The following is a 144,179-nucleotide window of genomic DNA, read 5'->3' on the forward strand; positions in this document are numbered from 1 at the left end:
GAGGGGTGGTGTCCATGGTGACGGCAGGGGGAGGGGGAGGTGGCGTTGATTTTTTGTGGGAAGTGGCGGGAGCAGAGTCGGTAAGGACGCGCTTTTGGGGTTTTTTGGAGACTGGAGGCTGGGAGGAGGGGAGAGGGACGGGGAGGAGAGGGAGGTGGCGGGTGGCAGATCCCTGTGGCGTAGTGGAGGCACTGGGAGAAGCAGCTGGTTCAGTGGTGGCGATGGTGGCTCGGCGCAACGTGATGCGTGCGGGAGATGCAGAAGACGACGCGACGGGGTCGGTGAGAGAGGGGAAGCCAACCACCTGAGGGGCGGCAGCAGAGGCGGCAACAGAGGCGTACGTGAGGGCGGGGGTAGTAGTGGGAGCTGTTGAGGGTGTGGAGGCTGGAGGAAGGGTGTAGAGGTGTGGGTATACAGCAGGGGAGGAGATAGGGGGGTGGGTAAGTGGAGGAAGGGAAGGGGAGGTGGAAGGAGGGAGGCCAGAGGCGGCACTCCAGGAAGTGACTGTGGGAGAGGGGGAGGGGGAGGTGTAGATGACGGTGGAGGTGGGAGTACTCATTGCAGACGAACGGCGACGGACAGACGGACGTGCAGCAGGCGGCGTCGGCGTCGGCGATGGGCAGCGGCGAACAGCAGGCGGCGTCGGCTGCGTCGGCGGCGGCGAACAGACGGACGAACAGCAGGCGGCGGCGGCGGCGGCGGCAGCGGTTGCGACGACGGCGATTGACAGCCAGCAGGCGGACGGACGGACGAACGAAATAAAACGAACAGCGACAGCAGCGGGCAGACAGACAGACAGACAGACAGACACACACAATCTTCAAAGACGGAGATTCCACCCTGAGAGTAGCCCAGGCTTTGCAATCTGACGCTTTCGAAGGAGGGGATCCAACACTCTAGATCAGTATGGAGGTTCAGAATACACAACCTAAATATCGTCGGCCAGGCCATCGTAGAGGAAGGGCAGGTAGACAGCCACCGCGCTTTCGCAGCAAGTATTATGATGAAAACAGAAATGTAAATAATGTGCCATTGAGACGAGACGGAGAGCAGAATACCATCCGATCTGGTTCTGAATCGAATGAACACAACATGCCGTGCTGGGAAACAAAGCCCCGTCTATGAGGAAACTGGCGCTCACCAGGGGGAAGCAGTAAAACAGCCAGTAACAACAACACCGATCATAGTCAATCAGCACACGCAAACCGATGACAGACCTGATGAAATGGTAACAAACATTACCAGTGATGTGCTAAACCACTCGCATTATGTAGTTGACAGTATTTTGGACACACAAGAAAAATGGATCAAAAAGGAAAAGGAAAATGCTACAGATAATAGGGAGGAACAAATTAATAGGTTTGAATCAGACAAGGACGAAAATGAAGTAAAGACTTACATCTTCGACAATAATGGCAATATGAAGGCTGACGTTTTGGTAAAGGGGGCAGAGTCAGTTTTGCAAGGTTTTGAAGAGATCGTAGCAATAATAATGAGGTCAAGAAACCTTTTAGCTGTATTGACTTGCTACAAACTGTAAAAGCCGACGACAGTGCTATAGTTAGCAATGTTGCGCGAGAACGCAATTGCTCGGAGAGAGAGAGAGAGAGAGAGTAGCTTAACTGATGTGCAGCAAACGAAAATAGAGGAAGTCGTCAAGTGCTTTGATTTAAAAGTGGTAGACAGGTTGGAAAAGGCAGCTGAAAATGTAGAGAGTGATGAACCCGTGAAGCAGAGTGTAAATGTACTTTCAACTAAACAAAATTACTTTAGCTGGAAACAGATTGAAAAGATTTACTAGAAGACTTTTATGAGGAACCTGTTCAAACTATAATAACTCACCCTATTATAAAAACTAACATCTCAGGAGTTATAGTGCTTTTCTTCCTGATAACGACAATGGCAAGTGCTTTGCCCCAAGCATTTTTTAATTCTGTTCCTAATAAGAGTGAATGAACTATCATGGAAGTAATTGGTTTAAGAATAATAGGTGTTACTGGGAAATTTTCCAGACCAGTACAGTACGAAGGTTTAATACCAAATGGTATAGGTGACGTAAAAATAGATCATCCCTGTTTGATGCTATTCAGTTTGAGTGCGGAGATGTTAATTGGCACAGATATCTTAACGAAATACCAAGGAAAGATTGATTCTGACCAGAACGACTTAGTATTATCCTCATCTGTTTCTCGGGTAATTACAGAACCTTTCATAGGAAATTATATAGGCAGTAATATTGAAGCATGAGAACTGCCTATTAGAGTAATAGGAAATAACGGATACTTGCAGGACGATACTGAATTCGGTAAAACCGTGCAAAATGCTAACGCGGAAAATAATATGATCCTGGAAGAGACAAAGGCAAAGGCACAGTTAACAAATCAAATTTCTGATAGACAGAGACGAGATTTAAGGGAAGTATTAACCGCTTATCACAATGTATTCTCGAATGCGCCTGGTGAAGTTAAAGAGCATGAGTGCCATCTGAATGTATAGCCTCGGCAGGTATTTTCCAAGAAACCTTATCAGATACGTGTTTTGAGAAAACAAGTGGTTTAGAAAGAAATTCAACGTATGTTGGCATAGGGTGTCATTGAGTAAGCAATTAGTGAATATAACAATCCTCTCGTTGTTATAACTAAGCGTGATGGAAGCATCAGATTAGTATCGGACGCATGTTGGCTAATTGCAAATGTAATAAGAGAGAGTGACCATCCCCAAAATGTGGACCGACTGACACAAAAGTTTCGAGGGGTTATGTGTCTTACATCCATGGACATAACTTGTGGATACTGGAATGTGCCCCTGGAGATATAATCGCAATTATACAGCCTTTTTGTGTGAAGGAATGTGCTGCCAATATAAAGTAGGCACATTTGGATGAAATATTTCGGTGTGTGCCTTGTGAGAGTACTGGCTCATGTATTGGGGCAAAAATTATTAAATTACGTAACTATTCATGTAGATGATATACTGTTGGAATCTCCCACATGGCCAAGTGTGCGACCTTGAGATTAAACACACGTAAGAGAAGAACAACCTTGTAGCAGATGGGCTATCAAGAAGTGCCGAGTTTTGCAGGGAATAAAAAATGCCGTTAGCAGATAGGAATGAAGTGAGCATGTAGGCCACACTTGAACTCAAGGAGGAAAGTGCACTGAAGAAAGTATGTAAAAACTTAAGAAGGGAGCAAAATGATGACGATCAGTTGAGGTTAGTCAGAAGCCATGTAAGGGTCCCTAACTATCCAATAGTAGCGCAGTACGGTTGGTTTCACAGAAGAATTTTATTCCGAAGAAAGAAATTGGATTCAGAAGAATGGAAAACATGTTTTCCATCGCAACATGTGGATCTGCAGAAAGATTACGTGCATCTACAATATGACCATTAGGGGGTCATGAAATGCATTGCTAAATTAAGTGATAAACATTTTCGACAACATGCATCATAGAGTAGCAAGAAGGCTGTTAGTCAGAAGATACGTGCAGGAAATAGTATAGTGCAGGGAGATATGCACAATGTAGAACCAAGTGAACCCCTGGAATTATGTGCAGCCGGTATTTTTTGAACCCCTCCCGACATCTAAAGAAGGATGTACCTATGTTTTTGTGGTGACTGACAGTTTTTGCAAGTATATCAAATTATATCCAATAAAGAGAGCTAGTGTCAAAACGCCGGTAGACAAGCTACAAAGGACTATTTAGTGAAGATTGGAAAGCCTAAGAGTCTCTTATCGGATAATGGTCCGCAGTTTTTATCTGGAAAATTTAAAGCATGTCTAGAAAAGGCCCGAATTCGCCATATAAAGATTTCGACGTATTCTCCACAGGAAAATATAAGAGAGAGGGCTATACGTGAGCTAAACAGCCTGTGTAGGACATACTTTGCCAGGAAGTATTCGCTTATTCGATCATATCAAAAACATTGAAGAAATCATCAACAATCTTAAACATGATGCAACAGGCCTTGCTCCTTGTGAACTTATGTTTGATCAGTAGCCACGTAAGATACTTTCAAACATGGTTGATTTTCCAGTCCTGTCTCAGAACTCTGTAGAGGAAAAGAAGACACAGGCTAAGGGAAACATACGGAAGAGGGTCTTGGACAGAAAAAGGAGGCATGACGCAAAAGCTTCCCCCACTAGTTTTAACATTGGTGAGCTAGTGTTAGTCAAAACTAAAGAGAACTCTAAGAAAATTTCAGCGGAAACAAAGAAGTTTATGCGTGTTTATCAAGGACCATTCAGGATAATAAGTAAGCCGCATGCAAAAGCATATCGTTTGGAATACCCGAAAAGTTAAGAAAGAGCCAGATCTACAAAACATTGTAGACCTGAAGACTTTCAAAGTTAACAGTAATTAAGTTCTGTAGGGAGTCTGCCACCCTTTGGCTGATGGACAGTTTGGCGTACTGTGTGGTCTTCTTCTGTTCTGTCTATAGTAAGTAAGACAGGTATGTCTTCATGTTGTACATATTTATTAGTTTGTAATGTCTTCCTAGTAAATAAAAATTACAATACCTGAGTGATAACTTACAAGAGAAAATGAGAGGCAGTCTGCATTAGTAAATTCTAAATGTTAAACTAACAGTGGGTTACTGTGAGCACCAATGATAGAAAAATAATGGCTAAAGTAAATGAATAATAAATGATATCCACAAAAAGGTTTAGTAACAGTAAAATACATATACTTTGCGGTAAGAGAAGTAATTGAAGCTGAGAATTTCTAAAATCCGAAACAATAAACTCTGCATAAATTAATAATTTTCAGTTGGAAGTAAGATTGTCTGTAGGTAAGAGAGAGTAATAAAATGGAGCTACTGGAGGCAAGCCAAAGCTTTTCGATATTAATTAAAGGAGATATGTGGAAGTGGTGTGAGGATCTCACCAAAAATGTATGTAAAAGATGACTCAGCAGGCTGACGAAGATAAAAGGGAGAAAGAACCGACGAAATATACGGATAAATGAAAATAGAAAGAAACAGTAGAAATGAAGTCAGTAGGCTGACATATATCGTAAAAAGTTGCAAAATTGGTGAGTAATTCCCTCACGTCTCGTAGTGGAAAACTGGTCTCGTAGTTGAAAACTGGTGAGCAATTCCCTCATGTCTTGTAAAAAGGCGGATGATCAAATAACAGATAAATATTGACACACACAGACAACAATACAGGTAAACGAATGTGTTAATAAATGCAGATGCAGAGTATTGGTATGTTACAATAAAAAACTTTTTGATTATGTATGTGAAAAGGAAAGTAACTGTCGTATACTAATCTATCTGATAGCTGAGCCATATGCAGAGAGAACTTACAAAGGTTGCTCGATTTTCTAAGTAAACCAGCAGCCAAAGCAATGAAATAAATTTCAAACTAGCCCAAACTGCGAATGTTTAAAAACTATGTTGACTTTAAAAGCATATGACCTATCGTTAAAAAATTGCAGAGACTGTGATTGAAGCCTAATAATGAAGTAAACTGTCACGTTTTTGTGAAGTAACATAAGGCCAATAATCATTTTGAAAAAATAATAAAATGAAAAAAGATTATTTTTGATGTCTTCTCAATGATTTAGTTAAACTACAGAAGTAAAATAGATTATAGAATGTATTTTGTTCACTATTAGATGTAAGATGAGAACAGAAGCTTAGGCTATGTTATCTGTTTCTCAGGTACATCGAAGCTTCATGAAAGGCCGTCTAGAAGCTGTATTGATAAAGGAAGGGAGAAGGACACGTACTACAGTGACTCCTCCCCTTTCCCTTTTGTAACAGAATATAGGAAAGAAAGCCATAGACAGTGACTTCCCATCGTCTACCTGAAATGCTTTAGCGAAAGTGATGTGTACATCGCTCACATTGGTGCCTACGATTGTAATTAAACGATTGAATACCAAAAAATTAAATGTTTCAGTGTGTTTCTCTTTCAGGTAAAGAATGAAAATTCTAAATCACAAAATTAACTTTGTAATAATTTTATTTCATGTTTCTGTGTCATTTTATGTACATGATTTGTAAAAATCCATTATGCCATGTTTATATACAGGGTGTCCCATTTATCTTGACCACCCTAAATAACTGTTTGTCCAGATGCGGATTACAAAATTTTTCAAGCAAATGTTCTTTAGCCGTCAGGTGGACATCAATCAGCATGATTGCCTTCGTTGTAGTTTTGTTTTTTTTACAAAGATATTAACAGTGGTGTGACTTTTTTAAATGGTATCCCGTATTTTTATTCGGTAATTCATTTCCTCTCCTAAAAACCTATTCAAAAATGTATCACAGTGTACTATTCACTGATCCACAACGTTATTAATTACATAACACAACATTGACTTTGAGCCCGGAATCACAAACTCGTCCACTTGCTGGAGTTGTCAGATAAAAATGAAAGCCGAGTAAAAACATAACACAAAATTGACTTTGACTCTCCTGTACCACTGCCCAGGAGCAGAACATTCAAAGGTGCTCTAAGTGGTGACCCTGGACACCGATACACTGGTGCACTCGTTCAATGAAAGAATTATTTACTGCTTCCAATGTTGCCTGCTGAAGAGAATTACAAGCAAGCTCGATACGTTCCTGCATGTTCTCTGGAGTTGTTGGAATATCGCGATAGACAACGTCTTTAATGCATCCCCAAAGAAAAAAGTCCAGAGGATTTAAATCAGGAGACCTAACAGGCCAAGAAACTGTTCCTCCTCGACCAATCCATCTGGCAGGAAACCTTCGGTTCAGAACACGACGTGCACGCAAGGCATTGTGTGCTGGACATCCATCGCGTTGATACCACATAAGCATTTTGGCTCTTAGCGGCGCTTCATCCAGAAGAAGACAAAGAATTCGTCTGAGGAAGTTGGCGTACACTGTGCCGTTTAGACTACCATTGATGAAATAAGGGCCAATAATTGTAGTACCAAGCATCCAACACCAGACGTTAACTCTCCATTGACGCTGATGTTCCACCTGTCTAAGCCATCGTGGGTTGTCGCTGGACTAATAATGCATGTTCATTGTATTTACCTGTCCTTTGTTTGAGAAGGAAAATTCATGGGTAAATAGAACACTGAAGAAGAAGTTTGGGTTGGCGAGAATTTGCAGCTGTGCCCACTGACAGAGCTGCACACGATTCTGGAAATCATTCTCATACAATTCTTGATGGAGGTGTACGTGGTAAGCATGGAACCGCTGACGTGTAAGAATACGATGTACACTGGTTTTAGGAATGCCAATCTCGTGTTCAAGCTGTCGTGTGCTCAAATGTGGATTCATAGCAACGGAAGCGAGAACAGTAACTTAGGCAGCTTCGTCTGTGCGAGTGCTACGACGATTGCGTTGTCGTGGGTTGAAACGTTCCGTACCTGAAGCGTCACAACAATACGAGAAAACATCCGTCTGGAATATGGGTTCTTGTCAGGATGTCACTCTCTGTACAGTTCCGCTGCATGCGTAGTATTTCGCCTACCTTCAACAACAACAACAAGAACAACAACAATAAAAGAAACGTCATCCCGATTCAGTTTGTGGGAAGGACAGCCTTTACTGTACGCCTACTCTACACAACAGTATTGAAAAGGACTAAACTGCTGTACTAAATGTTCCCGTACTTACGGTATTACAATTACTCTTCTGATAACTTACATTCCTCATACATGAGTAGCATTTCTATCTTCTCTTCGTTGGTGTACATTCTACTCACATAACTCTTCAACTGACGGTGATTGACGGAACGACGTCTGCATTCTACTTATGTTTACATTTGCCCTCTGTCAACGTCAGCACGTGAATGTGTTCCATTACCCCGAGTACCTGCACTAAACGCTGGGAGCGTCAACGTCAATGTTGTGTTATGTCATCAATAGCGTTGTGTTTCAGTGAATGGTACACTGTGATACATTTTTGCATAGGTCTGTAGGAGAGGAAATGAATTACCGAATAAAAAATACAGGGTGCCATTTAAAAAAGTCATACCGCTGATCATATCTTTGTAAAAAACAAAGCTACAACGAAGACAGTCATGCTGATTGATGTCCCCCTGACGACTAAAGAACATTTGCTTGAAACATTTTGTGATTTGCATCTGAACAAACAGTTATTTAGGGTAGTCAAGATAAATGGGACACCCTGTAAATAATAAGGAAAATTTTTCAAAAATCAATTTCATTTAAAAGGGGTAGCTGTAGTAACACACTTGTTTCCAATACTTAATTTTGTTCATCACAGGGGGTGATGTGGCGAAACAAGTCTGTATCATTGTGAGAGATACAGGGGCGAGCGAGAGTGCCGGGACTTGCTCCAGTTCACTACGCTAGCGCCACGTCATCATAACGCGCCTTTGTGTAACGCACTAAGTATTGCGCCATAATCTAAGAGTGAAATTAAAAACTTAAACAGCTTTTCCAAACTTTGTCAGTGTGTGCTTCAGTATATTACTGCTAAACTCCTTAAATCTCAGAATGAACAGATGAATAAGTTTTGCTAAACATATTACTTTAAGAAGAAAACAAGTGGCGCTAAATAGTAAAGCTAGAAAGCCAAAAACTTTTTAGAATGTGCAATTCATGTCAATATCGAAAGTTACAAGTTTCAATTTGATCGCTGCAATATTCTATTCAAAACTGGAGTTCTTACGAAAAATTGAAGGCGCTAAATATTTGACTGAGAAAGATGAAAATTCGTATGTAACCTTAGATTGATAAAAAAAAAGCTTTGAGTATGTGACACTATTAAGTTACCTTAAAAGTTTTCAATTAATTTACTAAAAACTAAAATCGATTAAATATCATTTGTAATGTTGTTGTTATAGGAAATTCTAATTACGACACTTGATTACATACATTAAATAATGCAGCTGTACCAAGTTTCAAGAATTTAGTATAAGTAATGATCAACACAAGGGCTCTTTAAAGAGGTAGTTCAGTGGTCATGTTCTACTGTCAGTTCCGTTCTAAAACTTCTAGCCGGCAAAGTCTAAATGCAGTGGAGCAAACTTAACTTTTATTACGTAAAATTATGAATATTGTAAATTGTTACACAACAGAGTTATTAAATAATACGCGTCCGAGAAAGTGGCCATTTAGATGCTGCTACCTCTGCCTACAGCGGTTCATAGCAGTTGTTCCGTTTGGCTGTCAGCTGCGCCCGTACATACACACTGCCAGGGAGAAACAGGGGGAGAGAGAGAGATAGAGAGAGAGAGAGAGAGAGAGAGACTTCACATCAAGATATCAATCTGTCCACGTCAGTCGACGCCGGCATACGCTCTGCCTCCGATGACGGTAGAGCTAGGCACGTGCCAAACGCGTTTTCGGTAATAGTAGGCGGTGAACTCGCGAGGACTGTACACCGTCCCGGATCGGAAGTAACTGCTTGTGTGGCGCCTATAATGTTGACAAAACCGTGTGGCATGTGGTGAGCTTGTTTTCCACTTTAGTGACGATTGATAATTAGAAGTCAGGGCGATAGATCATTTTACTTTTAGAGGTAGCCTCTTATTATGATCAGGAATATTATTATGTTTAAGCGTGTGAACTGTTACTGAATATATTAACTCAAAACATTTAATTACATTAATAGTTTCTGATTCCGCTGCGTAAATAGCATGTAGGAACATTTTATTTCAGTGAGCACAAGAATAATGTGGACTTGCAGACTGAAAATTATGGTCAGTATGTTCTCCATCGCTTTCTGGCAGGCCACAAAAATAATTTTCTGGCTGTTGTAAGGCAGCGAAGCTTTATACACTTAATTAACCCGCCATCCCACAACATCTATACAGAACATATAGTTAAAACAGTTTTACATCTTTCATAGCCCATCAAGTAAAATGAAGGTCGCAAAACAAAGGCGTTATGCTTAGTAATTGACAGTATGTAATCAGCATTTGTCTTATATCATAACAGAGATCATCATAGGTACGTTATTCTCACATACCACCAGGTAAAAATGTACCTGTGGTGAATACTGATTAAATTGTGCCAGTTACTAAGCATAACGCGTTTGTTTCATGACCTTCGTTCTACTTGATTGGCTATGAACGATATAAAGCTATTTTACCTTTACTTGGATATTGTCATTGCTAAAAACGATTTTATGATGCGTTGAGCCTTTATAGCAGTTACACAAAGGAAGATTTTTTTACGATCCGAAGTGACTCTTGTTGAGCTGAACTAGCAATAAAAATAAAAATTTATTTGCAAACTTGAGTACTAGAGTTTCCGGTCCTTAATATAAAAAATGATATTTCTGTTTGTTGCAAGCGGCCATTTGTCTCTATATAACTTAAGAAGACAAAAAGAAAAATTACGTTGTATGTGGAGACTCATTATAGGATGTTGTTGTCCAGAACAATACCCAGATAAATTTTTGCTAATGAGTCGATATTATCTCAATAAAATAGTTCAGAATACCCACAGACTCATTTCTTATTCTCCTTTGATTGATTCCGCGTTTAAGAGTTTGGGGTGTTGTACCCATTATTGTTCCAAATAAACTGCCACAAATCTGGACCGCATTTTTTTCAGGATCTAATTCTCGGTCGCTATGTCGCGACCCACCCACATGGCGCAGTCTCAGCGGTGCTACGTGTGTCACAGAGTACCGTTTGAAGGCTTTGGCGGCAATTAGAAGAAGCAATAAGAGTTCGCTGTAGGCTTGTACTAGGTCAACCGACAGTAAACATTCCACATCGCAACAATTCATCAGTTGCTGTTGGTAGCTAGTGTCTGGAGCGAAGTCAACGTTCTAACTCATAACAAAGGCGCTCCATCATCAGGTCGGGACTGTGGGCAGGCTAGTCAACTTCAGCTACATTACTGTCAAAAAGTCACTGCTTGTGAGAGGCTGCTTTATGTCACACTACACTGACTTGCTGATACAGTCATTATCTTCGAACTGTTCCGCTACTGTACGCAGTACACAATGGTGCAAAACATGTTCAGGTCCTTCTGCATTTAGCGATTTCTTAAGCGCAATAAGGGGACCACACCCTAATCACAAAAAATACCTCCTCTGTACTTCACTTGTGGTACTACAGATAATGGCAGGTAACGTTGTGAAGAATTCGCCAAAAGCAAACGCTTCCGTCATTACGGCGTGTTTCACCTCTCCAAATCACTCGTTCCCAGTCATCCACTGTCCAGTGGTGTGACTCTATACATCACCTCAACCGTCGCTTTACATCTACATCTACATCTACATCCATACTCCGCAAGCCACCCGACGGTGAGTGGCGGAGGGTACCTTGAGTACCTCTATCGGTTCTCCCTTCTATTCCAGTCTCTTATTGTTCGTGGAAAGAAGGATTGTCGGTATGTCTCTGTGTGGGCTCTAATCTCTCTGATTTTATTCTCATGGTCTCTTCGCGAGATATACGTAGGAGGGAGCAATATATCGCTTGACTCCTCGGTGAATGTATGTTCTCGAAACCTCAACAAAAGCCCGTACCGAGCTACTGAGCGTCTCGCCTGCAGAGTCTTCCACTGGAGTCTATCTATCATCTCAGTAACGCTTTCGGGATTACTAAATGATCCTGTAATGAAGCGCGCTGCTCTTCGTTGGATATTCTCTATCTCTTCTATCAACCCTATCTGGTACGGATCCCACACTGCCGAGCAGTATTCAAGCAGTGGGCGAACAAGCGTACTGTAACCTACTTCCTTTGTTTTCGGATTGCATTTCCTTAGGATTCTTCCAATGAATCTCAGTCTGGCATCTGCTTTACCGACGATCAACTTTATATGATTATTCCATTTTAAATCACTCCTAATGCGTACTCTCAGATAATTTATGGAATTAACTGCTTCCAGTTGCTGACCTGATATATTGTAGCTAAATGATAAGGGATCTTTCTTTCTATGTATTCGCAGCACATTACACTTGTCTACATTGAGATACAATTGCCATTCCCTGCACCATGCGTCAATTCGCTGCAGATCCTCCTGCATTTCAGTACAATTTTCCATTGCTACAACCTCTCGATATACCACAGCATCATCCGCAAAAAGCCTCAGTGAACTTCCGATGTTATCCAGAAGGTCATTTATGTATATTGTGAATAGTAACGGTTCCTACGACACGCCCCTGCGGTACACCTGAAATTGTAAGTAGGCTGTTTATGTTTTCTCTATGTAAGTAGGCTGTGTTTTCTAAGTAGGCTGTTTATGTTTTCTCTATGTAAGTAGGCTGTTTATGTTTTCTTATTGGCAACGTTACGTAGCGCTCAATATGAAAATCACTGGCTGTGCTGTGTGCAGTCTGTGGCTAGTTTGCATTGTTGTCTGCCATTGTAGTGTTGGGCAGCGGCAGCTGGATGTGAACAGCGCGTAGCGTTGCGCAGTTGGAGGTGGGCCGCCAGCAGTGGTGGATGTGGGGGAGAGAGGTGGCGGAGTTTTGTAATTTGTCATGAACTGCTATATTTATATATGATGATATCAAGGTAAATACATTGTTCGTTCTCTATTAATATCTTTCATTTGCTAACTATCCCTATCAGTAGTTAGTGCCTTCCGTAGTTTGAATCTTTTATTTAGCTGGCAGTGGCACTCGCTGTATTGCAGTAGCTTGAGCAGCGAAGATTTTTGTGAGGTAAGTGATTTGTGAAAGGTATAGTTTAATGTTAGTCAGGGCCATTCTTTTGTAGGGAATTTTGAAAGTCAGATTGCGTTGCGCTAAAAATATTGTGTGTCAGGTTAAGCACAGTCATGTATAATTGTTCAAAGGGGACGTTACATATGTCGACCCTTAGCCGAGGATACCTCACTGGAATCTTCTGATCTTTTGTTGTAGTTTGTGTAATTAGTGTAGATTTTGTTTGTTGCTAGCGCGTAATTGTAGAGAAAATCTCCTTTGTAGTTGCAGTCTTTCACTGTTGTACAGTAAAACAGTTGTGGCATGCATGTAGATTTGCACCAAGTATTTCGCAGCTGCAATTAACTAGATATTATTTTCAGTGTTATGTTAATGTGTTCTCTTATTTTTGCTCTTCAAATTGTGCTTTTCTGTGTTGTCGTGTGAAATATTGTGACAATAATGGCGTGTGAAAAACGTAATACTAGGCTCTAAAGTAAACTGAGAAATGACAGTGAAAATGAAAGCAGTGTGTTAGCGCCACCGAGTAATGAATTAACTGATGTTCAAAGTAGTAATTTGGTAATTGTGCGTAGGGAAATGGAGCGGGCTGCAAACAATGGTGTAGACAGTGAAACAGGTAGTGAACAGGGAAGCATTATCGATCAATCGGTCGGCAATAGCTCGCCTCAGGAATCCGAAATGACAGGACACAATTTCGCAAATACAGTAGATTCAGGTTTTGGGTTATCACCGTTTTCTCAAATAAGTCAAGGCGCATTTTCTGCTTGTCAAAATGTGAATGTTGCCGGTGCAAATGCACTGCCGAAAAGCGTAGAGAAACAGATTCCAGACACTAATACATTATTATTGCAATTAATGCAACAAATGGAACAAAATCAGAGACAAATGGGACAAAATCTTAAAAAGTTAGACACAGTGGAACAAAATCTCAAAAAGTTAGACACAGTGGAACAAAATCTCAAAAAGTTAGACACAATGGAACAAAATCTTCAAAAGTTAGACACTACACTTGAACAAACACGTGAAGATTTAACCACTGAGTTACATAACATCGAATCGAAATGTCAAAAGGTCTGTAATGACGTAAAAACACAAATTTGTGAGCATTTCCAACCTATTTTTTCGCGTCATGAAAATGTATTACAGAATCACGAAGCAGCCATAAAAGAACTGCAAACTATTGTTCATGAAAATCATGAGACCTTGCAAGCTAAAATTGACTCAGTTGCATCTACCGATTCGGTTACGCAACTTGCAGGAACTCAGGAAAACTTAAGGGACACAGTAGATACTCTGAAACTTGGTTCAGAAAAACATACAGAGGAAATAATTTCACTATCGGATAAAGTAACTGAACTTTCAGATCAGTTCACTAACTTATCTACAAAGGTAGATGATGATCTGAATGACACAAGACCCGTAGCCTTCACTGACACAGAAGAGTATGAACAAATAAGAAAATTCAAACAAATTCAAAATCAAATCAATACACAGTACAAAAGAGAAATCCGGGAAGTACAAGATCAGTTGACACAGGTAATACAAGAACTACGTATTTCAGAGGACACTCGCGCTCCAATACGGGAAGAGGGACATAGAAATACGGAACAACCACAAAATAATAACACAGGATACTTCAGAAATTATGAAAGAAATTGGCAAGGCGCATTGGATTTTGAGATGGAACCGCCGAAACGAAGTAACAATGACCGACATGCGACTCGCCGACATGACGACTTTGACTATAAGCTGTTCATTACTACACGTAAATTCAAAACATTTAAGAATTCTGGCAACGATATTCATCCACAAGCATGGCTCCATCAATTCTCTCATTGTTTTCCTCCCAACTGGTCGTTAGAACACAGATTAGAATTTATGTGTGGCTATTTAGAGAATGAACCAGCTGTAAGAATGCGATCGGTCATTCACGATTGCCACAGTGAAGGAGAGTTTTACCATGCCTTCCTCTCAGCATATTGGTCTCAAGCCACACAAGACCGAGTAAAACATGGCATCATAATGATGAAACATTTCGAACAATCTGAATTTTCCAGTCTTGTGAAATATTTTGAAGACATGTTGCATAAGAATCAGTATCTTTCAAACCCATACAGCCCCTCAGAACTCATCCGCATTTGCTTACTCAAATTGCCTGAACATTTACGACATATTATTTTAGCAGGACGTTGTAAAGAAGACATTGAGGCTTTTCAGGGTCTGTTACAAGAATTGGAAATTGACACTGACAATCGGGGAACGCGGAAACAGGAGCACAACAATTACAGGTCACATCTGTCACAATTCCACGATGAAAGAAATAATAACTGGACACGAAAAGGCTATTCTTACAACGCAAATCGTGACCAAAACAAACACCACCCATATGACAACCGCTGGCAGAGTAATAATAGTTACAGAGAAAGATCGCATTTCCGTAGTAATGACTATCACAGAGACAATCAGAGAAACAGACAATATGGGAACCAAAACAATTATTATCAAGGGAGGCAGAATAACTTCAGACGCAACAGTTCGGCGCACAGTTACGATTCAGGGAGAAACTCTCCACCACGTGACGGACAAGGAAGAAACAACGGAATCTACCGACATGACGACAGACGATATATTCGTAACGACAGACCTGAATTGCATCAGAACTGGCGGGATTCAAACAGAGCAGGGCCCTCTCGAGGAGGTGAATTTGTAGAAGTTAGGTCTCCTAATCCCAATAACAACGCGCGCCAACAAAGAGACAGACAATGACTCGCGCCGCAGGCACCCACGTGCGCCGGCTGGCTCAGAGAAAAATAACATAAACGCTAACCTTGAGAAAAATTCCAGTATTCTTTACCGACGTATACCGCATGACAATTGCATTCAAGTTCAAACTCTGAGTACTATGAAGAGTAAAGGTTTACACCAGATTTCACATGTAAAACCGTTTATTGAAAGCTAATCTGCTTTTTAACTTTGTCTTTGCCATATAACTTTTCACTTCACATTTCTAGTATGCTTTGTCAGACTTAAGAAACTGTTAATATGCAACAATGTTTGAAGTTAAATATCCAGTCTAGAACCTAGGGAACATTTTTAAACAGAAATTACGATTGCATTGTTATAGTGAACAGACGACACAGTGTTGTATTTGTACATTCCTGCTTGTTAGTTGCACGATTACGTAATGACTATAAGGCTCACATACTTAGAACATATACTGGCACTGCTAATGAGATTTTCATGCAACATTTTGGTTTACTTGAAAATATACTCTGGATTTAAAGTACTTTCAGTGAGATACCAGATGACATAGTGGTTAGTTTATGTTTCTACACGATTTTATCACGACGCTACTAATGAGTGACAATTTACATTGTTGCTTTTGCGGTGTATCTGCTTTATATCTGCACAGTTTTTCTGAATTCTTCTGGAAAGCAAAACATGTTTTATTAGTAACTTTTGTGGTATAGCTACAATGAGACTGCCTTTTCCATAGCACAACAATACGTTACAGCACAGTACTTTCCTCATCACGGCAATAAGCGTAATAACTAAGAAATTTATACGCAAAGCATTTCACTTTTGTGTATTATGAGGTAAGTACATTGACTTCTGCAGAACTTAGCTTTCGGAGGACGATAACTACGACACTTCCACAGAATTATCTTACAGCAAGACGCACATTTAGCGCTACAGGACACGCATTTGAGTGATTAATTTTGTACTTAAAACATTTATTTTTAAAGATATTTGAAGTACAATGATACGAAGTTTTTCCATGATACATTTCATTCCATTGCTGTAATCTGTAACACCTGAGGGTATAATTACATTAATCCTCAGGGGGGTACACGCTTACTTTGTGTACCATGTGTGTGGCAACCACAAGGAACCCTAGCTAATATGGTATTTGCTTATACAACTTTACAGATCAGTACCATATTTCTCTAACACACAAATTACACAGCTATCTGATCATTTAACTGAGAGATAAACATTTTTTTACTACATCAGTGACACATGTTTACGCAATCCACAGTTGGGTAACTTCACACTTATGAAACTGTATTTTGTCTGTACTTTGTAAACTGTTCATATTTTTTCGAAATCATTGTGATACTATGAGAGCTTTGAATGATGTATTTGGTAAGGGAGCATGATTTTAAAGTACGTTTGAGGTAGATGACACTATTGAAATGAGCAGAGAATTTTTTTTAGGTTTTGAAATTATTGGAGGAAGCTACGACGATTTTGAGAGTTGACTAAGATGTTATGATATTATTACGACGACGATGTGTATTATACTGTTGAGGTATGTTTGTGATTAATAAGATGATGATACCGTATATGAGGAGTTTGATTATGCTACGTATTTCTTATGATGAAATGCTGAAGAAGTGTCGACGAATAAGGTAAGGAATAATGAGTAGTGATTAGGGACTCTGATTTGTGAAAAAGGTTGTTGGAAACCAAGAATCGTACTTTAAGAGTTATGAAATGTGTGTATATGAGTGAATGTATCACAATGCTGGCGAAAATTTTTTGGACACTGTTATATTTATAGGGTTTTGTTTCTACAGATTTGCAACGCTAATTCTTGACCTGTGAAATATTTTTATGTGAGACTGTCACTGTAGCGGAAACTGCTGTCGTAAATATTTCCGTAAGAAAGTTAAGTGACCACCTGCACGTAATGCGTCGCGGGCACCCACCTGGGCGACAGCCGCCCGAAAAAAAGCCATTAGCCTTTCAGCAGCACAGGTAGAAAAAAAAAGGGGGGGCCATTATAATGACAAGTGTCTTTCTACGAGAGTTGAGAGCTACTAATTTATGAAATGTCACATGACTATTGAATGATATTTTTATGCTTTGCTTTTCGTAGTTGCTTATTTCACTTGATATCTGGTTTTCAGCTGTGTTGCAGCATTGCTTTTATAAAATAAAATGCATTTGCTAATGTGAACACTTTCTGTCAACAGATCTATTAAATAATAATTTTGTAATCCACATTCTTTAAAAAAGGAGCACTTGGAAAGGAAAGAACAATAAGAAGGGACTAGTAACAGTAACTGGACACATAATTTTCTTTTCAAGTATATGGTAATATTTTTTTTACAATAAGTTGTTGTGGTGCACCACTTTAATTACATAGACATTAAGATGTGAATATACATTTCCCTTGTCTGCATTGTTGTTTTTACTGTAATATTTTTTATGCTTGAGCTTTGTCATGCTTAGGTATACGTCATAGCATTTACTGCTGTTGTTTGCCAGGCATAGTGTTACTGAATTTGACTTTGTATTACTCTGTTAAGCTTTTCTTGTTGCTGCACAGTGACTTATATTAGTTGTAATTTATGCTGCTTGCTTTGCCTTTTGGATTTTTTTATCATTGCTGTTTGTGTTAATTGTTTTGTGCTGCTGCATTGCCTCGTTCCTTAGTTTAGTATCTGAGCTCAGTAGATTTAAGTTAGCTTAAGAGGGGGTAGCCTATAAGAGAATGAGTTGCGATGAATTTGAAGAAATGCACTGAGAGGCTATACGAGAAAAGTACAGAAAGCAGGTATAGATAGGACTTTTGGAAATAATGAAGAACGAAGGGAGATCTCCGAGAAGTAAAGAAAGTTTTGTTTGCAAAATACTGCAGTAAAACAAAACCTGTCCTTTCCTTGTATTATTCCGCTATATGTTTGTGTACCCTTGGGTATTTATGTTTTTCCTGTATTTATATGTTTATCTGATAAGACTTATATTGTAGAATTTTTCTAATACTAAGCTACATTCACTATGATGAGGAATACTGTTATCCTCGAATATAATTGGCATTAATAATATGTTATTTACTTTGTAAAGATGTTAGACATTATTTATTCTGTTTTGTGTTAATGCTCATGTGTGAAGTTGATGTTTCAAAAGTTATTCTGATCTTTTATGTATTTACTTATGTCATAATTCCTGTAATACTGATGTATATGTTAGTTCGATTCTTTTGTAAAGCCTGTACTACAAATGTTATCTGTATTGTTATGTTTTTAATGATGTATTTTGTACCTTTGTTATTGTATTCTTATGTTATAAAATTGTAATTGACACCAGTTCATCAAATTAAGTAACTTGTAAGTTACATTTCACTGCAAACGTTTCTGTGGTCATAGTAATGCACAATATGTGAGAAGTTGGGACTGTTAGCGTTTACGCGTGTGTAAATAATTCAGCAAGGGACTGGATAACAGCATTGTTGGTTCTAAGGACAGTTCCTAAAACTTTGTGAGTGCACAAGTGGTGGTTTATGGACTTGCTATATTAACTGCAAGACTCTTCACTGGTGATTGTGCACCTGCACAATCACAACAGATGGCTGCTGATCGTCTCTACCAGGACTACAGTGGGCCTGTCCACACTTTCTACAAGGACTGCAGTTGGTCTGCACCTCTGGTGGCCCACCAATACCGTAATCTCTACCAGGACTACAGTGGGTCTGCTCTGTGATGACCTACCTACCAATACTCTTCAAAACTTCGAATGACTCTGCTGTGGGTTTGCTCCATTGTGGCCCATTACCTGTCAGCATGTCAAGAGTCAGCACTGTCTTTCCGTTGGAAGGACAACACTACTTCTTCAAGACTGCATGGAAATCCACTACTTCTGTGTACAATTTCTTTTACTAATGAGACTTTGTGAAAAAAAACCTGTAATTACTATTATGATGAATGATCAGGACTATCTTTATGGACTGTGAGAAAATTTTAGCTTTTGACCAACATTGTATCAATAAGTGTGTGCATTTGATTTCTTTGTTATTGTAATTATGAAAAATTTTATCAAATCATTATTGGCCACTGCCCAAAAAAAATTTGTAAAATTTTTTGTGGGGAGCATGGGGGCTATGTAAGTAGGCTGTTTATGTTTTCTCTATGTAAGTAGGCTGTTTATGTTTTCTAAGTAGGCTGTTTATGTTTTCTCTATGTAAGTAGGCTGTTTATGTTTTCTTATTGGCAACGTTACGTAGCGCTCAATATGAAAATCACTGGCTGTGCTGTGTGCAGTCTGTGGCTAGTTTGCATTGTTGTCTGCCATTGTAGTGTTGGGCAGCGGCAGCTGGATGTGAACAGCGCGTAGTGTTGCGCAGTTGGAGGTGAGCCGCCAGCAGTGGTGGATGTGGGGGGAGAGATGGCGGAGTTTTGTAATTTGTCATGAACTGCTATATTTATATATGATGATATCAAGGTAAATACATTGTTCGTTCTCTATTAATATCTTTCATTTGCTAACTATCCCTATCAGTAGTTAGTGCCTTCAGTAGTTTGAATCTTGTATTTAGCTGGCAGTAGTGGCACTCGCTGTATTGCAGTAGCTTGAGCAGCGAAGATTTTTGTGAGGTAAGTGATTTGTGAAAGGTATAGTTTAATGTTAGTCAGGACCATTCTTTTCTAGGGAATTTTGAAAGTCAGATTGCGTTGCGCTAAAAATATTGTGTGTCAGGTTAAGCACAGTCATGTATAATTTTTCAAAGGGGACGTTACAAAATCACTGACTACAGAAATGTGTGGTGTATGAGGAGCTGCTCGACCATTATAACTCATTCTTTTCAACTCCCTATGCACACTCATTGCGCTCTGCTGGTTGCACTAGTGAAGTCGCGAATCATTCTTTGCGCTGATTTCATACGATTTTTCACAAACAGCCTCCGCAATGCTCGAGATTCCCGTGCCCGTCAATACATGAGATCTTTCTGGTCTTGATTTAGCTATGGTTATTTCTTCACAGTGATATCACCAACAGTCGATTTGGGTAACTTCAGAATGGTTGAAATATTCTTGATGGATTTGTTACTCAGGGGACATCCAGTGACTAGTCCATGTTTGAAGCCACTATGCTCTCCTGCCCTATTTATTCTCCTGTAACTGCTTGTCTACTGACAACCCAGTACTCCTCTCCTCCTCTTATACTGCCTGATCAACCTCGTGACATCTAGTGAGCAATTTCGCATTACATGAGGCTGCCGGATACTTTTAATTTGGGAGTGTATGTGAAACTGGAGAAATGCCACTGCACTTTTGGAAAAATATCATCTGCACAATCCCGAATGCAGCAGTGGCAGAGAAAAGAGATAATTATGCATCTAAGTTTTGTCCAGAATAATACACATAAGAAAAGAAAAGTCATCTATTAGAGGATGATCAATTTGGGTTTAGTAAACGTAGAATCACTAGGGAAGAACTTTTTACGTTGTGTTTGATAATGGAAGTAAGAATTAAGAAAAACCAAGACATCTTCATAGGATTTAAGACCTAGAAAAAGCGTACTACAAAGTGAAGTAGTGAAAAATCATTGTAATCTTAAGAAAAATAAGTTTAGCCTGCAGGGAAAGAAGAAAAACACAACATATACAAGTATGAAGAAGAAGCAATAAGTGCTCGGATTAACAAGGGGATAAGGCGAAATTACCGTCTTCCTCCTTTACGTTTAACATACACAACAAAAAAGCAATGAAAGAAATAGTAATTAGCCAAATAGAACCTTTTAATGTAGCAAGTTTTTAAAAGGTCTACAAGTATAAAATAATATTTCCTAACCCCATACAGAATCCTGACCCCAAAAACATAGTCCTGAAAATATGTGCTTGTGAATTTTTAGTAGCTATGACAGTACTGGCAAAATTTATAGCTAGAAAACGTGTGGTACATGCAGTAGGTAGCTTGTGCAATAGTAGTTCAGCTAACTCACTTTCAATTTTATCGCACATCAAATGATATGAATTGTTGTCTGAATTTTCTCAACGACCACTACTCTCTAAACTCCTAACCACGGGGTATTGCATGCGATCTACGTTTTTCGTTTTAAATTTTACTAGTATTGTGATTGCTACTAAAAATTTACAAGCACAAGTTCTCAGACTATATGTGTGGGGTTAAGATTTGTATGAGGCTAGGAGAAACTATTTCGTACTGTTTATTCCGTTTCAAAAACGCGTTACATTAAAAAACAATTTGAATAATAATTTTTGAGTTTAAAACTCGTGTGTGTGAAATTTTGCATTCCATTTCAAACAATTTCATGAGAGGTGTGGTAAATTTCAAGTTTATTTCAGTTTCTCTTCATCTGAGTCAACCAATATATTACTTCCTTCTTCGTATATCTTGCAAAGAAACCATGACGGTAAAAATGAGAGCGATTCGTACTCACGCGGAGGCTTCCCAGCAATCGCTCTTCCCGCGAAACTTTCGCGCCCGGAACAGGCAAAGATGGAAATAACAGTGTTACACGAAGTACCCTGACCCGCACAGCAGACACGGAAGCGAGTTAAGCTTGCATTGTTATTCACTTATAAGCTATGTAGAAAGTTAAATAGTCTGTAGCTCATAGGGACGTTAGTTTTAAATCAATTGCAAAATTTGTAACGAACAAAGAAACAGGCAAGAAAACGACCTAGTAAAAACGTGACAAACAAAGTACCCTCCGCCACACCCCAGTCACGAAAGCTAATTAATATTCCGTTGTCATCCATTTCTGACGTACGGTATAAGGAAACTTTCAAGCCTCTAGCTCATCGGGAAGTTTTTTTAAAAATGATTGCAAACTTTATACCAATTATACAATCGGATAAGAAAGCGACCTAATAAAAACGTCTTAACGTATCTACGATAAGATTTTCTTAATGACAGTGCTATCCTCTCTCAAAGTTAGGAAGAATTTCGAGAAACTACTGAATAGATCGGACAGTCTACTGAGCACAGATAATGTATTTGTAATCAACCAAAGCAACACAAAGATACTGAGGTGCAGCAGAAATGAGATTAAGTTAAACATCACAGTTGAAGTCTACGTGGTAGACTAGGTGAAAGTATTCTGCACCCTCGCAAGTAATGTAAAACATGACGACAAAGCATGAAAAACTAAATATCACTGACAAAGAAAGCATTCCTTGCCAAAATAGCTTTACTATTACCAAACATAGATCTTAACTCGAGAAAGAAATTTCTGAGAATTTATGTCTCACGCACAGCATTGGAAGCGATTCATAGGATGTGAGAAAACTGGAAAAAGATGGCAAGTGAAGCGTTTGAAATGTAGTGTTACACCTGGATGCTGTAAATTAAGCGGACTGATAAAATTAGAAACACGGGGATTGGCGAAGAAAGGAAAATATGGAATCTAAGACAAAAAAAGAAAAGGAAAAGAAACACCATGAAGTAATTATCTGAATGGAAATGAAGTCGGAAGGTATGACGTATATGTATGGACAAACAAAATGATTACAGTTTCAGAAAACAACGTGATGATTTCTTCGAGGGAAAAAGCTTCATAAACTGATCAAGTCAATAACACTTTGGTCCATCTCAGGCCCTTACGCAAGCAGTTACTCAGCTTGGCGTTGACGGATAGAGTTATGGGATGTCCTCCTGAGGTATACCGTGCCAAATTCTGATCAATTGGCGCATTGAATCATCAAAATTTCGAGCTGATTGGAGGGCCCTGCCTATAATGCTCCAAAAGTTCTCAGTTGGGGAGAGATCCGGCGAGCTTGCTGGCCAAAGTAGGGTTTGGCAAACACGAAGGCAGGTGGTAGAAACTCTCGCCGTGTGCGCCCGGGATTTATGTCGCAGAAATGAAAGCCCAGGATGGTTTGCCACGAATGGCAACAAAACGGAACGTAAAATATCGTCGACGTACCACTGTGCTGTAACGGTGCCGCGGATGACAACCAAAGGGGTCCTGCAGACCATCACACCTAGTTGTAAGGCCATATGGCGGGCCATAGTCCGGTTGGTATCACACCGGTGTCCGGTGTTTTTCCAGACAAGTCTTCACCGGTCATCGGGGCTCAGTTCGAAGCGTGACTCATCACTGACGACAAGTATACAGCCGGCCGAAGTGGCCGTGCGGGTAAAGGCGCTGCAGTCTGGAACCGCAAGCCCACTACGGTCGCAGGTTCGAATCCTACCTCGGGCATGGATGTTTGTGATGTCCTTAGGTTAGTTAGGTTTAACTAGTTCTAAGTTCTAGGGGACTAATGACCTCAGCAGTTGAGTCCCATAGTGCTCAGAGCCATTTGAACCATTTGAACAAGTATACACCAATCAATGCCATTCCAGGCCAGAAGACACGTCTGGAGACGGCCGGACAGCGATGGGATACCACCCTGACTGTTGCCCGCCATATGGCCCGATAACCAGGAGCGATGGTTTGGAGTCCGATTTATTTTCATAGCAGGACCACTTTGGCTGTCATCCGCAACATCCTCACGGTACGGCGGTACGCCGACCATATTCGGCGTCCCGTTTTGTTACTCTTCATGTCATGTCATCCTGGGCTTACATTTCGGCAAGATAGTGTCCGGCGGCACACGGCGAAACTTTTCTCTGTGCTTACCAAATTCTTCCTTGGCCAGTAAGGTTGCCGGATCTCTCCCCAGTTGAGAATGTTTGGAGCGTTAGGGACATGATGCTCCAGCCATCTTGGAACTTTGGCGATCCAACCCAACGATTGGATAGAATTTGGACTGTATCTTTCAGGAGGACATCCGACAACTCTCTCAAGCAATGCCGTACCGGGTAAGTGCCTCCATAAGAGCCAGAGGTTGACTAACTTGTTATTGACTTGCTCAATTTGTGAAGCTCTTTCTCGTGAATAAATAATCCAGTTTTTCTGAAATTGTAATCATTTTGTTCATCTTTATATGTAAGTCACATCTATAGATTTCCGTCGCATTCGGATAGTTCCTTCGTTGTGCGTCATTCTTTTTTCTTTTGTTTTAGGCTACATGTAGAAGAAGGGATAGAAGGATGGGACATATGATAGGACACCAGGGACAATTTCTACGATACTAGCGTGACCAGCAGAGTGAAAAATTTGTAAGTGAATGCAGAACTTAGACTATATCAAACAAATAAACCCGACCATAGGGTACGAGTACTACTCTGGCATAAAGAGACCGATGAAAAAAACTGCAAGATCTAAAGATATGACATTTGTAACAAAATTGTCTACATAGCTTCCGGCTAACTCTAAAATTGCAGATTTTCCGTACTATTAATATGGGATAATCAGTTATGTTGATCTGTATGCCACACATCTGTGTGCATTTCGTCCGCTCCCAATGAAGAACCGTACCCGTTTATCGTGCAGTCAGTAGCATAGATATTGGAATTTAAATGAATGGAGTATTGAGATTTCCGCAAGTGGGAATTGTTGTTGTAGAATAAAAGTTGTTTGTTGGTAGTAGTGGACGGCTGGTGTGGAGAACCATTGTATTGGATGAACATCACCACTTGTTGACGGTGGTCAGGTCATTGTTGTTAATCTCCTGAGGTACAAAGGAGAGATCAGTCACATGTTGGACTTTTCAAAAGGAGAGTAAGCTGGACTTTAATGACTTTTAACATCGAAATCATAACAAACCAAACATTAGCGCGATTTTAATGAGGAAGGGAAGAAAAATGACTTTATTTAAGGATCCACCCCAACAGTCACCCAAAATGATTCAACTAAAATATACACTACTGGCCATTAAAATTGCTACACCAAGAAGAAATGCAGATGATAAACGGGTATTCATTGGACAAATATATTATACAAGAACTGACATGTGATTACATTTTCACGCAATTTGGGTGCATAGATCCTGAGAAATCAGTACCCAGAACAACCACCTCTGGCCATAATAACGGCCTTGATACGCCTGGGCATTGGGTAGAATAGAGCTTGGATGGCGTGTACAGGTACAGCTGCATATGCAGTTTCAACACGATACCACAGTTCATCACGAGTAGTGACTGGCGTGTTGTGACGAGCAACTTGCTCGGCCACCATTGACCAGACGTCTTCAGTTGGTGAGAGATCTGGAGAATGTGCTGGCCAGGGCAGCAGTTGAACATTTTCTGTATCCAGAAAGGCCCGTACAGTACCTGCAACATGCGGTCGTGCATTATCCTGCTGAAATGTAGGGTTTGGTTGGTTGGTTGGTTGGTTTGGGGAAGGAGACCAGACAGCGTGGTCATGAGTCTCATCGGATTAGGGAAGGATGGGGAAGGAAGTCGGCCGTGCCCTTTCAGAGGAACCATCCTGGCATTTGCCTGGAGTGATTTAGGGAAATCACAATGTAGGGTTTTGCAGGGATCGAATGAAGGGTAGAGTCACAGGTCGTAACACATCTGAAATGTAACGTCCACTGTTCAAAGTACCGTCAATGCGAACAAGAGATGACCGAGACGTGTAACCAATCGCACCCCATACCATCACGCCCGGTGATACGCCAGTATGGCGACGACGAATACACGCTTCCAATGTGCGTTCACCGCGATGACGCCAAACACGGATGCGACCATCATGATGCTGTAAACAGCCCCTGGTTCAAATGGTTCAAATGGCTCTGAGCACTATGCGACTTAACTTCTGAGGTCAGCAGTCGCCTAGAACTTAGAACTAATTAAACCTAACTAACCTAAGGACATCACACACATCCATGCCCGAAGCAGGACTCCACCTGCGACCGTAGCGGTCGCTCGGTTCCAGACTGTAGCGCCTAGAACCGCACGGCCACTCCGGCCGGCAACAGAACCTGGATTCACCCGAAAAAATGACGTTTTGCCATTCGTGCACCCAGGTTCGTCGTTGAATACACCATCGCAGGCGCTCCTGTCTGAGATGCAGCGTCAAGGGTAACCGCAGCCATGGTCTACGAGCTGATAGTCCATGCTGCTGCAAACGTCGTCGAGCTGTTCGTGCAGTCTGTTGGGTCAGGGATCGAGACGTGGCTCCACGATCCGTTACAGCCATGCGGATAAGATGCCTGTCATCTCGACTGCTAGTGACACGAGGCCTTTGGGATCCAGCATGGCGTTCCGTATTATCCTCCTGAACCCACTGATTCCATATTCTGCTAACAGTCATTGGATCTCGACCAACGCGAGCATCAATGTCGCGATACGATAAACCGTAATCGCGATAGGCTACAATCCGACCTTTATCAAAGTGGAAACGTGATGGAACGCATTTCTCCTCCTTACACGAGGCATCACAACAACGTTTTATCAGGCAACGCCGGTCAACTGCTGCTTGTGTATGAGAAATCGGTTGGAAACTTTCCTCGTGTCAGCACATTGTAGGTGTCGCCACCGGCGCCACCCTTGTGTGAATTCTCTGAAAAGCTAATCATTTGCATATCACAGCATCTTCTTCCTGTCGGTTAAATTTCGCGTCTGTAGCACGTCATCTTCTTGGTGTAGCAATTTTAATGGCCAGTAGTGTAGAAACTTTAAATACGGACGACTGAATGTCTTGTTAAACTGCATTCCGTCCGAATTTAAGTGCGGTGTCTTAGCTCTGAGACACATTTCTCGATGCGTCTTTCCAGATTTTCTCGAGAGATACGATAATGTTCATTCTCAACAAACTATTCTGATGGACATTTTTCTTACAGGCAAGATAACCACCGCACGGCCGGGTGGACGTAATGCAGCCCACCAGCTGCCATCAAGTTTTTCCGTATGTCTCAGGAATAGGGTCGGCGCTCATTCTTCTCGTAGAAAGCATGTAACACCGTTGGCAAGCACGTCTGGCAACAAAGAGCAAACGATGTCATATTAACTGTTTCGTTGCTGCGAAAACTGTTCCAGTTTTGTTGCTTTTTTGGTTTGCATCGTATGTCTTTGATTTCAGAATTTTGTTGAATTCTTGTTTTCGGCGCCGTTGTACACCAAATGTCTTGTGATTAAGCTTTGTCTAGTTCTGTAGTCCTTTTGATACTTGATATTCCGTTATTATGCATAACTTTAGTATATTAACGTAAACGCAGAGGACAATAGTGACATTATAAAAAATACGACGGAAAAGCTCTCAGCACGATTACTTTGCTCAAGGAAAACTGAACTTAATCTGAGAAAATATTATGTGTATTCCATTCCATGGTTATGACTCAAAGTGCAGAATGTTCGAAGGTAAATAATCGATCATAACATTCTTTAGAGACGTGGAAATGAAGGAGATTGTTCTTGAATAAACTTGCGAATAAGTGACAAGACTCTACGGTCGCAGTTTAGAATCCTGCCTCGGGCATGGATGTGTGTGATGTCCTTAGGTTAGTTAGGTTTAAGTAATTCTAAGTTATAGGGCACTGATGATCTCAGAAGTTAAGTCCCATAGTGCTCAGAGCCATTTGAAGCATTTTTGAAGTGACGAGAACTAGTTCAAACAATAAATAACGGACTAAGCACCACCTACTAATATGTAGACAGCCGTACTGAATTCCAATTTCTTGAAATTCGAAATGCCAAATATCGTGTAGAAACGTAGATACCCTCGCTGTGGAAGACGTGGAATCCGGGGCAAAAGAGCATAACGCGTTTTGTGACTTTTGACCCCGGGCGAAATTATTAAGTTGGTGACGAATATTTGCACACCTCGAGTCTGCAGCACCAAAATGGATTCCTACCACAGCCACATTTGTAATGAACAAGAGTCCTATCACTATAGAATTTTGAAACATGTAGAAGAGTGGTAAATTCTGTGTGAAAGAATAAGGAAAAACCTTGTACTAACAAGGGAAACTCCCCATCGCACCCCCGTCAGATTTAGTGATACGAGGGCCCAGTGGGCAGCCTGTCAAAAACTGAACAAAGATCAAGCATGAGAACAGGAAGAAGCTGTACTGGACTTTGAAAAAAAAAAGAAAAAAGCAGGGTAGAAACAGTGAACAGTCGAAGAACAAGATGTGCTATGAAGAGCAGAAATGGCGTTGTAGTTATGTGGTTACGGCGTTGGACAGCCAAGCTGCGAGCCCTGTTCAAACTTCCCTCAGGCAAACTGTTAGCTTGATTCAAATTTGTGTCTGTGTCGTGGTGTAACGTCCATTTGCAAGAGCTATAATGACAGTTGATTCTGCATAACTACTCTATTAGCAACCGGAAGGAAGTGGCTTTCAAATGGGAACCGCAAATGTTTCATGACAAGGCGATAAGTCAAATGAATCCTCCACCGGAAAACACGCCTGGTATGTCATACACGGCATTAATGACAGTACCTGTGTCATGTGACAAGAATCTGTTATCGACGAACCTAAGTTTTACGACTGGTAAGTGGGTGAGATAAGCCTCCTTGCCCGACATAGGTGTTCGTAAGAATATGAATGTGATCACTCCCAACGAAACGATGTAAACGTAATAGTTTGTCACATACGTCGCAAAAAATGAACGCAGTAGTTGCACAATCACTCTGTTTCTCTGTGCGCTGTCAAAACATATGTTTTTAACGTTTCTGAAGTTGCATTCCGTTTGGAAGTCTTGACTCTTGAATTCCTTAGTCGTAACAAAGCTCTTACCCATTTACTTGTTGTTTTAATTTCTGTGAGCCGTCTATATGGTATCTCATCTTCCCTCAGTATTTGTTACATTTACTTGCAACCGTACGTATTCTTACCACATGATTCATATTCCATAACCAATGAATAGTATTACAACTGCCAAGACTACAGAAAGAGAACAAACATTTCAATGACCGGATAGCTGCACAATCACTCTGTTTCTCTGTGCGCTGTCAAAACATATGTTTTTAACGTTTCTGAAGTTGCATTCCGTTTGGAAGTCTTGACTCTTGAATTCCTTAGTCGTAACAAAGCTCTCACCCATTTACTTGTTGTTTTAATTTCTGTGAGCCGTCTATATGGTATCTCATCTTCTCTCAGTATTTGTTACATTTACTTGCAACCGTACGTATTCTTACCACATGATTCATATTCCATAACCAATGAATAGTATTACAACTGCCAAGACTACAGAAAGAGAACAAACATTTCAATGACCGGAAAGACAGTTCATAATGTTGTGAAAAAATATAAAAATAAAAATTGCACGAGAGTGGTTTGAACACGGCTCGCCCACAGGGCAGCCCAACACCATGACTGCTTTTGAAATGAATTATACTCTTAATGTCAGGAACGAAATAATGGTTACTGTTCCAATCTTACCTATAGATCTCAAACTTGAGCTTTCACCATAAAGCGACCGACACGTCCACAGTGGTTTGAACACTGGTCGCCCACAGGGCAGCCCAACACCATAACTGCTTACCCACGATGCCGCTGCTGTTGCAGCTTGCTCTTTATTGCACTTCTTGGACCGTTCGCTGTTTCTATGTTGCTTTTTTTTTCACTGTTCAGAACACCTTCTTCCTGTTTTCATGCTTGATCTGTGTTCAGTTTTTAACAGACCACCCACTGGGACATCTTACCACTAAACCTGAGGGGTTTGCGATGGGGAGTTTCCCGTGTAATTAAGTTGGCTCCACACCTCCAGTTAAAATATTCAGTATGTGATCCACTGCCCATAGACAACTCGTTGTGTCTGCAGGAAGAACATGATGAACGAACGTGAGTTCTCTCAGTGTATGTTTGGTTTTATAGTTTTCATCCTATCACGTTACACAGGTTTCAGATAACGCTATTAATATCTTCGCCTTTATCTTTATTGTACTCCTTACGTTGTAAACGTTACACTGCCTCTGTGGTGTGAAATTTTAGCTGCCATACGACAGGCAGGTGTAGCTAGCTGATACGACACTGGCATAGTGTTCGAAAAGTCAGCAACGCTAATTTAGAAGAATTGTAAACACTTGAAATTTAGAAAGCATTTATACTCTTAATGTCAGGAAAGAAATAACGGTTACTGTTCCAATCTTAAAACCGTTACTTATAGAGATTAAGCTTGGGCTTTCACCAAAAAGCGACCGACACGTCCACAGTACGTCGGGAAAGAATATAGAGGAGCACTCAATCACTCGCAGTGCGTGCACAGGAAGCCCTCAAGGTAATCATCCTTGCAGGAACTGACATGCCACGTGTCACTAGGAAAAGGATTGCTAGTATTTCCGCAGAATCATTCTCTTCTGTAAAATCAGTTACTAGTTGTTCAATAAACTAGATAGCGAACAACAGTAGAACATCTGTTTCACTACGGTCATCTGCGAATGGTAAGAAATCTCGAACTGAATACTACGCGCTTGTATCGGATTTGCAACAAATCTGGCACTATAGGTAAGAATCTTCGCTTCGCTTCCGAAACCTGTGATGTGCCTAATATCACTTTCTATGATGAACGGAGACGTAGGCACTACTGATCGTAAGTATATGATATAAACATGCTCCTTCATTTCGCAGTACACATTCAAGAAATTTATTGTGTTTGCTTCAGTCATGACGAGAAGATGAATAACACAATAGTGGTTCTATGATTGCAGAGAAAACAATAATTGTCCATAATGTTGACTTTGCATGACGTGGAAGACTATTTTGTTTACACATTTTTTTTAGTTTAGTTGTGTTTGCTTCAGTCATGGCAAGAAGATGAATAACACAATAGTGGTTATATGATTGCAGAGAAAACAATAATTGTCCATAATGCTGACTTTGCATGACGTGGAAGACTATTTTGTTTACACATTTTTTTAGTTTAGTTGTATACAAATACCGGTTAAGTTGTTTTTTAATTATTAAGTTGCTGATCAGTCTCCATGATGTGCGGGCAGTATATGTGACTCTTGCATGGAGAACTATGAATTCGATCCCCAATTTTGTTAGCAATTTCTCTTTTTTTGGGGAACTAGCACGAAATCTGTTCAACTTCGGAAACACAACTAAAAGCGCAGTTTCCTAGTTTTAACAGATGTAAGGGGAGCGATGTGCTGACCACACTCCACTTAAACACTTCAGTCCAATGACGCTCTAGACAGAGAAATAGACGGCAGTCTTTCAGATGACTATTCTACTGTGAACGACGATGTCTGAGGATTTATATTTTTTACAGATGTTAATGAGCAGCTGAATTAGACACAGTGCGTTTCGCCCAAATTATGGCAGTGACGTGTCCTGGGATGGAATCTATAGGTCATGGAAAGCACTGAAAATCTATCCCTATCCAAACCGCTCCAGAGGCGTGCACAACTCACGGAGATCGGTCGAAGCTGAATTCACGGTGCCCGCATCTCTCACGATGGCTACCTACATGTGCTCAATACGATTGAAGTCGGATATCTTGGAGGGCCACTAAATCACACGCATAGTGTCCGAGGACTGTTTATCAAACCATTAAATAGATTTCAAGTGCGAGATCTCGCTGAACTTGCTGAAGGTATTTGTTGCCGGTGGTGCGTTGTTGGTGAACAAGTGGAAGCACAAATTTGACAGCACGCCCTTGTATAATTCAGTGTCCGCATGCTTAGCAGAGTGATAACGTGTTTGCTTACCATGCAGTGGGCCCGGTTTCGATTCTCGCCCGGTATAGAGGTTTTCTCCGGTCGTGGGCTGGATGTTGTGTTGTTCTTATCATCATCGACAAGCAAGTCGCCCAATGTGGTGTCACCTGAAATAAGACTTGCAAGCGACGGCCGATCTTACCTGGATGGGGCCTTCAGGCCATCAATGCCACCTGATCATTTCATATCATTTTTTGTATTATTCAGTGGTGGAAGATGATATCAGGATGCCCTGTTGATTCCATCTAAACATACACCGTGCAGGAATACTTGTAGCCCTGTGTACGAAGCTGTTTCTTGCAGGTCACTGCTTCCTGTGTTCATAATTTTGAGTGTATAGTGCGAGAGGACGCGCTGTCGTCTTATTTTCACTCAAATGGTAAAATAGAACACAAGTTCTTTGGCATATAAATCACCATCGCTCTACCAAATTGCAAGATTCACACTGGATGATGCACTTCCCTTACTGTGGTGATTGCCTGGCTGAGACAAATGTCCGCTCCCCGCAGTGTCTTGGAACCGCCTGCTCCTCCAGAGCGAAAGAACTAGATGCTCCACGTAGGCACACATAAATGTGATACGAAGTTCTGACAGGGGGTGGGCTACACTTGGCAGACTAACCTCTCCAGTTGCAAAGACTACGCTAGATGCCTATTCAAGTGGAAAAAGTGGGAGAGACAGCTCAACACCCTGCCTGAACTGAGTATTTCATGCAAGTTGGGTTCATTACCTAACGTAGTTTTCAATATAACTGTACCCTGTCAGCGGAGCAAAACAGTTTCCACCGGGATTCGGCAGTCCAGGCGGTAGTGTTCGACATATTATGAGACCGATCTATTTGAAGTCTCAGTTCGATAAAACAGAGTGGCTTTATTTTAGTTGAAATTGTTAGTATAGATCAATACATTGGACAGGCTAGTTATTATACTGCGTTTCCAGACGCATGGGAGTCCGATATGTGGCTGTCATTCGAATATAATTTCTCACCTGCGACGACCCCGACATACAATATTATGGTCTCGCAGCGGCATCCAGCGTTTGCAATCCATCCCGTCTCAACTTTCCTTCAACAACAGAGAAGCTATCATCTTTTTTCCACAGAGGAGAGCCTGAGAGGACCCACAAGACCTTTGTACTGCTGGCGCCAATGGCAACTCTCTCTCTAAATCACTGATGATTAAAGCATTATGACGGTCTGCTTAATAACGTGCAAGCCTTCCTTTTGAACGCAACACAGCAACGATTCTGCGTGATAAAGATTCTAGAAACCTTGGAAGCATGCAGTATCAGCTATATAAGAAGAGATCATGTAATTCTTGGAAATTATAGGACGCTGGTTCGTGGGCTCGGAGCTGGCATCCGATAATGTCCCAGATATGTTCCATTGGGTTCAGATCAGGCGAATCTGGTGGCCAAGATATCAATGTGAGTTCACTATCACGCTTCTCACAACACTGTAGTACGATTGTGGCCTCACAGTTCTGGAAGATGCCATCGACGTCTGGGAAGACAACAAGCAAGAAGGGCTGCAGGTGGCCGGTAGCAATGTTCACGAAGTCCACAACTGTCACGGCGTCTTCGATTACCACTACTCTGCACTAGCAGCGCACTCTGTCGTCACATCGGCCACAGGTCGCCGCATATCCTCCTTTGCAGAGTGGGCCAGCCTCTAACGTCCACATTCTGTGATGTGTGGACGTCCTACTCGCGGCATCACCTCCCTTCATTCCGTAGGTATTCACCACAGCAGCTCGCGAACAGCCGACCTATTTCACCGTTCCCGCGATTTCTTCTGCCAGGTGCCGAGCAATAACAATTTGCCATTTGTCATAGTTGTTTATGTCAGTGAGTTTCCCCTTTTGCTGCCTGTACCGTGGAGAACGATTCCCCATTCGCCTCTGCACCGCTCGTGTATTTACATAATGTTTTCCTTACCGTGTCAGGTGCCCGTAGCGCCACCAGGTGGTACTCAGTGATGTGATGGATAGTGCTCACTTTGTTTCGGCACATCAGTGTATGTACTCTCAACATAACGCTCCTCACATTGTAATCAATGGAACCTTGAACTTCTTTCTTAACTCTGTAAAGGATTCCTGAAAAAAGTGAACACCAAATTTCAAAACAATTTATTTCGGTTATGAATTTCGGTTTGCCTAGTCCTGAGTTAGTTACGAGCGTTGGCTGATAAGTGGTGGTGGTGGTGGTTAGTGTTTAACGTCCCGTCGACAACGAGGTCATTAGAGACGGAGCGCAAGCTCGGGTTAGGGAAGGTCTGGGAAATCGGCCGTGCCCTTTCAAAGGAACCATCCCGGCATTTGCCTGAAACGATTTAGGGAAATCACGGAAAACCTAAATCAGGATGGCCGGAGACGGGATTGAACCGTCGTCCTCCTGAATGCGAGTCCAGTGTGATAACCACTGCGCCACCTCGCTCGGTGGCTGATAAGTCCTTGGGTATATAATGAAGAAAATGCTATTACCGGTTACAAAAAATTCACTTACTAAACATATTCCACCTTTATGGCATCTACACTCCTGGAAATGGAAAAAAGAACACATTGACACCGGTGTGTCAGACCCACCATACTTGCTCCGGACACTGCGAGAGGGCTGTACAAGCAATGATCACACGCACGGCACAGCGGACACACCAGGAACCGCGGTGTTGGCCGTCGAATGGCGCTAGCTGCGCAGCATTTGTGCACCGCCGCCGTCAGTGTCAGCCAGTTTGCCGTGGCATACCGAGCTCCATCGCAGTCTTTAACACTGGTAGCATGCCGCGACAGCGTGGACGTGAACCGTATGTGCAGTTGACGGACTTTGAGCGAGGGCGTATAGTGGGCATGCGGGAGGCCGGGTGGACATACCGCCGAATTGCTCAACACGTGGGGCGTGAGGTCTCCACAGTACATCGATGTTGTCGCCAGTGGTCGGCGGAAGGTGCACGTGCCCGTCGACCTGGGACCGGACCGCAGCGACGCACGGATGCACGCCAAGACCGTAGGATCCTACGCAGTGCCGTAGGGGAACGCACCGCCACTTCCCAGCAAATTAGGGACACTGTTGCTCCTGGGGTATCGGCGAGGACCATTCGCAACCGTCTCCATGAAGCTGGGCTACGGTCCCGCACACCGTTAGGCCGTCTTCCGCTCACGCCCCAACATCGTGCAGCCCGCCTCCAGTGGTGTCGCGACAGGCGTGAATGGAGGGACGAATGGAGACGTGTCGTCTTCAGCGATGAGAGTCGCTTCTGCCTTGGTGCCAATGATGGTCGTATGCGTGTTTGGCGCCGTGCAGGTGAGCGCCACAATCAGGACTGCATACGACCGAGGCACACAGGGCCAACACCCGGCATCATGGTGTGGGGAGCGATCTCCTACACTGGCCGTACACCACTGGTGATCGTCGAGGGGACACTGAATAGTGCACGGTACATCCAAACCGTCATCGAACCCATCGTTCTACCATTCGTAGACCGGCAAGGGAACTTGCTGTTCCAACAGGACAATGCACGTCCGCATGTATCCCGTGCCACCCAACGTGCTCTAGAAGGTGTAAGTCAACTACCCTGGCCAGCAAGATCTCCGGATCTGTCCCCCATTGAGCATGTTTGGGACTGGATGAAGCGTCGTCTCACGCGGTCTGCACGTCCAGCACGAACGCTGGTCCAACTGAGGCGCCAGGTGGAAATGGCATGGCAAGCCGTTCCACAGGACTACATCCAGCATCTCTACGATCGTCTCCATGGGAGAATAGCAGCCTGCATTGCTGCGAAAGGTGGATATACACTGTACTAGTGCCGACATTGTGCATGCTCTGTTGCCTGTGTCTATGTGCCTGTGGTTCTGTCAGTGTGATCATGTGATGTATCTGACCCCAGGAATGTGTCAATAAAGTTTCCCCTTCCTGGGACAATGAATTCACGGTGTTCTTATTTCAATTTCCAGGAGTGTATATTCCGTCTTCTTTAAACCATATAAAAAAAAGAGAGAGCTTTTTATTGTGCTGTGAACCAGTCATCCGCTGCATTTCTGGTTTTCTCGATTTTAAAAATGGTCTTCGCTTGGAATCTTTATTGAGCTTTGGAAACAGATACTAGCGTGACGCGGCTAAGCCTAGTGAACAAGGTGGATGTTTGAGGATATCAAAGTGAAGTTCCGCCAGTTTTTCCTGCATTATCGCCTTTTTGTGAGGAGAGCCATTGTCTAGCAGAAACAAGATTCCTTTTCTCAGCTTTCTTCGACATTTAAGGACCAGCTGTCGAGAAGATCAACTTAGTACCTTGCCGTGATGGTTTCACCATTTTGTAAGTAGACAATAAGCAGAGTTTTATCTTTATCCCAGAAGACGTTTGTGAGCAAATTGTCTGCTGATCTTTGTGTTTTGTACATTTTTGCAAGTGCAAAACAACTGTCTCCGTTCTTTGGACTGTTCTTCGGTTCTGGATCATACGTGCATATCGAAGTTTCGTCTAAGGTGACGAGATGATCCAAAAATCCTACAGGATACCGGCGAAACTAGACCAAAATGGACTGTGAAGCAACCACTCGTTCACACTTTTTATCTGCACTGAGACATTTGGTAGCCTATTTCACTGAGAGCTTTTTCATGTCTAAAATGTCACGAATAATATTATTGAGTGGTACTTAAGATAGGTAAATAAATTAGTGAAATCAATGTGAAGTGAAGTAGAAATTAGAAAATAAATCAAAAACTTGTGTAGTTTAGAAGAGTTACACACTGGCAAACAGCGGGCAGAGCAGCAGTGGAAACGACCGGCGCTGGAAGCTGTCGATTCAGCCATCAGGACATCGCCCGACGGGCTCACGTGTTTCTCAATTGTCACATGTGATCAAAGGACCTCGCCTACATTCCAAGAGCCAATGACCGACGTTAAGGAGACTCTTCGAGAAGCTTTTCAATGTGACAGAAGAGGCAATGACCGTGAAGTCGTTCACCTCCAGTGAACTGAACCAGTGGGCCTGACAGTAGTTTTCAGTTCAGTTTCGGTTTGAGTTCAGTTCCAGTACAGTTCAGTCGGTGCTGAAGACCGTCATGCAGGATGAGACTACATCTTACAGAGGAGCACCAAGTCCACCACTGTAATGGAATAGCAAGCAGCAGCCTCGCCACCAGAAGATAGAAGTTAGAAGGTATTTGAAGACTGATTTTTACGTACCCGGGTGACTCGTGAGGACGGGAAGGAGGCGGCCTCACATTAGCAGTCACCTGTGAGCTGGTGATGAAGATCTGACAGCCGAAGACTGGCAAGCTGGAGTCCGTTGTTCGAGTCCGGGACACTGGCCTTCCCCCGCCGCGCCACTCCACTGGCCGACGCACAACACAACACACGCGGCCGCATAGAGAAGAGACTGGGACGCCACATCCAAGGTATCACCATCCGATTCACGACTTCGTTCTCAATAATTAAGCGGGCCACCTCACGATGCGCGTCTCCAGTCAACTGGGCGAAACAGCGACACGAGATACACACCACCCGGCATTATCAGACGCCGCTGCTCATGCAGCAGAAGGCTTCGCTAACGACACAGCTGCCGCTCTCCCAGCCAGAACAATCCAGTAAGGAAACCATTGCACAAATCTTTCAATAAAAGTTATCTTATGTAAAAATACTGTTTCATTCTACCTCATACCCGAGCCAAGGAAGAACACATCCTGCCCACATGTTGTTAAGAGAGAAAAAGTAATTTATTTAGTGTTTTTCATCCTGTCATAATGCTTTAGAATCAAATGCCCTTTGCAGTAACGCTCATCCTGACAATTGGCTAAACTGGCTCTGAGCACTATGGGACTTAACTTCTAAGGTCATCAGTCCCCTAGACTTAGAACTACTTAAACCTAACTAACCTAAGGACATCACACACATCCATTCCCGAGGCAGGATTCGAACCTGCGACCGTAGCGGTCGCGCGGTTCCAGACTGTAGCGCCTAGAACCGCTCGGCCATCCCGGCCGGCTCCTGACAATTGACTAGCATCAAAAGAGGTTACCCAGTTACAATATGACCCAAACGTCCTCGGGATATTCTCAGGCTCTCTACTGTCTTTTTAGCAATTATCTTCCGACCATTCAGGGTCATGGAATGAACAGCATCCATGATTTCCCGAGCTGACTTGAGTTGGCCTTCCAGGTCGCTCTTCATCTTCAGTGCTGATATACTCTGTTTTAAACACAAGAACCTATTTATTACTAGTGGAGTAAGAAGGTTAGTTACCAGACATATCATCGTATATCTATTTTGCCGTGTTCACTTTTATAAAAAGATTCGTGATAACAAGATTCTCTTTCACTGTGAATTCTACGTTTTCTTGTCTCGTGTCACTTCAAACCTGAACAGAAAATTAAAAACCAGTGTTACTGTTACGAAATTACTATCACGTATAAAGTGAACAACAACGATTAATGAAAAACCATCAGAATTTATCTACGTTAATTTTAACTTGGAAAAGCGAAGGACGTATCAGCCTCCACTCGTATTACGACTTTCTGATATTGTACGGAGTGCCGCGGAAATTTAAAAGACGGAGCACAAACTCTGGACAAGAGTAGTGTAGATTATCAGCTGAGTCCTTTTCACAAAACTATCCCGTCCCAAAAAATGCTTTCTGGCAAGGTAGAGTGCATTTGTGGAATGGTACATCTTTAAAACCATGCACATGTGTCTTGGATATCCCTCCCTGTGGATCCATGACAACACAAGGCCTTAGCGGTGACTTCCTAGATGTTGAACGTTTCCTCCCTCTCGCCGTAGCGCCAAGTCCCACTCCTTGCCGCTCACGCAATCCACACACTCTTAGATATGTCCGGCGAGATAGGCTAATTATGCGACTCATTTATTAGGCAAGGAACGTTTATCGCCAGAACAAGACCGATTATCTGCAGTGCTACACTTATAAAACTGTCTCAATTAGGTGTCAGCCTTGTTTAGACTTCAGAGGCATAATTAAAATTGTTACGCTCCAACGTGTGTGATAAACTCCCTTTAGTTACTTAACTACATTCGGTAAGATTCCGAGATAGGAAAGCCGTACTGGACAATGTATACTGCTAACAGAAAACACCTTGGCTAATAACTTGTTTCCGGTACGTTCCACAGAAAACTTCAAAGATGTAAAACAGTGTACAGTTCGAAGATACATTGGTCGAGAGTCACACCAGAATCAGAACATATGAAAATTCTGTGGGAACAAATAGAGTACATTGACATTAGTAGGTATCAGAAAATCATTCATTTGTGCTATATGCGGTTACGAATGCCAGAAAAATTGCTTAGAATTACACCCCCGCGCCTGAAAATTTTTGTGACCTTTCTGTACTGCGATAACACGTTTGTAGACAGACTCCCTACTGTTTTTTGGTGTCATCAGTCACCTGACTGGTTTGATGCGGCCTGCCATGGATCCTGTCCTGTGCCAACCTCTTCATTTCAGAATAACGCTTGCCCCCAACATTCTCAATTATTTAATGGATGTATTCCAATTAGGGCTGTCGATAAAATGTCGATATCGATATCTCACAGAAAGCATTGTTATATATGGCGTAACTCTATCATCGATATATCGATATCGATATGGCTATATGGAGTGCCGATATTTTTATTTTATAATAGACTTTTTTCGCAATTTTCGGTGAGTATTTGAAACTGTTCTTTCGATATTGTAGTAGAATACAATTTTACTATCTCCGAGTGAAAGAGTGTTACTATTTTTTGAGCTTTCATCATGTCCAGTCTTTCTCCTTGACTGTGTGAAGTAAGTATAGATGGCACAATTTTTAGCGCAACTAATGTGCTATTTCTTCACATCAGCATTCTTCGAAAATAGTTTCTGAAACTGATGAACAAAAATTTAAATGACAAGATTGGTCTTTGCAATGGTCGGAGACGTGTGGGGGAAACGCTGACTTAATCGGCGCTTCGTTGAAGCATCTTATAATAGCGCGATGATACATGCCTTGTCTGTGTTTTACAAGTAGTTTAGTGTATCTTAGGACTCAAGAGATAAACCAGAGTCTGTGCTCTTTTGCATGTTCATTTAAACACGTGAATAAGCACTAAAAGCAAACCAAAACCGAACCCAGAATCTCATTCCCTTCTTACCATCATATCTACATCCTTAGGGTGACATTCGAGTCACTCTGTAGCGTCTCCAACCACAGAGACCTGAAAGATCTTAGCTTGACGCAATCACCGCCCCTAGGTTCGCACGTAGTCACCTGCGTGGCTAAAACGGATAACCTGAAATTCTACTCACCTCCTATCCGATTGTAGGATTCAAAGTAAGTATGTAGCAACCCATGTCTGGTTACGAAACTTAGTTCAGACAATTATTTTTATCTACACTACTGGCCATTAAAATTGCTACACGAAGAAGAAATGCAGATAATAAACGGGTATTCATTGGACAAATATATTATACTAGAACTGACATGCGATTACATTTTCACGCAATTTGGGTGCATAGATCCTGAGAAATCGGTACCCAGAACAACCACCTTTGGCCGTAATAACGGCCTTGATACGTCTGGGCATTGAGTCAAACACAGCTTGGATGGCGTGTACAGGTACAGCAGCCCATGCAGCTTAAACACGATACTACAGTTCATCAAGAGTAGTGACTAACGTACTGTGACGAACCAGTTGCTCGGCCACCACTGACCAGACGTTTTAAGTTGCTGAGAGATCTGGAGAATGTGCTGGCCAGGGCAGCAGTCGAACATTTTCTGTATCCAGAAAGGACCGTACAGGACCTGCAACATGCGGTCGAGCATTATCCTGCTGAAATGAAGGGTTTCGCAGGGATCGAATGAAGTTAGAGCCACGGGTCGTAACACATCTGAAATGTAACGTCCACTGTTCAAAGTGCCGTCAATGCGAACAAGAGGTGACCGAGAAGTGTAACCAATGGCACCCCATACCATCACGCTGGGTGATACGCCAGTATGGCGATGACGAATACACGCTTCCAATGTGCGTTCACCGCGATGACGCCAAACACGGATGCGACCATCATGAGTCTGTAAACAGAACCTGGATTCATCCGAAAAAATGATGTTTTGCCGTTCGTGTACCCAGGTTCGTCGTTGAGTACACCATCGCAGGCGCTCCTGCCTGTGATGCAGCTCCACGGGTAACCGCAGCCATGGTCTCCGAGGTGATAGTCCATGCTGCTGCAAATGTCGTCGAACTGTTCGTGCAGATGGTTGTTGTCTTGCAAACGTCCCCATCTGTTGACTCAGGGATCGAGACGTTGCTACACGATCCGATACAGCCATGCGGATAAGATACCTGTCATCTCGACTGCTAGTGATACGAGGCCATTGGGATCCAGCACTGCGTTCCGTATTACCCTCTTGAACCCACCGGTTCCATATTCTGCTAACCGTCATTGGATCTCGACCAACGAAAGCACCAATGTCGCGGTACGATAAACCACAATCGCGATAGGCTACAATCCGATCTTTATCAAAGTCGGAAACGTGATGGTACGCATTTCTCCTCCTTACATGAGGCATCACTACAACGTTTCACCAGGCAACGCCGGTCGACTGGTGTTTGTGTATGAGAAATCGGTGGGTAACTTTCCTTATGTCAGCACGTTGTAGGTGTCGCCACCGGCGCCAATCTTGTGTGAATGCTCTGAAAAGCTAATCATTTGCGTATCACAGCATCTTCTTCCTGTCGTCTAAATTTCGTGGCTTTAGAACGTCATCTTTGTGGTGTAGCAATTTTAATGGCCAGTAGTGTACATTCACTGCATTTTTTTACGTATCTTGTGCATACGTTATTCTTTTCTTGCTCGTTCCTTTCTAGATGAATCAGGTCTTCGTCTGAATTTTATTCTTCCCGTACAGCCTCCCTGCGTTGTGTTAATATCTCAACATTCCTAACTGACAGAAACTTCATACTCTATTGACAAACGTTGTAGTGTTTCGAGAATTTCTGGAACCATTCGGCCTTCAACCGTCTCGAACACACGATATTTTAAATGTGAGTTTGGGATGATAGAATCCTACCTACTGCGCGTCACATGTTTGTGTGTGCAGGTTTGAAATTCAGTCGCGAGAAGAATGCAGACGCGGCGGTCTAACGGCAACGACAAGTATTTGTCGGGCGATCCATGGAAGTTTTAGTGAAAGTGTAAGGAAGAACCATGGAGCTTCTATGTTATTCTGTGCTAATTGTGTCAGTGACCATTGTTATAATAACAAGAACAGTTGAGAAATGAAAAAAAAAAACTCTTGTCTTAGCCTTGTTGAGAATGGACAGGGTGTTTAAGCCACCTTTCTCTTATATGTACATTAGTTTATTTCTGACGTTTGGAGACACGAGAGACTTATTAAACAGTATACATTTATATGAAGCGCGCGACTTGTAATATGTCTGAAGTTCAAATATACGTCGTTGGTCGAAGCAAGTGAAATCGGTATGTTGAGAGAGTTTTAGGAAATTACTGTACCTAGCAGCATACTTCGGAGAAGAAAATGGAAGAGAGTTTGCAGCAGCAAGTTAACAAGCAAGGCAAGTCGGCCGAGCATGTCAAGTAAGTAAAAGAAGTGGAAGTTAGTGTATTTACTTCGCTCTTAAATTGTCGTCCAAAGTCGTTAGAATGTGGCGACCAGTGAGAAAGGACTGAAAAAACAAGAATTCTAAGACCAATAAAAGAAAAAATAAGCTGTTGTGTGTTGCCATAGCAACTAAACCAAATACGACAGAGAATCTACTACGAGACAACGGAACATGCTCAAGTATATAAAGGAGCAAAATTTTGAATTGAGAAATAGAGAAGAAGATTCCAGTGTGTTTCTCTAAGAAGAAATACGCCTAGAACACTTCGATTAAGAAGATCCGGTGCGGGGAGTGTAGAGCTCTCATATACATCGCGGGGACGCAGACGCGGAAACCAACATCCGACGCCGCAGGCACCAGTTCTCCGGTGCTGATTTGCCTCCACATCCGCTCACCGACGCAGCCCAAATTCTCCGCCGGGTGAGCGTAAAACAGAACTTTATTTAGTACAAAGTGGTACAACTGTTCAGTGAACTTTATTAGGGTAGTTACCATACTTAAAGTTAGTTAAGTGCTTACAAGATCTAAAGCTTGCAAGAATATCGATAACATACAACAAGTCGAGGAAACACAAGGAACAGCTATGACCATGAGAGTTAGTAAAGAAGTGCCAGACTGGGCTGAGGCAGTAAACTTAATCAAAGCCCAAAGTGCAGCTTTAAATGCTCAAATGCGACTCTAAGTGAAAAACTAGGTTCAGTACATTCTCAACTAAATGACCAGAGTTCAGTTTTAAATGCGACTCTAAGGGAATAAAACTGGACTCGGTACTTTCTCAATTAAATAACCAGAGTAAAACCTTAAGTAGTCAAGCGGCAAATACAGGTTTGTTAAATACCAAAGTTGACTCAAAAAGCAAAGAATTTAGTAATCTGTGCGAATGCATGGATGCTTTAAAGACTGAATTCGACGCCTTAAGTAGTAAGGTAGAGAATTTAAAATTAGATTTAAACAATGAATTGACTAGTTCCTTGACCATTTATGTAAGTCAAATGTTTGCTGACTTTAGTCAAAAACAGAATGATAATTTTCAGGATTTGACAAAAAGGTTAGAATTGAATATTGAAGACAAATATGACAGTGCAGAATCGGAGCTTAATGAAAAGTTAGGATCCTCTGAAAATGTGTGTAATGTTAAATTTAATGCTGTAAAGCAAGGGTTGAGTACTTTGAAAGAGTGTCGATAAGCAAGATAATTTAATGCCAATAATTCAATCGCTAATTACAGGTGTTAACACACGAGTAGATAATGTGGAAAGGAACTTCAAAGAGAAATTAGCGAACTCTGATATCATAAATATAAGTAGTTTGGAGGAACAGGTTGAAGAAATTATAGATCGAAAAGCTACCGAGAGTAACATCCGGAAACGTATCTCCTAATCTATCTTCTGAACTTAATGATACCAGGAAAGGTATAGATGACCTGTGTAAAGAATTCAAGCTTGTTGTTGTTGTGGTCATCAGTCCTGAGACTGGTTTGATGCAGCTCTCCATGCTACTCTATCCTGTGCAAGCTTTTTCATCTCCCAGTACCTACTGCAACCTACATCCTTCTGAATCTGCTTAGTGTATTCATCTCTTGGTCTCCCTCTACGATTTTTACCCTCCACGCTGCCCTCCAATACTAAATTGGTGATCCCTTGATGCCTCAGAACATGTCCTACCAACCGATCCCTTCTTCTGGTCAAGTTGTGCCACAAACTTCTCTTCTCCCCAATCCTATTCAATACTTCCTCATTAATTATGTGATCTACCCATCTAATCTTCTGCATTCTTCTGTAGCACCACATTTCGAAAGCTTATCCAGGATAAAGTAGACAAAAGGGTAACTTCACCTAATATGGTATTAACTAGTGAAAGATGAGTGATCTGATATGGGGGACTAATTGTGGGTTATACAGGCAATTCCCCAAATTTAAGCCCGATGGTGATGTACATCCGACACATTTCTTGAAAAGGCTTAACCAAGCTTTGCCGAAAAATTGGAAGACTCTAAAAAGATAGAGTTTGCTGTGGGGTACCTTCTAGGGGAGGCCTCATAAAGGGGAACCGTGAATATTGAGAATTTTTCTTCTTGGGGAGACTTCCACAAGAAGTTTGAAGAGAAATACTGGTCTGCTAACGCGCAAGAAAAATTAAAATCGGATCTTTGGGACCAGAAATATTACAATAGTACTTGGGGCACAATAAAGGAAGTATTTCGATTGGCATCTAACACGGGCGAAGTATTTAGATAAACCGATGGGAGAAGGAGGATTGGTACGAATTTTAGTTGGACGATTACTCATATATGCAAGAAAAGACATCTTATGTAGTGGCTGGAAAACGGTAGAAGAGTTGTTATCTTTTGTTGACGCACTAGATGCCATAAATTAAGGACCGTAATGAAACTTTACACCGAGGGAAAAATTCGAACTATAAAGAAGCATCCACATCCAAATCTAAATCCGGTAACTTCTCAAGAATTCGTACCGAGTAACCAGAGAACACCGAATGAAAATGTATCTTGTTTCGGTAATCAACCCGTAATGAGTGGTAATGAGGAAAACAAGGTTCGATCTGGATCCAGGGCCGGGGCCCAGGTCGTGGAGATACACTAGGAGGCCTAGTAAGTTAATTTCACACACAGAATACCTACAAAGGAATGGTTACTGCTTGAAAAACCAAGCTTAGTTACTAATAACCCACAACCTACAATAGTAGGGACAGTGGAACCTTCGGAGGTTAACATATTTATAGATTCAGGAAGTGAGGTATCACTCATCTCCAACGAATTCTTTAATTCATTACAGGATAAACAACACTTACCATTATTGCCAGTGACGGGACTATATAAAGTCGGGATAACAGGAATGAAAAGTAAAATTGTGAAATACGAAACTCAAGTGAACTATCGTATTGAAAATATATTATTTCGTCAAACACTATTAATAGTACAGAATATTATTAGAGATATATTGTTTGGATTAGATTGGTTATTAGAGTTTAAAGTCATCCTATGCTTTGATGAAAATCTTCTTTGTTTTGGTAAAGCGGATAATAAATGTTGGACACCATTTCTGACAGATAGTTACAATGGAAAACAAACAACTGAATGTCAGTGTCTGCTAAAGCACAATTGTCACCGAAGATCGATAATGTGGATCAAGAAGTACATCGAACTGATATACAAGGCAAAGTTAATGAATCCCTAATATTAGCCGAACAACAAAGACGAGATTTATATAAAATTTTAATGGAGTATGAAGTATTGTTTTCCGACCGTCCAGGTAACATCAGCGACTACATCTGTAAGTTCAAACTCAAAGATGACACCTCATTCTTTAGCAAATCGTATCAAATACCAGTAAGTTTGAAAGAAGGAGTTAGGGATGAAATCAACAAAATGATTGATATCAATATTATAGAACGAAGTTCCAGCGTAATGAATAATCCTCCGGTCGTGGTGAAAAAAGCTACAGGGGGAGTACGATTAGTGTTGGACACTCGTACATTGAATAGACATTGTTGTTGTTGTGGTCTTCAGTCCAGAGACTGGTTTGTTGCAGCTCTCCATGCTACTCTATCCTGTGCAAGCTTCTTCATCTCCCAGTACCTACTGCAGCCTACATCCTTCTGAATCTGCTTAGTGTATTCATCTCTTGGTCTCCCTCTACAATATTTACCCTCCACGCTGCCCTCCAATGCTAAATTTGTGATCCCTTGATGCCTCAGAACATGTCCTACCAACCGTCCCTTCTTCTTGTCAAGTTATGCCACGAACTCCTCTTCTCCCCATTTCTATTCAATACCTCCTCGTTAGTTATGTGATCGACCCATCTATCTTCAGCATTCTACTGTAACACCACATTTCGAAAGCTTCTCTTCTCTTTTTGTCTAAACTATTTATCTTCCACGTTTCAGTTCCATACATGGCCACACTCCATACAAATACTTTTAGAAACGACTTCCTGACACTTAAATCTATACTCGATGTTAACAAATGTCTCTTCTTCTTTCTTTCAGTTCAGTGTATTGCCATTCGGACTTAATATCTCTGTGTCCGTGTTTATACGTGCGTTAGATGAGTCACTAGAGTGAGAGTTATAGAAAGATTTGATAATATATGTAGATGATATCGTGATACTGTCAGCTATTTGGGAAGACCATTGTTTAACTTAGTGCAAGACTTTCAAAAAATTTAAAGATAAAGGTATTACGGTGAAGCTATCCAAATCGTACTTTGCGCTCTAAGAACTTAAATTCTTAGGTCATATTGAAGGGGTAGAGGGAATTAGACCGGACCCAGAACGCTTAAAAGCTATCAAAGAATGTCCACACCCCAAAAACGTAAGGCAATTGAAAGGATTTATAGGTATGGCCGGATATTATAGACGGTACGTTCGAGCGCAAGAATTAAATGACCCAAGAATTTTACATTCATTAAGAAAGGGAGTGCCGTGGATTTGGGATCAAGGTGCAAATGATGCGTTTGAAAACATTAAAAAAGTGCTGGTTGAATCACCCATATAAGATCATCCGGTTATGAGTGAACCATTAAAATTGTCGACGCATCTGATTACGGTGTGGTTGCCGAACTTTTCCGAGGAGAATGGGATCCAAATAATGTAGAACACCGAACCATAGCTTTTGGTAGCCGTAGTCTAAATAAGCATGAATTACATTACACGGCTACAGAAAAGGAACTATTGGCAATTGTATGTAGTATTCAAAAAATTCAAACACAAATACAAAATGTATCCTATTATACCTAAGTTCTGAAATCCATGTTTATACAGATCATCAAGCTTTATCCTTTCTAATGAGTAGTCGATTATTACACAGTAGGTTAATGCGATGGATGCTTTTCCTACAGGAATATGATATTAGGATACAATATGCAAAAGGTTCCGAAAATATTGTACCTAATGCTTTTTCTAGGCTACCCACAGGAATGGAAGAATGAAAACTTACGGAAGGACTCGGCGTTATTTTTGCCATTAATTTTATGTCAGCAGAATATCCGAACATCAGAGTAAAAGAAATGTCTCAAACACTAACAGAAAATATCGAGCATGATTCCTATTTCACAGAAATATTTTCTATGTGTATCCAAAACTCCTTACCTCCTAACCAATTAGGAAAATGGAAAATTATAGGTCATAACTTGTTTTGGAGAGACAGCATAACATCACAGCGTTGGCGCTTATGTATTTCGAAGGTAATGGAAGACGCACTTGTGTAGTATATTCATGCAGGATATGGGCACTTCGGAATCAAAAAGTGTATAGCCCATATAAATAAGTTTTATTATTTTAAGGAACTACGGCATAGAATAGCATCTTTGATAAGAACTTGTGAAATTTGCCAGAAAGTGAAAGAGGATAATATTCATGTAAAATACAAAATGTATCCTATTATACCTAAGTCATTGCACGATCTCACAGCGGCAGATTTTTTTGGACCAGTTCCGAAAGGAAAGGGAGGAGTATCTATCATACCTTTTGGTCATCATAGAGTGCTGGTCGCAGTATGTTAAACTATATGCTATTAAAAAGCAAATACGCAAACAGTTATACACTGTTAACAACAATACTTCCTAGAAGTAGGTAAACCAAAACGGTTTGTTACAAATAATGGACCACAGTTTGTAAGTAACGACTTTCGGGAATTCCTATTGTGGGAAGGTATTCGTCAGGTGTTAATATCCAATTATAACCCATCATCAAACCCGTGTGAACGAGTAATGAAGGAAATTGGAAAATTATGTCGTACTTACTGTCACGAGAAACATACTCAGTGGGCAACAAAAATTAAGGACTTTGAACTCATCCGAAATGAATTACCACATCTATCGACTGGATTGACGCCTTTAGAAGTTATAGGTAAACCTTTTATAGGAGAAATGTTTTAATCGGCCTGAACAACCGAGTATTGATTACAAAGTGAATCAGGTAATAGTTGCTAAGAACTTAGTTGTAAACCACAACAAAGAGTAAGTAAGCATAATGAAAAGGCTGTGAAACCTCAATACCAAGTCGATGACCAGGTTCTTATAAATCAACATCTTCAAATCTCGACCCTAAAGAAAGAGACTCATAAGATTTTCCAGAAATATGAAGGAGCATACCGGGTACATACAGTGATCCACCCTAAGACGTTAATTTTAATAGATCCTACAACTGGGTCTGAGAAAGAGAAGTACAAAGTAAAAGACGTAAAGTTGTATGTATCCCCCAGGGACGTTAACATTCTGAGTTAACGGGCCGAGTGACGACTTTCGGATCCCGAGTTGTTTCCGGTGATTCTTACAAAATAGTTTTCCTGCAGTGAATTCCCTTAAAATCTTAAACTATATTGTCGTCTACTCCTAACATCTTAAACTATCCTATAATCACAGTGCTTAGAAAACTTGATACGACTACAAGATAAAGTAAACTTAGGAGAATCACAGAATAAGAAAGAAAGTGATATCGACATAAAATAAAATGAATAGAGTATTATATTTATGGATAATATAATATGAGGTGAATAATTAAACAACTGTGATACCATAGTGTATAAATGTTCTATTTTGTATAGAGTATTTTTTACCTTTTATGAGATGTGATATAAATGGGAGGGTTTGTATACGTTTTGAAAGGGATCGGTATTGTAAAGAAAAGCATGGTTTACAAGAGCAAATAAATCATGGCTAACACAAAACACACCACACCCTTAAGACAACCCTCGCAGACAAGTGTGACTGATTCTTCACCATTTGCCGTTTCCATACGGTTGTTAAGATTTCCTTCGGGGACCTCAAGGGTGAAGGTGGGAATGTCTGTTCTGAAGGAGACGATTTAACACCAAATCTCATCCGGCGTCTCACTCAAGTACCTGAGGGGTAGGGATCCTGGGGAAGGAGGTTGGGAAGGGTTACCTGTCTTTGGGGCTATCTTCTTTCACTTCTTAGATCTTAACACCCATAGCTGGTTTTTTTTCCTTTCTTACTTCTCATTTGAGTACCTATCAATTTTTTCCCTCTCTCCGTATTCACAAACTTCTATCGCTGAAGTCCTTCCTTGTTTCCGTGGTTTCTAATAACCTACAACTTATCTTTAGATAAGAAGACCGAAGAATCAGACTTTACGAACACACATCCGCATACACACAAAAATACATTTAGACACAAACATTAAATTTACAGACTAAAAAGCCTGTCATGATGTGAGAATCGCCAGGTATTGTAGGGGAAAGAATATGTGTACACAGGGAAATATGCACACACACACACACACACACACACACACACACACACACACACACATCGCATACGTATGTGAGAACTATGAGAGTTCTACATCGTTTTTGAGACAAAAGCATGTGAGTTGTGGGGTAACTATAAAGCAGTAATGAGCAGGAGGTAGACCAGGAAGAGACTTGAGCAAAGAAAGAAAAAGAAAGCAGGAGTGGCATCAGTCATGCTGATCATTAGGAAATCTCAGTTTAATAAATACTCTGACGAACTGTAGGATAATGGGACTTGAATAGTATATATATAGTATCTACTAAGAGTATAGAAGTAGAGGAGACTATACGGAGTAAATGAAGCCGTAAAAAGAGAACACAAAGTGTAAAACAGATATTCATTGTACCAGAGAATACTTAATTATAGTATACGTAGGATTGTATACTCGGGTAATGAATCATGAGGCCTACTCAGAAAGAATAAGGGGGGCGTACCCAGCATTCACTAAGTATAAAGGGCAGGCGTACCTACGTGGAGAAGGACGACCTGTGGCCTGAAAAATAGGGATGTTTTATAAGGGGCGTACCTACCAGAATGGAAAGAGGAAGTGCTCTCATAAGGTCAATGCACAAGCAAGGTATAGGTACTTATCCTAGTAGAAGCGGACAGTATCGTGAAAAACGTCACAAATTTTATAGGGATTATTCTGGAAAGTTTGAATTCTATGCACAACTAGCATTGTTATGTTTCATGTAAGTTTACGAGTGTCAAAAAGAACACTTTCGTTTTGCCCAGAGTTCCTCAAAACTACAAAAAATAGTAAAAATAGTATATACTAAGGAATGGTAGTACAAAAAATGAGGACGGAAAGTAAATTACTCATGTGTCATGAGCACATGGAGTTTACGATTAGAAGCATAGAAGAAAAAGAGTCCACACAATTCTTAAACATTAGAAGAGCTGATTAGAGCCTCAGGTGACTGCTCATATCTTAATATCAAAGTAAAGTAAGAACAGAATAAAGAAAGGCTCAGCTAAAAATTATTCCTGTAAAAAAATTGTTGTTGAAGTGAAAGATGTATGTATAAACATGCATAAGAAAAGTATATTGTTATGATATGAAATGTTGTTACGATTGATGTTATTTACATAATTATTGTGTATAAAATATCGCGTGTTCGATCTGAGGCGGGGAGGGGGGAATATGTAGTGTTTCGAGAATTTCAGTGTAAATTCTAGAACCACTTGGCCTTCTACCTTCTCGAACACACGATATTTTAGGTGTGAGTGTGGGATGATAGAATCCTCCCTACTGCGCGTCACATGTTTGTGTGTGCTGGTTTGAAATTCAGTCACGAGAAGAATGTAGAGGCGGCGGTCGAACGGCAACGATAAGTACTTGTCGGGCGATCCATGGAAGTTTTAGTGAAAGTGTACGGAAGAACCATGGAGCTTCTATGTTATTCTGTGCTAATTGCGTAACTGACAATTGTTATAATAACAAGAACAGTTGAGAAATGAAAAAAAAAACCTCTTGCCTTAGCCTTGTTGAAGGCAAGACGTGCGTTCTGATTCATGTTGAGAATGGACAGAGTGTTTAAGCCACCTTCCTCTTATCTGTAAATTAGTTTTTTTCTGACGTTTGGAGACACGAGAGACTTACTAAACAGTGTGTATAAAGAGTGAGATTTGTAATATGTCTGAAGTTCAAATATACGCCGTTAGTTGAAGCAAATGAAATTCGTATGTCTACTTATTTTTATAAGTAGAGAGAGTCTTAAGAAATCCCTGTACCTAGCAGCATGCTTCGGAGAAGAAAGTGAAAGAGAGTTTGCAGCAGCAGGCTTACCAGCAAGGAAAGTCGGCCGAGCATGTCAAGCAAATCATCTCGTAAAAGAAGTAGAAGTTAGTGTATTTACTTCGCACTTAAATTGTAGTCCAAAGCCGTTAGAACGTATCTATCGGTATGTGTCTGGGAGTTCTGGGATGTTTCCGTAAAGATGTGTACATAATAACACCACCGTAATGAAGGGCGTTTTAAACCGTGCGTAAACATTGGACAACACAAATTTTATCGAAGTTTTCTTGTAAAAATTTATGTTGTCTCTTACATGTACGAGTATTTGGTGTTTCCATCTATTTTCGCCCAAAAGTTGTTATAAGATTTTCTCTTTTTTTTTCTCCAATATTTTTAGTTATCCTACTTTCAATGTCGCAATGCATTCAGCTGCATTAGATGTACTGAGTTTCATAACGTTACAAGTGTCTAATTTCTGTGCTTATCAACAAATTTTTTATTTCAGGAGTCGTTGATCGTTCGTATTCTGTCTATTGCTTTCTGGTTCTGGCGTCGTTTACATATTCAGTTAAACCATTTGTATGAATTATTGGCCGAATTATTTCAATTTTTGGACTTTTAAAAAAATCCGTTTTTAATTTTTGGTGACTTGGTAGTATCCAAATTGTTAAGCATTTAGTGCGTTAGATGAGAAGATGTGAAATAATGTTTCAAAATATTTGAGGATCGCAGAGGATGTAATCATACCAGATAAAATAATGGCATGAAAAAATTATTAAAACACATAATAAAAGGAACTAAATATGATGGTGACCATATGCACGAGAAACATATGCACTGCTTGTGGCCTCCTTAAGCGACGCGTGTCCTCTCTTCCATGGCTCCCCAGGTGCGCCAATACGCTGATGGGGCATTACGCTATAAGCCCCATGGGCATTACTGCGTCCTCTGCTGTGGAGAAGGGGGAGGGCAGGGGCTGTAGCAGAGCGGGCTTGCGTGCGGGAAAGTTACGTAGTCTTGTGCACAGTTTATTGTTGGCTGGGGATCTTAGGCAAAAGACGATCGGCTAAGAGTGCACGGCGACTTGTTTTCTGTCTATGCACGACATCAACAGTTCCCAAGTCTTTAAAAAGTACAAGATGCATCTGAAAAATCCTCTGAATGGTTCCAGAAAATAAAGAAAACAAAATGGATCTTTAGTGTCCTTCAAAATAATCGCCACTAACTACAACACACTTCTGACATTGTTGTAAAGCTGTTGCAAACTGTCAGCAAGCGCTACTTGTGGAATTGCTCGAAACCCTGTGGTCACGGATTGCTGGATATTCGCATCATTACGGGAGATGAGACTAGATGCTGCCTAGATGGTCCGGAGTTCAAGTGACAGTGGGATGGAGTTAGTCGCCTTCCCTACCTCCCTCGCGTAGAAATTCATGATGGACCAAGACCTTGTTGTCGAAAAAGGATTGAACATCATATTAATCGTAGATTTTGTCCGGTAATTTTTTTTTGAGATGCGGGAAGACAACGAACACCATGTCACTGGCAGTCGCTCGGTCCCCAGATCGTACTGATTACGCCAGGTCTCATAAACAACAGAAAAATCTAACAGCAGCTGAATCCTGGCACACTGTATCTTAAACACTCAAGAATTAGAATTCCACAAGACCAGAGAGTGAAACAAAGAAAAATACTGCAACAACAAAAATATTTGTCATTCGATCACTGGACGTCAGAGTAGCGAAGATGATGATGTGACGTAATCGTGTAAAACGTATAAATTTGCAGATGTAAACGTGCTATAAAAGGATCCATTTGCAACAGTGAAGGTGTTTGATGCCTATGTTCAAGCAATTACAGTCTGTCGTTACTCTAAGAAATTATGATGAAAAGTGCCATTTGTTTGAATGCAGTCTATGTACGATCACAGCGATGGTTGTGTTTGGCGTCATTGGTGAGATCAATACACGACGTCATTTGTTGGCTTATGAAATGGCTTATGAAATCATAGAGATCGGCCTTGTAACGTTGCTGCATTAAAGCACATACATTTAGTAAAGAACTGATCCCCAAACACTTCTGAGTAACTACACAATCATCATGATCTTCTTCTTCATTTCCATGAATTACGCTCACTGCGTTCCATCTTCAAAGGTTATTGTTGAATCCATCACATTTTGGGCCTACCCCGGTTTCTTCTTCCTCTTGGTGTGTATCTCAACAGTTGTTTCGTCAGTCATTCTGCTCGCATGGTCTTTCAACCACTTTCTCTGTTTCTCTATTGTATTGTTCATCCCTTCAGCTTCCAGTTCTACTCTAATTTGTTCATTCTTTATCCGACCTTGGCGTGTGTAACCTCCCACTGTTCTGAACAATTTCATTTCAGCTGCCTGTATTTTGCTGTTATTCCTCTTGGTGAGAACTTGGGTTTCACTTCCATACAGCACGGACGTCACAGCCATAGTTTTATAAAACTTTATTATTATTTCCGCACTAACTCCATTCTTTAGGGATCTACACTACTGGCCATTAAAATTGCTACACCACGAAGATGACGAGCTACAGACGCGAAATTTAACCGACAGGAAGAAGATGCTGTGATATGCAAATGATTAACTTTTCAGAGCATTCACTCAAGGTTGGCGCCGGTGGCGACACCTACAACGAGCTGACATGAGGAAAGTTTCCAACCGATTTCTCATACACAAACAGCAGTTGACCGGCGTTGCCTGGTAAAACGTTGTTGTGATGCCTCGTGTAAGGAGGAGAAATGCGTACCACCAAGTTTCCGACTTTGATAAAGGTCGGATTGTAAACTATCGGGATTGCGGTTTATCGTATCGCGACACTGCTGCTCGCGTTGGTCGATATCCAATGACTGTTAGCAGAATATGGAATCGGTGGGTTCAGGAGGGTAATACGGAACGCCGTACTGGATCCCAATGGCCTCGTATCACTAGCCTCTTATCCGCATGGGTGTAACGGATCGTGCAGCCACGTCTCGATCCCTGAGTCAACAGATGAGGACGTTTGCAAGACAACAACCATCTGCACGAACAGTTCGACGACGTTTGCAGCAGCATGGACTATTAGCTCGGAGACTATGGCTGCGGTTACTCTTGACGCTACATCACAGACAGGAACGCCTGCGATGGTGAACTCAACGACGATCCTGGGTGCATGAATGGCAAAACATCATTTTTACGGATGAATCCAGGTTCTATTTACAGCATCATGATGGTCGCATCCGTGTTTGGCGACATCGCGGTGAACGCACATTGGAAGCGTGTATTCGTCATCGCCATACTAGCGTAGCAACCGGCGTGATGGTATGAGGTGCCATTGGTTACACGTCTCGGTCACCTCTTGTTCACATTGACGGCACTTTGAACAGTGGACGTTACATTACAGATGTGTTACGACCCCTGGCTCTACCCTTCATTCGATCCCTGCAAAACCCTACATTTCAGCAGAATAATGTACGACCGCGTGTTGCATGTCCTATACGGGCCTATCTGGATACAGTAAATGTTCGACTGCTGCCCTGGCCAGCACATTCTCCAGATCTCTGGTCAATGGTGGCCGAGCAGCTGGCTCGTCACAATACGCCAGTCACTACTCGTGATGAACTGTGGTATCGTGTTGAAGCTGCATGGGCAGCTGTACTTGTACACGCCATCCAAGCTCTGTTTGACTCAATGCCCAGGCGTACCAAGGCCGTTATTACGGCCAGAGGTGGTTGTTCTGGGTACTGATTCCTCAGGATCTATGCACCCACATTGCGTGAGAATGTAATCACATGTCAGTTCTAGTATAATATATTTGTCCAATGAATACCCGTTTATCATCTGCATTTATTCTTAGTGTAGCAATTGTAATGGCCAGTAGTGTATTAACAGCGCCACATATACACTGAAACTGATTAAGCTTGTTATTTATATCTCTACTATGCTGTTAAACTGCTTGTTTCCCTAAATAATTAGAAGCCTTTACTTTTTCAATTATTCTATTATTGATAAAAATTTTTGATATGATTGGGTCAACTACTTTAATTGCCGTTACCTTCATTTTATTGACTGATTTCCATATTGCAACCCTTTTCCAGCAGGTGCTGCTTATGCATGACATACTGTAACTTATTTGCATTGTGAAATACAATAAAGACATGTGTCTGTGGTTCCATACTGTGACATCTGTAACCCAAGATGTACTTCGAGTTTCCATCTTCCAGGAGGTCGTCAGTCTATACACTAAATCAAGTTTGTGACACACTGCACCGTTGTCTGACACCTTTATTCACAGGTAAGATATCTAAATTTCCTGCACCTGTTTTAATCATTTTCTTAGTGTTTGTGTACATACTTTTCAGAACCTGTATGGTGTGTTTAGGGTAGCCTCGTATATCTAATATCCTACATACGAGTATTGTCCTTCTTACACCTTCGTAGGCTTTTACATACCGTAGTCTACAAAGGTATATGCGTCCCCATATGAAATTCTGACCTTTTCTCTATTAACTGTTTCGTAATAAACACACTGTCTCTGTACAACCTATACTTCCTGAAATTGTTCTGTTCATCCGAATTGAGAATTTCATTTACAACTTGTAGTCTCTTACAAATCATTTTAGCATTTATCTTATAAGCTAGGCCTATCAAAATTATCCTTCTATATTTATCACAGTTATTCCATCGTTCTTTTTTTGAAAAAATGGATGCTAACTGCACGTCTGCATGCACGTGATACACCGGATATTAGGGGTACAGGTTCAGATATTGTGATCATAGGTACCGCAATATGTACCCACTTCAGTGTGTTAGTTGTTTCTCCTCTGCGTCTTACAGTCCTCCCGTAAACACATCACGTAGGTACCTGCTGATATTTTCTGTACGGTTGTAACTGTGCCACAAAATGGACTACAAACCATTTTGCGTACGTGTGTCCCCACTCAATACCAGCCCTGCTGATCATGGGAAAATAAACATCAGCGGCTGGCTTGTGCCAATTGTGCTTGGTGGCACTAACCAATCAAAAAACATACTACCTCTAGTAACTAATTAGTCTGCAAATTAAGTAAATACTGATGTGATGTTCTTCAGCACACTGACCTTAATCATCAACAGAAATATCTGCACCTATACCCCTAACACCCTGTATATTCATTCTCACTGCGCATATTAAACGGAAAAAGCATCCGTAATTTTAGTAAGGTTCTTCCATATTTTGTAGCCCCAGCGTTTATTCAATTCTTCCTGGACGCCTTTCTATTTTTTATTCTTGACAGTGCTACATCAACTTCTTCGAACGTCAAAAGATTAAACGAGTAAGGTACGTCTGTGACCTTTTCTACTAATGCTTCCCGTTTTACACTGCACCGTAAGCCCTTGCAATGTCTTGGTTTATATTAGCTGTATCTTTCCCCCATCTTATTCGGATATTTCATTAGTTTATAGTTTATTATTTTACCTGTCATTTAGGGCGTAGTCGATATTAATAACAAATCTAATCCGTGCAGTCGAAAGCACGATTCACTCTCTTTGCCTGCTTGTTGCCGACCGATAAGAAAAGGATGCCCATCCGGCAATTGCTCCTGGCGCTTAAGTGAGCCATGGATACTGCAGGCAACCGAAAGTCTACAATACCAGTCTGTTATTTACATGCCTGAGAAATGCGACTCTCGATTATGATGGAAGACGCTCTTAGCACTGTGCCTGCTGTGTCGTGTCTGCACAAATTGCAGGTAGGGTGAACTGGTTGAGCCACATGGATTCGTTTGGTGAGAACCTAAACGAGCAGAATGTACGACAAATTATGTGAAGTTATTTGCTGCAGCGCGGTGCTCTTATACTGTGTGTTTTCGGCTTCAGTTAACTCGAGTGTCATTAAGAGGCGTGTACCGGTAGTTATGTTGATAAACTTGTCTCTTTCACGCTTATTTCTTTCTGTTGCCCTTGTGCTCTCTTAATAATTTATGAATATTTCAAGTGTTTCCTCTAATGTGTACTCAGCATAAATGCATGTTCAATTTTTCTGTTTTACTGAAGCTATGTGGGCGTTCTGGTTCAAGTTTTATTTATATATCTTCTTGGAGCAATTTGGAATCAAGGCATATATATTGCTAATGGTCTGTCTGCTCAGCTCACAAATATTCTTGTTCATTGGTACGAGCTCAGTTTGTAATTTAGGAGTATTATTCACGCTATCCGTGCCACGCGGGATGAAATATATTACTTGTCGTTGAAGCCACTGGGTATTTTTTTACTATTTTAGTTGAACATCTTATTTCGTTGCCAATTTGTATTATAGTATTCAACAGTGGCTCACTGAATATTCTGAGCTCATAGGTAAATGACCATACATGTCAGATTTATTGGCATATAATACACACATCAAGAAAAGTTTTGCATCAGCCCAGTTCCCAGAACTCTGGAAGATAGACGTTGACTGTGGATATTGTATCACAGACACAATCCCTTTGATTGTTCAGAGATGTCATTAAACCCTCCCAAATATGAAAACAACTATGCACGAGCAGCGCCTATTAGACGGAGGGGGTACGACAGCCGATCAGTTCCAGTCATTCCACCAGGAAGGAGGTACACGACTCGTGTTATCTGTAGTTCAACCATGCCTAGACGGCCAATACCGCGGTTCGATCGCGTCCGCATTGTTACTTTGTGCCAGGAAGCGCTCTCAACAAGAGAAGTGTCCAGGCGTCTCGGAGAGAACCAAAGCAATATTGTTCGGACATTGAGGAGATACAGAGACACAGGAACTGTCGATGACATGCCTCGCCCAGGCTGCCTAAGGGCTACTACTGCAGCGGATGACCACTACCTACGGATTATGGCTCGGAGGAACTCTGACAGCAACGCCACCACGTTGAATAATGCTTTTCGTGCAGCCACAGGACGTCGTCTTACGACTCAAACTATGCGCAATAGGCTGCACGATGCGCAACTTCACTCCCGACGTCCATGGCGAAGTCCATCTTTGCAACCACGACACCATGCAGCGCGGTACAGATGGGACCAACAAGATGCTGAATGGACCGCTCAGGATTGGCATCACGTTCTCGTCATCGATGAATGCCACATATGCCTTCAACCAGACAATCGTCGGAGACGTGTTTGGAAGCAACCCGGTCAGAGTGAACGCCTTAGACACGCTGTCCAGAGAGTGCAGCAAGGTGGAGGTTCCCTGCTGTTCTGTGGTGGCATTATGTGGGACCGATGTACGCCGCTGGTAGTCATGGAAGGCGCCGTAACGGCTGTACGATACGTGCATGCCATCCAGACCGATAGTGCAACCATATCAGCAGCATATTCGCGAGGCATTCATCTTCATGGACGACAATTCGCGCACCCAATCGTGCACATCTTGTGAATGATTTCCTTCACGATAACGATATCGCTTGATCAGTGTAGCGAGCATGTTCTCCAGATATGAACCCTGTCTAATATGCCTAGGATAGATTGAAAAGGGCTGTTTATGGACGACGTGACCCACCAATCACTGGGAGGGATCTACGCCAAATCGCCTTTGAGGAGGGGGACAATCTGGACCAACAGTGCCTTGATGAACTTGTGGATAATAATAATGAGCGTATGGCATTGGTGGCCGGGAGACCCCTCGCGGGGCGATTCGGCCGCCGCTCCACAAGTTCTTTAAGGCCACTACGGCGACTTGCGAGTGAATGAGGATGAAATGATGATGAAAGACACACAACACCCAGTCTTCTCAAGGCAGAGAAAATCCCTGACCCCGCCGGGAATCGAAGCCGGGACCTCCTGCGTGGGAAGCGAGAACGCTACCGCAAGACCACGAGCCGCGGGCACCTTGTGGATAGTATGGCACGACGAATACAGTCCTGCAGCAATGCAAGAGAACATGCTAGTGGGTATTAGAGATACCGGTGTGTACAGCAATCTGGACCACCAGCTGTGAAGGTCTCCCCGTATGGTGATACAACATGCAACGTGTGGTTTTCATGAGCAATAAAAAAGGCGCTAATGATGTTTACGTTGATCTCTATTCCAGTTTTCTGTACAGGTTCTGGAACTCTCGGTAGTGACGTGATGCAAAACCCTTTTTGATGGGTGTATTTGCTAATGGAACTGTTTCTTTTCGGTTTTAGTTCCATCTGTGCTTGTTTAATCCAACTTGGAACAAAACTACCAAAGAGATTCAACTCAGCAGTTGGTTATCCCAAGTTAAATTGTTAAATGTCTAATTCAAAAACTGTATTGTCCTTTCATTTGATTTTATATAAGTTTCTCAGACATACTAAAGGTGTATTAAAAAAATACATAAATATTTGCAGAACCTTTTTTTAATAATAGATGGATTTTTCCGGCTCGAATGTTACTTTTTGAATCCTGACATCTTGTCACTCCCAGCTCCTCCCTACTTACAGCTTCTGAGAACTTTGCTTAATGTGTTTCTCTTTTTGTTGTATTTATCTTTATCGCTAACCGTTTTTCGTTGTAAATATATATAAGGTTTCTTTTTCTCCTCTATGGCAGTTGCTATTTCGTTATTCCATATCTTAAGACCTCTCTTATTCTTCATTTTACGTCTTTTACTAAGTGTTTAAAATGGATCACTGTGGATGCAACGGCTAATGCTTTCCGTTCTTTTTCAGTACTTTCACTACTTATTCGGGCTTTCTCAGTACGCACACAGACTTCCGCAATATAGACCCCTAATTCCTTTATCCTGTAGTAGGTACACTTTACGCATTTCTTCATTTTCCGTTTTTATTTCATGAACCGCCCTTGTCCTTCTCCATACAGCAATTTTTTAAATCAACGAGAAATGATCAGAGTTTATATCGCTGTCACGAAACGCTGTAACATCTCTTTACTGATCCGGCATTGGCAGTTATTGACCTAATTCCACACGAATTCAAAGTGATGGTGCTCATTTAAAACCTGGTCGCCCTAAGTTACAGAGTAGCGTAAAGAAGGTTGATTGTGTCACTGAAACCGCTACAATAAAATAAAGCAGAGAAACACAGCTGATGGTGTTATTGCTGCTAGACGTAAATAAAACAGCTGCTGTTTCATTATCCATTAGAAGATGGACGTACGGGAAATGGAAGTGCAGCGTGAGGCAACGCGGCAACGACAGATTTACAGAAGCTAGAAGCTCCGCAAAATATGGCGCAACACAGTCTACACGTCCCGTGAAATTTACGAGTTCGGTATTTAACAGCAAACTGCAGATGAGCTTGAGATTCTCGAAAGTTTCAGGAGGAATACTTATCACCTTGATCACATTGCAAGAATATCAGGAAATCCACCAATCTGTGGACTAGGTCTTGTGGATGACGAAAGAAGATGCCACAGGAAGCCAGTAGCCTTACTATCAAGAGCGTAAGTTTACCGCATTTAGGCAAAAGTCTCTTAACAAAAACATACATGTAAATTCTGAACACATGAAAATGCACTAGCAGTAAGTGCCACAAGGTAAAACTGTGTCGCCCTCCATTAAGAATGATGAGAGCAAAATCGAGTGGTATTAGCAGCTACGTGTTATGATGTATCATGCAGCGTAACTTGCTGTGACAGTGCGAGAGAGAGACAAAGATATTGTTTATTACTCTGTGGCGGACAGCGCTCACATAATTATTCTTAGGATATAGTTTTTGTTTGTTCTGGTTAAGAGTAATTTTAGTAGAGGAGAGCCATTCTTGTGATGTAAAAAATCGACGCCATTGCGAGTTTTTGATTCACATTGTAAAATATAAGTGCATATGGAAGGAAATCAGTTAATAGAACAATAAAATATTGTTCATTTCAAGAAGGTACGTCTTATTATACACCCAGCGATGTACTGCTATTGTGATTTACTAATAAACACCAGTTGAGAACAGTTCCGACGGGAGCGTTCAGTTCTAGTGAAATAGTTCGATGTTTTCTTCGGAAAAGAAGTCACTTCATGGATCATTCAAATCCACAATAGTAACTGGACATTTCTCAGAACTGAAAGCAATCTGATTGCTATGCAACAGACCCCCGAAGAATATTTCTCCGTATTTTGGTTACCACTTTCAGCTCAACACGGTATCTGCAGCATCTGGAGCAGATTTCTACAACAGCGGAAGCGTGTAATCGCCATCAGTTTCACACACCGCCCTGTGTACGCTGTATGTATTTACCCACAACAGTGAACATACAGTTACTCACACAAATAGAAAGACAATACTAGGTGGTGTGGGGAAACATTTCAGTATAATGGCCCTGTAGAGCTAAACAGTAATTAGCCTAGTAAGAAAAGGAGTCGTTATAGTGTAAATGATCGATGGAGGGTATTTTGCTACGCTCCGGCAGCAACACAAAGGGCGAATTTTTGCCCATCTCACAGACTCGCTACAGATTTTTGTGTTGGTCTGACTCTCGCTTCCTGTTTACTGAATGCTACACCTGGACTTGGCTCTGTGTATTACATTTGTACTTTCTGTAACTTGTCCCACGCCTAACATTCAATAAACATTACTTGTACCTCGTCACAACAGAAACAAATTTTGGCAAGCTAAGGAACCCGCCCCCCCCCCCAAATTCACTATAGGCAGATACGTATATGACTATTATACAGGGTACTATTATACAGGGTGATCCATTGATAGTGACAGGGGCCAAATAGCTCACGAAATAAGCATCAAACGAAAAAACTACAAACAACGAAACTCGTCTAGCTTGAAGGGGGAAACCAGATGGCGCTATGGTTGGCCCCCTAGATGGCGCTGCCATCGGTCAAACGCATATCAACTGTGATTTTCTTTAAATACGAACCCCCAATTTTTAATACATATTCGTGTAGTACATAAAGGAATATGAATGTTTTAGTTGGACCAGTTTTTTCGCTTTGTGATAGATGGCGCTGTAATAGTCACAAACGTATAAGTACGTGGTATCGCGTAACATTCCGCCAGTGCGGACGGTATTTGCTTCGTGATACATTACCCGTGTTAAAATGGACCGTTTATCAATTGCGGAAAAGGTCGATATCGTGTTGATGTATGGCTACTGTGATCAAAATGCCCAACGGGCGTGTGCTATGCATGCTGCTCGGTATCCTGGACCACATCATCCAAGTGTCCGGAACGTTCGCCGAATAGTTACGTTATTTAGGTAAACAGGAAGTGTTCAGCCACATGTGAAACGTCAACCACGACCTGGAACAAATGGTGATGCCAAAGTAGGTATTTTAGCTGCTGTCGCGGCTAATCCGCACATCAGTAGCAGACAAACTGCGCGAGAATCGGGAATCTCAAAAACGTCGGTGTTGAGAATGCTACATCAACATCGATTGCACCCGTACCATATTTCTATGCGCCAGGAATTGCATGGCGACGACTTTGAACGTCGTGTACAGTTCTGCCACTGGGCATAAGAGAAATTACGGGAGGATGACAGATTTTTTGCACGCATTCTGTTTAGCGACGAAGCGTCATTCACCAACAGCGGTAACGTAAACGGGCATAATATGCACTATTGGGCAACGGAAAATCCACGATGACTGCGACAAGTGGAACATCAGCGACCTTGGCGGGTTAATGTATGGTACGGCATTATGGGAGGAAGGATAATTGGTCCCCATTTTATCGATGCCAATCTAAATGGTGCAATGTATGCTGATTTCCTATGTAATGTTCTACCGATGTTACTACAAGATGTTTCACTGCATGACAGAATGGCGATGTACTTCCAACATGATAGATGTCCAGCACATAGCTCGCGTGCGGTTGAAGCGGTATCGATTAGTATATTTCATGACAGGTGGATTAGTAGTCGAAGCACCATACCATGTCCCGCACGTTCACCGGATCTGACGTCCCCGGATTTCTTTCTGTGGGGAAAGTTGAAGGATATTTGCTACCGTGATCCACCGACAACGCCTGACAACATGCGTCAGCGCATTGTCAATGCATGTGCGAACATTACGGAAGGCGAACTACTCGCTGTTGAGAGGAATGTCGTTACACGTATTGCCAAATGCATTGAGCTTGACGGACATCATTTTGAGCATTTATTGCATTAATTTGGTATTTACAGGTAATCACGCTGTAACAGCATGCGTTCTCAGAAATGATAAGTTCACAAAGGTACATGTATCACATTGGAACAACCGAAATAAAATGTTCAAACGTACCTACGTTCTGTATTTTAATTTAAAGAAACCTACCTATTACCAACTGTTCGTCTAAAATTGTGAACCATATGTTTGTGACTATTACAGCGCCATCTATCACAAAGCGAAAAAACTGGTCCAACCAAAACATTCATATTTCTTTACGTACTGCATGAAAATGTAATAAAAATGGGGGTTCCTATATAAAAAAACGTATCCGTTGGACCTATGGCAGCGCCGTCTAGCGGGCCAACCATAGCGCCATCTGGTTTCCCCCTTCAAGCTAGACAAGTTTCGTCTTTGTAGTTTTTTCGTTTGACGCTTATTTCGTGAGATGTTTGGCCCGGTCACGATCAATGGACCACCCTGTATAATGGGATGGCACACGACTAGTGTTTCAGAGGACCTTGGTTCAGATCCCCGTCCGCCCAATTCTGTTATAGGTATTTCGTGATTTGCCTATATGTGTATTAAGACGAACGCCGGGATGATTCTTTTGGATAGGGCATGGCTGAAATCTATCCTAATTCATATCTTACCTGAAGCTGCGCTTCGTCTCCAGTTTTCGACCGGTCATCGACAACATTTCGCACTGTATTGGAAACCCATACCCTTGACAACATTAAGAATGGCTTTTTACGTTATAAACATGTGGAAAAGAACGAAAAAATAGTTCCTAGAACAAAAACTCACACACAAATCACAAATTTTTCACTTCCTCGAGCTGCGGAGGTTATAATTGTACACTCAGGTTCTTGAATACACTCTGACCGGCCTTGCAAAAATATCTATCTGTAGACGACCATACGTAAACAAAGTTAAATAAATAACTGTTTCTTAATATAGAATTTACCAGCGTGGGGGTAATCTGCAATAGCGTGAACGCTGAAGAAGCCTTCGAATGGCAAGATCGCTAATAAAGCGTTTATTAGAGTAAGGTAAACTATTTCGAAAAGGCTATGTGCCATCTTCGGATCTTGCGCTTTATAACATTACATATCTTTCATCAGTACCGTAAGTGGTGTTACATCATGTATACATATGTCAGTGTCGTGTAATTCACTGAAAATAGGCGTGTGAAACATAAAAAAATACTGAAACTTCCTGACAGATTAAAACTGTGTGCTGGACCGAGACTCGAACTTTTGCGGGCAACTGCTCCACTATCTGAGCTACGCAAGCACGACTCACGCCCCGTCCTCACAGCTTTACTTCTGCCAGTACCTCGTCTCCTACCTTCCAAACTTTACAGAAGCTCTCCTGAGAACCTTGCAGAACTAGCACACCTCAAAGAAAGGATATTGCGGAGACATGGCTTAGCCACAGCCTGGGGGATGTTTCCAGAATGAGATTTTCACTCTGCAGCGGAGTGTGCTCTGATATGAAACTTCCTGGCAGATTAAAACTGTGTGCCGGACCGAGACTCGAATTCGGGACCTTTGCCTTTTGCGGGCAAGTGCTCTACCATCTGAGCTACCCGAGCACGACTCACGCCTCGTCCTCACAGCAAAGGTCCCGAGTTCGAGTCTCGGTCCGGCACACAGTTTTAATCTGCCAGGAAGTTTCATATCACCGCACACTCCGCTGCAGAGTGAAAATCTCATTCTGGATAAAAAATACTGTTCACAAATATGATACTAACGCGCCGACTACGAGTGCTCACAAATATCAACAGCTCGTCCAGCAGAAAAAACGGATGAAAAAAGGCTGATACAAATTGCACTCAGCAACTCTAGTCCTTAAGCTGTCTCTTTTACAAGTAGAAATTTATGGCTCTTTGTTCAGTCTGAAACTGTAAGGCAAATTCTCTAACAGACATTGTCTGTGAATCAGGTCACGCTGCCTTTTAGAAGTGATACGGTGAACTGGCATTCACGCAAGCGGTACACGCTATCGCTTCCGCCCGCCACGTGAGACGATGCAGTTAAACGAACATGTTACGACACTTTCGCTGCTTACTGGTGAACGTCATCAGTCCTGTATTCTGAAAATCTTAGCTACATGGCTGTTACTGAGGTTCAGGAAAATACACGATCTTATTGTAATTTATTTCATAGTAGCTGATTATCTGTGAGTTGCCCAGTTGACCAAATCTTCTCTATTAGGCACGAAAACCAATTAAATGTTCATTGTATGAATAATTTTCCTCAGAACTGAACTCTCTATAGTTCTGCCAAGAATCGAACAGGACAAGAAATGTATTGCAGTTGCAAGTACTGTACTCGAACATTATGAATCACCTTGAAGAAAGTGACTTATTGATACATAACCAACACGGATTCAGAAAATATCGTTCTTTATTCCCATGAAGTAATGAGTGCTGTCGAAAAGGGTATCAGATCGATTCCATATTCCTAGATTTCAAAATGGTTCAAACGGCTCTGAGCACTATGGGACTTAACATCTGAGGTCATCCGTCCCATAGAACTTAGAACTGCTTAAACCTAACTAACCTAAGGACAGCATACACATGCATGCCCGAGGCAGGATTCGAACCTGCGACCGTGGCGGTCGCGCGGTTCCAGACTGAAGCGCCTAGAACCGCTCGATCACACCGGCCGGCCCTAGATCTCCAGAAGGCTTTTGATACCGTTCCTCACAATCGATTATTAATCAAACTGCGTGCATGTGGAGTATCGTCTCAGCTGTGTGACTGGATTCGTGATTTCCTTTCAGAGAGGTCACAGTTCGTAATGATAGACGGTAAATCGTCGAGTAGAACAGAAGTGATATCTGGCGTTCCGCAAGGTAATGTAGGGTGTCCATTCGTCCCGTTTTTCCCGGGACAGTCCCGTTTTTTACCAAAATGTCCCGCTGTCCCGAAAGTTTTTTTGGGGACGCTCAAATGTCCCGTTTTTTGTATGATTCCGCTCGGCTAGAGTATTTTACGTTACTGGTTGTTTGACTTGCTATTAACTGCGCAATTATTTACGCTAGGAAACGTGTGATGACTTTCAGCATACCCCAAACATGTACCGAACTGTCAAAAATCGCAAGTAATTTTAAACGCACTATAGGTTACGAATAACAACGAAGATTCTTCTCTTCTAAATCGATCCACTGAATCCGTCCTTTGGGTCCAGAGATACTCTACACTACTGATACTTGCTCTCTGACTTTCGTCACCACACTGTTAATGTTTTGCACTCTGCAATCACTGTTTCAATATGCCAAACCGAAAGTGTAATTTTAACAGCAATATAAAAAGCGAGTTTCCTTTTACCACTGGTAGTCGAGAAACTGTAGAATGTAGGTTGTGCAGATCAAAATTTGCTATTGGTCATGGTGGAAGGTCTGACATTGTGGATCACATTAAGACGAAGAAACATCGCATCAGTGATCAAACGAAAAGAGCAAATAAATGCGTGAGTGACTACTATGTAAACTTAAAATGAGTAACAGAAATTGATAGGCAGTTGGCAGCACAAGAAGCTATCGTGTACTGACTTTTATGTTACAATTTCAGACGAAAATGCACTTGTTGATAAAGTACATAAAAGTGAAAAGTACGGTGATAGTGTGGCAGAATAATTGTAAAAAGTGATTTGGGATCATCTGAGTGCACGTTGTAAAGGTAAACTTGTATGTGTATTAAATTTAGTCAGTACAATATTTATGTCCCTTTTTTTCTTCATTGTCCCAGGTTTTTCTCTAATTTATTTTAAATGTCCCCATTTTCAATGAAAATGAAATGGACGCCCTAAGGTAGTGTCATAGGCCCTCTGCTGTTCCTGAATCACATAAATGATCTAGGTGATAATCTGATGACCGAGCTTCAGTCTGGAACCGCGCGACCGCTACGATCGATCGCAGGTTCGAATCCTGCTTCGGGCATGGATGTGTGTGATGTCCTTAGGTTAGTTAGGTTTAAGTAATTCTAAGTTCTAGGGGACTGATGACCTCAGATGTTAAGTCCCATAGTGCTCAGAGCCATTTTTTGATAATCTGAGCAGCTCCCTTAGATTGTTTGCAGATGACGCTGTAATTTACCGTCTAGTAAAATCATCAATTCCAATTACAAAATGATTTATGGAGAATTTATACATGGTGCGTAAAGTGGCAAGGGGCAGTAAACAAAGAAAAGTACGAGGTCATCCACATGGGTACTAAAAGAAATCCGATAAATTTTGGGTATACGATAAATCGTACAAATGTATGGGCTGTCAGTTCGACTAAATACCTAGTAATTACAAGTACTAGCAACTTAAATTGGAAAGACCACATAGATAAAATTGGGGGGAAAGCGAAACAAAGACTGCACTTTGTTGGCAGAACACTTAAGATGCGACAAACCCAGTAAAGAGACAGCCTACACTACACTTGTTCGTCCTCTGCTGGAATATAGCTGCGCAGTGTGGGATCCTTACCAGGTAGGATTGACGGAGGACATCGAAAAAGTGCAAAGAAGGGCAGCTCATTTCGTGTTATCGCGCAATAGGGGTGAGAGTGTCACTGATATGATACGCGAGTTGGAGTGGCAGTCACTGAAACAAAGGCAGTTTTCTTTGCGGCGGGATCTATTTACGTAATTTCAATCACCAACTTTCTCTTCCGAATGCGAAAATATTTTGTTGACACCCACCTACGTAGGGAGAAATGATCATCATAATAAAATAAGAGAAATCAGAGCTCGAACGGAAAGGTTTAGGTGTTCCTTTTCCCCACGCGCCATTCGAGAGTGGAATGGTAGAGAAGTGGTATGAAAATGGTTCGATGAACCCTGTGCCAGGCACTTAAGTGTGAATTGCAGAGTAACTATGTAGGTAAAGATGTAGATGAAGAAAAAAATTACTCGGTGAAGTGATCAATAGGTGACAATAGCCTACTGCCTATTTCTGTTATGTGGAATCGATTAATTTTTAATGTAAAATCAAAGTTATTTTATTAACATACTTTTATGTGTACACATGAGTAGAGTCGACAACAGAATTTCCAGCCGCGCGGATTGGCGGCGCGGTTTGAGGCGCCATGTCACGGATTGCGCGGGCCCTCCGGCCGGAGGTTCGAGTCCTCCCCCGGGCACGTGTGTGTGTGTTGTTCTCAGCATTAGTTAGTTTAAGTAGTGTGTAAGTCTAGGGACCGATGACCTCAGCAGTTTGGTTCCTTAGGAATTCACACACATTTGAAAGAAGGTCCCTTGCATCTGGCAGCAGTGTTGCCAGCTTTCAGCTGCGAAATGGAAACGGCTGCAGATGAAGACAACAGTCGTCTGTATAGCTGCGACAACTCTGAGGCATTGCCACAGAGATCCATAAAAATTACGCTACGTGACTGGTTGAGGTAGACGCGAGAAACAGTCATGCTCAGCCCTTTTCAACTGTCAGAGATCGTCTTTTGTGTAGTCATCGGTTTGGTCTTCAGCCCAAAGACTGGTTTAACGCAGCTCTCAGAGCTAGAGTACCCTGTGCGAGCGTCTTTATCTCTGCATAACTATTCCCGTTCACGTCCATTTGAAGCTGCTTCACATAATCAAGTTCGACATTACACCAACGCTGACAGCAATAGTACAGGCACACATGCCGACGTCGCACGCAGATGACGAAGAGATGTACTGAAGTGACAAAAGTCATGGAATAGTTATATACACATACACAGATGGCGGTAGTATCGCGTAGACAAAGTGTAGTGGCGCAATACATTGTTGGGGCCGTCATTTGCACTCAGGTGAAGCATGTGAAAAGGTTTCCTACGTGGTTATGGTCGCACGACGGGAATTATCAGATTCTGAACGCAAGGCACAGCTGCGCAGTCTGGAATCCTTATCAGATAGGACTAACGGGAGCACTTCGGAAAGTTCAGAGAAGATTAGCAGGTTTTGTATTATTGCGAAACAGGGGAGAGAGTGGCACTGATATAGGATTTGGGGTGGACATCATTAAAACAAGTCGTTTTTCGTTGCGGGGGAATCTTCTCACGAAATTTCGATGACCAGCTTTTTCCGACCTACATGGGGAGAAACGATCACCATAATAAAATAAGGGAAATCAAGAGCTCGCACGGAAAGATACAGGCGTTCAGTTTTTCTGCGTGCTGTTCGAGATTGGAATAATAGAGAATTATTGTGAAGGTTGTTCGATGAACCCACTGCCAGGCACTTAAGTGTGATTTCCAGAGTATCCATGTAGATGTAGATGTAGGTGAATGGAAGTTGGAGAGAGACGCATGGGACATTCCATTCCGGAAATCCTTAAGTAATTCAGTATTCCGAAATCCACAGTGTCAACAGTGTGCCGAGAATACCAAATTTCAGACGTTACCTCTCACCACGGACAACGCAGTAACCGACGACCTCTACTTAACGGCCGTGAGCAGCGCCGCTTGCATACCGCTAACGGACAAGCAACACTGCGTGAAATAGCCGCAGATATCACTGTGGTAAGTACGACGAACGTATCCGTTAGAAGAGTGCGAAGAAATATTTGGTGTTAATGGGCTACGGCTGCCGATGACAGACGTGAGTGCCTTTACTAAAACCTTGAAATCGCTTACAGCACCTCTCCTAGGCTCGTGACCATGTCGGTTGAACCCTAGACAACTGGAAAACCGTAGCCTGGCCAAATCAGTCTGCATTCACTAGGTACTAGCTGATGATAGGCTTCGCGTGTATCGCAGACCTCACGAGGCCATGGGCTCAAGTTGTCAACAATGCACCATGCAAGCTGGTAGTGGCTCCATAATGGTGTGAGCTCCGTTTACATGGAACGGACTGAGGTCTCTGTTCCAACTGAACCTGTCATTGACTGGAAATAGTTACGCACGGCTACTTGGAGACCATTTTTAGCAATTCATGTTGCTAAACGATGATGAAATTTTTATGGATGACAATGTACCGTATCACTGGTCCACAATAGTTCTCAGTAGATATGCAGAACATTCTGGACAATTCTAACGAATGATTTGCGACCCTGACCACCCGACATGAATCCCATTGAACATTTATGGGACAAAATCGAGAAGTCGCAATTATAGACAGCTATAGAAGCAGCATGGCTCAGTATTTCTGCAGGGGACTTCCAACGACTTGCTGAGTCCATGCTACGTCGACGTGCTGCTCTAAGCTGGGCAATAAAATTGTAAATTTGTGATAAGGTCTTATGGGACCAAACTGCTGAGGTCATCGGTACCTAAGCTTACACACTACTTAATCCAACTCAAACTAACTTTCGCTACGGACAACACTCACACCCATGCCCGAGGGAGAACTCCGAACTCCGACGGGAGGAGCCGCGCGGGCCGTGACAAGGCGCCATAGACGGCGCGGCTACCACGGTGACGCTGGGCAAGAGGAGGTCCCACATGATATTAGTAGCCACCCCATTATTTGTCACCTCAATGTGTATGGCGGTATTGAACGTCTAACTCAGTAAGTAAAGAGAGATGAAAATCTAATAGTGATGAGGCGCTGGAACGCTGTGGTTGGGGAAGAAATAGAAGAAAGGATACGATGAAATATGGGCTTCGCGTTAGCAACGAGAGAGAGCAGAGACTAAATGAGTTCTATAATGAATTTCAGATGGTAATAGCGAATAATCTGTTCACAAATCACAAGAAGTTTAGGTGCACTTGGAAAATACCTGGGACAGGGGAAAATTCCAGGTGGATTACGTAACCGTCAGACAGAACTTCCGAAATACTGGACTGCAATTTAGTAGTGATCAAGAGTAGACTAAATTTCGAGGGAATCGTTCGGAAGATAATAATGGTTAATGTCTCCAAGTATTATGGGACTTAGCATCTGAGGTCATCAGTCCCCTAGACTTAGAACTACTTAAACCTAACTAACCTTGTAAGTAGGCTGTTTATGTTTTCTTATTGGTAACGCCACCTCTGTATGAAAATCACTGGCTGTGCTGTGTGCAGTCTGTGGCTGCTTTGTATTGCTGTAATACTCGCCATTGTAGTGTTAGGCAGCTGGCTGTGAACAGCGCGTAGCGTTGCGCAGTTGGAGGTGAGCCGCCAGCAGTGGTGGATGTGGGGAGAGAGATGGCAGAGTTTTGAAATTTGTCATGAACTGCTATATTTATATATGATGATATCAAGGTAAATACATTGTTTGTTCTCTATTAATATCTTTCATTTGCTAACTATCCCTATCAGTAGCTAGTGCCTTCCATAGTTTGAATCTTTTATTTAGCTGGCAGTAGTGGCGCTCGCTGTATTGCAGTAGCTTGAGCAGCGAAGATTTTTGTGAGGTAAGTGATTTGTGAAAGGTATAGTTTAATGTTCGTCAGGGCCATTCTTTTGTAGGGAATTTTGAAAGTCAGATTGCGTTGCGCTAACAAAATATTGTGTGTCAGTTTAAGCACAGTCATGTATAATTGTTCAAAGGGGACGTTTCATATGGCGACCATGCCAGGATACCTCACTGGAATCTTCTGATTTTTTTCTTGTAGTTTGTGTAATTAGTGTAGCCTTTGTTTATTGCTAGTGCGCAATTGTAGAGAAAATCTCCTTTGTAGTTGCAGTCTTTCATTGTTGTACAGTAAAACAGTTGTGGCATGCATGTAGATTTGCACCAAGTATTTCACAGCTGCAATTAACTAGATATTATTTTCAGTGTTATGTTAATGTGTTCTCTTATTTTTGCTCCTCAAGTTGTGCTTTTCTGTGTTGTTGTGTGAAATATTGTGACAATAATGGCGTGTGAAAAACGTAATTCTAGGCTCCAAAGTAAACTGAGAAATGACAGTGAAGACGAAAGCAGTGTGTCAGCGCCGCAGAGTAATGAATTAACAGACATTCAAAGTAGTAATTTGGTAACTGTGCATAGGGAAATGGAGCGGGCGGCAAACAATGGCGTGGACAGTGAAACAATTAGTGAAGAGGGACGCATTATCGATCGATCGGTTGGCAACAGCTCGCCTCAGGAATCGGGAATGACAGGACACAATTTTGCAAATACTGTAGACTCAGGTTTTGGGTTCTCACCGTTTTCTCAAATGAGTCAAGACACATTTTCCGCTTGTCAAAATGTGAATGTTGCCGGTACAACTTCACTGCCGAAAAGCACTGAGGAACATGTTTCGGACACCAGTGCATTGTTATTACAATTAATGCAACAAATGGGACAAAAGCTTGAAAAGTTAGACACAATGGAACAAAATCAGAGACAAACACAGCAAAAGCTTGAAAAGTTAGACACCACACTTGAAAAAACACGTGAAGATTTAACTACTGAGTTACATAACATTGAATCGAAATGTCAAAAGGTCTGTAATGACGTAAAAACACACCTATTTTTTCGCGTCATGAAAATGTATTACAGAATCACGAAGCAGCCATAAAAGAACTGCAAACTATTGTTCATGAAAATCATGAGACCTTGCAAGCTAAAATTGACTCAGTTGCATCTACCGATTCGGTTACGCAACTTGCAAGAACTCAGGAAAACTTAAAGGACACAGTAGATTCGATTTCAACACAAATGGACACTCTGAAACTTGGTTCAGAAAAACACACTGAGGAAATGTGTTCACTATCGGAGAAAGTAGCCAAAATTTCGGATCAGTTCAATAATTTATCTACGAAGGTAGATGATAATCTGAATGACACAGGAGAGTGCAAACAAATTAGGAAATTCAAACAAAATCAGAATCAAATTAATACGCAATACAAAAGAGAAATCTGGGAAGTACAAGATCAGTTGGCACAAGTAATACAAAAATTTCATATTTCAGAGGACACTCGCGCTCCAACACGGGAAGAGGAACTTAGAAATACGGAAAAGCCACAAAATAATAACACAGGGCATTTCGGAAATTATGAAAGAAATTGGCAAGGTGCACCGAATTTTGAAATGGAACCGCCGAAACGACGTAACAATGACCGATATGCGACTCGCCGACATGATGACTTTGACTATAAGCTGTTCGTTACTACACGTAAATTCAAAACATTTAAGAATTCTGGCAACGACATTCATCCACAAGCGTGGCTCCATCAATTCTCTCATTGTTTTCCTCCCAACTGGTCATTAGAGCACAGATTAGAATTTATGTGTGGCTACTTAGAGAATGAACCAGCTGTAAGAATGCGATCGGTCATTCACGATTGCCACAGTGAAGGAGAGTTTTACCATGCCTTCCTCTCAGCATATTGGTCTCAAGCCACACAAGACCAAGTAAAACATAGCATCATAATGATGAAACGTTTTGAACAATCTGAATTTTCCAGTCTTATGAAATATTTTGAAGAGATGTTGCATAAGAATCAGTATCTTTCAAACCCATACAGCCCCTCAGAACTCATCCGCATTTGCTTAATCAAACTGCCTGAACATTTACGACATATTATTTTGGCAGGACGTTGCAAAGACGACATTGAAGCATTTCAGGGACTCTTACAAGAATTAGAAATTGACACTGACAATCGCGGAACGCGAAACCAGGAACACAACAATTACAGGTCACATCCGTCGCAATTCCGCGATGAAAGAAGTAATAACTTGACACGACAAGGCTATTCTCACAACACAAATCGTGACCAAAACAGACACCACCCGTATGACAACCGTTGGCAGAGTAGTAATAACTACAGGGAAAGATCACCTCTCCGTGGTAATGACTATCACAGAGACAATAAGAGAAACAGACAATATGGGAACCAAAATAAATATTATCAAGTGAGACAGAATAACTTTAGACGCAACGGACCAGCGCGCAGTTACGATTTAGGGAGAAATTCTCCACCATGTGACCGACAAGAAAGAAACTATGGAATCTACCGACATGACGACAGACGATATGATCGTAACGACAGACCTGAATTGCATCAGAACTGGCGGGATTCAAACAGACCAGGGCCCTCTCGTCACGGTGAATTTGTAGAAGTTAGGTCTCCAAATCCCAATAACGACGCGCGCCAACAAAGAGACAATAGGCAATGACTCACACCGCTGGCAGCAACAAAACGTACTTATGAAACTGACGACGCAGCTGCCGTAGCTAGTAATTACGTAAAAATGGAAGACATTAGGGACATCTAACTCCAGGAACACGACGTAAAACTTAACAACATTGCATATCCTGTGATTCACATTACTGTAAATGACGTAAAATTTACGGCAGTACTTGACTCTGGCAGTCCCATCTCAGTAATTAGTGAAACAGCCTTTAGCAAATGCAACAAATCGAACGATTGCCCCACACTTCCGTTACGTAAGATTAAATTACAAGGTGCAATCTTTGGAAAAAGTGTAGATGTACGCCAACAAACCAACTTAGAATTCTTTTGTCAAAGCCACAGCTTCTCTACGAACTTTCTTATTGTTCCATTATTGTCGACGGAAATTATATTGGGAGTAGACTTTTTGAATGAATTCAAAGCAATCTTAAACTTTCACGATGCTGAAATAAGTTTAGAGAAGGAAGGTAAGTCAATAGCTTTGAAATTTGAAGATTGGCTCTCAAACCATGACGAAGAAATCAATCGGCTTTACCTTCTGTTGGACAACAGTTCGGAATTTTCTACGGAACTAGACACTAACAATCACTCTGCAAGAACTGACAGGGATGATATCGACGGCATATTTGAAATTAATGAGTTAATTCAGAATAAAATTCAAACAATTGAGAATTGTAATGACACTGATAGGCAGGACCTTTTTGAGATTTTACAAGAACATTCCACAGTTTTTACTCATAAAACAGGAACAATCAAGGGATTTCAATACCAATTTCGTGTTCGTGAGCATACCAAATTTTGTGTTAGACCATATGTAATTCCAGCACATTATAGGGACTGTGTTAGAACAGAAATACAATCTATGCTTGATGAGGGCATTATTGAGCCTGCAGTAAGCTCATACAACAATCCATTACATGTTGTTGAGAAGAAAAATGGATCGATCAGACTTGTCTTAGATTCGAGACAAATCAATACTATCATCATTCCTGAAACAGACAGGCCGCAGACGATGGAAGAACTTCTTCAAAATTTTAATGGTGTAAAAGTGTTGTCTTCCATTGATCTCAGATCCAGCTTTTATCAAATCGAACTTCATCCAGAATGTAGAAAATACACAGCTTTCCTTTGTTTCGGCGTTTGTTATCAGTTTCGGAAACTTCCTTTTGGTTTGAACGTTTCTTCGGCAGCATTCATTCGTGGACTAAATTCCATATTACCTGAGTTCTTAAAACGTCACATCACCTTATATGTGGACGATATTCTGATAGCAGAAGCCTCATGGGAACAACATAATCGCATCCTTAACAGTTTGTTACGTATTTTTGCAGAATCTGGAATTACAGTTAACTTGGAAAAGTCTGAATTCGGTAGGTCAAAGGTGAGGTTTTTGGGACATATTATTTCTTCTGAAGGCATTCAGCCGGATCCTGAAAAGTTAGAAGCAATCAGAGCCATTCCAGTTCCATCCACAAAAAAACAAGTCCGTAGTTTTCTAGGTCTCGTAAATTTTTACCATCGTTTTCTGAATATGCAAATTCTTGTTACACCAAAACTTTGTTCTCTCACTGGAAAAAATACTATTTGGAACTGGGGCGAACAAGCACAGTTGGAATTCAATTCTTTGAAAGAATCGCTACTTAACGCGCCAATACTAGCTCATCCAGATCTGTCACAAGATTTCTGCCTTAGCACGGATTCTTCTAAAGTCGGTCTTGGTGCCCATTTATTTCAAGAAGCCACAGAAAATGACACTACTGTTCAGAAAACCATTGCTTTTGCTAGCCGAGTGCTAACAAAATCTGAAAAAAATTATTCCGTTACTGAATTAGAAGCTTTAGCTATCGTTTGGGCATTTAACAAATTCCGTTTCTTTCTTTCTGGTAAGCACGTAAAAGTATACAGTGATCATCGTGCATTACAATTTCTTATGTCTCCAAAATTAAATCATGACAGGTTAAAACGTTGGGCATTGTTTCTACAAGAATTCCGCTTCACAATAGTCTACATTCCCGGCAAGGAGAACATTGTTGCGGACGCGCTGTCACGCGCACCGGCTGGGCTTGAGAAAAGTAACACAGAAGGCAACATTGAGAAAAATTTCAGTATTCTTTACATTCAGAAAGTCGCCTTTGAAAACTTCATCACCACATCTTTAAAGGACATTGCTCATGAACAAGATAAAGATCCGATTTGGAAAGACATCAAAAGTAAATGGCATGAAAAGACACACACTCAGATTCGGCATTATTACCTGGTTAGAAACAACATACTCTTCAAACGCTGCACTGTTGATGACAAGCTATGGGTACTTTGCATTCCAGACGATTTTGTTAATAAGCTCATTTGGTACATTCATTTCAGCTACGCACATTTTGGCCCACGAAAATATTATCATATTGTTCGAACGACTTGTTATTTTAACAATATGGAAAAAAGAATTCGAAGAGTCTTGTCTATTTGTAAACTTTGCCAAAAGGCGAAACCATCTACTGTCTCACATCGTGCTCCGTTGTTTCCTATTATTCCTTCTAAATTAAAAGAATTTGCTGCTGTTGATCTCTTGGGACCCCCTGTCAGAACATCGAATGGATTTTCGTACGTTCTAGTCGCTGTTGAACTTACTTCAAAATTTGTTTCTTTCACACCGTTACGTAAGGCCACTGGACGGTCTGTATCCAACGCCTTTGTTAAAAATTTCTTACGTGAAGTTGGACACGTTAGTAAAGTCATTTCAGATAACGGACCGCAATTCAGATCTGCTGTTTGGTCACGCATGCTTAGCTACCATAAAATCAAACCTGTTTTTATTTCATTGTACTCACCACATTGTAACCCATCTGAACGGATGATGAAAGAAATCAATAAGCTTTGCAGACTTTATTGTCACAGGAAGCATCAGCATTGGGACAGATATTTACACTTATTTCAAAACGTGCTGAATGAAATGCCTCACGACTCCACTGCTTTACCACCTACTCTTGTACTGAAGAATGAAGAACCACCGAACAGAATCAGAGAGCTTGTACCTTTCCCGAATACACGTAAACTTCGACACAAAGACATAATTGATTTGGCTCTTAAAAATATAAAATCTGCAGCAGACAAAAGGAGAGAACTACACGGTAAAGCAAGTGCAAAGAAATTATATTTTGGTCAGAAAGTTCTCATTAAAGCTCATTCATTGTCACATAAGAAGAAACACTTGAGTCACAAATTCTTTCTAGTTTACAAAGGACCTTACAGAATCCGACGTATACCACATGATAATTGCATTGAAGTTGAAACTCTGCGTATTAGGAAGAGTAAAGGTTTACACCACATTTCACATGTAAAACCGTTTATTGAAAGGTAATCAGCTTTTTAACTTTGTCATTGCCATAAAACTTTTCACTTTACATTACTAGTATGCTTGTCAGACTTAGAATCTGTTAACATGCAACAATGTTTGAAGACAAATATCCAGTCAAGAACCAAGAGAACTTATTGAAACAGAAATTACAAATGCATTGTTATAGTGAACAGACGACAAAGTGTTGTTATTTGTACATTCTTGCTCGTTAGTTGCACGATTACGTAACGACTATAAGGCTCACATACTTAGAACATTTACCAGTACTGCTAATGAGATTTTAATGCAACATTTTGGTTTACTTGAAATTTGGTGTATCATGAGGTAAGTACATTGGCTTCTGCAGAACTTAGCTTTCGGAGGACGATAACAACGACACTTCCACAGAGATTATGTTGCAACAAGACGCACTGTTTAGCGCTACAGTACACGTATTTGAGTGATTAATTTTGTACTTAAAACATTTATTTTTAATGATATTTGAAGTACAATGATACATAGGTTTTCCGTGATACATTTCATTCCATTGCTGTAATCTGTAACACCTGAGGGTATAATTACATTAATCCTCAGGGGGGTACATGCCTACTTTGTGTACCATGTGTTTGGCAAGCACAAGGAGCCCTAGCTAACATGGTATTTGCTTATACAACTTTACACATCGGTACCATATTCCTCTAACACATAAATTACATAGCTATCTGATCATTTAACTGAGAGAGACAAATATTGATTTTACTACATCAGTGACCGATGTTTACGTAATTACACAGTTGGATACCTTCACACTTATGAAATTGTATTTTGTCTGTACTTTGTGAAATGTTCATATTTTTTCGGAACCATTGTGATACTATGAGAGCTTTGAATGATATATTTGGTATGGGATCATGATTTTTAAAGTACGTTTGAGGTAGATGACACTTTTGACATGAGCAGAGAATTTTTTTAGGTTTTGAAATTATTGAAGGAAGCTACGACGATTTTGAGATTTGGCTGAGGTTTTATGATGTTATGATAACGATGTGTATTACGCTGTTGCGGTATGTTTATGATCAATAAGCTGATGCTGTATGAGTTATTTTATTATGCTACGTATCTGTGATGATGAAATATTGAAGAAGTGTCGACGAATAAGGTAAGAAATAATGAGTAGTGGTTAGGGACGCTGATTTGTGAAAAAGGTTGTTGGAAACCAAGAATCGTACTTTAAAAGTTATGAAATGTGTGCATATGCGTGAATGTATCACAATGCTGGCGAAAATTTTTTGGACAATGTTATATTTACAGGATTTTGTTTCTACATTTGTAACACAAATTTACGACCTATGAAATTTTTATATGAGACTGTCACTGTAGCGGAAACTGCTGTCGTAAATATTTCCGTAAGAAAATTAAGTGACCACCTGCACGTAATGCGTCGTGGGCACCCAGCTGTGTCAGACGCCTGGAGAAAAAGCCATTAGCGCGTGCCTTTTCAGAGCACAGGAAGAAAAAAAAAAAGGGAGGCCATTATCCTCGCTATTGACATTCCTTTGTAGAAAGCACCGCAAATACGACACGCTCATTACTTGGAAAGATACTTACATCTGCACACCTGATTATGACAAGCGTTTTTCTCGAGAAGTGAGAGAATTTTTACTGCCTTATGAAATGCCATATGGTTAATGAATGATGTTTCATGCCATCGTTTGTACATATTTGCTCATTTTCTTTAATATCTAGTTTCTAGCTGCACTGCAGCATTGGTTAAAATAAAATTTAATATATGTACTAATATAGTTATTTTATGCCTACAGATCTAGTCAATAAGAAATTTATGATCTACTTCCAAGAAAACGAGGGCACATAAATAGACATTTCCCTTCACAGGAATTGCATAAATAATTTCTTTACGATTTGGTAACTTATCTGCTAGTGTAAGTTCTCATGATGCATCACTCTAGTGTTAAGATGTGACATAGGTATTAGACATGGCCATTTTTAGTGTAATATTTTTTTCTGCTTGAGGTCTAGGTTTAAATTATTTCATTTGCTGCTGCTGTTTGCCAGGCATAGTGCTACTGAATTTTAATTTGTGTTACTCTGCTAAGCCAGTTTTACTACTGATTTATTTTTCTTGTTTGCTGCTCGTTGCCTTATATTAGTTGTAATATTGCAATTGCTTTGCCAGTTTGAATTTTTTGTCATTGATGTTTGTGTTAATTGTTTTGTGCTGCTGCATTGCCTCGTCCCTTAGTTTAGCATCTGAGCTCAGTAGATTTAAGTTAGCTTAAGAGGGGGTAGATTACATAAGAAACTGACTATGGACAACAGGAAAAAAATGCATTGAGAAGTTATATGAAAACGATTTAGGCCAAAATGAGTATTGTACACTGAGAAATAATTATTTTGAAAGAAATATGAATAGAATACAGAAAGCAGGTATAGATAGTACATTTTGGGAATAATGACGAATGAAGGGAGATCTCCGAGAAGTAAAGTTTTGTTTGCAAAATACTGCAGTAAAACAAACCCTGTCCTTTCCCTTTCTGTTACTCCGCTTTGTTTGTGTACTCTTGTATATTTATGTTCTTCCTGTCTTTATATGCTTACCTCATAAGACTTATGTTGTAGAATTTTTCTCATACTCAGCTACATGAACTATGATGAGGAATACTGTTATCCTCAAATATAATTTGCATTAATAATATGTTATTTACTTTGCAAAGGTGTTTAGACATTATTTATTCTGTTTTGTTTTAATGCTCATGTGTGAAGTTGATGTTTCAAAAGTTATTCTGATCTTTTATGTATTTACTTATGTCATAATTCCTGTAACACTGATGTATATATCTATTTCTATTCTTTTGTAAAGCCTGTATTACTACAAATGTTATCTGTATTATTATGTCTTTAATGATGTATTTTGTACCTTTGTTATTGTTTTCTTATGTTATAAAATTGTAATTGACACCAGGTCATCAAATTAAGTAACTTGTAAGTTCCATTTCACTGCACAGGCTTCTGTTGGTCATAGTATATGGACAATATGTGAGAAGTAGGAACTGATAGTGTTTGCACGTGTGTTAATAATTCAGCAAGGGACTGGATAACAGTATTGCTGGTTCTAAGGACAATTCCAAAAACTTTGTGAGTGCACAAGTGGTGGTTATGGACTTGTTATATTATCCGCAAGACTCTTCAATGGTGATTGTGCACCTGCACAGTCACAACAGATGGCTGCTGGCCATCTCTACAAGGACTACAGTGGGTCTGCATCTTTGATGACCCACCAGTAGCATTATCTCTACAAGGACTAGAGTGGGTCTGCATCTTTGATGACCCACCAGTACCATTATCTCTACAAGGACTACAGTGGGTCTACATCTTTGATGATTCATCAATACCATTATTTCTACAAGGACTGCAGTGGGTCTGCACCTTTGATGACCCACCAATACCATACTCTCTACCAGGACTACAGTGGGTCTACTCTGTGATGACCTACCTACCAATATTCTTCAAAACTTCGACTGACTCTGCTGTGGGTTTGCTCTGTTGTGGCGCATTACCTGTCTGCATGTCGAGAGTCAGCACTGTCTTTCCGTGGGAAGGACAACACTACTTCTTCAAGACTGCATGGAAATCCACTACTTCTGTGTGCATTTTCTTTTACTGCTCAGACTTTGAGAAAAACACTGCAATTTTACTGTGACGAATGATGAGGACTGTCTTTATGGACTGTGAGAAAATTTGAGCTTTTGACCAACATTGTATCAATAAGTGTGTGCATTTGATTTCTTTGTTATTGTAACTATGAAAAAATTTTTCAAATCTGTATTGGCCACTGCCCAAACCAATTTGTAAAATTTTTTGTGGGGAGCATGGGGGATATGTAAGTATGCTGTTTATGTTTTCTTATTGGTAACGCCACCTCTGTATGAAAATCACTGGCTGTGCTGTGTGCAGTCTGTGGCTGCTTTGTATTGTTGTAATACTCGCCATTGTAGTGTTAGGCAGCTGGCTGTGAACAGCGCGTAGCGTTGCGCAGTTGGAGGTGAGCCGCCAGCAGTGGTGGATGTGGGGAGAGAGATGGCAGAGTTTTGAAATTTGTCGTGAACTGCTATATTTATATATGATGATATCAAGGTAAATACATTGTTTGTTCTCTATCAATATCTTTCATTTGCTAACTATCCCTATCAGTAGTTAGTGCCTTCCATAGTTTGAATCTTTTATTTAGCTGGCAGTAGTGGCGCTCGCTGTATTGCAGTAGCTTGAGCAGCGAAGATTTTTGTGAGGTAAGTGATTTGTGAAAGGTATAGTTTAATGTTAGTCAGGGCCATTCTTTTGTAGGGAATTTTGAAAGTCAGATTGCGTTGCGCTAACAAAATATTGTGTGTCAGTTTAAGCACAGTCATGTATAATTGTTCAAAGGGGACGTTTCAACCTAAGTACATCACACACATCCATACTCGAGGCAGAATTCGAACCTGCTACCGTAGCAGCAGCGCGCATCCGGACTGAAGCGCCTAGGACCGCTCCGCCACAGCGGTAGGCCCGTTCGGAAGAATCAGTATGGAATGAAATGGAGTACTGAAATACTAAGGAAAGAGGAACCCGTTTGATTTTTTCGCTAAATATGTGGAGACTGCGTCAAGGATTACCAAAGTAAGCTTTTCAGTTGAGAAGGAGTAGAATCTCTAAAAGAAGCTGATGTTGGACAGACGAACATAGGTACAAGGAAGGTAAATGTGAAGAAACATTGGATAACGGATGAAATACACTGAAGCGCCAAAGAAATTGGTATAGCCATGCATTTTCAAATACAGAGATATACACATCTCAAAAAAGTTTTGCATAACCCCAATTATCAAAACTTCTGAAGATAGACGTTGACAGTGGGTATTGTATCACAACACAGTCCCTTTGACTGTTCGGAGATGTCATTAAACCCGCCCTAAGATGTAAACAACCATGCATGAGCAGCGCCTCTTAGACGGAGGGGTTCCGACAGCCGACCAGTTCCAGGCATTCCACCAGGAAGGAGGTAAAACGTTCGTGTCGTCTGTAGTTCGGCCAAACCTAGGCGGTCAATACCGTAATTCGATCGCGTCCGCATTGTCACTTTGTGCCAGGAAGGACTCTCAACAAGGGAAGTGTCCAGGCGTCTCGGAGTGAACCAATCAGATGTTGTGATTCTTCAGTTTCTCCCGGCGTATTTGTTGCTCGAACAGTCCACTGGTATACTGTCGGTTCATAGTGTCCAACGGGCACCGGAGGAGATACAGAGAGACAGGAACAGTCGACGACATGCCTCGCTAAGGCCGCTCAAGGGTTACTACTGCAGTGGATGACCGCTACCAATGGATTGTGGCTCGGAGGAACCCTGACAGCAACGCCGCCATATTGAATAATGCTTTTCGTGCAGCCACAGGACGTCGTGTTACGACTCAAAATGTGCGCAATAGGCTGCATGATGCGCAACTTCACTCCAGACGTCCTTGGTGAAGTCCATCTTTGCAACCACGACACCATGCAACCATGCAGTGCTGTACAGATAGGCCCGACTACATACTGGATGGGCCGCTGAGGATTGGCATCACGTTCTCTTCACCGATGAGTGTCGCATATGCCTTCAACCAGACAATCGTTGGAGACTTATTTGTAGGCAACCTGGTCAAGCTGAACGCCTAAGACACACTGTCTAACGAGTACAGCAAGGTGGAAGTTCCCTGCTGTTTTGGGATGGCATTATGTGGGGCCGATGTACGCCGCTGGTGGTCATGCAAGGCGCCGTCACGGCTGTATAATACGTGAATCCCATCTTCCGACCGATAGTGCAGCTGTATCGTCAGCATATTGGCGAGGCATTCATCTTCATGGACGACAATTTGCGCCCCCATCGTGCACATCTTGTGAATGACCTCCTTCAGGATAACGATATCGCTCAAATCGGGTGGCCAGCATGTTCTCCAGGCGTGAACCCTATCGAACATGCCTGGGATAGATTGTAAAGGGCTGTTTATGGACGACGTGACCCACCAATCACTCGGAGGGATCTACGCCGAATCGCCGTTGAGGAGGGGGACAATCTGGACCAACAGCGCCTTGATGAACTTGTGGATAGTATGCCATGACGAATAGAGCCATGCAGCAAAGCTAGAGGACGTGCTTCTTAAGTGAGTTTGAACGTGGTGTTACAGTCGGCGCACGAGCAATGAGACACAGTATCTCTGAGGCAGCAATGAAGTGTGGATTTTTCCCTACGACCATTTCAGGAGTACTGTGAATATCAGGAATCCGGTAAAACATTAAATCTCCTACATCGCTGCGGCTGGAAAAAGATCCTGCAAGAATGGGACCAACGACGACTCAAGAGAATCGTTCAACGTGACAGAAGTGCAATCTTTTCTCAAATTGCTGCAGATTTCAATGCTGGGCCATCAACAAGTGTCAGCGTGCGAATCATTCAATGAAACAATCATCGATATGAGCTTTCGGAGCCGAAGGCCTACTCGTGTACCTTTGATGTCTGCGCAACACAAAGCTTTACGCCTCACCTGGGTCAGTCAGCACCGAAATTGGACTGTTGATGACTGGCAACGCGTCTCGTTTCATATTATATCGAGCGGATGGACGTGTACGGATATGGACACGACCTCATGAATTCATGGATCCTGCATGTCAGAAGAGGAGTGTTCAAGCCAGTAGAGGCTCTTAATGGTGTGGGGCGTGTGCAGTAGGAGTGATATGGGACCTCTGATACGTCTAGATACCACTCTGGCAGGTGACACGTACGTAAAGCATTCTGTCTGATCACCTGCACCCGTTCATGTTCATTGTGCATTCCGACGGACATATATACTCCGCTAGCCACCAAGCGGTGTGTGGCGGTGGGCACAATTCGCTCCAAAGTCATATTTCCTTCCTTCTGTTCTACTCGCGGATCGCGCGAGGGAAAAACGACTGTCTGAACGCCTCAGTATGAGCTCTTATTTCCCTTATCTTTGAATGGTGATCACTGCGCGATTTGGAAGTTGGTGGTAATAATATATGCTCTACATCCTCGCCGGTCGCGGTGGCCGAGCTGTTCTAGGCGCTTCAGTCCGGAACTGCGCGACCGCTACGGTCGCAGGTTCGAATCCTGCCTCGGGTATGGATGTGTTTGTTGTCCTTAGGTTAGTTAGGTTTAAGTAGTTCTAAGTTCTAGGGGACTGATGACCTCAGCAGTTAAGTCCCATAGTGCTCATGGCCATTTTGAACCATTTGTTAGACCATGCCCTCCAATTAATTACAGATTTATTCCATGAACAATCAGGGTGTACTGTGAGCACCTTGCTCATCAGGTGCTCCGTGGGTATGCAGATTAGACTGGCGCTGAATCTATCACCCCACATCATATAAAATTATAGATTACCACCATGTGCTAATGGGTTACTTGAAAAAAATCAGCTGCCGCGCGCATCGGAAAATGTTATTTCATAAGTTCCTGAACTCGTCAGGGGTCTCGCCTATATTGCTTATGGTTGGAGGACCTGGAAATTTAAATAGAGTAATTTACTTTAATGGATGCTGAATGATAGAGTTTGATCTGATAAAGTAATATTTGTTCAAACAGTGAGTAAAAGTCACTCAGGACACTTAAAAGTCGAGGTTCAATTTCTTACATAATTAAAATACAACAATGATAATAAAATGAATGGTTATTAAAGTCGCCACCAGCATGAGGCTGGACAATTAGGATTGACACATAAACGACACAAATTACGTTATCGCTTGTGATTGCAAAACTATGTAAGTGCATAGAAAAACTATGAATTCGAGCAGAAACACACAACAGAGCAATGAATAAAGGAAGAATTAGAAAGAAACGTCCCTAGGCGAGGGAGCTCCAATGAGTTAAGTGGATTACGAAACAAAACATGACTGGTTACGAAAATATTCCCCCTTGAAGCAAGAATTATGTTGCAAAAAGACTTGCATTCCCATTCGTGAAGCGCGTAAATCAAATTAGGAAAACTAAAAATAGAAACCAGGCTTAAATTCCACTACCCCCACTATATAGTGATCTCCGAAGATGAATATGTGTATTGCAAATGCGATCTTACAGTGACTACCATTAATGTGGCTGCCGACAAATCGGCGTGCGCAGAACTGCGGCGGCTGCTAACTGTTGGTGCGCTGAGCGAATGCGTTGACACTGCGAATGGCTGATCTCATCGTACGCCTGATTACCCGCCGCGGATGCGCGTTAAGTTCAGAGTGGAACTTCGAAGACTTGGCAGAGGGCCGAAGTCAAGAAAAACACGTACTAATAGCATCACCAACTAGAGGTTCGAATCAGAAAACCCGTACTAATCCTAAGGCCGACTCCGAAATGCCTCGTAAAGGCACCCCACACAATCTTTGCTGTCCAATCCCTGAAAGGGCCTAGTGCTCCCAATCAGGGATCTGGATGTCCATTGCCTAGTCCTCACTGTGAAGTTAAAATGTATCCGTCAATGAGATAGGTATATATGGAAAGGGAAGACGAGTGTCGCCCCGTTCGTAAGATCGGAATTGTTTCTGAGAAATTCTGGAAATATTGCTCGGCCTCGCACACCGTTCTTACGGGAAGGGTAAAGTTTGCAAATTTTCAGACACTCGAGTGGCTATTTATTTTGCTTGAGGCGACTTCTCTGGAGACCACACGCAGCAGGATAACGGAAAGTGGACAGCTGAGGATTCCACCCATAGGTTAATAACAAGCAGAGCTTACACCCCTTCCACCAGTGATTTCCTGTTCTGCTATAGAATACATCAGTCTTCCATTCTGCCGCTCATTGTCTGCAGAGGGTGAGCCAGGAGGCTAATCTGTGAAGGGCTCCTCTGACTTGTTTTCACCCGAGTGAAAAGGAATTCCTCTGGTTAAGACCAGATGAATTTAATGCGAAAAAACTTCTAGCAGAATCTAATGTAATGTTAGGTTAGACACAGAGAGGTGAGTAACTCACGTTGCTACAAGCTACCCCTAACCATTCATGTAATCGGGGCACAATACCGGTGAAAAATCGACAAGTAAAAACTGAATCGGAAAGTAAATGAAGCAAAGAGAGTCTCTAACGCAAATAGGATAGAATGCGAGGACAAACAGGCCGCCGCCTCCCAACTTACTTCCAACTAATTATTCGTGGTTTCCATTTCCTCCTTGTAAGAACTGCTACTCCTGATTTTACTCTTTCAGTTGTTTTCCACTCCACTCCAGAACGGAATATAGTCTCCAATTACTTCTTGTCCACGTCCTTGCCGCGCGGGGTAGCCGTGCGGACTGAGACGACAGACGACTTGCCACAGTTCGCGCGGCTCCCCCCGTCGGAGGTTCGAGTCCTCCCTCGGTCTTGGGTGTATGTGTTGTCCTTAGCGTAAGATAGTTAAGTTCGGTTAAGTAGTGTGTGAGCCTAGGGACTTATGACCTCAGCAATTTGGTCCTACAGAAACTTACCACAAATTTCCAAGATTTTTCCACATCCTTCCTTTTTTGTTCCTGTCATTACAACGGTATCCATTTTCAACTCTGCCATTTCTTTGATTCCACTTCATGTTCCACAAATCAGAGTGTTCGTTCTTAACCAGAATCGATGCCTTCTGATCCATCAGGTTTTTTTTTTTTTAATTTTGTTTGGTAAACGTAGCAAAACATATTTTTGCCGAAGTGAAATGCTAACCTCCAGCTAAACCCCCAACCTGGAGGACCACAGTTTTACTTCAGGGTTTTCTCCGGGGGAGGCTGCCTTCACTATGGTTAAGAGTCCTCACTCTAAAATGACCTGTCAAAAAAGGAAAGCTCAAGGTCGATTAAAGGGAAAGATGGGACTTTGTGAGACACTTTGTGTTGTGTTTGGCTCCTCTGCAAGAGGCCTGTCCGGCATGGGAACCCTGCCAGTGGCTATACTGCTGCAGATATAACCCTGTGCTTCACAGAAACGCGCAAACCCTCTCGCCCCCTTGGACAATGCTACTTTAAGGCGGTGTCTTCTCGGGAGGAAGTAAAGAAGCAACTATAACGTCATGCCTGATAACGAAGTTTTAATGCAGTAGCGTGGAAAATGCAGTAAGCGATAAACTGTTTCCCTTTTTTCCTTTTGTGGCCCGTGTCAGCGAGGCAAAGTTTCATAAAAGTTAGAAATTATGAACAAAGTTTGTTGTAAGTCGCTAAGGGTTTTCATTCTCATATACTGGATGAATAATCTGGGTACCTACGCTGTCTCGAGACACAAATACAGTTTCTAACTGTAATACTTATCTTACAGTGTTTTTAGATTATGACAAAATTTTACGTTTTTAAACTCTGTGAATAGTTAAATGAAATATTGAAAATAAAATTTTCGTTGCTCCTGGAGTGCGTTAAGTCGGCAGCCTCCATCTGTGACAGTGAACCATCAACCGGATTAGTCAGTTAGTAATATAGATTGCATTATTGACTACTATTCATGACTTATGGCAAAGTAAACACCTCCTTTAAGCACTCAACATAATTTACTGAAATCATTCGCGATTTTCAGCTAAATAAACGCTCCTTCACCACCCAGTATAATTTGCTGAAATTTCTCTTCAACTATTGTGAAACTATCATCACGGTAGCTGAAATAAAACAGATCTCTTTATATTCCTCTTAAAAACTGACAAATTACCTCAGTAATATCACATCCACCAAATTATCTTTCTGATCTCTATCATCTTTAAACATTCAATGTTATTCGTTTGTACTAGCAATGAGGAGGTTGTGGGCTGTATTATTCTCTAAGTTCTATCAAGCAAGCTTTTCGTTGTAATGTTACAAACCTGTAGGTTTCAGATCAGGAGAAACAAAAAAATAATATCTTTGGCCAAAAAAAAAAATTCATGCATGCATGCATGTGTGTGTGCGTGTGAGTGTGTATGTGTTCAAGGATAGCTCTGAGACACCGGAGCAACTAACTACAAATTTATACTAGCATCCTTCACCTTCTCCCGGCGCTGACAATTTCTATACAGGGTGATTCAGCTGCTCCTTTTTTTTAGTCATCTGTCTTCTGGTTTGATGCGGTCCGCCACAATTCCTCTCCTGTACCAACCTCTTCATCTCAGAGTAACAACCTATGTCCTCACTTATTTGCTGCATATATCTCTGCCTTCCTCTACAGTTTTTGCCCTCTACTGCTCCCTCCAGTACCAAGGAAGTCATTCTCTCATGCCTTACCCCAAGTCCCATCATCCTATCCCTTCTTCTTGTCACTGTTTTCCACATATTCCTTTCCTCTCCGATTCTGCGCAGAATCTCTTCATTGCTTAACTTATCAGTTCACCTAATTTTCAACAACATTCGTCTTTAGCACCACATCTCTAATGCTTCGACGGCCGGAGTGGCCAAGCGGTTCAAGGCGCTTCAGTCTAGAACCGCGCCACCGCTACGGTCACAGGTTCGAGCCCTGCCTCGGGCATGGATGTGTGTGATGTCCTGTGGCGGTTTTTGTGTATCATCAACATCGACAAGTGCAATGAATATGGATGATACGATACTCTATGGTATTCTGTGGTTTGAATTCACTCTGGTTTTTTTTTAGCAGTTGCATTCATTTGATTTTGCAAGTGATACTGACAATATTATACCCATGTATAATGCATTATTCAAACTACATCTTCTCCCGGATAATTATTTTGTTCAAACTCCACAAGAATTCCTCCTGACGTAGTGTAATAATGTTGACTGTAAGCTGTGTTCATATCACTAAAATTACAGATCGTACATCAGAGCTTTTATAATTTTTGTCTTCGATGGATTTAATTATTCTTAGCAAATTGATCATGAAAAGGAACCACAGAATACCACCCGCACAAAACACTGACGTATGCTACCAGAAATATTTTTCTCCGTGATTCGTTCGTAGTTTAATTTTGGCCACATACATCAGCAATGAAATCTTGTTCAACAATAAATACCATCAGCACTGTTCTTAGAAAATGCAGTCTAATTCGATTCATTTTTTCTTTTATAAATAGAGTTCAGTACCACCGGTGCACATTTATTTCTTATACACCGGAATATTGAAAGTTTGCAGTTTCAAGTAATTTAAATTTGCCGCTGTGACAAAAGTTAAGATGGTGGCCAACAAAAGATGGACGATTTCCTTTTTAATTAAGATTTTGCTTTTCCCAATAACTATTTAATCATTTAAATTGATGCCACCAATAAAAAAAATTATTAAATTGTTTTGAAAATTAGTTTAACAGAAACCCATGCTATTTTCAACGAGAAGTACAGACGAAGTTGCTATATAATCGCAACTAACAATGGCTGCGCTTCTTGCTGCTATGATAAAATAATTAATACAAAACTATAATTAAAACAGGAAGTGAATTTTCAATAATTAATCTTAAATAGTTTTAACGCATTTGGCTCTATTTGTTTTACCAGCAAACGAACATAAAAGTACAATAATTTTTCATTAAATGTTTTTCATTTAACAGACCTCAAATCGATTCGCGTCTTGCGTTGGCGATGTACATCAGAAGAAAACGACAAAAGGGTACCAAACAAAAGAAAAGAATGACATAGATTAACAAAGAATGTGAGACAAATATTGTCTCTGTTTTACATAATTATCATCTTTTTAAGAAATAATTACATAATTGAATGAATATTATCCACACGTTCATATTCCACTCGTAATAAAAAATATATATATCGTGGATGTTATAGTCCTTAGGTTAGTTAGGTTTAAGTAGTTCTAAGTTCCAGGGGACTGATGACCTCAGATGTTAAATCCCATAGTGCTCAGAGGCATTTGAACAATCAAATGCTTCGATTCTCTTCTGTTCCGGTTTTCCCTCAGTCCAAGTTACACTCTCACACAATGATGTACTCCAAACGTACGTTATCAGAAATTTCTTCCTCAGATTAAGACCTATGTTTGATGCCAGTAGACTTCTGTTGGCCAGGAATGCCCTTTTTGCCAATGCTAGTCTGCTTTTGATGTCCTCCTTTTTCCGAACTTCATTAGTTATTTTGCTGCCTGAGTAGCAGAATTCCTTAACTTCATCTACTTTGTAACCATCAATCCTGATGTTAAGTCTCTGCTGTTCTCATTTTTGCTACTTCTCATTACTTTCGTCTTTCTTCGATTTACCATCAATCCATGTTCTGTATTCATCAGATTGTTCATTCCACTCAGCAAATCACGTAATTCTTTTCCACTTTCACTCAGGATAGCAATGTCATCAGCAAATCTTATCATAATATCGTTTCATCTTGAATTTTGATCCCACTCCTAACCTTTCACTTATTTCCATCATTGTTTCTTCGATGTACAGATTGAACAGCAGGGGTGAAAGACTACATCCCTGTCTTACAACCTTTTTAATCCTAGCACTTCGTTCGTGGTCGTCCACTCTTATTATTCCCTCCTGGCTTTTGTACATATTGTACATTACCCGTCTCTCCCTATAGCTTACAACTATTTTTCTCAGAATCATCCACCATTTTGTATTGTCAAGCGCTTTTTCCAGGTCGACAAATCCTATGAACGTGTCTTGATTTTTCTTTGATCTTGCTTCCATTATCAACCGTAATTTCAGAATAGCCTCTCTGGTGCCTTTACCCTTCCTAAAGCCAAACTGATCGTCATCTTGCGCATCCTCAATTTTCTTTACCATTCTTCTGTATATTATTCTTGTCAGAAACTTGGATGCATGAGCTGTTAAGCTGAATGTATGACACTTCTCGCACTCGTCAGCTCTTGCAGTCTTCGGATATGTGTGGATGATACTTTTCCGAAAGTCATATGATATGTAGCCAGACGCATACATTCTACACGCCGGCGTGAGTAGTCGTTTTGTTGCTACTTTTCCCAATGATTTTAGAAATTCTGATGGAATGTTGTCTATCCCTTCTGTTTTATTTGATGTTAAGTACTCCAAAATTATCTTAAATTCTGACTCTAATACAGGATCTCCTATCTCTTCTAAATCGACTTCTCTTTCTTCTTCTTTTTTATTTATTTATTTATTTTTATTTACTCGTCAAGTTCCATAGGATAAAATTGAAGAGCAAATCTCCAAGGTAATGGAACATGTCAGTACACGAAATTACAACATAAAAGTAACAGCGGATAAAATAAAATGTTTATGCATCCTAAAAAAGTCAATCCATAAGTTTAAGTAAACGCAATCAACAATACAACAAGAATCAGCTTAATTTTTCAAGGAAGCCCTCGATAGAATATAAGGAGTGACCCATGAGAAACCTCTTCAGTTTCGGTTTGAAATCGCGTGGATTACTGCTAAGATTTTTGAATTCGAGTAGTAGCTTATTGAAAATGCTTGCAGCAGTATACTGCACACTTTTCTGCGCAAGAGTTAAGGAAGTCCGATCCAAATGCAGGTTTGATTTCTGCCGGCTATTAACTGAGTGAAAGTGCTTATTCTTGGGAATAAGCTAATATTGATAACAAAAAATAAAAGTAAGGAATGTATATATTCAGAGGCCAACGTCAAAATACCCAGGTTCATGAACAGGGGTCGACAAGAGGTTCGTGAACTTGCACCACTTATTGCCCGAACAGCCCGTTTCTGAGCCAAAAATATCCTTTTATAATGGGAGGTATTACCCCGAAATATAATATCATACGACATAAGCGAATGAAAATAAGCAAAGTAGATTAATTTTCGTGTCGAACGATCACTCACTTCAGATATCTTTCGAATAGTAAAACTGGTAGCATTAAGTCTTTGAACAAGATCTTTAACGTGGGCTTTTCACGACAGTTTACTATCTTATCTGGACACCTAGAAATTTGAAGTATTCAGTTTCACTAATCATATGCCCATTCTGTGAAATTAAAACGTCAGATTTTGTTGAATTGTGTGTTAGAAACTGTAAAAACTTAGTCTTACTGTGATTTAGTGTTAATTTTCTACAAGCCATGAACTTAGGTCACGAACTGCACTATTTGAAACCGAGCCAATGTTGGACACAGTATCCCTTACTACCAAGCTAGTGTCATCAGCAATCAGAAATATTTTAGAGTTACCCATAATACTGGAGGGCATATCATTTATATAAATAAGGAACAGGAGTGGCCCCAGCACTGATCCCTGGGACACCCCCCACTTCATCGTATCCCACTCAGACCACACATCACAGCCATTCTCAACATTGTGAATAATGACCTTTTGCTATCAGTTGCTAAAGTAAGAGGTGAAGCGGTTGTGAGCTACTCACCGTATTCCGTAATGGTCCAACTTCTGGAGCATTATTCTGTGATCAAAGCAATCAAACGCCTTAGTTAAATAACAAAATATGCCTAACGTTCGAAACCTTTTGTGTAACCCATCCAGTACCTCACAGAGAAAAGAGAAATAGCATTTTCAGTTGTTAAACGACTTCCAAAGCCGAACTGTACATTTGATAGCAAATCGTGTGATATAAAATGATCAATTATCCTTACATACACAGCCCTTTCAATAACTTTAGCAAACTCTGATAGCATATAAATAGGTCTAAATTGTCTACAGTATCCCTTTCTCCCTTTTTATAAAGCGGCTTTACTACTGAGTACTTCAATTGTTCAGGAAAATGACTATTCCTAAAGGAAAATTTACAAATATGGCTAAATACAGGGCTAACATGTGCAGCACGGTATTTTAATATTCTGCTAGACACTCCATCATAACCATGAGAGTCCTTAGTCTTCAGTGATTTAATTATTGACTCAATCTCCCCCTTGTCTGTAACACAGAAGAGTATTTCAGACATCACTCTCAGAAAGGCATTTGCCAAGAAAGTTATGTGATTCCCTGTAGAAACTAAATTTTTATATAATTCACCAGCAATGCTCAGAAAATGATTGTTAAATACTGTACCTGATTTATCAGTAACAGAAATATTTTTACTATCAACTAACTTTATATAGTCTACCTTACGCTGCTGACCAGACAGTTCATTCTCAACTGACCACGTGGTTTTAATTTTATCCTGTGAATTAGCTATTCTATGTGCATACAACATACTCTTTGTCTTCCTAATAACATTTTTAAGCACCTTACAATACTGTTTGTAATGGGCTACTGTAGCTTGATTGTGACTACTTCTAACATTTTGATATAATTCTCACTTTGTTCTACATGATTCCTTATCTCACTAATCAGCCACCCGAGCTGCCTATTACTGCTAGTATCCCGTTTAGGATATTCTAATGGAAAGCAACTCTCAAAGACCATGAGAAAAGTGTTAAGGGAAACATTATATTTATCATCTATGATATCGTCACTATAAACATCCTGCCACTCTTGTTCCTTGACAAGGTTTAAAAACTCTGTTGCTGTTGGAATAACTTTCCTACATAGTTTGTAATTACATGTGACATTTGTTTGAGTACAAAAGCCATTTAGTGTTAAAATTTTTGCGCCATGATCTGAAAGGCCATCAACCCTTTTACTAACAGAATGCCCATCTCATCCTTTTTCTCGCACCATCACAAAAGAAGTTTATAATGAAGTCGCCAGATATAACTAATTTCTGGTATATGCTACAAAAGGAAACAAGAACCCTCTCTAGCTTGAACAGAAATGCTCTGAAGTCAGAGTTAGGGGACCTACAAACTACAACAATTAGAAGTTTAGTTTCACTAAATTCAACTGCTCCGGCACAAGATTCAAATATCTGTTCAGTGTAGTGCTGTGATACGTCCATGGACTGAAATGGAATACTGTATTTTTATGTACATAGCCACTCCCTCACCCCACAAGGAACTCCTTGAGAAACAGCCAGCTAATCTGTATCCTGATAAAGGAAGCCTCTGAATTGTCAAATTATTTAAGTGGTGCTCCAAACATACCAACAATTTCAGAGTCGACATCCATAAGCAGTTCACTAACTTTATCTCTAATACCTCTTATATTTTGATGATATATGCTAATTCATTCCCTACTTCGAAACATAGGATCCTCTGAAGATGAGCCCTTAGTTAGAGGTACCTAAGCAGGTATACCTATCTACAGACTTCAATCTAAAAAAGGTGCAGCTCTAACACCAACTACTACAGTAACATTAGACAGATCCTCCCCCTCATAGAGGTCTTCAATGTATTTCTTCCACCTATCCGCTCTCTCCCCTGCATTTATCAGAGTAATTCCCGCTGCACTCTTAATGTTACCACCCTTGCTTTCAATTTCACAGAAGGTTATTTTGACTTTCCTACATGCTGAGTCAGTCTTTCCGATGATCATTTCTTTTTTGATTCCTTCACACTTTTCATGCAGCCATTTCGTCTTAGCTTCCCTGCATTTCCTATTTATCTCATTCCTCAACGACTTTTATTTCTGTATTCCTGGATTTCCCTAACATTCTTGTACTTCCTTCTTTCCTCGATCAACTGAAGTATTTCTTCTGTTACCCATGGTTTCTTCGTAGTTACCTTCTTTGTACCTATGTTTTTCTTTCCAACTTCTATGATTGCCCCTTTTAGGTATGTCCATTCCTGCTGAGCTATTCCTTATTGCTGTGTATTTAGCCTTAGAGAACTTCAAGCGTATTTCGGCTTTCCTTTGTACTTCCATATCCTACTTCTTTGCGCATTGACTCTTCCCGACTAATCTCTTAAACTTCAGCCTACTCTCCATCACTACTACATTGTGATCTGAGTCTGTATCTGCTCCTGGGTACGCCTTACAATGCAGTATCTGATTTCGGATTCTCTGTATGACCATGATGTAATCTAACAGAAATCTTCCGGTATCACCAGGCCTTTTCCAAATATACTTGCTCCTCTCGTGATTCTTGAACAGGGTATTCGCTATTACTAGTTGAAATTTATTACAGAACTCAATTAGTCTTTCTCCTCTCTCATTCCTTGTTGAAATCCCATATTCTCCTGTAACCTTTTCTTCTACTCCTTCCCCCATGACTGTTAAGTTTTCATCTCCCTTTACGTACTACGTACTGTGTTCCCCCCCCCCCCCCCCCCCCGATACCCTCATATACTCTCCATCTCTTCTTCTTCAGCTTGAGGCGTCGGCATGTATACCCGAACTATCGTTGTCGGCATTGGTTTGCTGTCGATTCTGATAAAAACAATCCAATCAGTGAATTGTTAACAGTAACACATTCTCTGCCCTACCTTCCTATTCACAACGGATTCCACTCCTGTTATACCATTTTCTGCTGCTGCTGATGCTATCCTATACTCATCTAACCAAAAATCCTTGTCTTCTTTCCTTTTTACTTCACTGACCTCTACTGTATCCAGATTGAGCTTTTGCATTTCCCTTTTCAGATTTTCTAGCTATTCTACGACGTTAAAGCTTCTCACATACAACGCCCCGACTCGTACAACGTTATCCTTTCGTTGGTTATTTAATATTTTTCTCATCGTCACCTCCTCCTTGGCAGTCCCCTCCCGGAGATCCAAATGGGGGACTATTCCGGAACATTTTGCCAATGGGGACACCATCAAGACACTTTTTCAAACATAGGCCACATGTCCTGTGGATACACGTTATGTGTCTTTAACTCATTGTTTTCCATTGCCTTCTGCATCCTCATGCCGTTGATCATTGCTGATTCTTCCACCTTTAGGGGAAATTTCCCACCCCAAGGACAAGATAGTGCCCTGAACCTCTGTCCCCTCTTCTGCCCTCTTTGACAAGGCCATTCGCAGAATGAGGGTGACTTCTCATACCGGGAGTCTCTGGAAGCCAAAGCTGTTTATTAATCAAAATTCAAGCGGTGGCGTGTTTCGAACCCGGGACCGAGGACGATTCGATTACTAATCGAAGACGCAACCTTTTTTTTTTTTTAAATGCTGACCATTCTTTTTTCTTTTAGTCTCATTTTTGTTCCTTTTTTTCCCTTCATTTTGTTCGGTATTTCTCGTTGCTTTTTTTGGTCTCGGCGGATGTTACAGAACATACGTTCAAGTTGTTCATTGATTCTTTTACTCAGTTTTTTATTACAGAGGGGCAGCACCTCTCTGACCTAACACGCTGAGCTAGCATGCTGGCATAAATGATGATGATGACAACACAACACCCAGTCCCTGAGCGGAGAAAATCTCCGACCCAGCCGGGAATCGAACCCGGGCCCTTAGGATTGACATACTGTAACGCTGACATCAGCTACCGGGGACGGACTCCCGTAGACTACAGGTGCGTCGCCAGCTGCCTTTTCCACTGTCATTTTATGCATCCTGCAGTTTTATGTATGGCCTTCAAAAACAACGTGTGAGACCCTCATATTATCTCGCTCGCTATGCGAATACTGTGAATCCTCAGAAAAAACAAACAGGACCTTTCTGTAGAAAATTTAATGTCGTTAAATTTTGTTCCAGCATACATTTCCGCTGGAGGCCCCGATTTACGAGTTATTCAAAGCAATTACCTTCAAACACATCTCCACCCAAACGCACTCATGCCTCATCAGCCAGGATTTGTGGTATGTTGTTCGTGGCAATCCCTCCTACCACTGTACAAAAGATTTCCGATTACACGAAGTATTCCCGATATTCGACATTTTTGGTCTCTATTGATTGGGCTCTTACGCCACCAACATAGTCGGCTATTTTAGTAACATTATCAATTTTAACGTGCCCGTGTGGGTGATGAAAGAAAGTCGACTTCTGTAAACGTTATGCTAAACCTAATGATTCGATCCAAACGTAATCCTTACAAGCACAGTAGTTTCGTAGTCAGAAGGCCTGACGAATACAACGGTGTAATTGTTTATATTATGCTCTTAAATTCGCAAAATTGTTAAGTAAGATTTACACAAAGGTCGATTGTATAGTAATTTGTAAGTGCTTCCAGTGGCATAATAAGGTCAGTCCATGAAAACCAGAAGAGGTCGAATGTGGAAAATAATTCATATGGTCACAAATTATTCTATAGTGGTAGGAGAGGGAGCCATGGACAACACACCAGAAATCCTGATCAATGGGGGCCGAATGTGCGTTTGAAGGTCCCCTGTGTACGTTTTTCTTAAAGAACTCGAAAACTACGGCCTCTAGCGAAAACATAGTCCAATACAAAATTTAACTGCGTAAAATTTCCTGCAAGAAGGTCATGTTCATTTTTTCTACAGGATAACTGTTTGCGCGTAACGAGCGAGATAATAAGAAAATGTCGCTCGTGGTTTTTGAAGGCCAAATATAACATTGTGGGTTACATAAAACGACATCGGTAGGGGCATCTGAATCATTCTGCATATAAGTGCGTGTGTGTAAGTACGCCTGTGTGTAGGAATATAATGATCCCTTGAAACATAAAGGGGAGGGAAAATAGTGCTGAAAGTTTCCAGAAGATTCTAAGGACTTCTTGCATTTAGAATGGGATTAAATTTTGTAGTGCCTGTCATTAACCAGCGTGGCGACTTTGAAAATTAAGAATCCGACGCTCATATCGACCCTTTTTGGTTACTTTTACATGTCGTTCGCTTCTCACTGCCCAATCCAATCACGTCACTAAGGAGATTATAAAGAGGAACATTACGTCGCGATGGAGAAATATACAGTGATTTGATTCACTTGTTTAGAAAATCCATTGGCTTAAAATTACTATTACCGGACGTTCTGACTTCTTTTACGTGTCACACTATTGCCACGCTCACCTCAGTCTTAGGAACCTTGGCGGCGTCTTAATCGCATGGTACTTTTTTGCTCTTATTACGGTGTATGTGAGCTATGGCGACCGAAGATTACTGGTAGAAGGAGTCCTCCTCATTCTGCTTATGGCTTTTTCAAAAGAGGGCGGAGGAGAATTTGGAGATGTAGAGCACCTTCACACTTTACATGTGGGAAATTGAAGAATCAGCATCGATCAAAGGCTTAACGATCCAAATCTCAGTAGAAAGCATGACATTAAAGACACATAAAGTCCTCTGACATGATATGATGCTCCACCCAACATTTATTTTTTTGTCTTGAAAACAGGGTACCCGCAACTACCAATATTAGTTTTATTGAATGACAGCTTCAATTCACAAAAAAAATTATACTACCTGTTTCGGACTGTAGGTCCTCTACAGTTGTTCACAACTGAACTGCAGGAGCCGTTTCATCGTCAAAAGCGCTTTTATTATTCAGTTTTGAGCCCTCTTGAATGGTCGACGGGGAGGAGCTGACAATGAAGATGATTTTGGGGGAAACTGGAGCTGCTATTCAATAAAAATACTTCGTGATCTTCACTTCCTCCGCGAGAGAAAAATCTGTAAACAATCGAGTCACACACTCGGATGGGTGGAGTAAGAAGAACAAGACTAGCGTTCTACGAGTGGGCGCATGGAATGTTAAACATCTGAGAATGTATGAATGTGAGAAGGAAGGTGAGCAAGCTGAAGTTAGACTTGATAGAGATTAGTAAAGTGAAATTAAAAAGAGGTCAGAGATTTCTAGTCTGATAAATATAAGCTAATAACAACAGCATCCTTGGTTGGTGTAAAACGTATTGCCATGCAGAATGAATTTTCAGTCAACAGTGGAATGAGCGTTGATTGGAAGCTTCCTGAGAGATTAAAACCATGTGTCGGATCGGGACTGGAATCAGATTCGAGTCCCGGGCCTACAGGCAGTTTTAACCTGTCACCAAATTTCAGGTGACGGCTTGTTATGAACATGAAGGTAGGTTCAGAGTCAGTTAACATTGGAATTACAGAATTATGCCTCTATGAATTGAAACTGAACCAACACAATCATCATTGTACACTTTTACAGGATTACCTTGCCACATCACAAGCTGATGATGACAAACCACTCGCGAGGGAAACGTGTTAAAACTGCTGACAAGAAACTGGCTGAATTTTTTGCGTAAGTACAAATAAGAACAAACGATAAGGCTGTTATAGCATTACTGATCACGCATATTAAATGAAAAATTAAACCATTTATGACAACATTTCTTAGTGGGGGGATAAATTTGCTTACAATGTAAGCGATATAAACATGCAGCTTTAGGGAGGGTCTCTGGCGCAAATTTACAAGTTTTATAGGCCACGCGGTAATTACCAAGAAAAGAAAGACAGATTTAAACAAAGCTGAATGATTATTGTTACCCAGTAAAAGCTGAGCAAAGTCAAAATAAGCCTAATAGCCCAGGAAAATTAGCTCGAAGAAAGGCCGTGCTGGCCAGTAAACATACAAAAGCTGGAAATAATGTTAATTGAAGTTAGACGTTCCAAATATGAGTTAAATGAGTCTGAGACGGTTTCTGCCTTCTGCTAAACTTCTGAGGGTGAAAAACCACGAAATTTTTGGACTTTTTTCAATTTTTCGCTTGTAACTCGAAAATGATTCATCATACAACAAAATACCAAAACACTAAAAAGAACGAGTATAAAATTTCGTGCAAAATGACCTACTTAGAAGTTAAAATCAGTTCAGCCGTTTAGCCACAGTCGATCGTCAATGATTGGCAATTTTTACTAACTTGCCGGAAAAGTGAGTTACGCTCATGTTCCAACGCTTGTAACTCAAAAACGGCTACTGCAAATGAAACATGTCTTTTATGAAATGTGAGTAAGAAATACTACTAAATTTTAAAATTCACTCACACTCTGCAAAGACAGAAATAAAAACGTGAAAGTGTTCGTGGCGCTCAATTCCTGCAACGACATTGTTGTGAAATCAAATTGCTTTTGAATGCCAAATTATCCACATTTCTCCAAACATTCAAATTTAAGGGCAGTTTAGTTAGTTACCTTACTAGTTAGGTAGTTATCTCTATTTATTAATTTAATTGTTCAAGTAGGTTACTTATAGCGTTTTGTATTAATTACTTATGTTTATAGTAATCAAGAAAGGAGTATCTAACAAACGGGAAAAACCCATGGAAAATATTCAAGAGGAATACTTCAAGGAAGTACAGTTCTTCAGGAACAACCATGTACTGCTACTACGGCCCGTGAATTGTACAGTCAAGATAAATAGTGATCCAGTCCCCGTCAGTCCATATACAATTTTCCATCGAATCCTATTCCATATGAAGTCACCACAACAGCTCGAGTCATGCTTCCCCTTTGTGTTAGCCCCATATTGATTAACTCTTTTTTATGACGATCGAAAAACGTGCAAGACAAGAAAGTCAGACCCTCTTAAACTGTTCAGTCCTATGAGTCAAGCAACACATCCTTCGCCCTTGACGTTGAGTTCCCTTTACACCGAGTTGTGTGGAATACTGATAAAGTGTTTTCCTTGATCCTTGAAAAGTATGTGAACGACGCCAAAAAACATTTTGGGTCTATTTTCACCATAGCTTATGGTGGATACCCCGAGGACGTATCAGAGAAAAGCACAAAATCTACTGAACATGCCCGAAGAGACCGCGCTGTATCATCCACTTCTGTTTTATTTGGTGAGACAATGCCACCAGCTATGCCAAAAGAGCGTTTCTTATCAAACGAACGTAACAGAAAACGTCTTATCAGTATTATATGGTGAAGGATATCAGACCAAACAGGCCATTGTAACCTCCCTACAAAAATTCTAAAAGAAAAGGACGATACTAATTAGAAATGCTGATGGACATGGCTCTATACGTAACCTGCCCACAATGAAATGTACTGATAATGGCAACAAAAATGTGAAATACGCAATCTGACTCAAATATAAATTCCTGATGAAAAATTAAAGTCCATTCAGTGATAAGAAAATTTAATTAAAAACCGAAATATCGGTCTTTGGCCCTGTGTAAAACAATCAGAATTAAAGTCTTACCTCAGAATAAATGGATGTCACATATCTGCTCTTGTTGTTGCGCACCGCTTCGAGGAACTGCATTGCAAATAATAATATTCTCTTTTTTTGTGATTTTAGTGGAGTTTTTCTTCAAAAGAAGTGGAATGAAATGGGAAGTGCAACGAAATCTTGAGTTCAATAAAAAATTAAATTTTTGAGAAAATGCTTTTGAAATAAAAAAATTATTATTGGGAGACTTGTTGGAGAATAATTACAATAAATAAAATTTTTCATTATCTAATGATTATATTAATTAACAGTATACCTTATTCCTCATCTTGACCATTGTTGCCGACCGCCTACATCACACAACCGCACTGGGCTGCTACTACTGACCGACCGCTCTGCATGACGACTACAGACTGAGTACTGCTCTCAACTAGACAGAGCTACAGACTCGCAACGACTGACTGACTGCTACTCTGCATAGCGACAACTAACTCGCAAAGACTACTACTGACTGAGAACCGCTCGCAACACTCGCGCGGTCAAGCGCATACACTCTGGTCACAGATGCTACAATGCCTCGCCATCGCTGCTGCGTTACATACGTGTTTCATAACCCTCCACTCGGGGGGCAAAAATTTGGCAGCGATGGTGAGTCATTTGGACTTGCCAAGCGCGGCAAAATTTTTCTTTAATTAACAAAATCCTACCACTTACAGAATATTTAAATGTTGTGCACACGCACTAAGTACAAAATATATCAGACAAGGACAAAATGTGAATACTAAACATAGTAGCAAATCAGAAAAAAGTATATACAAACTTTTTGACAGATAAAGTGCACAGGCACTGAAAAAATTCTTTAGCATATGCAGAACAAATAAACAGACTGGCAAGAATAATTAGATGTAGTACATAAAGTAAATGTTGTGCACACGCACTAAGTACAAAATATATCAGACAAAGACAAAATGTGAGTACAAAACATAGTAGCAAATCAGAAAAGTATATACAAATTATTTGACAGATAACAAAGTGCACAGGCACTGAAAAAATTCTTTAGCATATGCAGAACAAATAAACAGACTGGCAAAAAATATTATGTTTTTCACAACAAATAAACATAATGGCAAAAAAAATTCATGTCCAAAGTGCACATGCACTGAAAAATGTCTTTAGTATTTTCACAACAAATAAACATAATGGCAAACATCATGTCGACCAGTGACATAAGTGTATTCACACTGGAGTTTAGCGAATCGAAAAATGTATAACCTATGAACATAAATGATGTTACCAAAAAAAAATTTTTTCTTTATGTGATAAGAATCAGGATGGGAAAGGGAAGGATTGCATCATGGTTGTAGCACTTTAGATTGCACACAGCTGCTCTGAAAGTCCATATCTTTCCACAGTAGTACAACACCAAGTGACACAACTTGAAGTTCTTTTCCCATCAGAATTTATCAGTGTAGCCAAGACACTGAACTGTCGTAGTAATGTTCCATGTTTTCATTTTGGCAGTACATTAGGTACACCAAACAGTGGGACCATAATAATGTCTTCATCGCTCATGGTGGTGGACAGCATGTCGTGTCAACACCACACTCTTACAAGGCACACCAACGTAGAATTAGTGCAAAACCAAATATAGTGCTCCATGATCACTGGGATAAACAGGACAAATGGACATTGCAGTAATTCAGGGTAGTCAGCTTATGAGGTGAAGGACATCAAGTCACATAATATTGACAATTACAGTCTTCATTGATAGTTCGTGGCATTCATAGCCCAGTTATTGAACATTTCTGTACCAAGTATGTAGTATTACAGAAAAATGTTCATTAATTGTTTTACATAGAATCAGTAGCCTTCTTTTCCTGGTTACAAAATATTATGAAATAATCGCATTCTTTTCAGTTACAGAGTATAATCAAGAATCATTAACCTTCTCCTAATTACAGTTAATTAATCATTTGTCATTAATTAATCATTTGTCTAATTACAGTTAATTAATCATTTGTATAATTACAGTTAATTAATCATTTGTCGTTAATTAATCATTTGTCTAATTACAGTTAATTAATTAATCATTTGTAGCCTTAATTAATTACAAAGCATTATTAAACAGTACCATAGTTAATTAATTATGTGTCATTCCAATCTATTAAGAATCATTAGTCTTTTCCTAATTACAAAGCATTATTAAACAATCACATTTATTTCCAATTACAAAGTATGAACATTGAAAACAAGAGTTAATTAATGGCATAATTAATAACAATTTCGTTGATTGACATTAATTATTGGCACTCAGTGGCCATCAAGTATTGAATAGAATAAAACATAGTTCATCATTCAGTATTATTCAGATCATTACAAAGTCATTATTAAAAATCAGTTAATTACAGTCAAATCATTAGTAATCACAGGCATTACAATAAACAGTGGCAGTTATTAGCTAGTGACAAAGCATTATTTTGAATATAGTCTCATTAAGAGGTCATTACTCGAGTGACATGCTATTCAGAGTTGATCAGTATTATTCAGAATTATCATAAACTAGTGACATTATGTGGGACTGGTAATACATTTTTTTTGGTAGCAATGCATTGCGTTGGGATCGATAATTAATTGCTGAGGCATAATACTTTTTGCTTTTGCCCTATTGCTGCAAATGAGGATAGGTAACGTCATTCGTCATGAGTCAGCTGTAGCAAGATTATGTAACAAGGCAGTATATGTGATCACATTTATAAATGATAAACACAAATGGGTAAAAAATATAAAAATGCAAGTACTAGAACAGGTATAATAAGTAACAGGTTTAGTAAGTGTCATGAAAAACTTCTCCTGGAAAAAATACAAAAACGGATTATTGACCTGAAAGAAGAAACGCACACTATGCTGAAAAGTAGTGAACTTCGAATTAACAAGTAGTGAAATGTGTATAAAATGTGTTCCATAGCTGTCCTTTCCAAAACTTTCCGTCATCCTACTATGCAATGTAACACCTGCTGTCAAAGCAAACCGCAACAAATACTTAAATAACTACGTAGCATAAATACATTACTTCAACATTATCCTCATCTGTAAAGAAAACTTCATTATCAATATCATCATAACTTCATTATCATCATCACCTGTAAAGAAAAACTTCATTATTCATAATACCATTTCCTTCATCATTATTCATCAGTATTCACTATCATCTGCAAAAAAAAATCACTTCATTACTCATTACCTAACTATTCCTTATCTCTAGCATATTTCATCACTAAAAATAAGATGTGTAGTTCTCTCTGACAGCCTGCATCAATCACCTTGTATTCTGAAAGAAAAAATTAGTTAAGACTGCTATTCTGTGATGAGTATAGTATAGTCTTGTTAATGCTTGTTAATCCTGATCCCTTTACTCTTCCTCATAAAGTTATTGCATCTCCTTTCGTTTATTCCGTAGGTGAAATTCCCATTTATGTTAAATTTATTTCTTAGAATCATCATTCCTTTCTGAAATTGATGAACAAAGATTAATGTCTTGCATTTAAATCCTATACCCACTAAATAATGACTGGTTTATGGTGACACAATTAACCATACAGCATAACATGACAGAAAACGTAATATGTCCAAGACATTGACAGTGTTCGGATGCGAAAAAATGTACACAGAATAATACAATGCAGTAGCAAAAAAAAATGTGAAACAGTCACGATGTTGAGATGTCATAAGGCAAAAAAAAAATGTCAAAGTCGACTGGTGTGTGTTATATCTTAACTATTTCATAGTGCATACAAACAAAACTGGAGTACAGTCATATACACAAAAAAATGGAAAATGTGCACGGTCTGATGTGTAACGACAAGAAAAGCGACCTGCTAACCTTACCTTGCCGGGCACTTGCCAAGAAAAAAAAAAATACGATAATCATCAATAAGTAGTCACATAAATATAATTGCAGAAATAGTCGTAAATGTGTAAATTCATCTGGAAAAATATGCACGGTCTGATGTGTAACGACAAGAAGAGCGACCTGCTAACCTTACCTTGCCGGGCACTTGCCAAGAAAAAAAAATACGATAATCATCAATAAGTAGTCACATAAATATAATTGCAGAAATAGTCGTAAATGTGTAAATTCATCTGGAAAAATATGCACGGTCTGATGTGTAACGACAAGAAAAGCGACCTGCTAACCTTACCTTGCCGGGCACTTGCCAAGAAAAAAAAAATACGATAATCATCAATAATTAGTCAGGTGAATTAATTGCATTAGTAAATGGCATCATAGTGTGTTGAATCATACAGTGGTTTCACTCAATAAACGGTTTAATGTTTGAGATATGGTGATTGCCTTTCGATTTTCTGGTTCTCAAAGTTTCGACGTGTACAACATTGGGGTGAGGGATGCTGCGAATCCGATACGGACCTGCGTATAGAAGTTCAAATTTACTGCACTTACCTTTTAATTTGCTGGATAAATAGTGTGTACGTACTAATATCTTCTGTCCAACGTGAAAGTCGCGGCGTGTACAAACCTGTTTTTGCTGTCTTCTCCGGCGCTCTGCGGCACGTTTGATGTTGTTCAGCGCAATGTCAATTATTTCGTGGTGTCGTAGGCGACGATTTTTGGGGAATTCTATTAATTCTTTAATTTTGTTCGGTGGTTCAACGTTTTTCAGTATAACAGTCGGAGATAGCATAGTGGATTCATTTGGAATGGAATTAATTACATCTTGGAATGAGAGTATGTGTGTATCCCAATCAATATGTCTTTTGTGGCAGTATATTCTGCACAGCTTACCAATTTCCTTCATTAATCTTTCACAAGGGTTCGAAGAAGCGTGGTACTTGGATATATAGATCGGAGAAATGTTTCTAGCTCGTAACATGCGTGTCCATACACTACTACGAAATTGAGATCCATTATCAGAAATTACTTTCATTACATGCCCTACATGAAATAGAAAATGTTTTACAAATGCTTTCGAAACAGTTTTAGCAGTAGCTTTGCGTAACGGAGTGAAAGTAACAAATTTTGAAGTGAGCTCAACAGCGACAAAAATGTAGCAAAAACCTCTGTTAGTTCTCGGAATCGGACCAAAAATATCTACTGCGGCCATGTGTCTTAATTTCACAGGTATAATGGGATATAAAGGAGGAATATGTGAAGTGGTGTCTGATTTAGCTTTCTGGCAAATTTTACAGGACGCTAAAACTCGTCGTATACGTTTTTCCATGTTGGTAAAATAACAGTTCTGTCTCAGTATAAGAAAACATTTTCGTGCTCCGTAATGTGCGTAACTTAAATGAGTGTACCAAATTAGTTTGTTAACCAGTTCGTCAGGAATGCATAATAACCAAATGTTGCTGTCAGGATGAGAGCGGCGAAACAGAATGTCATTGCGTACAGTGTAGTGGTTCCTAATCGTAACATTTTTCCTATCTTGCCAAAGGTGTTTAATTTCTTTCCACACATTGTCCTTATTTTGTTCTTGTGCTATGTCCTGTAATGACGATGAAATAAAATTTTCAAATGCAACTTGCTGAATGTACATGACACTGAAATTTGTTTTGCAGAAGTTGGTTGCTACGTCTTGCTGATTGTTACTGAGAGAACGCGATAGTGCGTCTGCTATAACATTTTGCGTACCGGGAATGTGAACTATTGTAAAATTAAATTCCTCCATCTGCTTAACCTGTCGTGAGTGAATTTAGCTGAAAGTAAAAATTGTATCGCTCTATGGTCTGTGTAGACGGTGGTATGTCTGCCGTAAAGAAAGTGCCTAAATCTCGTGAAAGCCCATACAACACATAATGTTTCAAGTTCTGTGACGGAATAATTTCGTTCAGCAGGTGACAAAATGCGACTTGCAAATGCGATGTTTTTAATTACTGTAGAACCATCTTCTTCTATTTCCTGGAAAATGTGTACGCCTAAAGCGGTGTTGGAACTGTCGGTAGCAATGGAAAAATTTCTAGTAAGATCGGGGTGCGATAACAGTGGAGCATTCAACAAAGCATGCTTCAAATAACATTCTCGTGAGCAAAATTCTGCTTGTCAAAAGTAATGTTTGCGTTACTGTAGTATGCAATCTGTGCTGTATCTGGTTAAATTCTATCGTACGTGTTATTATTTACGGGAGAATGTTGTGGCATATCCACTGTATGAACTGTTCCGTTATTTCATACTGACGTGTTACGCTATGGATGACACCTATTGTCTGGATCATTCATGATAATGTGTTGTTGCTAATGTTCTTGCTGCTGAAAAGATCGACTGTTATTAAATGTACGTTGAAAATTGTGCTCATCATTTTTACGTCTGTCATGATAGTAATTTCTATACGGCGCATAGCGATGCGAGTTGAAATAGTGTGTTGTCTGTACGTAGTTATTTCTTTGCTGCCATGCGTTACTATTTGTTGGGGCTGGGACTATACGTGCACGCGGCGAAACATTAAAGTTTGGTTGACCTTGTAGACTGCATTGTTGGTTACGTATGCTAAGCGGTTGACTTTCATGCTATTGTGGTGAAAAACATCTATTGTTACCAAAAAATGCGTTTGCTGTTAATTTTACTTTTACACATACTGATGATTACGATTTTATCTGTAATTAAAATTACGGCGGTAGTTGTCATTACGGGAGTGCCTACTGAAAATTGTCACATTCGGTAAAAGTTTGTCACATCGGGTTTTCATTACTAGTTTCTTAATTCTACAAAGAGCAATAGTTAAAGAGCTGTTTTGATAGATATAAAGGATAGTAGAAGAAAAGGCAGCAGTGCAGAAAACTAAAGATGAAACAGCACTACTACAGCTCGGGGCCCTATGCTCGCTACGGCACATATTCATTAAAGCGTAATGAATCCCCTGAGGTCTTTTACGCACTGCAAATAAATTTTAGCTTTTGTGTTACAGGCAATAGCGGTAAAATTTCAAAGGCAAATTGTTGTATTCGTGCTAATTCAAATTTCTTCATTACAGGCAATGCTGTTGTAAATACAAAAATAAATTGTCGCATCTGGTTCAAAGCTAGTTTCTCCATTACCGATAATAGCGGTGAATGTACAAAGATAAATTGTCGTATACAGTGCAAATCGTGTATCTGTGTTCTGTCATTATTAAATTCTTTACATTTGCTTACAAATGCAAATTGCTCGAAATCTACGTTCTCGTCACTCAGTTTGATAACACGTTCAGGTTTGTGTGTGAATCTGTTCGTCTGTGTCATTTCGGATTTCAAGTTGCGTAGCTTTTCAGATTTTAAGTCGCGTGGCTTTTCGGATTTTACGTCTCGTAGTCTCTGTAAATTACTCACATTATACGCGCTGCGTGACTCTGACACATGCTCGCAAAGTGGCGGATTCTGTGACGTATTGGTGACTGAAATAGTTTTCAACTCTGTTACTTCTTGTTGTAAATTTGATAACTTCCGACGTAACGTGTTGTTAGATGAATCGATTTCATTAATTGTCAGCTGTAAATTTTGAAATTCAGGTGTTTGGATAAAAGAAACCGGTGCAGTATCGTCTGATTTATTGTCATTAGTATTTTCGATAACATCAATACGACTGGCCAATTCATCACATTTTTCAGTCAGTATTTTAACCTGATTATCGGTTTTAGAATCAGACGCATTAATCTGTTTTTGCAACTTGCGCGTAGTTTCGCTCAGTTTTTTAACATCAGCTTTGATAACATCACAATCCTGTGTTAGATCTAACTGTTCGAATCTATCTGTCACTGTTTGAATATTTACTGTGTGTGTATCTGTTTTTGATTTAAGGTCAGAAATTTCATCCCGTAATTCCGCGTTCAATTGTTCTATGGTATTAATTTTGTCGGACACTGTGGTAATATTATTGTCTACATACGTCTTCGCTTTCGCGAATATTTTACGTTTGTCCTCTTGTCTTTGTGCAGTGATTGTTTCCATGACTTGTCGTTTTACTTTGTTTTGATCTTGAATAAATCTGCGGAAACGCGTATCACTGTTCTGTATGTACTGACTAAAGCGCTCGTTAATCTGAGTGTTCTGCTGTTCGAATTTCGTGTCTCTCTTTGCGTCCATAGTGCGCGAAAGTTCTACCGTCATTGCTCTAAACTCGTCCCGTAATTGTGTAGCTTTTTCAGAGCACTGTTTGGCGACTCCGCTAATTTCGTCTCTGAGTGTTTCTGTTGCGGCTGTTTGCATTTCTCTTAATTCTTGCGCAACAGACTTAATTTCTTCGCTATTTTTTTGAGAACAAGCCTCAATTTCCACGCGCAATTGTTCCTTAGTGTCATGGCACTGCGCGGCAACGTCTCTAATTTGTTCACTAAGCTGTCTGTTATCTTCCCTAAGTTGTTTGAAATTTTCGTCATTATTGTCAAGTTTCTCATTTAAGTGTTGTTTGAGTTTTTCATTATCTTGTTTGATATCTACACCAAGATCGTTCTTAAACTGCAGCATTATTGTCATAAATTGATCCAAACTTAAAGTAGCTGTTGCATTCTCAGTACTGTTTAATGGTGTACCTGCAGTTGTCGCGCTTTGTGTGACCATTTGGTCATTTTGCAACTTACAAAAAGGATTATCAGTCGGATGTACACTGTCAGACATTATTTCGGAATTAAATGGATCCGTCATACTCTCACTACACTGATCATTTTCATTCGAAAAATTCGTCTGTACATTACTTGGATTTTCTAAATCGGGTGTGTTAAACTCGGCAGCGCTCATTACCATAGAGCATTCTGCGTCATCAATTGTCGTCAAGTTAACAGACGAGACAATTGAGTTCGTTTGTTCATCATTAAGGTGAAAGTCATCTTTAGTGGTTGGAATGCACTGATTGTTAGTGAACGCAGGATTGTCATCATTACGTTGCGTATCACAATTACTATCGGTCACGTTGTTTAAGTCGGTAATTTCATTCACAATACTTCGCGATACACTATTCACAGTCTTTCGCGGCATTTTTACAATAGTCAAAATTTTTCACAAAACAAATGAGCACAATGCAAAAGCAACACACAAATACAACAAAGCAACAAATTGCCGTTGACCTGTAGAGAGAAAGTCACAAGATTAATAAAAGCGTAGCGCCAAATCCTAATTATACTTAAGCAAATAAGAGCAGATATCTGACTGTTGCTCAAAAGACTCTCAACGAAATACGATCCTGGACTGGGTGTCGCCAAGTGTAACCTCCCTACAAAAATTTTAAAAGAAAAGGACGATACTAATTAGAAATGCTGATGGACATGGCTCTATACGTAACCTGCCCACAATGAAATGTACTGATAATGGCAACAAAAATGTGAAATACGCAATCTGACTCAAATATAAATTCCTGATGAAAAATTAAAGTCCATTCAGTGATAAGAAAATTTAATTAAAAACCGAAATATCGGTCTTTGGCCCTGTGTAAAACAATCAGAATTAAAGTCTTACCTCAGAATAAATGGATGTCACATATCTGCTCTTGTTGTTGCGCACCGCTTCGAGGAACTGCATTGCAAATAATAATATTCTCTTTTTTTGTGATTTTAGTGGAGTTTTTCTTCAAAAGAAGTGGAATGAAATGGGAAGTGCAACGAAATCTTGAGTTCAATAAAAAATTAAATTTTTGAGAAAATGCTTTTGAAATAAAAAAATTATTATTGGGAGACTTGTTGGAGAATAATTACAATAAATAAAATTTTTCATTATCTAATGATTATATTAATTAACAGTATACCTTATTCCTCATCTTGACCATTGTTGCCGACCGCCTACATCACACAACCGCACTGGGCTGCTACTACTGACCGACCGCTCTGCATGACGACTACAGACTGAGTACTGCTCTCAACTAGACAGAGCTACAGACTCGCAACGACTGACTGACTGCTACTCTGCATAGCGACAACTAACTCGCAAAGACTACTACTGACTGAGAACCGCTCGCAACACTCGCGCGGTCAAGCGCATACACTCTGGTCACAGATGCTACAATGCCTCGCCATCGCTGCTGCGTTACATACGTGTTTCACCATTGAGGACGCAGACTCCTTGATTGTTGGTACAGCCATTGAAAAGTCGAGACAGGGAGACAACCTCTTCATTGTCTGAGAATTTAATGATTTGTTGGCCCAAATGACTGACCACATAGTTGATAGTAGTAGGCAGGGAGATCACGTCACCAGAATATTCCTTATGAAACATGGAATAGGCAACCAAGACATATCCACTTACATACCCAATAGTTCTAAGCTCCCTCGTCATCATTTCCTTTGGGCGTTTGTCCCACGTCAGTGCGGGGTCAGCCGTATTACTATGGATTTGGCGATGTTAGTGTCAGAGGGTGACTGGATGCTCTTCCTGTCACCACCCCATACCCCCTGGGACAGAATGAGTGTACCCAAGGTGTCTGCATCTAGTGTAAGCTGTGGAATAGTGCAAACGTTGTCAAATGTCTGCGAGTTGTGAAACTGAGGTGGGACGTGGGGACCAGCCAGATATTCACCTAGCAGGATGTGGGGCTTTCATGCCGTAAATCCCTAACAGAGGAGGACATTTTCCTTGATGTGACTCAATTCGATGATTAGATTGACATCGAAGAGCAGGAAATCGATTTAGATCCCGTGCCTACACTGTAAGGACAGCTTTCAGCGAACTCGAATGGAAGATACTACCCACTGAAGTCAAAATTTTAATCTTAGATCAAATCAGTCAATGGAACAATATCAGACATGTACCCATTACCACGACAGTGCCAGCACGTAACGTGATAAATGAATGCTGAAATTCTCAAGCTGTCTTTCGAAATTGCTTCAACAAAGAAGATTACGGCACACGTCCTATTTTCGAGCGTCGTAAAAAGAGAAATATACAAATGTTTGGGCGTGGAATCTATGTTACTAATAAACGACCACCCTGGAACCCGGAGCACGATACCCCAATTCAATTGCAGGTTGCCTATCTTCCGGCTTCCATGGTGGAACAAAAATTTGCTTTTCATAATTTCGCGTAACTACTGAACGAATTTAAATATTTAAAATACTTTCATAATCTCCTCACTAAGAGGTATAATCGTACGTTAATATTTTAACACATTAAGCCAAGTATTACAGTTAGAAACTATACGTTTATCTCGAGGCAACATAACTGACCGCGCCCAGATGTCCAGACTTTATTCATTCAATATTTGAGAATGAGAGCAGTTAGCGGCTTTAAACAAACTTTACACATAATTTGAAACCTTTTCGAAAAATCCTCTCGCTGACAGCCCTCACAAAATGATGAGAAAATTTTATCGCTTACTACATTTTCGCTGTCCATACAATAAAACGACAGCATCTGGCAGGATGTCGTAATTTATTACTTCAGTACTACTAACTCTATTCGCAGCACGGTTTTCAGATAGTATCCGTACGAACTACTGAATGTACCTGCAAAACTGTACCAGTGTACGTCACAAAGTTCAGGATATATGAAGACATAAACATTCAGATGCCTGAAAAACCAGCGTTTGCTTGAAATGGCGTGCAGTAAAACCTTAATATCACACATGACGTTCTGGTTTAGTACTTCTTTATTACTTCGCAAATAGTATCTATATGTCTGCTGAATGTACCTGCAAAATTATGATTGAACGAGGCATAGAACAGCAGATAAGAAGCGTGAAAAACTAGTTTTTGCTTAAAATGGAGCGCAAATTAGCCCATTTATATTCATCCAATGTTTCATAATGAGAGCATTTAGCGATTTCCAACAAATTTAAGCATCATTTCAAATTTTTCCTAAACTTGTTCTCGCTTACATGCTTAAAGGCAGATATATAGCACATTAACATCAGACGTTTGAAGCTGTTTTTACAAGGGGGCTCGATTCTTTAAAGAATCGCGGGTTTACTTGTTGAATAAACTGAAATCGCTTGTCAGAGGAAAGGCACTATATCTGCTGGGGTCCGTGTTAGATTCTGTTCCGCATACACGGAAGAGCGAACCTTTCTTCCAGCAAATGGAGATAGCTAGGATTGAGATGAAACCTTTCATGCTTCACTCGTTGGGTGGAGCCATGCACAACAATTTACAGACGTCACAGCTACCGCCATCTGTTTTCTTGCCGCAGTAGCGGCAGACGCGACTGCAGATCACTTCGCTGGCAGCAGTTCAATTGACGGCTCAAAGGGCAGAGTGTTCACTTATATCTGCGAGCCGTTTGTCCAACAGAGTAGCTAATGCAGCAGCTTGGTTGGCAATTACTCGCCTGCCCATTGCTCAGAACAGATACGTTATATTGATTTGCATGAGATTAACAGCCAAAGTACCTATATGCCGTCGGTACAAGTAATAGGAGAAGCAATCTGGCGGCACAAAATTGAAATTAACACTAAACCGCCTCCAACTAAACAAGAGAAATTGGAAATAGTAAGAAGCTGAAGATGTCATCAGACGAGTAGAAAAGTTAAATGCCACGGGAAAGAAAACAGTATTGTCCCTGATCGCTCGCAGGAGACTAACTATGTCTTTTTGTACATCTGACAACCTGTGAACAACGCTAATCAGGTTCCATTTTTACTTGAACTTGTCGCTAATTTGCATATGAGACTACGACACTGTTTATCTTAAAGACGATGTCTGTCTCAATCGTAGCCCCACACTCCTGCCCCTCCTAGAGCCTTTTAGAAAGTCTCTTATCATTACACTGAAGTCATTGCTCAAAAAATCATTTTTAGCCGCTTATTTGGACTGATATCACAGGGTAAGTACCGGTAAAGTGTTTTAACGGTTAAGTAATTGTTTGGAATAAATATTATTTATTTTCCTTCTATTAACATAGCACGTGTTTTCATAAATCAATCGGCAAACAGCGCTATTTAGGTTCTATTCTCACTTAAAATTTTTATCATATTCGCGTATGACAATGTCGAATCTGTCCATATTACCTCTAACACTTCTCCACCCATTCCGCCGCTTCTAGAAAGGCTTTTCTCGTTGTATCAAATCCATCGCTAAGAAATCGTTTCTTTAACCGCTTATCCGGACAGATATTGTAGGCTATAAATCGGTCAATAAAGTATCTGCCGGCCTCTGTGGCCGAGCGGTTCTAGGCGCTTCAGTCCGGAACCGCGCTGCTGCTATAGCCGCAGGTTCGAATCCTGCCTCGGGCATGGATGTGTGTGATGTCCTTAGGTAGTTCTAAGTCTCTGGGACTGATGACCTCAGATGTTAAGTCCCATAGCGCTTAGAGCCATTTGAACCATTTGGATAAAGTGTCTTAACCGTTCAGCAATTACCTGGGAGAAACAACATTTATTTCAGTAAAGCACTGATTTCTGAAAAGTTATAAACCGTGACCACCTGGCCTTTCGAAAATCGTGCCGATTTGCATCAGACAGAAAAAAAAATGAATTGTTTTCGTGCACATGTCTCCACAAGGAATTCATAGTCAGACAAAGAAACGACACACAACGAAGGAATTATCCGAAAGGGACGGACATCGGTAGTGTGATGTACTCGTACACATAGAGACAATCAAATTATTACAGTTTCAGAAACATTGGATGATTTATTCAAGCGAAAGAGTTCTTGCAAATTGAGCAAGTCAGTAACGCGTTGGTCCATCTCTGGCCCTTACGCAAGCAGTTATTCGGCTTGACATTGACAGAGTTGTTGGATGTCTTCCTGAGGGATATGGTGCAAAATCTATCCAACTGACGCTTTAGATGATCAAAAATCCGAGATGATTGGAGGGCCCTGCCCATAATGCTCCAAACGTTGTCAATTGTGAACGGATCGGCGACCATGCTGGCCAAGTTAGGGACAGCAAGCACGAAGACAAGCGGTAGAAATTCTCACCGTGGACAGGGGGCATTATCTTGTTGAAATGCAGCCCCAGAGTGGCTTTGTCATGAACGGAAACAAAACGGGACATACCGCTGTGCTGTAAATGCGAAAAGGACGACAATCTAAGGGGTCCTACTATGAACAGAAATGGCACCCCAGATCATCACTGCTGGTTGTCGGGCGGTATGGCAGGTAACAGACGGGTTGGTATCCCACTGCTGTCTGAGGCGTCTCCAGACACATCTTTGATGGTCATTGCGGCTCAGTTCGAAGGGGGACTCATCACTGAAGACAAGTCTACTCCAGTCTATGAGATTCCAGGCCGAAGACAGCTGCGGGATACCAACCTGACTGTTGTTCGCCAATTGGCATGACAACCACGAGTGATAATCTGGGATGCCATTTCTTTTCTTCGCAGGACCCCTTTGATTTTCATCTATATCTACATCCATACGATTATTCTGTAAATTCACAATTAAGTGCCTGGAAGAGGCTTCATCAAACCATCTTGAAGTTATTTCTCTATCGTTCCATTCTCGAGCAGAGCGAAGAAAAAATGAACACTTACATCTTTCTGTACGAGCTCTGATTTCTCTTATTTTATTATGATGATCAATTCTCCCTATGTAGGGGGGCGCCAAACAAAATATTTTGGTACTTTGAGGAGAAACAGGCGATCGAAATTTCATGAAAAGATCCTGCCGCAACGAAAAACGCCTTTGTTTTAATTATTGTCACACCAATTCATGTGCTGCTGTACCTCCACATACATTCAGACACCTCACTGAAAATGCCCCCATCAGAGTTCAAGCCGTCATAGAGGCGAAGGGTGGACACACCCCATATTAATGTCCAATAGCAGGTGACTGGATACTTTTGATCAGGTAGTGTAAATTGTAGGTATCAGCGATTTTCGGTTGTTTGAGCTGTGGGTTTGGGAATCTATGTTCTTAGCGGAGGCTGGGATTAATGACATGTGAAGTAAACAGAAGGTATACCATATGCACTTTTGTTATGTAAAGATGTTCAAATGTGTGTGAATTTCTAAGGGACCAAACTGCTGAGGTCATCGGTCCCTAGACTTACACACTGGTTAAACTAACCTATGCTAACAACAACACACACCCATTCCCGAGGGAGGACTCGAACCTCCGGCGGGAGGGGCCGCGCAATCCGTGACATGGCGCCTCAAACCACGCTGTCCCTCCGTGCGGCTTTTGTTATGTAGATAGGAACTATGTACATGACTCGATGTCGACTGCTGACCTTCAGATTTGGCGGCTGGTGCTCCAGTGTCGTTTATTATTCATTTATGCAGCTTCTCAGTTGGTTTCACAAGGTGGAGGGAACCATGTTCCAGACTTTTTCACCTCAGAAAAAACCGTTCTGTTCATCAGTAATCGAATGCGACATGCATGAGTTAGCATTTCTAGACACGAACGCGATCATCAGGTTGGTTCCTGACATACAGGTAATATTCAAAATAGTAGAACCACCCATATTATAGATTACGACTTACTTGTGGACTGGTAACGCAAATGGTTCGTTGGCGAAGCCTTTTGTTTGTTCTTGCAATGAAGAAATCATAATTAACAGCTAAATCTGACACTGGCGGAAGAATACGAGGGACGTACCGACAGTAAGTTTCGTCATTGTTTTTGAAAGAGACGCTGGTACACCAGGTGACACAAACAAACGCCATATGAATACACACCCGCTGCTGGCTCTCAGACGGAAGGGGCGTCAGCGGAGGAGGAATGACGCACACGCAGAGCGCCAAGGAGGAGAGAACAAGAGCAGACTCGCGTGTCCAAGGTTATTCGAGTACGCATCAGGGGCGTGTACTGACAACGTGGTCGTCAATGGATGTGCGTGCTGCTATCCGGTATGAATCGGCGCATGGGACTAGTGTGTCTGTCACCCATGTACGCCTACAGACTGTGCATGATGAAGAGGTCATTTTTCGTCAAATGGTTTGTCGCTGGTGTGGATGGAAGACAGAGTGTGGAGCATGACGGTCGAAGTGGGCGTCCCTCGACATCCAGAATGAAAACAACATTAATAAAAATGTTCAAATGAGTGTGAAATCCTATGGGACTTAACTGCTAAGGTCATCAATCCCTAAGCTTACACACTACTTAACCTAAATTATCCTAAGGACAAACACACACACCCATGCCCGAGGAAGGACTCGAACCTCCGCCGGGACCAGCCGCACAGTCCACGACTGCAGCGCCTGAGCCCGCTCGGCTAATCCCGCGCGGCAAGCAACATTGATAGAGTATAGAACATAGTGTCAGCGATCAAGAGCATAACGGAATGAAATCCAGACCATTAGCTGCTTACAGGCGTTGATAAATATCAACGGGGATCTCCTGCTTACGTGACAGACGCTCTATCCGACTGAGCCATCGAGGACACAGAGGGAAGAGAGACTGCATGGATTTATCTCTGGCACACTTGCAAGGGGTTCACACCCTGCTGAAGCAAATGTAATATCGATGTTTTGCTCACTTACTAGAACGACAATTCACAGGCGCTGCCCTGACACATAAAATATCGTTGCCCCTGTTAAAAGAGAGCTGCAATAGAGTCGCAGGTCAGAGCAATCTCTGCAGCAGTTGCAGTAGCTCGCTGCTACAGTGTAGTTGTAGTCTGTCGCTGGTACAGCGCAGTTTATAATTAGTAGTTGTTAAAGTCACAGTGCAGAACAAATTGAAAAATTTTATTTTATGGAACTGAATAATAAATGTGTACAGCCGCAGAGCTAAAAGAGCTAAATGATACCATGGAATGAGATGATGATGAACAAATGAATAATTGTTAATATAATGAAAAATCAACAGTTTAATTAAGTCAGACATCTACTGTAAGGTAAATTTTATTATTTTTATTGTCATGCGCGTGCAATGCTGCCTATCTACTAATACTGGATAACATTTGTCTGAGATCTGAATTACTAGAAAAACTGGCTTCACTTAGTGACGCAGCTTGTAACCTCCCCACAAAATTTTATAAGAATGACAATATTATTTACGAATGCTAATGGACATTGCGCTAAGTGTAACCTCTCCACTAAATTTTTTAAAGACAGAAATAATAAATGAATGGGACCCAAGCGTAATCTCACTAGAAATTAAATTTAATGACAATAAAAAATGAGAACCGCAATCTGACTCAAAGTATAAACTGTCACGAAAATGATGAAAAACAATTCAGTGATAAGAATTCTCAGTGATAATGGTAATTCAATTAAACCGAAATATCGGTCTTTGGCCCTGTGCAAAAATCAGAATTAAATTCTTACCTCATTGTAACTGCTAGTCAAATTTCTGCTCTTACTCTTGCGCACGGCTTGGAGGAACTGCATTGCAAATAATAATATTCTTTTTTTTTATTATTTAACTGAAAACTGAAACTTTACTTTAAGGGAAATGGAACGAAATAGTTACTTCAATAAAAAATAAAATTTTTATGTAAAATTGCTTTTGAAATCAAAATTATTATTGGGGGCACTTGTTGAAAATTAATTACAATAAATAAACTTTACATTATCCGATGATTATCTTAAGTAACAGTATACCTCATTCAGCATCTTGACCAGTGTTGCCGACAGACTACATCACACAACCGCACTGGGCTGCTACCACTGACCGACCGCTCTTCATGACGACTACTAGCGTACTGGACGCAACTGAACAGAGCTACTGACTCGCAACGACAACTGACAGAGTACTGCTCTGCATAGCGACAACTAGCGAACTGCTCGCAACACTCGCGCGGTCAAGCGCATACTCTCTGGTCAGAGACGCTGCAATGCCTCGCCATCGCTGCTACGTTACATACGTGTTTCATAACCCTCCACTGGGGGGGCAAAAATTTGGCAGCGATGGTGAGTCATTTGGACTTGCCAAGCGCGGCAAAATTTTTCATTAATTAGTCAACTTGTACAATTTACAGAATGTTTAGATACATGAATTAAATGTGGTGCACATGCACAGAGTACAAAACATTTCAGACAAAGACAAGATATGAGTACAAAACATAGTAGCAAATCAGAAAAATGTACATACAAATTATTTGACATATAACAGAGTGCACACGCACTGAAAAAATTCTTTAGCATATTCAGAACAAATAAACAGACTGGCAGAAAATCGTGTTGATAAGTGACATGAGTGTACTCGCACTGGAGTTGAGAACATATTAGCAATTGACGAAATGTATATACAATTAGTAACAAATGACATAAGTGCATACGTACTGAAGTATTGAATATACAGAATGAGTACAAATCATATTGAAAAATGAGAAAAGTGCATAGGCACTGAAATTCGGTAGAAAACATATTAACACCTAACATAAGTGCACATGCACTGTAGTTCAGAACATATCATTAAAATAAAAAATGTATATACAATATAAAAGACAAGAGTGTACATATACTGTACTTCAGAACAAATCGAAAATGTCTTTAGCATTTTCGCAATAAATAAACATAATAGCAAAAAATCATGTCGACCAGTGACATAAGTGTACTCGCACTGGAGTTCAGCGAATCGAAAAAAATGTATAACCCATGAACATAAATGATGTTAGCAAAAAAAATGATTTTCACTATGTGACAAGAATTAGGATAGGAAAGGGAAGGATAGCATCATGGTTGTAGCACTTTAGATTGCACACAGCTGTTCTGAAAGTCCATATCTTTCCACAGAAGTACAACACCAAGTGACACAACTTGAAGTTCTTTTCCCATCAGAATTTATCAGCGTAGCCAAGACACTGAACTGTCGTAGTAATGTTCCATGTTTTCATTTTGCCAGTTCATTAGGTACACCAAACAGTGGGACCATAATAACGTCTTCTTCGCTCACGGTGGTGGACAGCATGTCGTGTCAACACCACGCTCTTACAAGGCACACCAACGTAGAATTAGTGCAAAACCAAAGATAGTGCTCCATGATCACTAGGATAGACAGGACAAATGGACATTGCAGTAATTCAGGGTAGTTAGCTCATGAGGTGAAGGACATTAAGTCACATAATATTGACAATTACAGTCTTCATTAGTAGTTTGCGGCATTCATAGCCCATTATTGAACATTTCTGTACCATGTATGTAGTATTACAGAAAAATGTTCATTAATTGTTTTACATAGAATCAGTAACCTTCTTTTCCTAGTTACAAAGTATAGCATGGTTAATTAATCATTTGTCATTCCAATAGTATTAATCATTAGCCTTTTCCTAATTACAAAGCATTATTAAACAGTCACATTCCTTTCCAGTTACAAAGTATGGCATCGTTAATTAATTATTTGTCATTCCAATATAGTAAGAATTATTAGCCTTCTCCTAATTACAAAGCATTATTAAACAGTAATTAAGATTCATTAGCCTTCTAATTACAAAGCATAGCATCATTTGTCATTTCAATATAGTAAGAATCATATTCTTTTCCAGTTACAAAGTATAGCATAGTTAATTAATTATGTGTCAGTTAATTAATCATTTGTCATTTCAATAGTAATAATCATTAGCTTTTTCCTAATTACAGTTAATTAATCATTTGTCATTCTAATATAGTAAGAATCATTAGCTTTTTCCTAATTACAAAGCATTATTAAACAGTCACATTCTTTTCCAGTTACGAAGTATGGCATAGTTAATTAATTATTTGTCATTCCAATAGTAATAATCATTAGCCTTTTCCTAATTACAAAGCATTATTAAACAGTCACATTCATTTCCAATTATAAAGTATGGCGTAGTTAATTAATTATTTGTCAGTTAATTAATCATTTGTCATTCCAATTCCTAGTTACAAAGTATACCATAGTCTTTTCCTAAGTACAAAGCATTATGAAACAATCGCATTCTTTTCCAGTTACAAAGTATCAACATTGAAAACAAGAGCTAATTAATGGCATAATTAGTAACAATTCATCGGGTGACATTAATTATTGGCACTCAGTGGCCAGCGAGTATTGAATGGAATAAAACATAGTTCATCATTCAGTATTACTCAGATCATTACAAAGTCAATATTAAAATCAGTTAATTACAGTCATAGCATTAATAATCATGGGCATTATAAGTAGTCTCATTACAATAAACAGTGGCAGTTATTAGCTAGTGACAAAGCATTATTTTATATATATATTTTTTTTGTCTCATTAAGAAGTCATTACTGAAGTGACATACTATTCAGAGCTAATCAGCATTACTCAGAACTTTCTCAAACTGGTATCACTATTTGGGACTGGTAATACTTTTTTTTTTTTTTCGTTAGCAATGCATTGCGTTGGGATCGATAATTAATTGCTGAGGCATAACACTATTTGCTTTTGACCTATTGCTGCAAATGAGGATAGGTAATGTCATTCGTCATGAGTCAGCTGTAGCAAGGTTATGTAACAAGGCAGTGTATGTGATCACATTTATAAATGATAAACACAAATGGGTAAAAAAAATGCAATTACTAGAACAGGTATAATAAGTAACAGGTTTAGTAAGTATCATGAAAAGCTTCTCCTGGAAAAAATACAAAATGGATTATTGACCTGAAAGAAGAAACGCACACTATGCTGAAAAGTAGTGAACCTCGAATTAACAGGTAGTGAAATGTGTATAAAAATGTGTTCCATAGCTGTCCTTTCCAAAACTTTCCGTCATCCTACTATGCAATATAACACCTGCTGTCAAAACAAACTGCAACAAATACTTAAATAACTACATAGCCTAAATATATAACTTCAACATTATCCTCATCTGTAAAGAAAAAACTTCATTATCAATCACTTCATTATCCATATTATCATAACTTCATTATTATCATCACCTGTAAAGAAAAACTTCATTATTCATAATACCATATCATCACTAAAACTAAGATGTGTAGTTCTGTCTGACAGCCTGCATCAATCACCTTGTATTCTGAAAGAAAAATTAGTTAAGACTGCTATTCTACGATGAGTATAGTATATTCTTGTTAATGCTTGTTAATCCTGATCCATTTACTCTTCCTCATAAAGTTATTGCATCTTCTTTCGTTTATTCCGTAGGTGAAATTCCCATTTCTGTTGAATTTATTTCTTACACGCATCATTTCTTTCTGAAATTGATGAACAAAGATTAATGTCTCGCATTTAAATCATGTACCCACTAGATAATGACTGGTTTATGGTAACATAATTAAGCATACAGCATAACATGACAGAAAACGTAATATGTCAAAGACATTGACAGTGTTCAGATGCAAAAAATGTACACAGAATAATACAATGCAGTAGCAGAAAATGTAAAACAGTCACGATCTTGAGGTGTCATAGGGCAACAAAAATGTCAAAGTCAACTGGTATGTGTTATATCTTAACTATTTCACAGTACATACAAACAAAACTTGAAAACAATCATACACACAAAAAAAAATGGAAAATGTGCACGGTCTGATGTGTAACGACAAGAAAAGCGACCTGCTAACCTTACCTTGCCGGGCACTTGCCAAGAAAAAATACGATAATCATCAGTAATTAGTCATTTGAAATAATTGCATTAGTAAATGACATCATAGTGTGTTGAATCATACAGTGGTTTCACTCAATAAACGGTTTAATGTTTGAGATATGGTGATTGCCTTTCGATTTTCTGGTTCTCAAAGTTTCGACGTGTACAACATTGGGGTGAGGGATGCTGCGAATCCGATATGGACCTGCGTATAAAAGTTCAAATTTACTGCACTTACCTTTTAATTTACTGGATAAATAGTGTGTACGTACTAATATCTTCTGTCCAACGTGAAAGTCTCGGCGTCTACAAACCTGTTTTTGCTGTCTTCTCCGGCGCTCTGCGGCACGTTTGATGTTATTCAGCGCAATGTCAATTATTTCGTGGTGTCTTAGTCGACGACATTTGGGGAAGTTTACTAATTCTTTAATTTTGTTTGGTGGTTCAACGTTTTTCAATATAACAGACGGAGATAGCATAGTGGATTCATTTGGAATGGAATTAATTACATCTTGGAATGAGAGTATGTGTGTATCCCAATCAATATGTCTTTTGTGGCAGTATATTCGGCACAGCTTACCAATTTCTTTCATTAATCTTTCACAGGGGTTCGAAGAAGCGTGGTACTTGGATATATAGATCGGAGAAATGTTTTTGGCTCGTAACATGCGTGTCCATACGCTACTACGAAATTGAGATCCATTGTCAGAAATTACTTTCAACACATGCCCTACATGAAATAGAAAATGTTTTACAAATGCTTTCGAAACAGTTTTAGCAGTAGCTTTGCGTAATGGAGTGAAAGTAACAAATTTTGAAGTGAGCTCAACAGCGACAAAGATGTAGCAAAAACCTCTGTTAGTTCTCGGAATAGGACCAAAAATGTCTACAGCGGCCATATGTCGTAATTTAACAGGTATAATGGGATATAATGGAGGAATATGTGAAGTGGTGTCTGATTTAGCTTTCTGGCAAATTTTACAAGACGCTAAAACTCGTCGTATACGTTTCTCCATGTTAGTAAAACAACAGTTCTGTCTCAGTATAAGAAAACCTTTTCGTGCTCCGTAATGTGCGTAACTTAAATGAGTGTACCAGATTAATTTGTTAACCAGTTCGTCAGGAATGCATAATAACCAATTGTTGCTGTCAGGATGAGAGCGGCGAAACAGAATGTCTTTGCGTACAGTGTAATGGTTTCTAATCGTAACATTATTCTTATCTTGCCAAAGGTGTTTAATTTCTTTCCACACGTTGTCTTTATTTTGTTCTTGTGCTATGTCCTGTAATGACGATGAAATAAAATTTTCAAATGCAACTTGCTGAATGTACATGACACTGAAATTTGTTTTGCAGAAGTTGGTTGCTACGTCTTGCTGATTGTTGCCGAGAGAACGCGATAGTGCGTCTGCTATAACATTTTGCGTGCCGGGAATGTGAACTATTGTAAAATTAAATTCCTGTAAATAAAGTTTCCATCTGCTTAATCTGTCGTGAGTGAATTTAGCTGAAAGCAAAAATTGTATAGCTCTATGGTCTGTGTAAACGGTAGTATGTCTGCCATAAAAAATTGCCGAAATCTCGTAAAAGCCCATACAACACATAATGTTTCAAGTTCTGTGACGGAATAATTTCGTTCAGCAGGTGACAGAATGCGGCTTGCAAATGCGATGTTTTTAGTTACTGTAGAACCATCTTCTTCAATTTCCTGGAAAATGTGTACGCCTAAAGCGGTGTTGGAACTGTCAGTAGCAATGGAAAAATTTCTACTAAGATCTGGGTGCGATAAAAGTGGAGCATTCAACAAAGCATGTTTCAGGTTCACAAATTCAGAATGTGCTTGCTTATCCCAAGACCAAATAATGTTTTTATCTGTTAATTGACATAGTCCAGGCGTGTCTAAAGCGGAGTGATGAATAAATTTACGAAAAAAGTTAATTAAGCCCAAAAAATTGCGTAATTCCTTCTTTGTCGTAGGAACAGTAATGTCACGTAGAGCTTGAAGTTTTTCCGGATCTGGTGCAATGGCTTCTGCTGAAATCACGTGTCCAAGAAATTTTATAGAAGTTTTGCCAAAGTGCGATTTACTGAGGTTAACTGTAAGTCCTTGTGCATGGAAAGTTTGTAACAGTTGTTCAAGAATCAGATTGTGTTCAGACCAGTTAGCTTCTGCGATAAGAATGTCGTCTACATACGTCGTAATTCTGTCCTTAAGTTCTGTCGGAAGTATTGTGTTCAAACCGCGAATAAAGGCTGCTGAAGAAATAGTTAAGCCGAACGGTAATTTGCAAAATTGATAACAGTCGCCAAAACAAAGAAATGCTGTGTATTTTCTACAATTTGGATGAAGTTGAATTTGCCAAAATCCCGATTTCAAATCTAATGTGGAATAAATAGCAGTACCATGAAATTTCTGTAGAAGTTCCTCTAATGTCTGTGGTCGATCAGTTTCATTAATAATTATGTCATTAATGTGACGTGAATCAAGTACGAGGCGAAGTGAGCCATCTTTTTTCTTAACAATATGCAGCGGGTTTATGTACGGACTAACTGCTGGTTCAATAATTCCTTGATCAAGCATATCCTGCAATTCTTTTTTAACTTGTTCTCTGTGAATATATGGAATGGGATAATGCTTTGCTTTAAATGTATCGTGCTGTTTGACTTGAAATTCATACATAAAGCCGGACATAGTACCAGGAATGTTGTCAAAAACTGGAGCTTGCTGTAAAAGAATTTTGTGTAACTGCGTTCGTTCGTCGTCTGTAGTTGCACTGCTTTGTCTAACTTTATCGGAAATCATTTGCATTACGTCGTAGTCAACTTCGTCTGGAGTATTATAGTTGTGTACGTACGTATCCGTGAACAACGTGGGATTACAGTCTATGTTACGTGTTGCGGAAATGACCTCTGTGTGGTTAATTGTTTGTTCTTCCGCAGATAGTGAGTGCTGAAATTCTATAGCAAATTGTATATTTTCATCCTTTAACATTAAATAAGAATTCTGAAAATCAATAACTGCGTCGTGTTGTACCAGAAAATTCGTACCTAAAATAACGTCGGTTGTCAATAAAGGAACAATCCAAAAATTAGAGTGGAAAGTATGACCTCCAATACAAAATGATAAATGCGTCTGTAATTTAACGTCTACACCTTTACTCGATACTGCTCCCTTCACTTTGGTTTTGCCTAAAGGTAATGTCGGATAAGTATTCTCTTTGTTACACTCGTTAAAAGTCTCCTCATTTATTACTGATATAGGTGAGCCGGAATCGATTACTGCTGAGAATTTCGATGAACCAATTTTAATTTCGATAACAGGATGTGAAATAGTTTTCTGAACAACTGGTCTTTCCTGCAAGAGAGTGTCTCTGATATCGTCAAAAGTAATTACATTTTCGTGAATAACATTTTGCGTGTCAAAGGTAGTGCTTGTGTTATTAGAAGATGCGTCCTGTGCAGTATTTAGTCAGATTCTATCTGACGTGTTATTATTATTAGGAGGATTCTGCGGCATTTCTACTATTTGAACTGTTCTATTACTTCTTCCAGACGTGTTACGCTCTGGATGGTACCTACTGTCGGGTTCATTCATGAGAATATGTTCTTGCATATGATTTTGCTGTTGGTGAGACCGACTGTTATTATAAGTACGCTGATAATTGTGCTCATCGTTTTTACGTCTGTCGTGAAAGTCATTCCTATACGGTGCATTACGATAGGAATTGAAATACTGTCTTCTTTGTACGTAGTTGTTTCCTTGCTGACGTACGTTACTATTTGTTGTATCAGGGACTACACGTGCTCGCGGCGGAACATTAAAGCCTGGTTGACCTTGTGCATTCCATTGTTGGTTAGGTATGCTAACCGGCTGGTTTTGATGTTGTTGTTGTGAAACACCTCTATTGTTACTAAAGTATGGTTCCTGTTGCTGAAAATTTTGACGATATTGATAATTAGAATTTTGTCTGTCACCAAAGTTCTGGTTGTTGCCGTTTCTAAAGCGTCTGTTATCTTTTCTATTGAAATTACGTGTCTGATCATAATTGCTGTACTTTTGTTGACCTTGGTTGTTACACGAAAAGTTTTTGTTTACAAAAGAATAATCTGATTGCTGTACTTCCAGGAGCTGTAAAAGATCTCTGAATGCTGAAATGTTTTCCTTTTGCTGCCCCGTTAGAAGTGACACTCGTAATGACCGTGGTAATTTGGAAATGCATAATTGTATAAGTGCGGATTCACTGTACGGTTCACTTAGGTACTGGTTTTGTTGCACCATGTGCTCAAAAAATTGCGTCACACTGGGAAAATTGGAGTTCTCATAATTTGGTAAGCTAATTAACTGATCTTTAATTCCGCGCTGTGTCGTCTTCGACCAGTACGCTGACAGAAAAGCATTCTGAAATTCCTCTACCGAGTAACACTGTCTCGCGATCGGTCTCATACGAGTTGCCGGTTCGCCTTCCGAAAAACTGCAAATAAATTCAAGTTTGTGTGTTACAGGCCAAGTCGGTGGAAGAGCAAAGCTAAATTGTTGAATCCAATCCAGTGGGTGAATCTGCGTTCTATCGTTTTTGAAAACCTTAAACTTTCTCACTGACAGAAAATGTTTGTAGTCTAAATTATCATCTCTGTGTAATGGAACAGGTTCAGGATCGTAAGAGAATCTATTGAACTGTGGTTGATCGGAATCTAAGTCCCGTACTCTCTGTATATTACCCAAATTATACGCACTGCGTGAGTCTGACAAATGTTCATAAAGTGGCGTCTGTTGTGGTATGTTATTATTAACTGTAATGTTTTTTATCTCTGTTACTTCTTGTTGTAAATTTGATAACTTCCTACGTAACGTGTTGTTAGATGAATCGATCTCATTAATTGTCTGCTGTAAATTTTGAAATTCAGGTGTTTGGATAAATGAAACCGGTGCAGTATCGTCTGATTTATTGTCATTAGTATTTTCGATAACATCAATACGACTGGCCAATTCATCATATTTTTCAGTCAGTATTTTTGCCTGATCATCGGTTTTAGAATCGGACGCATTAATCTGTTTTTGCAACTTACGCGTAGTTTCGCTCAGTTTTTTAACATCAGCTTTGATGACATCGCAATCCTGTGTTAGATCTAATTGTTCGAATCTGTCTGTCACTGTTTGAATATTTACTGTGTGTGTATCTGTTTTTGATTTAAGATCAGAAATTTCATCCCGTAATTCGGCGTTCAACTGTTCTATGGTACACTGTAGTAATATTATTGTCTACATACGTCTTCGCTTTCGCGAACATTTTACGTTTGTCCTCTTGTCTTTGTGCAGTGATTGTTTCCATGACTTGTCGTTTTACTTTGTTTTGATCTTGAATAAATTTGCGGAAACGCGTATCACTGTTTTGTATGTGCTGATTAAAGCGCTCGTTCATCTGAGTGTTCTGTTGTTCGAATTTCGCGTCTATCTTTGCGTCCATTGTGCGCGAAAGTTCTACCGTCATTGCTTTAAACTCATCCCGTAATTGTGTAGCTTTTTCAGAGCATTGTTTAGCGACTCCGCTAATTTCGTCTCTGAGTGTTTCTGTTGCGGCTGTCTGCATTTCCCTTAATTCTTGCGCAACAGACTTAATTTCTTCGCTATTTTTTTGTGAACAAGCCTCAATTTCCACGCGCAACTGTTCCTTAGTGTCATGGCACTGCGCGGCAGCGGCTCTAATTTGTTCACTAAGCTGTCTGGAATTGTCGTCTAATTTTTCATTCTGTTGTCTGACCTGTTCACTAAGTTGTTTGAGATTTTCGTCATTATTGTCAAGTTTCTCATTTAAGTGTTTGTTATCTTCCCTAAGTTGTTTGAAATTTTCATTCTGTTGTTTGAAATTCTCTTTAAATTGTTTGTTATCTACACTATTTTCATTAAGTTGTTTACTCATTTGTCGCAACAAAGCCATAATTGGATTCGACTCAAGGTCAGCATTTCTATTCTCTGTGCTGTTCAATAGTGGATCTGGAATTGTTTCACTTTCTGTAACCATTTGGTCATTTTGAAATTTACAAAAAGGTTTGTCAGTCAAATGTATACTATCAGTCATTGTTTCGGAATTAAATAAATCTGTCCTACTTTGTGTGATCTGTTCATTTTCATTAGACAAATTTGTCTGCTCGTCACGTGAATTTAGTAAATCGGTTGTGTTAAGCAGGGCAGCGCTCATTACAATAGTGTGCCCCGCGTCATCAATTGTTGTCAAATCAACACAAGACACAATCGAGTTCGTTTGTTCATCATTAAGGTCTACATCATTACTAATTGTTGGAACGCACTGATTGTCAGTGAACGCAGGATTGTCATCATTACACTGCGTGTCACAATTACTATTGGTCACGTTGTTTAAGTCGGTAATTTCGTTCATAATACCTCGCGATACACTATTCACAGTCTTTCGCGGCATTTTTACAATAGTCAAAACATTTTTCACAAAACAAATAAGCACAATGCAAAAGCAACACAAATACAACAGAGCAACGAATTGCCGTTGACCTGTAGAAAGAAAGTCACAAGTTAATAAAAGCGTTGCGCTAAATCCTAATTATATTTAAGCAAATAAGAGCAGATATCTGACTGTCGCTCAAAAGACTCTCAACGAAATACGATCCTGGCAGGGTCGCCAAGTGTAACCTCCCCACAAAATTTTATAAGAATGACAATATTATTTACGAATGCTAATGGACATTGCGCTAAGTGTAACCTCTCCACTGAAATTTTTAAAGACAGAAATAATAAATGAATGGGACCCAAGCGTAATCTCACTAGAAATTAAATTTGATGACAATAAAAAATGAGAACCGCAATCTGACTCAAAGTATAAACTGTCACGAAAATGATGAAAAACAATTCAGTGATAAGAATTCTCAGTGATAATGGTAATTCAATTAAACCGAAATATCGGTCTTTGGCCCTGTGCAAAAATCAGAATTAAATTCTTACCTCATTGTAACTGCTAGTCAAATTTCTGCTCTTACTCTTGCGCACGGCTTGGAGGAACTGCATTGCAAATAATAATATTCTTTTTTTTTTATTATTTAACTGAAAACTGAAACTTTACTTTAAGGGAAATGGAACGAAATAGTTACTTCAATAAAAAATAAAATTTTTATGTAAAATTGCTTTTGAAATCAAAATTATTATTGGGGGCACTTGTTGAAAATTAATTACAATAAATAAACTTTACATTATCCGATGATTATCTTAAGTAACAGTATACCTCATTCAGCATCTTGACCAGTGTTGCCGACAGACTACATCACACAACCGCACTGGGCTGCTACCACTGACCGACCGCTCTTCATGACGACTACTAGCGTACTGGACGCAACTGAACAGAGCTACTGACTCGCAACGACAACTGACAGAGTACTGCTCTGCATAGCGACAACTAGCGAACTGCTCGCAACACTCGCGCGGTCAAGCGCATACTCTCTGGTCAGAGACGCTGCAATGCCTCGCCATCGCTGCTACGTTACATACGTGTTTCAAGCTGCACAGGTGGTCGTCTGATTACTAAAGAACACATGACTATGATCTGACAAAAATTCTGGAATATTTTAATTTATTTTTATTGTCATGCGCGTGCAATGCTGGCCTATCTACTAATACTGGATAACATTTGTCTGAGATCTGAATTACTGGAGAAACTGGCTTTACTTAGTGACACAGCTGCACAGGTGGTCGTCTGGTCACTAAAGAACACATGACTGTGATTTGCCAAAATTCTGGAATATTTTAATTTAGATAAATGACTGAATCGGCACTGGCAATGACTTAAGAGGATATTATACTTTTGTAGTTGACTAGTGAAAACAATTATATTCTGAAAATTTTGTACGTTATTGATAAAAGTCTACAATCTATTACACGGGAAAATTAAATATATTACAAATCTGGGTCAACTGGTGCTAACGAATTATAAAAGAAAGGATTGGAACAAATTCATATTAACATCTCAGACAAGTGACTTAACTACGCGCATGGCAATAAAAATAATAGAATTTACCTTACAATACATGGTTGACTTAATTAAACTGTTGATTTTTCATTATATTAACAATTATTCATTTATTCATCATCATATCATTCCATGGTATCATTTAGCTCTGCGACTGATCACATTTAGTATCCAATTCCATATAATAAAATTTTACAATTTGTTCTGCACTGTTACTAACTATAAACTGCGCTGCACCAGCGACAGACTACAACTACACTGTAGCAGCGAGCGACTGCAACTGCCACAGAGACTGCTCTGACCTGCGACTCTATTGCAGCTCTCTTTTAACAGGGGCAAAGATATTTTATGTCTCAAGGAGCGCCTGTGAATTGTCGTTCTAGCAAGTGTGCAATACATCGATATTACATTTGCTCCAGCAAGGTGGTGAACCCCTTACACACTCCCTGTGAGACCCACACTTCCATCTTACTGTCCACACACTACATATGTAGTGCCCCTGCCCACTGTACTCTTTACTCGCGGCAGTCAGTTTACCCATTCCCGTAAGAGTTTGGGCAATGAGAGTGCATCTGCAGTGAAGAAGACCATTGACCGGTAAGTCTTTTCTACATGAAGATGGTATCTGTTCTTTCGGACATGTCAGACGTGGCATTACACTGTGTACTGGCCATGCTGGGGCCCATCACACGCTCCATGATGTGTTGGATTCCCGAAAAGTGTCTGCAAAAAGCGTCCAGAGAGATCTGACCCAGATCACAATAGTGCAAGAATGGAATCAGCCTCAGCTACTTGATGCAGTACACTCAAGAGGAAAATGAGTACCATTCCAAAATCATCATAGGCGATGGGATATGTATCCACGACTTTACCCCAGAATCCAAGGCCTACTCCGTGACGTGGGAGCATCCCAGTTCAACACTGAAGAAAAAATTCAACGTGTCACAGGAAAGGTTATGGTCACAGTGTTATGGAATGGGAAAGGTGTGATTCCCCTTGGTTTCCTCCAGAAAGGAACCGTCAATGCGGCATGCTACTGTTACACACTCAGCAAACTCAGGCGAGCCATTTGACGAAAGCGACCAGAGCTCCTGAGTATAGGTGTTGTGCTCCTGGACGAAAACGCAAAACAACATACAGCACAGCTCACACGAGATCAGAATCGTCGCTTCGGATGGGGGAGATTGGATCACCCAGCCTACAGTCCCGATCTTGCCCTATCGGACTTTCACCTGTTCCCTGCATTGAAAGCTGCACTCTTGGGTTGTCACTTCCAAACATATGCTGAGGTGGAGCTGGCCGTGCGACAATTCCTTTCATCAAAGGCCCCTGAGTTTTACCAAAGTGGTTTCTTCAAATTGACTGCACGCTACCATAAATGTCTCAATGTCGGTGGTGACTATGTCGAAAAATAATGCAATTTGTGTAGTTAATGATGAATGATGTTTCTGGCAATAAAAGTCCCGGGTAAAAAATTATGACGAAACTTACTTCCGGGACGTCCCTTCTACGATAGTTAAAGTAAAAATTTTCAGGTATACAGGTCCGCAAACGAGTTGATTACGAGATAAATGCATTGTAATGTCCTCGTCGCCACTGTAATCTTGTACTGTAGGAAGCAAGGGAGAGGATGTTATTATGGGTGGCCGGTATTTTCATTCTACAACACAAGTGCACACGTGTATTAACACGCTACTTTATCTCCATGAACAGATAGCTGGTACTTAATTTTAATAGAGGCCATGTGTTGTGGTACAAGGTTGTACGTAATAGTCCTCTTGCAGATAATATCGGTAATCTTGCTATGGTCACAATCTGGACGTTATGTACTAGCGTAGTCTGTGCTGACTGAATGACTGATGCCAACCTGGAGTAAAGAGCTGAGTCAGTGAGTTAGTGACTGAGCGAGTGCCAGTGACTGAGGCCCTCTGGTCAACGGCGGTGGCCTAAATACTTGCTATCGAAAAGGCGTTGGTGGCATGTTGCTTATTGGTGTGTCTTTGGCCTCTCTTCTGACAGGCGGGCTTGATCCAGGGCCTATACGCCGCATATTTGCCGACCGTTCTGCTGGTGACAGCTTACTCCCACACAGAAACAAAACCTGCATCATGATTTCCTGATAATCAGGCTTGTCCATCTTGTTTCCTTGCAGGAAATAAAGAATGTACATGTAAATAAACAGCACAGTATGTGTAAACTTGTTTGCATGTTGTAAATAAGCTGGAAAACAGTAATGCTAGACAAAGCGGTAGACAAGTTTACTGATATATCTCCTTAAGCTGGATTCTCTGACACCTGGTTCCCCACCTCAAATTGTTCAGTGGAGCATTCTCTAAGTGCTGCTACATTTTTGCACGCTCTTAGGGAAACACCTTGTATAACGGACGTCGTACATATCCGTCTTTCAAATTAATTTTTGAATAATATTGTCCACTGGCTAGCTTCGTCAACAAATCGTCTGGGCGAGGCACAGGACAGAGATCAGCGTCTGACAGAGCATTGATAGTGCTCTCAAAATCGCCACAAATGAGCATAGATCCGTCGAAGGCGAGCTTTACAAAAATTAGGTGCCTGAGTGGATGTCTAGCGTAACTTTTCGGTTTGTTACTTTTATACTCACTGTAACTTCTCAAAATGGAATGTTCACGTTTACATCTCAGTGGAACGTTTAGACTTAACCTGATGTGTGTGCGATGTAACCCTATGCTCACTAGTAGCTGTATCTAACAATTAACTGTACTACACATGAAGCTTCTTTGTTTGTAGTGCCTACGTGCATAATTGCGAACATTACATACAATCCTTACAACCATAACGCTTCTGACGTAGGGCATGCGAAAAACTCTATCGTTGTATAAACTTTGTAAGGAATCTAAATACTTACACAGTTACTGAACTAAATAACATTAGATAGTATTTCAAACCAGTTAGCATCAGTGAATATAATCTGTATGGACAATCACTGTTCCCTAACTGCCGGCCGCTATGGCCGAACGGTTCGAGGCGCTCAGTCCGAAACCGCGCTGCTGCTACTGTCGCAGGTTCGAATCCTGCCTCGGGCATGGATGTGTGTGATGTCCTTAGGTTAGTTAGGCTTAAGTAGTCCTAAGTCTAGGGGATTGATGGTCTCAGATGTTAAGTCCCATAGTGCTTAGAGCCATTTGAACTATTTGATTTGTTCCCTAAGTACACAAAACAATGTTCAGTTCTGTCCTAATAATCACCTGACGTACCTGTGCGACAACGGAAAGCTGAGCTATGCTCCATAATCGCATTTCACTGCTGAAACCTGCAATAAAAATACCTAAATAACTCTTGCCATGTGAAATGCAAGCGTATTACGCCCTATTATGATACACAGTTATCTGTCGGAAACGGCGAGCTGTAATTCGAATCCGAATTAGACGTTTTAAAACTTGTAACCTCCCCACAAAAATTATTCACTGCAACCTCTCAACAGAAAATGCGAACATAAATAATATTCACGCCAAGTGTAACCTCAGAACAAAATTGGTTCCCATTTATAATCTCCGTACAGAAATGCATTCACATTTAATGTACGCACAAAATTCTTTTCTCATTTAAAATATGCACGAAACAGAAAAATTCCTAAACCTCGTAATAAAAAAATAAATTCAGTAACCTGGAAAAAATTTGGACGACAGCAGTGCTGCGTCATGGCCCTGTAAGATCATTCTGAATAAAAAAGCAAAAATTCTTACCTCAATAAAAACGGCGAATATATCTGCTCTTACCTAAAAAATTTTTCGGCGCAGCTCCGTGCAGTACTGGCCTATACATTTGTGATTTGTGAAAGGAAGCAACTGATTTTTATTAAATGAATGCTTTTTTTAAAAAATTACTTTATATTGCAAAAATTATTATTAGGACATTTTTTTAAAACATTTGGATGACAGTTCAGATACGAGGGCAGTTCAATAAGTAATGCAACACATTTTTTTTCTCGGCCAATTGTGGTTGAAAAAACCGGAAATTTCTTGTGGAATATTTTCAAACATTCCCGCTTCGTCTCGTATAGTTTCATTGACTTCCGACAGGTGGCAGCGCTGTACGGAGCTGTTAAAATGGCGTCTGTAACGGATGTGCGCTGCAAACAACGTGCAGTGATCGAGTTTCTTTTGGCGGAAAACCAGGGCATCTCAGATATTCATAGGCGCTTGCAGAATGTCTACGGCGATCTGGCAGTGGACAAAAGCACGGTGAGTCGTTGGGCAAAGCATGTGTCATCGTCGCCGCAAGGTCAAGCAAGACTGTCTGATCTCCCGCGTGCGGGCCGGCCGTGCACAGCTGTGACTCCTGCAATGGCGGAGCATCGAACACACTCGTTCGAGATGATCGACGGATCACCATCAAACAACTCAGTGCTCAACTTGACATCTCTGTTGGTAGTGCTGTCACAATTGTTCACCAGTTGGGATATTCAAAGGTTTGTTCCCGCTGGGTCCCTCGTTGTCTAACCGAACACCATGAAGAGCAAAGGAGAACCATCTGTGCGAAATTGCTTGCTCGTCATGTGGCTGAGGGTGACAATTTCTTGTCAAAGATTGTTACAGGCGATGAAACATGGGTTCATCACTTCGAACCTGAAACAAAACGGCAATCAATGGAGTGGCGCCACGCCCACTCCCCTACCAAGAAAATGTTTAAAGCCATACCCTCAGCTGGTAAAGTCATGGTTACAGTCTTCTGGGATGCTGAAGGGGTTATTCTGTTCGATATCCTTCCCCATGGGCAAACAATCAACTCTGAAGTGTATTGTGCTACTCTTCAGAAATTGAAGAAACGACTTCAGCGTGTTCGTAGGCACAAAAATCTGAACGAACTTCTCCTTCTTCATGACAACACAAGACCTCACACAAGACTTCGCACCCGAGAGGAGCTCACAAAACTTCAGTGGACTGTTCTTCCTCATGCACCCTACAGCCCCGATCTCGCACCGTCGGATTTCCATATGTTTGGCCCAATGAAGGACGCAATCTGTGGGAGGCACTACGCAGATGATGAAGAAGTTATTGATGCAGTACGACGTTGGCTCCGACATCGACCAGTGGAATGGTACCGTGCAGGCATACAGGCCCTCATTTCAAGGTGGCGTAAGGCCGTAGCATTGAATGGAGATTACGTTGAAAAATAGTGTTGTGTAGCTAAAAGATTGGGGAATAACCTGGTGTATTTCAATGCTGAATAAAACAACCCCTGTTTCAGAAAAAAAATGTGTTGCATTACTTATTGAACTGCCCTCGTACATTACTAGATATGCGCGACGCTGCTTCTTTACCTTATACAATAATACTCCATCTCCAGATTCCCGACCAGAGCAGACTGCAGACAAGCGCAGACAACCTCAGACTAGCGACTAGCAACAACTAACTGCTACAGTTACACAGTTCGTACTGCAGTCAACACTGCTCTCTGGTAAGCCATTCTCATATCGCAGACAGCGCATACCTCTTACATAACCCTCCACTGGGGGGGCAAAAATTTGGCAGCGATGTTGAGTCAATTGGACTTGCCATGAGCAACAAATTTTTCTTAATTAACTAAGTTTACAATCACAGAATATATAAATATATATAAGTGCAGAACATGAAATGAAATATAGTGCACATGCACTGAGTACAGAACATATCAAGAGATCACAAAATGTATACGCAATGAGTACAAATCATATTAACAAATGACATAAACTGTATACGCACTGTAGTACAGAACATATCAGGTAATGACAAAATGTATACGCATTGAATACAAAACATATTAACAAATGACATTAAGTGCACACGCACTGTAGTACAGAACATATCAGGCAATGACAAAATGTATACGCAATGAGTACTAAACATATTAACAAATGACATAAAGTGCACACGCACTGTAGTACAGAACATATCAGGCAATGACAAAATGTATACGCAATGAGTACAAAACATATTAACAAATGACATAAAGTGCATACGCACTGTAGTATTTTTTTTTACCATTTTACAAGAACTAGGATAGGAAAGGAAGGGATTGCATCATGGTTGTAGCACATTAGGTTGCACGTAGCTGCACTGAAAGTCCATATCTTTCTACAGAAGCACAACACCAAGTGAGACAATCTTAAGTTCTCTTCCTTGAAGTATTAATCAGTGTAGCCAAGACACTGAAATGTCGTATTAATATTCAATGTTATCATTTTGGTAGTACGTTAGGTACACCAAACAGTGGGACCGTAATACATCTCCATCGCTCAAGGTGGTGGACAGCATGTCGTGTCAACACCACGTTCTTGTAAGGTACACCAACGTAGCATTAGTGCAAAAACCAAATATAGTGCTCCATGATCATGAGGATAGACAGGACAAACGGATATTGCAGTAATTCCTGGTAATTAGGTCAGAAGGTGAAGGACATTAAGTCTTATGCCAGTCATCACTGAGAATTACACTAGTCTATCAACTGATTTGAGTAATTGGTGGCACTCATCGCCTAGTTACTGAACATTTCTGTACTATGTATGAAGTATTACAGAATAATGTTCATAAGTCATCTGATTATAGTGACCATTGGCACTCATTGCCCAGTTACAAACCATTTTATGCATTATTCAAAAGTGATCATTCAACAAGAATTAGTTAATGGCATACTATTTACATAATTCAGCTAGTTATAGTAATCATTGGCACTCATTGGCCAGTTACAAAACATCAGAAGTCATCCTTCAAAACAGGAGCTAAAGAGTGTAGCATCAAGCTACTAGTATTCGTCATATATATAGCATGTAAGTGACATAATACAAATATAAGAAACAATGGCATTCATTGGCCAGTTACTAAACATATAGCAAGTATTAAATATTACAAAACATTTTTCATCATTCAAGTGACATACGACATATTTAAAATAACTATTGGCACTCATTGGCCAGTTACAAATCATCAGAAGTCATCATACAAAACAGGAGCTAATGAGTGTAGCATCAAGCTACTGGTATTCATATATAATAGCATGTAGGTGACATAATACAAATATAAGAAATATATAGCAAGTATTGAATATTAAAAAACATTTTTCATCATTCAAGTGACATACGACATATTTAAAATAATTATTGGCACTCATTGGCCAGTTACAAATCATCAGAAGTCATCCTTCAAAACAGGAGCTAATGAGTGTAGCATCAAGCTACTAGTATTCATATATATAGCATGTAAGTGACATAATACAAATATAAGAAACAGTTGCATTCATTGGCCAGTTACTAAACATATAGCAAGTATTAAATATCACAAAACATTTTTCATCATTCAAGTGACATACGACATATTTAAAATAATTAATGCCACTCATTGGCCAGTTACAAATCATCAGAAGTCATCTTTCAAAACAGGAGCTAATGAGTGTAGCATCAAGCTACTGGTATTCATATATAATAGCATGTAGGTGACATAATACAAATATAAGAAACAGTGGCATTCATTGGCCAGTTACTAAACATACAGCAAGTATTAAATATTACAAAACATTTTTCATCATTCAAGTGGCATACAACATATTTAAAATAATTATTGGCACTCATTGGCCAGTTACAAATCATCAGAAGTCATCATACAAATGGGAGCTAATGAATGTAGAGCATGTATGCATTATTACAAAATATCATTCACTATTACTCAGAACTCATCATTCAAGTGACATATGACATATTTAAAATGTAGCACACTGTAACTGTTACTCAAGGTCTGTGATTAGAAAAACATCATTCAGTATTACTCAGAACTCTCTTAAACTGGTAGCATTATTTGGGACTGTTAATACACTTTTTTTATACTAGCAATGCATTGCGTTGGAATCGATAATTCATTGCTGGGGCATAACAATATTTACTCTTTACTTATTGCTGCAAATGAGGATAGGTAACGTCATTCGCCATGAGTCAGCTGCGGCAAGATTATGAAACAAATACAGTATATGTGATCACATTCATGAATAACACACACAAATGGGTAAAAAAATACAAGTACTAGAACAGGTTTAATGACCAACTGCTTATAGCACATTAATTTCAAGAATAGCTTCTCCTGGAAAAAATATAAAATGGACTATTAAGCTGAAAGAAGAAACGCATATTATGCTGAAAAGTAGTGAACTTCGAATTAACAGGTAATGAAATGTGTATTCAATATATATGTTCTCTAGCTGTCCTTTCCAAAACCTTCAGTCATTATACCATGCGACATAAGACATACCGTCAAAACGAACTGCAACAAATACTTAAATAACTACATAGCATTTCTTAACTAACAGTAAATATATAAACTTCATCACCTGTAAACAAAAACTTCATTATTCATATCACCATAACTTCATTATTATCATCACCTGTAAAGAAAAACTTCATTATTCATATTACCATATTCTTCATCACTATTCATCACCATTCATTATCATCTGCAAAAAGACACTTCATTATTCATTATTCATATTACCATTTACTTCATATAACTATTCATAGTATAGAGTTTCTTATTTCTAGCATATTTCATCACTAAAACTAAGATGTGTAGTTCTGTCTGACAGCCTGCATCAATCGCCTCGTATTCTGAAAGAAAAAATTAGTTAAGACCGCTATCATACGATGTGTATAGTATATTCTTGTTAATGCTTGTTAATTCTGATCCATTTACTCTTCGTGACGAGGTATTGCATCTTCTTTCGTTCATTCCGAAGGTGAAATTCCCATTTCATAGTAATCCACTGTGGTTTGTTTCGTTTATTTCATTTACACGTTATTGCTTTCTGAAAATGATGAGCAATGATTAATGTCTTGCACTTAAATCATATACCCATTAAATAAAAACTGGTTTCTAGTGATATAATTGAGCATACAGCATAGCATGACAGAAAACGTAATATGTCAAAAACATAGACAGTGAGCAGGTGCAAAAAATGTACACAGAGTATCACAATATAGCAGCAAAAAAAAAAAAAAAAAAAAAAAAAATGTAAAATAGTCACGATGTTGAGATATCATAAGGCAAAATGTCAAAGTCAACTGGTGTTTGTTATATCTTAAAGATTTCATAGTGCATACAAACAAAACAGGAAAACAATCATACATACATGAAGAATGGAAAATGTGCACGGTCTGATGTGTAACGATAAGAAAAGCGACCTGCTAACCTTACCTTGCCGGGCACTTGCCAAGAAAAAATACGATAATCATCAGTAAGTGTTCATTTAAATATAATTGCATAAGTAGTCATAAAATATGTAAGTTTATCTGGAAAAATGTGCACGGTCTGATGTGTAACGACAAGAAAAGCGACCTGCTAACCTTACCTTGCCGGGCACTTGCCAAGAAAAAAATACGATAATCATCAGTAAGTGTTCATACAAATATAATTGCATCATTGGTCATATAAAAATCAGGAAATGGCATTACAGTGTGATAAATCATAAAGTATATTCATTTAATAAAGGGTTTAATATTGGAGACATGGTGATTGCCTTTACTTTTTCTGGTTCTCAAAGTTTCGACGTGTACTACATTGGGGTGTGGAATGCTGCGAATTCGATATGGACCTGCGTATAGAAGCTCAAATTTACTACACCTATTCTTTCCTCTGTTGGATAAATAATGTGTGCGTACTAATATCTTCTGTCCAATGTGAAAGTCACGGCGTGTACAAACCTGTTTTTGCTGTCTTCTCCGGCGCTCTGCGGCACGTTTGATGTTGTTCAGCGCAATGTCAATTATTTCATGGTGTCGTAGTCGACGAGATGTAGGAAAGGTTCCTAATTCTTTAATTTCGTTAGGTGGTTCAACATTTTTCAGTATAACAGTCTGAGATAGCACAGTAGATTCATTTGGTATGGAATTAATTACATTCTGGAATGAGAGCATGTGTGTGTCCCAATCAATATGTTTTTTATGGCAGTATATTCTACACAGATTACCAATTTCTTTCATTAGTCGTTCACAAGGGTTCGAAGAAGCATGGTATCTGGATATATAGATCGGAGAAATGTTTCTAGCTCGTAACATACGTGTCCATATAGCAGATCGAAACTGTGATCCATTGTCGGAAATTACTTTCAATACATGCCCTACATGGAATAGAAAATGTTTTACAAATGCTTTCGAAACAGTTTTAGCAGTAGCTTTGCGTAACGGAGTGAAGGTAACAAATTTTGAAGTGAGTTCAACAGCGACAAAGATGTAGCAAAAACCTCTATTAGTTCTGGGAATCGGATAAAAATATCTACAGCAGCCATGTGTCTCAATTTAACAGGTACAGTGGGATGTAATGGAGGAATACGTGAAGTCGTATCTGACTTAGCTTTCTGGCAGATTTTACATGACGCTAAAACTCGTCGAATACGTTTCTCCATGTTGGCAAAATAACAGTTCTGTCTCAGTATAAGAAAACATTTTCTGGCTCCGTAATGTGCGTAACTTAAATGAGTATACCAAATTAATTTGTTAACAAGCTCGTCAGGAATACATAGTAACCAATTGTTGCTGTCAGGGTGAGAGCGGCGAAACAGAATATTATACCGTACAATGAAATGGTTTCTAATGGTAACATTATTCCTATCTTGCCAAAGGTGTTTAATTTCTTTCCATACGTTGTCTTTACTCTGCTCTTGTGCTATGTCTTGTAATGACGACGAAATGAAATTTTCAAATGCAACTTGTTGAATGTACATGACGCTGAAATTTGCTTTGCAGAAGTTGGTTGCGATGTCTAGCTGATTGTTGCTGAGAGAACGGGATAGTGCGTCTGCTACAATATTTTGTGTGCCGGGAATGTGAACAACTGTAAAATTAAATTCCTGTAAATAAAGTTTCCATCTGCTTAATCTGTCGTGTGTAAATTTAGCGGAAAGTAAAAACTGTATAGCTCTATGATCTGTGTAAACGGTAGTGTGTCTTCCATAAAGAAAATGCCGAAATCTCGTAAATACCCAAACAAGACATAATGTTTCAAGTTCTGTAACAGAATAATTGCGTTCAGCAGGTGACAGAATGCGACTTGCAAAGGCGAAGTTTTTAATTACTGTAGTACCATCTTCTTCAATTTCCTGAAAAATGTGTACGCCTAAAGAGGTGTTAGAACTGTCGGTGGCAATGGAAAAATTTCTAGCAAGATCTGGATGTGATAAAAGTGGTGCATTCAACAAAGCTTCTTTCATATTCACAAATTCAGAATGTGCTTGGCTATCCCAGGAGCAAATAGTGTTTTTACCCGTCAATTGACATAATCTAGGGGTGTCTAAAGCAGAGTAATGAATAAATTTACGAAAAAAGTTACTTAAACCCAAAAAGCTGCGTAGTTGTTTCTTCGTCGTAGGAACAGTAATGTCACGTAAAGCTTGAAGTTTTTCCGGGTCAGGCGCAATGCCTTCCGCGGAAATTACATGTCGAAGAAATTTTATAGAAGTTTTGCCAAAGTACGATTTACTGGGATTAACTGTGAGTCCTTGTGCACGAAAAGCTTGCAACAGTTGTTCAAGAAGCAGATTGTGTTCAGACCAGTTAGCTTCTGCAATAATAATGTCGTCTACATACGTTGTGATTCTGTCTTTTAATGAAAAAGTGTGTATCGGATGTCGTCAAAAGTAATAACATTTTCGTGAACAACATTCTGCGTGTAAAAAGTAGTGCTTACGTTGCTGAAAGATGCAACCTGTACTGTATCTGGTCAAATTCTATCTGACGTGCTATCATTTGCGGGAGGATGCTGTGGTATTTCAACTATTTGTACTGTTCTGTTGTTTCTTCCTGATGTATTACGTTCAGGATGATATCTACTGTCCGGTTCATTCATGATAATTTGTTGTTGCGGATGATTTTGCTGCTGATAAGACCGACTGTTACGCTGAAAATTGTGCTCATTACTTTTACGTCTGTTTCTGTACGTACTGATTTCCTTGTTGCTGTGCGTTACTATTTGTTGGAGCTGACTCTATACGTGTAAGCGGCGAAACATTAAAGCTTGGCTGACCTTGCAGACTGCATTGTTGGTTAGGTATGCTAACCGGCTGGTTTTGATGCTGTTGCGGTGAAAAGCGTCTATTGTTACCAAAACGTGGTTCCTGTTGCTGATAATTTTTACAATACTGACAATTAAAATTTTGTCTGTTATTAAAGTTACGGTGATAGTTCTGGAGTGTCTAATGAAAACTGTCACTTTCGGTAAAACTCGTCATATCAGATTTCTTTACTCATTCTTAATCCTAGATAGACCGATAGCTAAACAGCTATTTTGATAGATATAAAGGATAGTAGAAGAGAAGGCAGCACTGCAGAAAACTAAAGATGAAACAGCACTACTACGGCTCGGGGCCCTGTGCACGCTACGTCACATATTCATCCAAGTGTAATGAATCCCCTGAGGTCAATTACGCACTGCAAATAAATTTTAGTTTCAGCGTTACAGGCAATGGCGGTAAAAATTCAAAAGCAAGTTGTTGTATCAAACCCAATTCTAGTTTCTGCATTACAGGAAATGCCGGTAAAAATTCAAAAGCTAATTGTCGTATCCAGTCCAAAGTGTGAATCTGTGTTCTGTCATTATTAAGCACTTTAAATTTCCTAACAGATAGAAAGTATTTGTAATAAAAATTATCGTCTCTGAATGTGTGAACAGGTTCAGGATTGCATGAGAATCTGTTTGCCTGTGTCACTTCGGATTCTAAGTTGCGTGGTCTCTGTAAATTACCTAAGTTACACTGGCTGTGTGAGTGTGTCAAATGTTCGGAATGTGGCGTATGCTGTGCCGTGTTAGAGGCTAAAACAATTTTCATTTCTGTCACTTTAATACGTTCGTCAATTTGGCTGATCTGTTGTTCAAATTTCTTATCGACTTCCGTATCTGTTCTGGTGACTTTAAATTAAACTCGTCGCGTAACTGTGTCGCATTTTCAGAACATTGTTCAGCGACTGCACTACTTTCATCTCTAATTAATTTCGTTGTGCCTCCACGTGTACTACTTAATTCTTGTACAACAGATCTAATTTCTTCACTACTGTTACTAGCACAAGCATTAATTTCCTCACGTAATTGTTCTTTAGTATTGTGACATTGCACGACAACGGCTGTAATCTGTTCACTAAGTTGTTTGTTCAGTTCATATCAACATACCGTTGTTTGAAATTGTTGTTCAGTTTTTCATTGCACTGTTCGAGATTTTCATTACGTTGTTTGTACGATTCATTAATTCGTTTGAGATTTTCATTAAGTTGTTTGTGCTCATTGTCTAGTTTTTCATTGAGTTGTAGTAATAATGCCATAACTTGATCCCAGCCAAAATTAGCGGCTCTATTCTCTGTACTGTGTGATGCTGTATCTGCATGTGTCACGTTTTC

The sequence above is a fragment of the Schistocerca serialis genome, chromosome 1, assembly GCF_023864345.2.
Source record: "Schistocerca serialis cubense isolate TAMUIC-IGC-003099 chromosome 1, iqSchSeri2.2, whole genome shotgun sequence".
In the NCBI taxonomy this organism is placed as follows: Eukaryota; Metazoa; Arthropoda; class Insecta; order Orthoptera; family Acrididae; genus Schistocerca; species Schistocerca serialis.